This window comes from Gymnodraco acuticeps, unplaced genomic scaffold (assembly GCF_902827175.1).
Source record: "Gymnodraco acuticeps unplaced genomic scaffold, fGymAcu1.1, whole genome shotgun sequence".
NCBI lineage: Eukaryota > Metazoa > Chordata > Actinopteri > Perciformes > Bathydraconidae > Gymnodraco > Gymnodraco acuticeps.
This window is the reverse complement of record NW_022989798.1, coordinates 550,279-687,106: the sequence shown is the minus strand read 5'-3', so window position 1 is coordinate 687,106 and position 136,828 is coordinate 550,279. Positions and strand designations below refer to the sequence as shown.

Here is a 136,828-nt window from a genome sequence, read left to right as displayed (position 1 = left end):
AATGAATTCTTAAATTATCCTTCAACTTGAAATGTAGCTAATTGTTTATAGTATGTAATAGCTGTGTTCATGATACATTTTAAAGTGAAAAGCCATCACAAGTCCTCCAACTAATACGACCAAATAGGTCGATTGTTTTCCGACCCAAATATGTATAAGTATGGAATATCTTTTTTTAATTAAACTAAATTCCATGATTTGTTTTATATTTTGTTATTTTAGATCAACATCTTCTCACACTGAGAAACCTGTTGGGTTCTCTCACTGTCCCTGCATCATCAGAAGAAACACCCACTGTAACAACATGGACCCAAAGACAGTTGAAACGTGAACAAAAATTCAGAGCTGCAATGCCAGAGCTCCTTAATTTGAAATTGGCTGCAGAGATTGTCACTAAACGTTCCTGTCTCCAATGCAAAACTGCTGATGCTGTGGTCCGGTGCTTGGACTGTGTTCCACCAGGAACTCCCTTTCTTTGTCCGGCATGTGACCCAATTATCCATGGCAAAAATGTCTTCCATGACAGGGAAGCCATGATTGATGGGTTTTACAGACCTATTCCTCCCACATCCTTAGTGGTTGTGGATGAAAGTGGCCAATATGGACTCTGTGAACAAGGTGGGTTCAAATAGTTTATTACATATTCCCTTACCATGGTTTCCTAATGTGCACTACATATACAGCGGCATCATTTTCACCATGTCGGAAGTTTGCTTTAACTATTCAAATGTCTCAATTTGTATTGACTACATGTCCTAACATGCATATGAATCTCTGAAATTGTCTTTGCTACAGTGTGTCTGCTTCCAATTCCTCCACCATCCCAAATCTGCTTCTGTGGTCCAAGCCAAGATTTCACCATCATCCCAGGAAAGCAGACCGTGTTGGTGACTATCAATGGTTTGTTGCCACCAGAAGACGATGTGGTCAAGCAAAAATACAGGATTACTATTATACTTTTGTCCTGCGTTGCATAGATACCTGTCAAATTGCACATTTATATTTTTTCTCAGGTCCATACAACGTTTGCCTGCCTTCTGTGTGCTGTCCAACTTGTTCCACCAAATGGTCCCCGAGCATAGGTGACTTGCTTGGATACAAATACTGGCCAGCAACCGACAGCTGCAAAATTATTTTTAAGTTTGATGTGTTCACATCATTCGAGCAAATGAAATTGGCCAGCCCAGCATTATCCCAGCAAGTATTTATAAAAATGCTTGAACATCGATCGTTTTCCACAGGAAGGGTAAGAATAAAATGTGGTTTTCAAGATTTTTGAATACCAAACTTTGAATTAACAAAATGAATACCATTCTTGTTTCCAGACAGGCAGAATCTGTAGCGATACCTCCACAGAGTCTTTCGGGAGTTTGCCTTCTGTAATTACAGACAAGAAGATCTGTGCCTGGTGGAGCCCTTTAAATGCCCAGCATGCACACCTGACATGCTGGCTATTGCTGTAGATGGCAATAGAAAGCATTATCGCTTCAAGAAGTCCAGAGGGTCAGTGAAATCATATTCTCATTTTAGTTGTTGTTTTATTGACTAAGCTGAATGTCTTTGCTGAAATGTTTAACTTTCCCCAACTTTCCAATTTTTTATTTATTTTTATTTTCCAAAGTTTGTAGACCATCAGAAAACAATAGTTGGTTTGTAATTACACATAATTATATCAATCCAATTCATAAACATTATTGTATATGACGCCTGTAAAGTTAGCTCTTTAAAATGTTAAATGGTTATGGTTGACGTTAGTTGGATATGTTGGAGCTAAGAACCAGCTTTGGATATAATCGCTTCATGATAAATGTATTAAATTGTCCAGGAACCTTTTTCTCTGCCTTCCTCTGCCCTATTCCATGCCCAGCAATATAAAGGATGTACTTTTATTTGTACCTTTCTACAAGAAGTCAGTAAACTTTTCACTAATGTTAAATAATGGTGACAAAAGGCTTTACACAAAATTACAGATCAAATTCACAAAGGCCTTTTCCACATTTATGAAAAATTGATAGCAAAAGCAAATTGCCCACATTAAATAGAGGACACAATCAAACTTATGTATGTATGATAATGTTGCTTACAATTTCTTTCTCGAATTTCGCAGGACAGATGAACCGTCTCTATTTGATGGACTGTTCATTGCCCAGGACAGTAAAGTGTCTGCCTTTGTCGACAAAATCAGGAGCCAGATGACGATTGTAAGAATCTATTCAACCCACTAACCCTTTTATTTATTTTACTTAGCACAGGGTTAAATGTAACAGATTGTGTCTATTTCAGAAAAGTGGTCGTGATGTTTGTGGACCGGCAACATTCACAGCTTGCAGAGAAACCTCACACAAGTCCAGGGCCAAGGTGGACGAGGAAGGCCTGCAAATAGCTGTGTGCAGACATGGCATCTTGCTACAAGGCCTAAATCACTACCGTGGTGAAATATATGCCTACCCAATGTTCCTGCAGAAGGAGCTGGCTGAAGTTGCGAATGCAACATTCTTTTGTATGGATGTTGCCTGCAGGTAGTTATAACTATTGCAAAATGCAAAGTGTTTGTGTGAAACGTGTTATCTATTTAATTCTTGCACATCCAGTAGATGTAAAGCAAAAAAGCATTCATTTGGATAAATGCTGATGTTGGTTACAAGGATTGTACTGGTAATTTTAAGGACCTGATTTATCTTTTTACTATTATGCCATCATGCAACTGGAAAAGCCAATTGATTTTGTCATTACAGGTACTGGCCTTATTTGGAGCTCCAACCACTTACAGAGATGAAACCTTTTCTCTCTGTAATGCACGCCAAGGCCCACACAGGCAAATGCGAGGTACAGTATGCAAGTTAAACATTTGTGTGACTAGATTCAAATGTTTTAGAAATTGTAGTGCACATAAGAATATCATGTAGTATATTCTATTCAAGCCTGTGGAATAATTGTAATAGTTACAAATGTTGACAAAATTGTTACAAAACAGACTGTCACAAGGATAGGCTTCCAAAACCCATTATGTTGTTTTAGTAAATATATCCGCACTGTAGAAATAATGAATGAACAGAGCTTCAAATAACTGCAGTTGTGACATTGTAGTTCAAAGCATAATTCAATCTCAGAACATTTTAACTTTCTGAAATTTCTCCTGACACTGATGTTAACTAAAGATGTACAGTACAAGAAATTATAATATTGAACTAAATATCTAGATCTCATTGTTTATGATTCTGAGCAGGTGAAGTGGGGTGGCAGAAGCCAGGAAGGTGCTGGAAATACTGTTGGCGAGGAAGTGGAACAGGTTAACAGCTTCCTCTCAAGGGCAGCTCTGACAACAAAATACATGACCAAATCAGGTTGGTAGAGGAAAACAAATTGTTTTAAGCAGTGCCACATTGTAAAGCTGATGTGAATTCTCATGTTTTTGTGTTTACAGCTAGAGCAGATATGATAACCGTGCTGGCTATGCTATGGAACCACAGGAAGGTGGAGAATCTCCACAAGACACTCTCAAAGAGATTTGTCAAAGTAAGACGTCCATGCTGCATTTCAAAATGTACATTAAGAATATCTGAGTTTCTTGTTGTAGTAATTTAACACCATCCTTAGCTACATGTTGTTGAATAAAATATATTCTGCAATAATTTCATTATGATGGTGCTGCCATAGCACACTGCTCTGCCAAGAGAGTCTCTGTTCTGTTGTTTGTAATTAAGCACTATAGGTTGATTCATCTGAATTTCTGTATAATAATAATCATGTTAATCCTGCTTGATCTTTTAAAAAAAAGAAAAGGGACTCTAAGGTGATACTTGCCAACCTTGAAGAGAAGGTGTTTAGCATTTCATGTTGTTGTCTGGTCAGTTAATGTTCATAAAGGAATTCAGTAAAAAACAACCTTCTCAACCAACTGGAACGCATATTCACTTTCTGCTTTTAAACATTCTAACCAGACTACACAGAGAGCACAAACTGAAGTGGACAATCTTGAGAGTCTCAAGCAAGAGCTGAACATCTCCCTGGAGGACACGGAGCAGTGGGTGTTGGAGGTCAAGCAATGGGCAGCCACTGGTATGTTATATGATCACTGTGGTATAGATTTGGTTCCATATTTCCAAACATTTGGCTTCATGTTTTATGATTATACCTGGTTGTTTCTGTTTTCAAGAGAAACATGGAGGCCAGAGCAGCCAGGAGGAGCTCCAGAGAGAAATAGATGACATTATTTATTCCCTCCGAAGAAAGAAACACGACCTCTATCGACAAAATGGTATTTATTATTACGTTATCTAGAAACAATATTTGTTTCTTGTTGTTGTTATTGTTAGTATTATTATTATTTTTACTTTACAGACAGCAACCAAACAAGGCAACGCAAACGGAGAAGACTGACAGAGCTCAAGAATAAACTCAGAGAGAGGATACTGCAGTACAACACCATTGATACCTGTACAGAGACAATTGACACAGAAGCAGCATGCAGTCTGTCTGAGGATGTCATTCTGCCCTGGGAGGGCAAGGAGATGGTAAGAAACAACTTGTTTTTGTTTGCCCTAGATATTCAATAAATGCAGTTGTAGTACTAGAATACAATCACCAATGTAACACAGAGCTGTCAACATAGGTGTCACAAATCATCATGATCACAACAAAGCATTTTGAAATAATTATATTGAAAGGTCTGTATGATGTTGCCCTATCAAGTCTTAATAGTCATGCTATAGTCTCACTGGGACAGGCACATCTATGGAAACAGTAAAACCCTTCCTGACCACCCTGAACTGCATACTAATGTTGAATCTCAAGACATACTGAATGTAATTCTGCCAACATAGACAGAATTGAAAAAATTCAGCAAGCGGCGAGGTTGGACATTTTTTACCAGATTTCAAGGTTTTGGGCAATTTAAGTTAAAAAGATTGAATGCAAACGGATATTATTTGTTTTATTAGCCTTACCATTGTGTTTGTGTTGTCATATTTTGTGTTTTTTCCATTATAGTGGTGAACCTGCGCACAAAGAGGCGACTTTTTGACCAGGTTATGCTGGTCAGGGCGTAGGAGAGAAAGTCATCATTGTGAAGGAGATGACCCAGCATTGTCAAAATCTGAGGCAGGCACTGGACAAACTGGACCACCTCCTTCATCAGACAAAAGACGACATCAGGAACCAAAGTATGTTCCACAAATACCGATTTATAACATTTGCCACTGCCCCTTCTGGTCAGTGTCAAACGTCTGTCACTGAATAGCATCTGTAATGATTGCATTTTTTCTGAATCACAAATCTTTTTAGCTAATATACAGCCTCGGAGTTAAACATTAAAATTGCTTATATGGAACCAACATCAATGCTAATTAAAAGTTGCCTTACATAGACTGTCATTTTGTCTTTTTATTTTAGTTTCTCCAAGCGATATAACAGAAGAGGGATACAGGGGACTGCACTGCTGTCTTTTACACCATCAATATCTTCTGGAGCAGAAACTGAGCAGAGTCACCAGCACCTACAGCTGTATTGGCACGGACTCGTCTTTTCTCATGATGGAGGAAGACATTGAAGACGGTGATGAGGACAACGAACAGGACGGTGATGAGGACAACGAACAGGACGGTGATGAGGACAACGAACACGACGGTGATGAGGACAACAAACAGGAAGGTGATGAGGACAACAAACAGGACAACGAACAGGACTTAACAAGTCTATTGTATTGTGTTGTATGCATGTGAACGTATTAAAACGAGTATTACGATTTAATGGCTTGTTTATTACCTTTTTTTTGTATTATCCTGCTTTGCATTTACTATGTCTGGTATTCAACTAAATGCCATTAGCAGTTTCAGTCACCTTCGGATCCGAGTTACCTCGAGGGCCGGAGGTTCCCCACCCCTGGTATAAGGTTTTGGTGATTACCCTTATTATCATGATCTGTTTAATTAACCAATGCTTACATCCAAAGAATGTGTCTAGACTTTACTCCTACAGACACACACTAAAATACAAATGGACCTAAGTAATACACTCACCGGCCACTTAATTAGGTACACCTTGCTAGATGGGTTGGACCCCCATCTGCTTTCAGAACTGCATTAAGTCTTCATTGCATAGATTACACAAGGTAGGCTACTGGAAACATTCCTCAGAGATTTTGCTCAATATTGACCTGATCGCATCACGCAGTTGCTGCAGATTTGTCAGCTGCACATCCATGACGCAAATCTCTGGTTCCACCATATCCCAATGGTGCTCTGTAGGATTTGGATCTGGTGACTGGAGGCCATTTGAGTAAAAGTCATTGTCATGTTCAAAACCAGTTGGAGAATATTTGAGCTTTGTGACACGGTGAGTTATCCTGCTGGAAGTAGCCATCAGAAGATTGGTACACTGTTGTCATAAAGGCATGGACATGGTCAGCACAACACCGGTATCAAGGCAAGACGTGAACATGTGACGATTTACCATGCTGGGAGACGTGAAGATGTCACGATGTTGTCCCTTCAAACGTGACAATTACACAGTATTGTTAACATGGCCCAACCAGTGGAGATATACCCGGAAATGCCAAGCAAATGCTACCCACCGGACGGTCGGTTGTTATTATTATCAATATTATAAAATAATGATTTAATTTGTAATAGTCACACTCGATTTCGCCGATTTTCTTGATTTGCTGGTCGACACCTCTTTTAGCAGAAACAAAGGCTACATTAATTTATTAAATCGATGTTAATCTGTGGATGTGGAATTAACGGACGTGACGTTGTGCGTTTGTGTTACCAGGCAACACAGCTTCGGTTCATGTTAATTTCAAACTCTTCAACTCGAACAGTAGTCATATTTAAAAATTTTATATGGCCTCACGAAATACTTTAATGTAAATTTAAATGTGAAGGAAGTGTGTGTATAACAAAATACATCTGTCAAAAACAATACCGGAAACAGACCTCAGCTCGGTGATTCGATGGTTTAGCCGCAATGCACGTTGGGAAATGGTGTTTATGCGATGTGAAATCCGAAAACATTAAAATAATACTTTATTCTGAGTGTGCTTGCTTTTCTCTTTGAAAGTCATCACATAACGGCATTGTAATACACGGTTCGGCTGCATTAAATATTACATATCTGCCGTAGTTCTCTATTTATACAGCCCTGATGAGAAGACTTCTAGACAAACAGGAGAACTGCTGCCAAAACTGAAAACGTGAAGTGGATCATACATATATCAGCAATTAAACAACATCTTAGATTTATTTTCACACAATACGTCTCCTTGCAGTATCAACACTAATTCGGCTGACTTTTATATTTGATCCAATTGGTAGATAGGCTGTATTTACACCATAACGTGCACAGCTGATAGAAAGGGACACCTAGTGGTTAAAGCACGTTATTGAATTTTATTATTATTATTATTAAACAGAATAAGAGACCTGACAGGTGATGGTCAGACGTTGACCTGGCTGCACAGTCACAGAGGCTGTGTCAACTGTTCACACTTCACACCTGTACAAATAAAAAAAATGTTATATGACAGATTATCCTGTTAAACAGCAGTATAATAAGTGTTGACTCACTTCCAGCTGCCAGCAGCAGCAGCAGCACAGCAGCAGCAGCAGCAGCAGCAGAACATGATGATGATGATGATGATGACTCTGAGAAGACGTGAGCTCCTGATCTCCTTTAATTTCCACTGACAGTCTCATGTGAAGGCCTTATAACTGTATCACAATGGATATTACTGAGTTTGCATAGAACCAAACACATTGCATATGAATATGAGTCGGACTGGAGATAGAAAATGGAGCTTGTTATTGTTACTTTTACAAGAATACAATCACCTGTGTTTAAAGAGTCGAGAATCAACTTTGTGTACTTTATTTTTGCAAAAACAGATAATTAACATCTGGAGCTCTTTTAATGTCCTTTTTGATTATTGTTACCCCAGGTCTTGTCAAACCTTTATTCCATATTCAATATCCATTACTTAACAAAACAGCACACCTGAAATGTATATTTAAATACTTTATTAAGGGCAGTGAATTAATTGTTTCTGTATGTTTTTCAAATCAGTGTTATAAGTGTCATAGACACATAATTACATTGCTATTATTATCCTTAAAATATATGTAAAACAAAACCACTTATGATCTTTTTATTTGAGTGGTTTACTAATGACAGTTAATTCAGTTTTTGCTATTGATGGTTTCATTTTTGTGAAAAAATACAATTCAATAACGTGCTTTAACCACTAGGTGTCCCTTTCTATCAGAAAAATAAATCTAAGATCATTAATGTTGTTGCTTAAAATAATACTTCTGCATGCACCCCCTGGCCAACTTGTGGCCCCACGCAAAGTTATATGATGAGGCCCGTGTGTAGCGAACGTCGACTCTGCACACTGAGCTCTGATTGGTCACCAGGCGGTGCTTTCACTGAGTTGATCTATTATCCTGGAACCTTTCATATGGTGTGTGTGTGTGAGAGCGTTTCATATGTATATATTGTTGGCGAAATATTTTCAAGGCCAATAACTTTGAGCCAGTTGATCAGTTTTGTCCTGACTGAGCGCAGGCACCTGTATCCTTGGCTTTTTTTTTGGAGAGAGGAGGAGTCAGGCCGGAGGAGAGAGGAGGAGTCAGGCCGGAGGAGAGAGGAGGAGTCAGGCCGGAGGAGAGAGCAGGAGTCAGGCCGGAGGAGAGAGCAGGAGTCAGGCCGGAGGAGAGAGCAGGAGTCAGGCCGGAGGAGAGAGGAGGAGTCAGGCCGGAGGAGAGAGCAGGAGTCAGGCCGGAGGAGAGAGCAGGAGTCAGGCCGGGAGAGAGCAGGAGTCAGGCCGGAGGAGAGAGGGAGTCAGGCCGGAGGAGAGAGCAGGAGTCAGGCCGGAGGAGAGAGCAGGAGTCAGGCCGGAGGAGAGAGCAGGAGTCAGGCCGGAGGAGAGAGCAGGAGTCAGGCCGGAGGAGAGAGCAGGAGTCAGGCCGGAGGAGAGAGCAGGAGTCAGGCCGGAGGAGAGAGCAGGAGTCAGGCCGGAGGAGAGAGGAGGAGTCAGGCCGGAGGAGAGAGCAGGAGTCAGGCCGGAGGAGAGAGCAGGAGTCAGGCCGGAGGAGAGAGCAGGAGTCAGGCCGGAGGAGAGAGGAGGAGTCAGGCCGGAGGAGAGAGCAGGAGTCAGGCCGGAGGAGAGAGGAGGAGTCAGGCCGGAGGAGAGAGCAGGAGTCAGGCCGGAGGAGAGAGGAGGAGTCAGGCTGGAGGAGAGAGCAGGAGTCAGGCTGGAGGAGAGAGCAGGAGTCAGGCCGGAGGAGAGAGGTACAGACAAGGAATCTGATCCTGGGTCTGTGGCCATTTCTGCCTGTGGTTCAACTGCCAAAGTCACTTTTGAGAAGAAAAAAAAGTAGAGGCATGGTGAATAAATGACCAAGTATAATCCATATACATTTATAATCTGAGTAATTACAGCTAAAAATGAAACTACAAATATTGATTGTTTTTTATGAATCAAGCATTTAAGACTTCAATGTTAGGATGAGAAAACCAGTGCAGCAATCCACCAATAGTTGTGCTGCTAAGCTTTTACGAAAAACATAGTCCCACAAAACGTAATGTTATTATTAGTATTGTTATCAGTATATAAGTAAGGGTGATTATTAGTTGATTCATTGTCAACTTTAAAATGATTGACCAGCTGTTTCTATAATTGCTTATTGTTTTGAGTAATCCTTTCAGTAAAAACATGTCATCATTAGATTCTCACATGTGAACAATTTCTTTGTATTTTCCTTCTAGTTTAAAAGGTCCCATGTCATGGCCATTTCTACTGATCATAATTCCATTGTTGAGGTCTACTAGAATAGATTTATATTGATCAATGTTCCAAACTCACATTGGTTTCTCATACAGCATCTCTGTGTATTCACTCTCTGTCCTAAACACTATATCACTATACTCAGGAAGTAAACAATGGAAAAAGAGAAATGTCCAACGAGGCGTTCTGGGGCAGCATAGACAGGTCTTCTCTGTGTTAGAGTTTTACTCGCTACAGGGTGTACTTTGAGGGTTTTTGACTCTGCAGACCGTTTACATGCAGAAAAAGCTACATAACACAAGGGGACGGGTGATAACCGGAAAAGCATGACATGGGACCTTTAACTGACAAAACAAGACATAACGACATATTTGTACTACTTGGTAAAGAGTGATTCACATGTTTTTTTAAAACAAAATAACTGAGCAATTAATTTACAAAAAATGTTAAGCGATAAATTGCTTTTGACTTTTGGCTTAAAATATAGCATGTGGATTTTTATACTTTACCATTAAGAAGGCTTTCGTAAATCCTCTTTATGGTAACAAGTGCATTGTTACCATCTTCTGTCTCAATTTGCCATGGACAGAGGCAATCGGCCGCAAAACCATTTGTGCCTCTCTTGGCAAGAAGGAGGATGGGATGCCGCTCAAGAAGTTTCCATTTGTGGAGCTGGAACACAATGGACACAAAAAAAACAAGAAATATTGTTTACATAACAGCTCTAAACATTTTCACACACCTAAAGCTTTTACAACTCCATTTATTTTTGCACAAGTGAAAAATGCACTGATGTGATACGTATGCACATTGAGGAAGGCACCCCACCATTAACCAGGTGTGATTTTAGACCCATTTTAGGGGAGCCCCAAAAAACACCATGAAAAAAAGCTCAGGTTCACTTTTTGAGTTTTATTTACATGGGCATGGTTATTTTTATATGGGTCTATTTAACTCTCACATTCAGATATCTGAATAAGCTACATTTAGCTTTGAAATATGTCAGCAAGCTATAACCTATGTCATTTCAGGTTCAAAGTTCTGCATTAACTCAAAATATTGATGACTAAAGCACTTCAGATGAACACGGCTCAAAGTCAGAGACTCTGGTAAGCTAAATTAAAGTGCTTTTAAGGGCCTCTTTATTAATACAAACTCTTTCCAGGACTTGATTGTCTTTCAAGCACTATATTAATATTGGCTGGTTTTGGGCAGAGTTGAGCCAATGTTAATATATCTATATTCAGCCCAAACATTTTGTATATTTATTTATTTTTAATTTATTATTTAGATCTTTACATTTGATTCTGTGACATTCTTGGTTTTACCATTTATTCAAAATGTGTATGATATTTCATTTATTTTACTTTTGGAAACCATAGTCACATAATTCTGTGTTTGCCAACTGACATCTGCAAGAAAAAAAAACGTACCAGTAGATTTGTTGAGTCATAAACTTTGTTGACACTGTGGTTTTTTTGTTGCGTGGCCTTCCACTCCTGTGCAACCTTTTCCTTTTGCTTGGATAGCTTCTCCTTGTAGGGTTGGTTGGCACCACATTGCCTGCATTTCCTGCTGGCTACTCCTATTTTGTGTTTGCAAGTCTGGCACACTTTTTGAGTAGGCATCTGTAACAGAAACACAGATAAGGGAATAAAACAAATAAGAATACTATACTACAAATGTTTACAGGATTCATGTATTTTATTATATCGTGAAAAATCTTGTTAAAACAATGAACTCGTGTTTTTTTATCTTTTAGATAGGATGAACAAAAATCACAAGAGTAAGGGAAAAAAATGGTTATACAGAGTCAGTCACATGTTTAAAGTGACTGTTATCGACAACCCTAATCTGTCAATATCTGGTTGATCCAAAAGTTGATGCTCCATCATCACAGAACTAATACTAAAATCATCATTACCAGGGGTGTATTGCTAATTCTATAAGTTCCGCATGCGTGCACGCGCAGTTGTGGCTAGTTTTGAAGCTTATGTAACTACTGTCAATTAACACTCCAGCCAGAATCAACAAAGAATGGTTGTTTATTAAGTCTGCATTATTGAATAAATGTGTGATTCTTACAGTAAATGCTGGACACAGCTGCTTGATAGTTTATAAAGTTCCTTCACTGATCACTTAACTAACTCCCTCCTGCTGAGGTACAAAGGTTACTATATAAAAAGTGTGCACATTTATTTAGTATCCTATCCATGTGAATATGTTTTAAGTGGGGGTGGATCTCACGTCCTCTAGGGGGGTCCGGAGGCCCCCGGGAAGTTAAATGCATCAATCTTGTGCACTTTGAGGGCAAAATTAACTAAATATATGGATACATCTGTCAACACCCATATGAAACTTAACTGTATACATTTCAATAATTAAAAAAAGATAAGAATAATACTTTTTTTTATTTATCTTTGTGCATATGTAACTATTTACTCTTTAAAAAAAAAAAAGTATTATATATGTATTTGTTGTATGTCCAATAGCATGAATTGTAATGATTTCATCGATGTTTTACATTCATTCGATTTTCTTTAGGGTGCTGCGTGACATTGAACCTGCGACATACAACCTGTGACCTATGAACCTGTATTTGTATGCTACCAATGGAGCTATTGAACCTAAGAACTTGAGGCCTGTTTCCGACTCCTATTGTGGAACATAATACAATAATATAAAAGTGTGCCTTGGAAATATGTGTTTCCATATATGGTGACCAAACTGTTTCAGACCCACTGAGATAACTTAGACTAAAGTTAACTGTGTAAACATTACATTACCTACATTAGCCTCTCAGCCTATCCGTTATCATAGCTAGCTAGCACCAGATGCTAACAACCATCCCCGTTTTAGGTGCCGGAGCGGTGTTCCGGCAGCATTATACCCCTGATGACTCTTCACTTAATACATAAATAGTATTTAATATAGTTATAAAGAATGTGACGTGTGATAACATTTGGATAAACCGCATGAACCGATGGATCACATAACTTCCATGCTCACATTAACGTTAGCTGATTCTACTTTTGGCTAATTTAGCTTTGCTATCATTATTCCTAGGTAAACATAGTAATCTTAGTCACTGTACTAGACGACAAAATAAATCCGACTACTCACCTTTATTAGCTTGTCTGTAGGAAATAAATGGATGTTGTCAGTGATGCAGTGACGAGTCCAAAAAACCCCGGTGAGTTAGCATTTACCACTTCCGGTTCCCGCTCCTTCCGAGGAGAGGAGGGAGAGGGGAGGGACGATTTCTTCTTCTTCTTCTATTTCTTCTTCTTCTTATTCTTCTTCTTCTTCTTCTTGCTTCTTCTTCTTCTTCTTCTTCTTTCTTCTTCTTCTTCTTCTTCTTCTTCTTCTTCTTCTTCTTCTTCTTCTTCTTCTTCTTCTTCACTCGTCGCACTTTTATTGATGCGCAAGGTTAAAGTTCACGGGATTACGATCCGCCAGGAGTTGCTAATAGAAATGAATAGACGGGAGCATGTTGTTTCTTACACGACCACTAGAGGTGCTACACTTTAAAACGTGGCTATGGGTCGTATTTGGGTCGGAAAACAATCGACCTATTTGGTCGTATTAGTTGGAGGACTTGTTGCGAGCATCATGACCTTCTACAGGTGCACCATAGAGAGGATCCTGACCTTCTACAGGTGCACCATAGAGTATCCTGACCTTCTACATAGGGCTGTAGCGATACACTTATCTCACGATACGATACGATACACGATATTCAGCTCACAATACGATATATATCACGATATTCAGCCAACGATACGATTCGATACGATTCGATACACTTATATCATTTTCTGAAAGATTTTAAAGGGACAGTGTGATTTTGGTGACATCTTGTGAGTGTTCCATTGACTTGGATTGAATTAATTCAACTGAAAACTGAAAGCATCAATTATACAATATATGGCTCTGACAGAGAGTCTACAGCTTGCAAATGCTGGACAAAATGAATCAAAAGATGTGGTGAGAAAATGAGTTTCATTTATTGAAACAGTGCAAACTGTATATTACAAGCCTTTGAAACGTAAGTACATAAAGTGCAGTATCACAATGGACAATGGAGAATTAAAAGGTGCAGCAGGTGGCGGAACACGGGGGATTTGAATGGGACTTCAAAATCAATGTTTTGATGGAATAAAGTACCTTAAACATACCGTCAGTTTAAATGCTGTTTTATACTGAAAAACCAGAAATTCTTGTGCACAACCAGTTGTTAAGCTTTTATTCTGAAAATCCTTCATCTCCGGTTAGCATTTAGCATGTGGCTAATATACCATTTACTATAGAGGTGAATTTAGTAGCGATATGACACGGAGTGTTGCACACCGAAACCTACTGATTTCAACACTACAACTATAGACGTCGAGATATTATTATTGCTGAATATTAAATGAAGGTACAGTTTATTTGAATACGTTTGTTTACAGACGTGGGTAGCATGAGACAACATCCGGAACTACCGGAAATGATACCAGCCGTGAGGTATTTTTGGAGTATTGATTACAGCGTTTAAAATGTATTAAATGAAAAGTCATGAAAGAGATAAGGAGGAGAAAAGGCGTGTTTAGTTATATATTTAATGTACAATGTCTGAATCCTCTGTTATGCTCAACAACGAACATTGGAGACGTGGAGGGCCGGCCCCCAGCAGCGCCAACCGGCCCACAGGGAGGAAGGAGCCAGCAGAGGATATTTAACAGCTGGAAAGGTGGAGCTCGCTCTCTTCCCTTCGCTCACGAGAGCCAGAACACAGCTGTTTTTCTGACTGAACCATCTTCTGCTTGTAACATTACCGCGCTTTTTATTAATTAAAGTATACATTTGAACCTTCTCAGAGACTCAAATAGTCTCCTTTTTAAAGCTTCTCTCCTGGACGCGAGAATAACGAACACAGTTATCAGACTTAATGTATCGATACCCGCGGCTGAAATATCGATACTTTCTCGGAAAACTAAATATCGATATATATCGCAGGATCGATTAAATTGCACAGCCCTACTTCTACAGGTGCACCATAGAGAGGATCCTGACTTCTACAGGTGCACCATAGAGAGCATCCTGACCTTCTACAGGTGCACCATAGAGAGGATCCTGACCTTCTACAGGTGCACCATAGAGAGGATCCTGACCTTCTACAGGTGCACCATAGAGAGGATCCTGACCTTCTACAGGTGCACCATAGAGAGGATCCTGACCTTCTACAGGTGCACCATGGAGAGCATCCTGACCTCTTACTGGTGCACCATCGAAAGCATCCTGACCTTCTACAGGTGCACCATGGAGAGCATCCTGACCTCCTACTGGTGCACCATAGAGAGCATCCTGACCTTTCTACAGGTGCACCATAGAGAGGATCCTGACCTTCTACAGGTGCACCATGGAGAGCATCCTGACCTTCTACTGGTGCACCATAGAGAGCATCCTGACCTCCTACAGGTGCACCATGGAGAGCATCCTGACCTTCTACTGGTGCACCATAGAGAGCATCCTGACCTTCTACAGGTGCACCATAGAGAGGATCCTGACCTTCTACAGGTGCTCCATAGAGAGGATCCTGAACTTCTACAGGTGCTCCATAGAGAGGATCCTGACCTTCTACAGGTGCACCATAGAGAGCATCCTGACCTTCTACAGGTGCACCATAGAGAGGATCCTGACCTTCTACAGGTGCTCCATAGAGAGGATCCTGACCTTCTACAGGTTCTCCATAGAGAGGATCCTGACCTTCTACAGGTGCACCATAGAGAGCATCCTGACTGGCTGCATCACGGCCTGGTACGGCAGCTGCACCGCCCTCAATCGTAAGGCTTTACAGAGGGTGGTGAAATGTTCATCTTAATGTGTAACTTGTAATATTGTAATCATCTTAGTTTCGTTTCCACATGAAATTATAATTAAAAAAAGTTACACATTTTATAAAATACACATCCTGTAACAGTTTGGAGGATTTAGCAGCCAGGTATATTACACAGTTTTAGCGGCATATATATACACATGGTTGGTATTTAACAACAAGGGGTGTTATAGTCTGCGTTGTAGTGTGTTATATTGGTATTTATGGAAACATTGTACACCTTTCCTTCAAGTATTATATGTTTTAGTTAATCACAGTTACTATTATTTTACTCCATCACATTTCAAAGAGAAATAGGCTATTGTTATTTTAACTCCACCACAGTAATCCATCATCAGCTATACTTTTTAGATAAAGATTTAACTCACAATTGATCATAACAGGCTTCAAAATACATACATTTTTATATATTACCAAGTGGTTTCATGTACAACCCTGTTAAGCATATTTGTATAATAACAAAGTCATGTTTCAGTTCATGTGTATGACATCATCAGAATGTGCCTGAAACGTAGTGATGCTAATGAGCATGCACAGATGTACGGTCCGTACTCCAGGCCAAACTCTGAGCGATGTGGTCGTGTGTTTTTTCTGTCCGTTAGCAGACTTACAAACTACTTTGGTTGACTGCAAACGTGGCGACTTCTGATGAATATAATGTTTCACGCAACAGGTTATGAGCCCAGTCAAGGAGGCCAAAGGTGGTTTAAGTTGTTATTCGACGGTGACGAGTTATGGGAGACGAGGTTTTTGGCGCACATGGAACTGCGCGGCCTCAGTGAAGTTATCCTGGAAGAGCCAGCGATAGACTACAACGACGAACAAGCACTTGAAGAAGACGCAACAAAGAATGCAGAAGCATATGCTGAATTAGTGCAGTGTCTAGATAATAAGAGTTTATCACTCATAATGAGAGACGCAAAACGAGATTGAAGAAAAGCGTTGGCAATACTCCGAGAGCACTACGCAGGAAAGGACAAACCACGAGTCGTGAGCCTGTACTGTGAACTCTCTTCTCTCGACAAAGCAAGCAACGAGACTGTTACTGATTATATTATTCGAGCAGAGACTATATTCACGTCTTTGAGAAGGGTTGAAGAAAATATCGGTGACGGGTTGCAGATTGCCATGGTAGTGAAGGGGTTACCGGACTCATTCAACCCGTTTGTCGTGCACGTCACTCAAACCAACGACCGTCTAACGTTCGGTGAGTTCAAAGCTAAACTGCGGAGCTATGAGAGCACTGACAAGTATAGGACGAGTGACATGAATGCGGAAGAGGACGGCGTTATGAGGACTAGCGGGGCGAAGACACGAGGACGTGGAAGAGGGAAGAAGATGGACTTAGCCGACACTGAATGCTACACATGCGGAAATATGGGGCATATGGCTAGGACATGCCCTAACGAGATCCTAGCGAGGCGAGAGGAGCGACGGTGGGACACGCCACACCGAGAAAGGGGGCGAGGCAGAGGGCTGGGCCGTGATCAGGTGAAGAAGGCAGAAGGAGACACGGAGGATGATACCGGTGCATCATTCTTTTTCAAAATAAGTGACTGTCAAAATCAAGTAGGAAATAAGAGTGGTCTTATGGTCGACTGTGGTGCCACGACACACATGATTAATGACCCAGCAAAGTTTAAGACAATCGATAAGAGCTTTAGACCCGAGGACCATGTGATAGAGCTGGCAGATGGAACGAAAACGACCGGGATGGCGAAGATGAGAGGAGAAGCCGAAGTTGTTCTGCTCGACAGCGAGGGACGGCAAGTGAAAACGAGGCTCAAACGAGCGCTTTACATCCCATCTTTTCCACAGGACATTTTCTCCGTGAAAGCAGCGACAGCCAGCGGAGCTGAGGTCCGCTTCAACAGTGGCGAACCGTCAGGGCCTTCAAGGTATTCAGAGAATACCCTGGAACACTCAGATAAAACAAACAATTTAATTATATAAATAAAATGTATATAAAATGAATAAATGAGAATGGTATCTGTGTTGTTGATCTGTAATATTACAGTGTTACGTTGATTTGTTTGTCCTTCTCGGACCATGCACTACGCATTTCAGTGGTGTTGTGTTAGAAAAGAAAGCAACCAATCAGATCTTGTTCTGGGTCTCTGGGTAGAATATCCTTCAACCAAGGTATTGAAGAAAATTGAAGTACCGTGTTATAGCAGGAAGTTTAATGCAGTGTAATTCTGGTATATTCAATTTTATGTCACCTGATATATAGGATGTTAAGTGTTAGTTAATGAGATAAATGTATGTGCGTTCATTTCAAGACTCCTAAAGAGCAGGAGACGATTGGGTCACACACAATTAGAGAGACAATGGTCCTTCTGATTCTGGGTGAGCTGACTTCGGGTGGAAGAAAGTTCAGAGATGGCCTGAGGGTATGAGGACAGTTAATCTTTGTTGGTTAGCTGGTCATGAGATGATGACTGTTAAACCCCAACAAGTATGGCTTTCATAAAGAAAAACATGTGACATTGGTGTGGTGAGCTGGAGTAGGGGTGGGCGATATGACGATATATATCGTCGTGACGATATTAGGTCTCCACGATATGCTTTTTCAGAGATATCGTCCTATCGTGATAAAAAAAAAAAAAAAAATTGAAGAAAAAAAATAGAAAAAAAAAAATAGCGGGAGGGGAAGAGGCTCTCCGTGTGCGGCGCAGGGGGCTATGACAGCGGACGGAGAGCCTCTTACCCTCCCGCTCCCCCAGCCTCACCTACTGATTTTAATTTCACCATATATCAAGCCCGATCGATTTCACAATGTCAGCGCACCTCTGCTTTCGTTCAGTCCGAGTTGTTTGACACGCTCCCAAAGTCCCCGCCCCCTTTCTTTTCAGCGGGAAAATACACTGTTGACAGTCTGCACACACAGCAATAATGGACGGAGAGTCAGATTCTGATGTAGAACAATTAGATTTAGTCCCCAAAAAGAACTCTACGTCTGTGGTATGGAAGTATTTTGGCTATAAGACAACAGACACGGAGCAAACAAATGTAATTTGCAAAATGTGCAAACAAGGACATTTCAAAGCGACAGATGGCAACACGTCGGGCTTACGAGACCACCTCAAACGCAAGCACCAGAAAGAGCATGCAGAGACTGTAAGAGTGCAAGGTCCCCCGCGTGTGAATGCACAATCTACCGCAGCGACTGCACCAAAACAAACTACCATAGGTCAGGCATTTCATAAAGGGGCTCCTTATGAAAAGACTAGCAAACGGTGGAAAGACATAACTGACGCGGTGGCGTTTTATGTGGCCAAAGATATGCAACCAATACATCCATCCATCCATCCATCTTCTTCCGCTTATCCGTGGTCGGGTCGCGGGGGTAGCAGTTCCAGCAGAGAGCCCCAAACTTTCTTTTCCCTGGCGACATCAACCAGCTCTGACTGGGGGATCCCAAGGCGCTCCCAGGCCAGCGAAGAGATATAATCCCTCCACCTGGTCCTAGGTCTACCCCTTGGTCTCTTCCCAGCTGGACGTGCCTGGAACACCTCCCTAGGGAGGCGCCCAGGTGGCATCCTAACTAGGTGCCCGAACCACCTCAACTGGCTCCTTTCGACGCGAAGGAGGAGCGGCTCAACTCCGAGTCCCTCCCTGATGACCGAACTTCTCACCTTATCCCTAAGGGAGACACCAGCCACCCTGCGGAGAAAACCCATCTCGGCCACTTGTATCCGCGATCTCGTTCTTTCGGTCATGACCCATCCTTCATGACCATAGGTGAGGGTAGGAACGAAAATGGCCCGGTAGACAGAGAGCTTTGCCTTCTGGCTCAGCTCCCTTTTCGTCACAACGGTGCGGTAAAGCGACTGCAGTACCGCTCCCGCTGCTCCGATTCTCCGGCCCATCTCACGCTCCATTGTTCCCTCACTCGAGAACAAGACCCCGAGATACTTGAACTCCTTCACTTGGGGTAAGGACTCATTCCCTACTTGAAGTGGACAGTCCATCGGTTTTCCTGCTGAGAACCATGGCCTCAGATTTGGAGGTGCTGATCCTCATCCCAGCCGCTTCACACTCGGTTGCGAACCGATCCAGTGAGTGCTGAAGGTCGCAGACCGATGAAGCCATTAGAACCACATCATCTGCAAAAAGCAGTGGTGCAATCCTTAGTCCACCGAACTGCAGACCCCCTCCCCCATGACTACGCCTCGAAATCCGATCCATGTATATTACAAACAGGATTGGTGACAAAGCGCAGCCCTGGCGGAGGCCAACCCTCACCGGAAATGGGTCCGACTTACTGCCGAGGACCCGGACACAGCTCTCGCTTTGGGAGTACAGAGATTGGATGGCCCTGAGTAGAGACCCCCCTCACCCCATACTCCCGCAGCACCTCCCACAGTAACTCCCTGGGAACTCGGTCATACGCCTTCTCCAAGTCTACAAAACACATGTAGACCGGATAAGCGTATTCCCAGGCCCCCTCCAGGATCCTTGCGAGAGTAACAAGCTGATCCGTCGTTCCACGACCAGGACGGAATCCGCATTGTTCCTCCTCAATCTGAGGTTCGACAATCGGCCTGACCCTCCTTTCGAGTACCTTAGAGTAAACTTTCCCGGGGAGGCTGAGTAGTGTGATGCCTCTGTAATTGGCACACACCCTCTGATCCCCCTTTTTAAAAAGGGGGACCACCACCCCGGTCTGCCACTCCTTCGGTACCGTTTCCGACTTCCACGCAACGTTGATGAGACGTGTCAACCATGACAGTCCCTCAACACCCAGAGCCTTCAGCATTTCCGGGCGGATCTCATCCACCCCCGGGGCTTTGCCACTGTGGAGTTGTTTGACGACCTCAGTGACCTCCCCCCGGGAGATTGGTGTTGATCCCCCGTCATACTCCAGCTCTGCCTCTAACATAGAGGGCGGAGTTGTCGGGTTCAGGAGTTCCTCAAAGTGTTCCTTCCAACGCCCTAACACTCCATCAGTTGAGGTCAACAATGTCCCATCCTTACTGTACACAGCTTGGATGGTTCCCTGCTTCCCCCTCCTGAGGTGTCGGACAGTTTTCCAGAACAACTTTGGTGCCGCCCGAAAGTCCTTCTCCATGTCTTCTCCGAACTTCTCCCCACACCCGCTGCTTTGCCTCGGCCACGGATGAGGCTGCAACCAATACAGAGCGTGGAAAACAAAGGTTTCGTGAGGCTGATGAAAACAGTTGACCCACGGTACCAGGTGCCCAGTCGAAAATATTTTTCTACAAAGGCCATTCCACAAATGTACACTGAATGCCGAGAGAAGGTACAACAGGAAATTCAAAATGTCCAGTTTTTTTGCTACAACCAGTGATTTATGGTCTAGCCGCACGTCAGAACCGTATATGAGTCTGACCATTCATTTCATTCACAAGTGGAAGCTGCAAAGTGCATGTCTCCAAACTATATACTTCCCGGTATATAGAACTAATCGCACATGGCCTAAGGGACTTACTTCAAGGCTGGGGACTGAAAGAGGAGAACATGATCTGCATGACCACAGACAGTGGAGCCAACATGGTTAAAGCTTTGGATCTTAACGCCTGGACTCGCCTGCAGTGCTTTGGTCACAGACTTCACCTGGCCATCGGTGAGTGAAACAAGTATTATATTAATATATGACTACAAATGATAAGTTTCTTCATTTCGTGTGTGTTTGTGTGTGATGCATTTCAATAAAATATATCAAAATCCATATCTACAAAACAAGAAAAAAAATAGTAGAATTAAAAATATAAATAGTTTAATGAAAATGTGAATCAAAATGTATTGTGTGATTAACCAATTAAGTCCTATTTAAAAAAAAAATATATATATTTAGTAGTGATAATAAATATTGCATTCTACAAGCTAGGCCAAACTTTGCATTGTTATGCAAAATAGTTGGCAGAGGAGGTTAAACCAGATTAATAAATCTTCATCTTCTATTTCTTAGAAAAAAGTGCCAAAGACCCTCGTGTTGATCGCACAGTGTCCATCTTGAAGAAAATGGTCAGTGCATTCTCCTTCAGCTGGAAGAAAAATAGGGAGTTGGCTAGGCTTCAAACAGAGATGAAGCTACCTCCGCACAAACTCATCACCGACTCACCAACTCGATGGGGCTCCAAACTCGCTATGATTGAGAGAGTGTTGGAACAGGAAAAGGCCATTTCTGAGATCCTTAAGGCAGACAAGAAGACAAGGTGTTTGGTCGCTGGATACAACGAAAAGGATGTGATGGAGTCTGTAGTGAAGGCCCTGGGTCCACTACGGGACTTCACAGATGCACTCTCAGGTGAGTTTATTTAAATGTTTTATTATTTATATATTTTTTAATTAGAAAAGTGGCAATACAATCAATACAACTCAATATACAAACATAATTACTATTTGTCCTCTTTTTTTCTTTTCTTTTTAGGTGAGGACTATGTGAGTGTGTCTTATGCAAAGCCAGTGCTTCACCTGTTCAAAGAACACCTCTTAAAAGCGGATGATGATGACACTGACCTCTCAGGAGAAATGAAGATGACCATTCTCAACTACCTCACTGACAAATACAAGGATCCCAAAACTGATGAACTGCTGGATGTGGCTTCACTTGTTGATCCAAGGTTCAAAATAAAGTACATTGACAGTGACAACTTAGAGAAGATACAAGCCAGAGCTGTGTTTGAGCTTGAGTCCTTGCTGACTGTCACTTTACAAGCACAGTGTCCCGCAGCATCTTCATCTACCTCCACATCACAGAGCCTTGAGGCAGAAGCAAACCAGGGCCCCCACAAAAAGAAAGCTAAGAAAACACTGGCCAGCTTTTTGAAGACCTCTGTAACTTCAGCTGGCACATCTGCTGCTTCTCCATCCCTAAAAGAAGCAATAGATGCAGAATTGAAGTCCTACCTGTCCGTACCAAATGCAGACAGTGAAATGGATCCTCTGGAATGGTGGCAAAACCATGATGGAAACTTTCCAAGGGTTAGCCAATTAGCTAGAAAGTATCTCTGCATTCCGGCAACTAGTGCTCTCTCAGAGAGAGTGTTCAGCACTGGTGGCAATATTGTCACATGCCAAAGGGCAACTCTCAAGCCAGAGAAAGTTGACAAACTGATTTTCCTGGCAAAAAATCTGTGATTGTGTTCTGTCAACAAGAAAAGAAAAGTAAAACAAGTTTAAAAAAAAGAAAACTATACAATGTGAAGACATGCTCTAAAGCTGTCTAGTCAGGATTCAGACAGTTTTGCACTTTATTTATTGTCTTGTTTGATTCTGTTGGCTTATATTTGTTATATAATAATAATATGTTTATTGATGTTCATGTTTATTGATGTTCACTGCTCACTTGTTCATTTCAGAAATAAAACCAGCTTGAAATGCTATTTTGGTCTGTTATTCCTTTTTGTTTTAGTTTCTGTTACCTTGTAGGTGCTTGTACTGTTAAGTAACTTGAAAAATAACCATAATAACCGACATGAAAAAATATCGTGATATATATCGTCTATCGTGATACTGCTTGAAAATATCGTGATAACATATTTTTCAATATCGCCCACCCCTAAGCTGGAGGATAAGATGTGTGTGCGTCAAACATGCATAGGGAGAATGTGTGTGTGTGAAAGCTGCAGTAATACGAGACAGCGAACACCAGATGTGTTTGTTTTGCTTCAAACTAAGAGACTGTTTCCGGATCATCTCGGCTGGCGCGCGCTGATACGCTACGAAAGCCCATCGTTTGTATATTGGCCAATAGATGACCTGTATGGGAGGACCATCCACACAGCTCCTCCTGTTGTTCTTACAATATCTCCTGTTGAGTCCTTGTGTCCGGTCTCTTTCCTCCTGCCGTCAAGATGATGTTCTCCCGGCATTAGGACCAGGGCAGGGGTGGGCCTACCCCTTTGAAAAGTGTATTGTATTCTTACCTTTTATCATTAAAACAGATTATTGTTTAACCCCTATCCTGGTTGTTTTGAGTTTTCCTTTTAAAACAAACTCATATAGGATCGGCGCGGAGCAGAGTTTTCTGCCCCAACAGTATTATACATCCTTGATAGAATGCCCTGGCCGTTGCACTGAATGAGAGCGTACGTTTGGACTGACAGTTTGATCAACCAATCATATATTCAGGGTTCGTACGGGTGCTTGAAATCCTTGAAAAAGCTTGCAATTTGACGTGGTGTTTTCAAAGTTGGGAAAGTGCTTGAATTTTGGGAATGGTGCTTGAAAATGTAAATGCTTTACTTTTACAATAAATGTCTGTCTGACTGAATAGTTTGCTTTTTAGATTAAAAGAAAATAATTGCTTCGCTTCTACATAAAACAGCTCTGCTCCGGCCTTCCCGCGCTATGCGTGCGACCTGCAAGTGTTTGTGTTACGTGTGACCTGGGCATTCTGATGAGAGTGATAGATGACTGTGTGCCAGGAGGAGGTTGCAGTTTCAACGAGCGTTGGCTAGCAGAAGACAAATACAAGCCATGGCTAAGACGAGGGTCAAGCCCACGAGTAGCCTCCTGCAAAGTTTGCAAAAATAACGATGCGAGAGTCTGCGCTGACGAGCCACATGAAAGGTACGCCGTAGTAGAGCATTTTAGATTAGGCTAACGTTGCATGTTACGTTTATTTAAGCTAACGTTAGCGAGCTGAATAGCGAAGTCGATTGAGGGATAATAATAATTGCAGGGGACAATCATTTCAGAGGAGCGTACCTATGTTATGTGCGTTACAGTCGCCATCCTGTGGTGTTCAGAGGATGAAGCACTCACGGCATTTCGTGTCATAGTCACGAAATATAATCTATTGATTCGACACAGAGCGATTTTGAAAGCAATGTATTTCTACTGGTAGTATGTTTCGTGCCTAAACCAAATGTGACTTGATCTATCGAAATCAGTCACATTGACCCGAAGACACATTTTCGTTTGTATTACTGGTCTGGGGGAAGCTGGCGAGTGTGTGTGTGTATTTTTGTGTTTGTGTACCGGGGAAACACTCACAAGAAACACCGGCTGTTGTTATGCTTGCTGTGATGTTACATTAGTCCGTTCTCTGCTTGTAATTATGCCGAAGCTTCAAAGTTGTATTTATCATCTGAATTTGCCGAAACAAGTTTAATATTCTGAAAGCCAATACTTTGTTTATTTGAAAACAAATGAAAACAAACTGTCTTTTATATAAAATTGAAATATTATACAAGTAAAACTACATTTTGCTTTAATCCCATGTAATTGTAGAATGAACACAGTCTTCCTTTGAAGATGTATAAGTCAGGTGTCTTGAGTAGTCAAAATTACCTACAAATCATTGTACACATTTGTACATATTATTTTCCACTTGTTACCTTTGTGAGTCTATTTTTATGCAGCTCTGTGTGATTTTGTGGCTACAATTCAGACTAATACACTACCAGAGGTGGAATAAGTACTCAGATATTGTACTTGAGTAAAAGTACAAGTACTCAGATATTGTACTTGAGTAAAAGTACAAGTACTCAGATCTTGTAGTGAAATTATAAGTACTCAGATCTTGTACTTAGTAAAAGTAGAAGTACCAGAGTGTAGGAATACTCTGTTACAGTAAAAGTCCTGCATTTAAAATGTTCCTCAAGTAAAAGTAGAAAAGTATTATCATCACAATATAGTGAAAGTAGCGACAGTAAAAGTATTCATTGTGCAGATTGGTCCATTTCAGAATAATATATATGATATGTTTTATAATGATTGATCATGAAAGTGTTCTCAAAGCTGGTAAAGGTGCAGCTAGTTTGAATGACTTTGTATACTGCAGGGTAGCTGGTGGATTTACTCCAGGTGGAACTAAAGTCTGATTCAACACTTGATTATATTTCACATCATTCATCCACATCTGTGAAGTCACTAAAGGTATTAAATACATGTAGTGAAGCAAAAGTAGACCATTTACCTCAGACTTATGTTCACTGCCAACCTAAAAGTACCTCAAAAATAGTAATCAATAATATATTGAAAAGTTATTTGGCTGATTGTTTTATATTGGCTCAGACAGGTTATATGGGATGCCCAGTCTACGTACAGATCACTAATTTTGAAATATTAAACTTAGTTTTCTTTTCTTTAATTTTCCATCCTCGTGTAGAAGGCTATCACGAAACACACATTTGGTTGTTTATAGCATAAAGAACATCTGATTTAATGTGAGGTAGGGAAATAATCATTTGAGCAGTGATGTACCTGAACGCGTTCATATTTTGGGCGAACGTGAACTGAACGTACTGTATTTCCGCTAGATGAACGTAATTGAGAACGCGTTCATTCTCAGCGCTGTATAACGGCGTTCAAAAGTGCGTTCATTCTCAGCACTGTATTATAACGGCGTTCAAAAGGGTGCCAGATTTCCTATGCCTTTCAGCCGAAAACCCAGTTAAAACACACCGTAAACAGGCTTCAAAATAATGCGGAAAACCACCCAATCTGGCAACAGCAAGCTGCCTGTGACGCATACGCGCCTGTCACCCCTGGCTGTCGCACTAAAATATACGTCATCAGACTCCTCACAACAAACAATGTGGAACCGCGTAACCGGCGAGCATTGAATGAATGAATGAATTAGTATGGACGAAGCCGAGAGCAGCTGCAGCAGCACTCGCTCAGAGTCAGACTCTACGGCGTCGGCGTATGAGCATTTAAAAGAGTTTTACGTTAAAGTCAGTACTGACTCAGACGGAAAAAATCTAACGTTTGCCTGTAACCTTAGTTTCATACCTCAGCCTGGTCCCTACCTCGTGTTGTGTTAGTACAGAGTTATGTCGGCACATGTTTATATGTTATATGTTTGCACAATGACTACTTTCACTTTTGGTACTTTAAGTATATTTAGATTATTATACTTAATAAAGACCATTCAAGCAGCACGTTTTTCCTCATGTTTTTGAAAATATACTGTAGAGATGAAAGCTGCAGCTGCTACTAGTGTGGACTGAATGGGCGGCAGCAAAGCGTTATGGAAATGCCAGTATTCTGATTGCTGTCTGTGGTTCTATATGGGTTGTGGCAATCATTTTGACAAATAATAGCTCGCAGCAACGTATTGAAAAAATAACTATAAACTATAAATTAGTTCATTTTTGAAACCATGAACTTTAATTCAACATTTTGAATTATGAACTATGAACTGAACTAGTTCATTTTAATATGTGTGAACTGTGAACTGAACTAGTTCATGTAGAAAGTGATCTTTCCCAACACTGCATTTGAGTATGTGTATATAAAAATGTAATTTACAACAGCTGTAAGATGCTTGAAAAGCTGGAAAATGTACCTTGAAAATGCTTGAAAAGTGCTTGAATTTGACTTTGGAAAAGGTGTAAGAACCCTGTACTGTATATTGATTTGTAGCCAATGGGCGTATTCTTTCAGAGTTTCCCTCGGTTCCAGGGTATTCTAGAAGGCCCGGTAGTTAACTGGCTCGAGACAGAGGATGTAGATCAGTGTTTCTCAAAGTGTGGTCCGCGGACCACTGGTGGTCCGTGAGTAGTGGTCCGTGAGTATATTGGTAACATTTCACATTTGAAATAAATAAATAAATTTAAGTTCTCCGCACTCTTGCGGGAACATCTCCGCAATGGAGCGAGCGTAAGTTGCATGATATAGCCCAGCACAACACCTTCATCACACATGTTGCCACTTGTTTGTACCATTTTCAGGCGATTTGTAATCTGTTCTAGAAAAACGATGAAGACACTGAATGTCCTGAATGTGGCATCACACACAGGACTTGAGTCTGAACACAGCAGACAACAGGAGTATTTACAACAGCATATACAAACAAAAATAGTGCATGTGGGTGCACACTTACATTCTCTGTCTTACTGTTACATAAATCCCATGAATGTATGAGATTAAATTAGCTTCATCATATCTCAGTGATTAAGTGAATAATAAAGTTTCTATCGGGTCACTATCAGCCTGTCACTCATTATTTTCAGGGAGGGGGCGGGGTTTGGAGGAACGGAGGAGACGGTGATCGCGGAAGCTTTTTTCCTCCTGCCTTCACAAACTTTACACACGTATATATCGTCTGAAAATTGCTAGAGGACATTCATACTTTGCAATCCAAGACTTAATTAAGTCCACCAAAAACCTGACATGATTGTAACGCGATTATTTTTGAAAAACATAAATCCCTGTGCCGCAGCGACACGGAGTGATTCAGAGCGGGTCCTTCTGCTGTTGGTTCTGGACTGGTGTTCTTGTGTTGATGGATAAAGTAGACTGCTCCGTGTTTGGTGTTGCTGTGCCGCTGTCACGTCTGTTCCCTGATCTCTGCGTCACCGACCGATTTGATATTAAAGTGACAGAAAAAAAAAACGTTATAGTAAAGCCGCGGCCGGAAAATCAGGAAGCAACGTTACTACGCTATAACCGATTATCTTCCGTCACTGCATCGAGACCAAATCGTCCACGTCCGCATCGCAATGCATCGTAGAAACGATTATTTTCAACACCCCTAGTATAGATGCATTCTCTGTAGAGTTCTATGTTTTCTTGAGCCATACAGGTAAATAAATCCTGGATATTGACATGTAGCTTATGGTCCCGCCTTACCAATGATATCAACTTTTAATCAGCTAGATAAATGACATCAAAGTAACAGTCAAATCAAAGATGGCCGCCAGTTTGCTGTGTTTAACCTGTTAAGCCCCAAGCCTGTTTTTCAGGTCTCAGGCTCGAAAATGACATTCCCAGAACAAATGACTATATCTTCACTTCTAAAAGGGGTAAATTAATAATCTTTTTTCTCAAAGCAATTATAAACCCGTGAGTTGGATGTAGAAAAGTCAGAATCAAAATAGAATTTTTTTATTTTAAAGTAAATTCGGATTGAACATAGTAAAAAAATGTAAATTATAGTTTCCGTCCAAAAGAAAACCATTACTTATAGTGAAAACCACCCTTGAATGATGGGATAGTAGACAAAAAAGCTTTAGGAATCCAAATGATAACATAAGTACCCTGTATCAAGATTGATGCAAAAAAAATTGACCTTTTTAGAGAGGTTTAGAAAAAAGAAAACACTTCTGGGGTCATTTGGGTGATATGCCATATGTCTGGAACCCATCGGTCGATTTTGGTGATTGACACCTATTTTGAACCGTTAGAGCCAATAGAATCGAGGGGAAGTTCCTAAATCCATCTAAACATTACCATTGGTGAATGAGAGTGATGCGCAGCCAGCATACCCAAAACCGGAAGCTCTCATACACTCTCATAGCAGCTATACGAAAACTACTCTTATTGACATAAATGGTATGATGGATTATCAGTAATCATTTCAAAGTGACACAGAGACATTGGATTAACCTTCAGCAGCGTTTTTATCATTTTAATGCCATTGAACACGACTTTTGATCAGAATAACAGCTAAGGTGAGACGATCTCCTGTTAATGCTACGTGTTGTGATGTCTGTGTTTGCTTTCCCTGTCGCGAGTTCTGATCGCTCAGTGATGATACCAATATCTATAGAATCTGTGGAATCTCAGCTTTAATCTGATATCTTGTATGTGCAGTTACGATAAGTAATAAGGGTATTTTTACCATGAGTTCTGTGCTAAGTACGTTAGAATTGTTTCGCTCAGGGCTCATTTAGACGCTTCTTGCGAGACTTGTGCTTTGTTTTGGTAAAAATGGTTCGTATCTTAAGTTAGCTGAGTTTCTTACCATTAAGTGAGTATGACACATTAATAGGTTTTTAATTATTAAGATGCCCTGAGACACAGTTTCTCATTGGCATACTTATAATATACTTATTGGCCGGATGGCTATTTTGTAATAGTGTCTACAGTACATAGCCAACTGATGTGAGATATATAACTACCTAACTTAGCTAACTCTAACTTCATTGTCATATCATTTTATTATAAATGTTTACAAAATAAAACACATACTATTTGTAATAGTGTTACCTTTTCACCTGAATTCAAAATGATGAGTATGATGACTGGTTTTGCTGATGCCTGCTGGTTGGACTGCAGCAGCGCCGTATCTACAGTGGGGCAAAAAAGTATTTAGTCAGCCACCAATTGTGCAAGTTCTCCCACTTAAAAAGATGAGAGAGGCCTGTAATTTTCATCCTAGGTACACTTCAACTTTGAGAGACAAAATGAGGGGAAAGAATCCAGGAAATCACATTGTAGGATTTTTAATGAATTAATTGGTAAATTCCTCGGTAAAATAAGTATTTGGTCACCTACAAACAAACAAGATTTCTGGCTCTCACAGACCTGTAACTTCTTCTTTAAGAGCCTCCTCTGTCCTCCACTTGTTAACTGTATTAATGGCACCTGTTTGAACTCGTCATCAGTATAAAAGACACCTGTCCACAACCTCAAACAGTCTCACTCCAAACTCCACTACGGCCAAGACCAAAGAGCTGTCAAAGGACACCAGAAACAAAATTGTAGACCTGCACCAGGCTGGGAAGACTGAATCTGCAATAGGTAAGCAGCTTGGTGTGAAGAAATCAACTGTGGGAGCAATTATTAGAAAATGGAAGACATACAAGACCACTGATAATCTCCCTCGATCTGGGGCTCCACACAAGATCTCACCCCCGTGGGGGTCAAAATGATCACAAGAACGGTGAGCAAAAATCCCAGAACCACACGGGGGGACCTAGTCAATGACCTGCAGAGAGCTGGGACCAAAGTAACAAAGGCTACCATCAGTAACACACTACGCCGCCAGGGACACAAATCCTGCAGTGCCAGACGTGTCCCCCTGCTTAAGCCAGTACATGTCCAGGCCCGTCTGAAGTTTGCTAGAGAGCATTTAGAAGATCCAGAAGAGGATTGGGAGAATGTCATATGGTCAGATGAAACCAAAATATAACTTTTTGGTAAAAACTCAACTAGACGTGTTTGGAGGAGAAATAATGCTGAGTTGCATCCAAAGAACACCATACCTACTGTGAAACATGGGGGTGGAAACATCATGCTTTGGGGCTTTTTTTCTGCAAAGGGACCAGGACGACTGATCCGTGTAAAGGAAAGAATGAATGGGGCCATGTATCGTGAGATTTTGAGTGACAACCTCCTTCCATCAGCAAGGGCATTGAAGATGAAACGTGGCTGGGTCTTTCAGCATGACAATGATCCCAAACACACCGAGTGGCTTTGTAAGAAGCATTTCAAGGTCCTGGAGTGGCCTAGCCAGTCTCCAGATCTCAACCCCACAGAAAATCTTTGGAGGGAGTTGAAAGTCCGTGTTGCCCAGCGACAGCCCCAAAACATCACTGCTCTAGAGGAGATCTGCATGTAGGAATGGGCCAAAATACCAGCAAACCTTGTGAAGACTTACAGAAAACGTTTGACCTCTGTCATTGCCAACAAAGGGTATATAACAAAGTATTGAGATTAACTTTTGTTATTGACCAAATACTTATTTTCCACCATCATTTGCAAATAAATTCTTTAAAAATCAGACAATGTGATTTTCTGGATTTTCTTTTTCTCATTCTGTCTCTCATAGTTGAAGCGTACCTAGGATGAAAATTACAGGCCTCTCTCATCTTTTTAAGTGGGAGAACTTGCACAATTGGTGGCTGACTAAATACTTTTTTGCCCCACTGTATATCTCCATATGACTCTGCTAAAAACACTCACTCATAAGTTACGTTTTTGTTTACTGTTTAGAAGTCTCAAATATGCACTCTAAATCCATATCAATAGCGATGTATCACAAAAATAGCTCTCTTCCTTATTATTATTATTATTATTATTATTATTATGTAACTTTAACTATAATACACTAGCTTGAACTCCAAGATGGATATCCTCATTTCACCACCTCCACCCACTACAATCACACGCCCCAATGTTATATTTAACTAATATGTAACTCCCTCCACCCCGCGTAAAACCACGTTTAGAAGCCCCTTTTCTCTAATTCCACAACGTTGGACGAAATTAAAAGGCTGATCATGAGCTGTGTCCCAATTCAGAGGCTGCGTCCTCCTGAGGAGGATGCAGCCTCTGTTTTTGTTCTTATCTGCTGCTGAAAACATCTTAGTGACATGGCAGCCGTCATGCCCTGCGAACCCTAGCCCTAATGGACAATCTGACGTACAGTGGAGAGAAGCATCCCCAACAGCTCTGGAGACCACCCCAAATGAAGCCCCACCCACCATCAGAGGACACCAGGGTCCTAATTGTGGCAGCCAGGTCCAGCAGCACCACCTGGGACTCCCTGCTCAGCCTGAATGTGTATATAGTTGAAATGTTATTTTATTTGTATGTTGTTTTATTTGTATGTTGTTCCATTAAATAAATCATAAGTTTCATATTGCTCATTACATTTATTTATTTATCTACTAATTTTTCTAGGAGAGAAAAAAGCCTATTAAGGTTCTCCCTGCTCTCCTGGGCTCTCCTCTCCTCTGCTGCTTCATGTCCTCTCTGATGAGGTCCATTAGCCCATCCTTTCTTTTTCTTTTAGGCCGTGATGGCCCTGCCTCAACCTGATCCTCGTCCTCCTCCTCTTGGTCCCCCACTGCTGAACTTGGCCGTGGCGTGTCCTCTTGAATAGAGGATATTAGGACAGGCGGGCAGATGGAGGGCCTCTGTCCTAATATCTCATCCATTTGGACAAACCATGGCCAAGTTGCAGCAGTGGGTTTCCCACCGACTCCCTCTCCTGACCCTGGGTATTTGCAATCCTAAAGGCAGAGTAAAACAATCATGGCAGTACAAAAAAAAACCACCAGCAGATAAACAAATGTCAGCAAATGTGTTTATTAACTAGTAAAACTCACATACTTCTTTTTTTTGATTGTCCCACTTCTTCTTAGCTGCAAGGCAAGGCAAGGCAAGTTTATTTATATAGCACTTTTCAACACAAGGAAATTCAAAGTGCTTTACAAAAAATGAAAGAGATTAAGAAAATGGCATTTAAAATCAGTCATTAAAAAGAAAAGCTAATAAAATAAACATTAAAAGAAAAAATATATGGAGAAAAGTTACAGTGCAGTCAATTAAACATTAAAAGAAAAAAAGTACATGGATAAAAGTTACAGTGCAGTCTAAGATATGAATAGTTAAATTAAAAGCAGCGACAAAAAGAAAAGTCTTCAGCCTGGATTTAAAAGTAGTCAGAGTTGTAGCGGACCTGCAGGTTTCTGGGAGTTTGTTCCAGATATTTGGAGCATAATAACTGAACGCTGCTTTACCATGTTTAGTTCTGACTCTGGGGACAGAAAGCTGACCAGTCCCTGAAGACCTGAGAGATCTGGATGGTTCATCATTTAGCAGGAGGTCAGAAATGTATTTTGGGCCTAAACCATTCAGTGCTTTATAAACCAGCAGCAGTATTTTGAAATCTATTCTTTGACACACAGGAAGCCAGTGTAAAGACTTCAGAACAGGAGTGATGTGATCCACTTTCTTAGTGTTAGTGAGGACTCGAGCAGCGGCGTTCTGAATTAGCTGCAGCTTTCTAATAGATTTTTTAGTGAGACCTGTGAAGACACCATTGCAGTAGTCGAGTCTACTGAAGATAAAAGCATGGACAAGTTTTTCCAAATCCTGCTGTGACATTAGTCTTTTAATCCTAGATATATTCTTTAGGTGATAGTAGGCTGATTTAGTAACTGTTTTAATGTGACTGTTGAAACTCAGGTCAGAGTCCATGACTACACCTAGATTTCTGGCTTTATCTGTTGTTTTGAACATTGCACACTGAAGCTCAGCGCTAACTTTTATACGTTCTGACTTGGCTCCAAAAACCATTACCTCAGTTTTATCTTTGTTTAATTGGAGAAAGTTCTGACACATCCAGTCATTGATTTGTTCAATGCACTTACTCAGTGTTTGAATTGGAGCATAGTCTCCTGGTGAAATTGTTACATAAATTTGTGTGTCATCTGCATAGCTATGGTAACTTATTTTGTTGTTCTTCATTATCTGAGCCAGTGGTAGCATGTAGATGTTAAAGAGAAGAGGCCCCAAGATGGAGCCTTGAGGAACCCCACATGTCATATTTGTCAACTCAGATGTGTATTTACCTATAGAAACAAAGTTGTTTCTGTCCTTTAAGTAGGATTCAAACCAATTCAGAACTGTTTCCGAAAGTCCCACCCAGTTCTCCAGTCGGTCTAGTAATATGCTGTGGTCAACAGTGTCAAACGCAGCACTGAGATCTAATAATACTAACACTGAAGTTCTGCCACTGTCTGTGTTTAAGTGGATGTCATTAAAGACCTTTACAAGAGCAGTCTCAGTGCTGTGGTTTGGACGAAAGCCTGACTGGAACACATCAAAACAGTTATTTAAATGCAAGAAATTACTCAACTGTTGAAAAACAACTTTTTCAATAATTTTACCTAGAAATGGGAGGTTTGATATGGGCCTGTAATTGTTCATTACGGAAGCATCTAGATTATTCTTTTTTAAGAGCGGTTTAATGACTGCAGTTTTCAGGGCCTGTGGAAAAATACCTGAGTGAAGAGATTTGTTTACTATATGAAGTAGATCTGAGGCCATGCAAGGCAAAACGTCTTTGAAAAATCCTGTTGGAATAATATCAAGGCAGCAGGAGGAGGATTTCAGAAGTTGAATAATGTCCTCTAGGTTTTTATCATTAATCTGATGGAATTGTGTCATGGTGTCTGAATTGATGTTAAGTGGACACAGAGACAACACATTTGCTGTTCCTGATGCAGAGGCACTGACTGCTTGTCTGATTTTCTGAATGTTGTCAGTGAAGGAGGCAAAATCATTGCACGCCCTGGTGGATAGAAATTCAGAGGCTACTGACACTGGGGGGGGTTAGTTAGTCTGTCGACGGTAGCAAACAAGGCACGTGCGTTGTTTTTGTTTTTGGTAATGATGTCAGAGAAGAACGATTGTCGTGCGTTTTTCAATTCCAAATTATAAAGGCCAAGTCTCTCTTTATAGATTTCAAAGTGAACCTGGAGATTTGTTTTTCGCCACCTGCGTTCAGCTTTTCGACATTCTCTTTTTTCTGTTTTCACGGTCATGGCCTTTCTCCATGGAGATATTTTCTTGCCAGACACTTCCTTTACCTTAGTTGGAGCAATGGCATCTATAACATTTTAAATTTTTGGATTAAAATGATCTACTAGTTCATTTACTGAGATGTTAGCAGGGGCACGTGTGGAAGAACAATTCTGAGTAAACATTTCCCTAGTATTTTCAGTTAAATATCACTTTGTGGTTACCTCTTTTTGAACATTTTTGTGAACAGAAATAGAGCTCTCAAAGAAAACACAGGAATGATCAGAGAGTGCAACATCAGTCACCACAACCTTAGAGATATTCAGACCCTTTGAGATAATTAAGTCCAGAGTGTGCCCCTTATTGTGCGTGGGCTCCGTCACATGCTGAGTCAGTCCATAGCTATCAAGAACACAAAACAGTTCTTTAGCCCCTCTGTCCTGGGGGTTGTCAACATGGATGTTAAAATCACCAACAATGACTAGACGGTCAAAGTCAATACACACTATAGACAGCAGTTCAGTAAAGTCATCAAAAAAGCTTGCACAGTATTTGGGTGGTCTATAGATATTTAGGAACAGAGCTCAAGAGGAGCATTTCAGCTGAAGGGCCACATATTCAAAAGAATCAAAGTTTCCATACGATGTCTTCCTGCATTGAAGGGAATCATTGAACAGAATAGCAACTCCACCCCCTTTCTTATGCATTCTTTCCTGACTCCTCCATGTGTGTCATAGGTCTCCCATAATCAGAACATTCCTCAGGCGGGTGCAGTGATAATTCTTCAGGGTTTTCTGCGTGATGTGTTGTGTCTTTCTCCTGTTTTGATTCCTCTTGCCGCTTGTCCTTGGTAGAGGGAACAGATTGATGATGCAGGCAGTTGAATATGTTAGAGATAAACAATTTCACTCCTGACTTGTTCAGGCAAATTCCATTTGCCTTGAAAAGATGTCTGCGATCCCATAAAAAGTTAAAATTGTCAATAAAATGAACAGAATGGTCAGTACAGGCGGTTGAAATCCAGGTGTTCAGTGCAAACAATCTGCTGAATCTCTCCACTCCTCTTCTGACTGGCGGTAGAGGGCCACTGATGAACACCTCTGCATTTAGAGAGCTGGCAGTTTCCAACAAACATTTAAAGTCTTCTTTCAGCACTTCTGACTGTTGTTTCACAACATCATTTGTTCCAATGTGCAGTACCACATTCTTCACAGTCGGATGTTCAGCCCCAATATGCAGGATCTTCTCAGCCAAGTCAGAGACCACATCCTTGGGAAAACAGAGTACTTTGGTGTTGTTCTTATTACACAGACCTTTTACATCTCTTACAGCAGAGTCACCCACAATCAGAGTTTCAGGCCCAGTCGTTAGCTTTCCCTCTAGCCTTTTACTTTTAGAGTAGCTATTGGTCCTTACCCTGCTGCGTGAAGAGGACAGGTTATCCAGGTCATCAGATCTCCGGTTCTCGGTCAGCGGAGCGTATCTGTTCTGGATTGGCACACTTGGTGGTTTAGGAGGATTGTTTGTAATTCTCCCTTTAGCAGCTGTCCACTGCTGTTTCCTAGTATGAATAGGGGTTGAAGAAGCGCTCTTCCTGGGTGATAACAATGCAGGCCAGCCGGTCGCATCACAGATTTCGGAGCTCTGGGCTCTGCCTGTTATCCGTCCTCCCAAATCCCATGGAAATGATTTACTCTTAGGCTTTGCACCCAGAGAGTTCCAGGGAGGACTACCACTTGTAGATGTATTACCCGGTACACAGCCCTCCTGTTCCTTGGAATCCTTGTAGCTGCTAACTAGCTGTGAGTTAGCATACCCTTCTCCATTATTTTGCAACACTGGTAAAGTGGTGTCATTCCCATGACATAGTCCATTCACTTCCACGTTAACTTCCAACCGTTGCATTTTCATTTCCCACACAGTCATCTTCTGTATACGTTTCTGGAAGTCATCTGTAGAGAACGGAGGCATTTTGCTACCAACTAGCTAAATAGCATGCAGTAGCCTACCAGGCTTTAGCTGTTGTTAGGCCACGCTACTGTAAGACTGACGTCGTCGTAAAAATGTTGAAATATGGCTGAAACCCTCCGTCTATTTACGAAGATGAACTGTCCCAGTGATAAGTTAATGTCCAGGAGCCGCTGCTCGAAGTTTTCAGAGAATAAGAATAGGAAAATCAGCATAAAAAGTAAGCAGAGGCAAGAGCAAGCAGAAAAGCGTCTGCACTGTAAGAAAGATAAGCAAGCCAAGGGGAATACTTACTTCCGGGTGTACAATTATCCGTTATCCAATGAGAATGGACGCTCACATTGCCTTTAAGGGGCAGCCGACACAAACGAAAACGTCATTACCAGTAGAAATACATTGCTTTTAAAATCGTGCTGTGCAACACGAAAAAAAGGGGAAAATCGTGTTGGTGAACACGAAATGCCATGAGAGTGGGTTGGACATACTGCCTGCAGTAACAGATGATACTCTTAAAGAAGCTCAAGCAGCAGGGTCCAAAAGTATGGAAGTCAGCTTATGTCTTGCCTTTACTAAAAGGAGGGGAGGCAACTATTTTAAATAACTATAGGCCAATCTCTAAATTGTCAGTTCTGGCGAAGGTGCTCGAACGCCTAGTGAGTGAACAGGTAAAGGAGTTTTTATGTAAAAATGATATCCTGTCTAAACATCAGTCAGGCTTCAGAAAACAACACAGCACCATCACTGCCACAATGAAAGTGGTGAATGACATTACGAGTATTTTAGACAATAAGCAGAGTTGTGCAGCTCTATTTATTGACCTTTCCAAAGCGTTTGATACCGTCGATCATTGCATCTTAAAGCAGAGGCTACTCAGTATCGGCATATCCAGCCATGCAGTGGGTTGGTTTGTGAACTACCTCTCTGAAAGGTCCCAATGTGTTCACTTTGATGGGCTGTCTTCTGAGTGGTTAAACATTGCTAATGGTGTTCCTCAAGGTTCTGTTTTAGGTCCACTTTTATTCTCCATATATATCAACAGTTTAGGTGAAAATGTGGATGATGCTACTTTACATTTATATGCTGATGATACCGTGATGTATTGTGCAGGTCCCTCCATTAAGGAGGCTGGTGTTAAATTACAGGCTGTTTTTAACATTATTCAGACTCAGCTCTCTGAACTTAAGATTATTTTAAATGTTGATAAAAACCAAGGTAATGCTATTTTCAAAAGCTAAAAAGACACCAGAGCCTGTTTTGGATATTGTTACTATGCAAGGACAAGTACTTGAAGTGGTTACCTGTTACACATACCTTGGTATCTGGCTTGATGATTGTCTTACTTTTAAACTTCATGTCAATAACCTGCTTAAAAAGCTGAGGGTTAGACTAGGTTTCTTTTTCAGAAACAAGTCCTGTTTCTCTTTTGAAGCCAGGAAAAGGCTAGTCACTGTGACCTTTTTACCTGTGCTGGACTATGGTGATTTGATTTATATGAATGCACCTGCCTATTGCCTGGAAAAGTTAGATGCCGCCTATCACAGTGCCCTGAGATTTGTTACTAACTATAAAGCACTTACTCATCACTGTACCCTGTATGCCAAGGCAGGTTTGCCTTCACTAACTGTACGGAGGTACATGTTCATTTACAAAGCCATGTTGGGTAAACTACCTTTTTATATCTGCTCTCTGATCTCTCGACGAATTGAAAGTACATATTGCCTGAGATCACATGATGTTGTTTTATTAAATGTGCCAAGTGCTAGGACTGTCTTAGGGAAGAAAACTTTTAGTTGTGCAGCTCCACTAAATTGGAACAGTCTGCAAACATGTTTAAAACTGAGCACTTTGGTTCCCCTGCATCATTTTAAAACTCGGCTGGGTGACATGCTGTTTGATACTCATGAGTAGTAGTAACAATGCCGCTTTCGTCACATTAGTATGCAAGAAAAGTGACAGGTGGTGTGACAGGTCACACCTCTCCCTACTTATGTTAATGAGCTAAGTCCCGCCTCCCATTGTTCGAGGTGGATGTCACACCTAGGTGTGAATTCACACGTAGGTGTGAGATCCTTTGATGTGAGGGGTGAGGTACATCACACGTAGGTGTGAAATGCCCTCCCTGTGTAGTCCCTTTGTTAGAGATCCTTTTGTGTCATGTGAAAAGCCCGGGGCTAGTGCTTTTGTTGTCTAATTCTTTGATGTGTTGATTAAGTCTCTTTGTGTTGTCTGGCCCCTTATCCCCTCAGAGTTGTATAATCTAATTATGAAGTCTAGTCCTTTGACGGGAGGTGTTATAACACACCGGTGTGACTTCACACCGGTGTGTTATAAGCCTCTGATGTTAATTTAGGAGTTGATTAAGTCTCTTTATGCTGTCTGGCCCCCCTGCCCCTCAGAGTTGTATAATTATGAAGTCTAATCTATGAGGTGTTGTAAACCTCTGATGTTAATTTAGGTGTCTCTTGAAGTTAGGTGAGACTGTCTACCAGCCCCCTCCTAGCCTCTCCCCCCTTCCGAGCTATGACGCAGGCAGATAGTGGGGGGTGGAATTAGAAATATGTGCAAACTAATTAAAAAGACAGCAATTCCATTTACCCACCTTTTCAAAAAATAAAAATGGCCAAGAGACGCCTCGAATGGGGTTTAATCAGTCAGCTTACCGCATCCGTCCGGAGCGTTAGTCAAACGAATGCATCAGCAGCAATGCGGGGGTCTCTGTGCACAAACTTATCTCGCGCCCCCTTTTGGTCATGCGCGTTCATGTGTGTTGGAGGAGGGGCTCTGTGAGGAAGTGACAGACTTTCCCCGGTTTGACTGCAAATTCTCCAAATTATCTAACCCTTACCTTAAAGAACAATTCTCACACACACACACACACACACACACACACACACACACACACACACACACACACACACACACACACACACACACACACACACACACACACACACACACACACACACACACACACACACACACACACACACACACACACACACACACACACACAACCAGATGTGGGGGGTTGAGATAGCCGGGGTGTGAATGTTAATTAAGACACTCTCTGTGAGAGGAATGAAGTTAGGTGAGACTGTCTACCAGCCCCCTCCTAGCCTCTCCCCCCTTCCGGGCTATGATGCAGGCAGATAGTGGGGGGGTGGAATTAGGTAGAAATATGCGCAAATTAAATAAAAACAGCTATTAATTTTCACTCACCAAGACATCTAAAACGTTATTATCCTCTCTAGATTTGATTCAGGGTTTGTTTTAAATGGTGTGTGCTGGCTAAGGATGTTTTCTTTTCAAGTTTTTGTGAAACTGTTAAAGAAGTATCTGTTTTGCAAAGAGGTTATTTTCAAAAGATCTTATTTAGTTTTTTAATAGTGATACCTAAGGATATTCTCTTTTAGTATATGGATTTGTGAACTAATGTGTAATTACCTTTATTAACTATAAGAAAAGTCTCTCTGAAGACGGAAATAATAAAACAAATTAAAAACATGATATTGTCTTTTTAATCATTATTTTACACCACTGTAAGGAAACCCCATATGAGGTGGTAATATCAGAACTCTGCTGTATCCATAAAAGAGAAGTTTTCTAAATGTGTTTCCTATTCACTCCATGACGGCTCCAGGGTGGCTGATCAGAACAAAATAAAGGCTGTAAAAACTTAAAATACTCCATCAACAGTCTGAGGGTAAATTTAAATAGTCATTTCTGGGGGGGGGGGGAGAAAGACGCATAGCTAATTACCTGGATAAAAGGACTCATCGATTGGTCAGTTTCTTTTTGAGGGGGGGCAAGGCTCTGTTATTTGATGGTCTATATAAGACGACAAAATATTTACAGTTAGAGAAAAACAAGGGATGAATTACCCTGCCATTCCAGCTCAGCGCTTTATTGACCTGGACGCCATCACAAGCCAATGTGGTAAGTACTTATTTTATAAAGTCATGTATTTATTAAATGTTGTTTATATATATATATATATATAGTATATTATTAGATACTTAAAAAACATTATGTCCTTCTGTTTGCAGTAGAGATCCTGTGTGCTGGAAATCCTAATGTGTTATTGAAATACTAGGTGAGTTTCTTTTTACTTCTTTTTAAACATGTTTTTAAAACATGTTTTTAATTAGAAAAGTATAGAGCAATATGGTGTGGATTATAATCAAATCTTTCTGTGTCTCTCAGCTCAGGATACTCTGAGTCAGCTAAGGCCAATAGTATTGGAACGAATATGCTCTGTACTTGGAGCCTACCTTAATTCACCCGCTGTGGAAAGTGAGTATATTTAAACTGATTGTATTTTTATTTTGAAATCAAAGAAGGTTTTTATGTGCAAAGTATCCCAAATAACGTTTTTTTACTCTTTTGTTTTTAAAGGTGACAAAGTCTATAGCACAGACAGAGGCTCTGTGTAACAAAACTTTTCCCCCGTGGAGTTCAGATACAACCCACCCTTAGATAGTGCTTTAGAATGGGTATTGGCATACTATCAAAGCGCTGACACTTACCCAGGTCTCGGGCTTTTAAATCAGCTCGCAGACGGAGTAAGCCATCTGAATGGCGTAAATAGCATAGCTTCAACCATTACAGAAGCACCAGTTTCCAGCGTGCAAAGTGGTGAACACGTTAGTGACTCAGAATCACTAGTTTGCTCCATGCAAAGTAGCGGACATGTTGATCAGAATGACACCCCGAATGCTGCTGAATCACCGGGCCCCCTGTCACAGCATGGAGGAGGCACTAACCGAAATGCTACACCAAGTGTATTATCTCGACCTGTATTCCATAACACATAACTGCGTCAGTCTCTAATCCTACCCCCTCATAATAACGACGAAGCAGACTTTACATCCTATTATGGGGTTCTGATGAACAATGTACAGGATATGGTAAATTATGCTTTTTCACAGGCAGAGAGGGAAGATATTGTTCAGATTGAACTCCGGGGAGAGCAGCTTCAAGCTAATGTGTCCGCCATTTTGAATGCTAATGATGATAATAAGCTTTGGGATTTGAAGATAAAATCAAGGGATACTTCCCACACAGTTTCAGCTCTAAGGCTTATCTGAATTATATCGGACCTTACCCTCCAGCACACTGTTATGGGATTGAACGCATGACAACTGATGAAAAAAGTTACTTTTTCACCTGGTATGAGACGGTACGCACGGGTACTTTTGACTTTCGAAAGCAGGCACAGCTTTACTGTAAAAACGATGTGGACATTCTTGCCCAGGGAGCCACTCTATTTCGGAAAGGGTTTCTCGCAGAGACAGGAGTTGATCCTTTTAGTCGTGCGACCATAGCTTCTGCGTGTATGAAAGTTTTTACCACCAACTTTCTATCACCCAAAACCCTAGCAATTCACCCACCCGATGACTATAGCTATGAAAACAAGACGTACTCTGACGCAGGTGTTCAGTGGCTAGAATGGATAGCCCAAACAGAAGGTGTATTTATTCAACATGCGTTGAACGAAGGAGAAAAATGAGTGGGACGTTTTGTCGTGGATGGTTTCGCCGAAGTAGCCGGGGGCAAGATTGTCTGGGAATTTCTTGGTTGCTTCTATCACGGGTGTCCATCTTGTTACAAGGGCCATGAGAAAAACCCCTTGACAGGTGGCACATTTGAGCAGCTCCATGCTGCTAGTGAGGAAAAGCTGCATGAGCTACAGTCTATTCACGGGGCCAAAGTGATCGTTATGCGTGAGCATACATGGGTTGAGATGAAAAAATCCAACCAAGATTTACAGGCTTTCCTCAGGGAATACAAAGCGCCAGAGCTGTTGACCCCCCGCGATGCTCTATACGGAGGGAGGACATGTGCTGTAAAGCTGAGGCACAGGACAGCGGCAGATGAATTGGTTCATTATTGTGACTTCACCTCACTCTACCCTTTTGTAAACTGCACAGGCCTATATCCACTTGGACACCCTCAGATCATATTCCGAGATTTCAAAGACCCTCGCAGTTATTTCGGGTTAATCAAAGCCACAGTAGAACCTCCTAGGGGTCTTTACTTTCCTGTCCTGCCCTACCGAACTGCAGCTGGTAAACTGGTGTTCACTCTATGCCGCACATGCGCTGAGCTTAACAACCAACAGGGGCCCTGCATGCACAGCAAAGAGGAAAGAGCATTAACAGGAGTTTGGGTGACCACAGAATTCACCAAAGCCCTGGACATGGGCTACAACCTGACTCAGATCACAGAGGTGTGGCATTTTGAGAAGAAAAGTGACACTATTTTTGTAGACTATATACACACATTTTTGAAGGGTAAACAAGAAGCATCAGGCTACCCTTCAGAGGCCACAGATGATGAGAGCAGACAAAAGTATGTGGCAGACTATCATGCTAAGCAGGGCATCTTGTTGGATGCAGATAAAATCAAATCAAATCCAGCCAAAAGACAAGTGGCAAAACTATGTCTCAACAGTTTCTGGGGTAAATTTGCCCAGAGAAGCAATCTGACTCAGACTAAGATTGTGACCAAAACAGAAGAATTTCTTAACCTCTTGTTTTCAGCTAAACATAAGGATAAGTATTTCTCATTCCTCAACGACAGAACGGCTCTTGTTCAGTGGTGCTACGGTGAAAAATGCTACTCTCCTCCCAACAAGGTAGATAACATATTCATTGCAGCATTTACCACTGCGTATGCCAGGCTGAAACTGTACAGTGAATTGGAGAAATTACAGCACAGAGTCTTCTACTATGACACAGACAGTATCATATATGTGACGAGACCGGGTGAGACTCCACTGCCCATGGGGGTTTATCTAGGGGATCTGACAGACGAACTGGGGGGCGACACAATTGCAGAGTTTGTTTCAGCAGGCCCTAAAAGTTATGCCTATCAGACCAAAAATCAGAAAAAGGTGGTGATGCGTGTGAAAGGCATTACACAAACGCACGAATGTTGTGAATGAGTGAACTTTGACAGTCTGACAGATCTGGTGGAAGGCTACGTTCAAAACTCTGAGAGGGGGAGGTGTCTTCAGGCCCCACAACACAACATTGCACGGAATAAAAAGGGCTTCGTTTTGAGAAATGTGTCATTCACCAAAAAGTTCCGAGTTGTATTTGATAAGAGACGTCTGATAGACGGAGGAAAAACTTTGCCTTTTGGGTATTGAGACAAAATGTTTTCACCCCGTCAAATTGATTTTGAGCCCCGACTACGAGTTCCTTTTTCTTGTTTAGTCGTGGGCCCCAGTGGGTGCGGAAAAACTTTTTTTGTCAAGAATGTATTGCAAAATTGTATTCATGTAATGGATGTACAGCCTCAAAATATTGTGTGGATTTATACTTCTTTCCAGCCCATGTATGCTGAACTGCAGGAAAAGAATACAAATATAAAGTTCATCAAAGATTTGCCTGAATCATTTCAAGATGAATCTCTATTTCCTCCTGATCAAAGTCATTTGATTATATTGGACGATGTTATATTTCAGGCCTCGGAGCATCCTGAAGTAGTCAGACTTTTCACCCAATACCGTCATCACAGAAATATGAGTGTTATCATGCTTACCCAAAATGTTTTTCATCAGGGGAAAAACAGTCGAAAAACAGTCTCGTCATCACCCGAAGATTCCCGACGATTCCCGAAGTATTTCGTTTCATTGAGAGGGCGCAGTAAAATTGAAAATAAAATGAAACTAGGCGCATGAAATTTTAAAAAATGGTTTATTATGCTTATTTTTAATAAAAATACATAAATTAAACCCAAAATTCGCGGATTTCCACTATCCCTTTAAAGGGTAACATTCCACTATCAGGCGCTCAGTATAAGAAGCTCAAGAAACAAAAGAACATTTTCAAACTCTTGGCCGATAAAAAGACCAACTTAAAAACTAAATTCACGGCCTTAAGAAAACAATCTGGAGGTTTTCTTTTACCGCTGCTTGGTGCTGTGATCCCCATATTAGGACAACTTTTAGGAGGGCTCACTCGATCATGAGTCAAAAGATGTTTTTGTTATCACCTCACCAGTTTAATCAGCTCAATCAGACTGGTGTAACTACCCCCCATAGTAAGGAAACAATGAGAAGCACTGCCGAAGATGTTCTGGATGAAAAAATGAGAGCAGTGTTAAACGATACAGGATTAGCCCCTTATGAAAAAATAAGAAAATACAACACCTTGCTACAGAGATATCTCACCTTACTCAAACAAGACGGGAAAGAGGAACGCCATATTACTTTAACTCTACCCGAAGACAGCGGGTTGGTAAAAGGAGAAGAAAAGGATGGCGCGTCCGATGATAAAATATAGAATGAGGTACTTCATAATATTCCTGCGCGCAGCCGTAAGAATGCCGAGTACATTATGAGTAAATTAATCACTAGTACAGCTGGATGGACACCCGCGGGGGAATTTGTAGAAAAAGGGACAGCTGTAAAAGGATCACACATGTTAGATTTATTTAAACATTTATCCTGTTCGTATAAATCAAATGCCCGGGAACCTAAAGGCTGGCGGGGTTTTTTAAATAGTCTGAATGAGCTCAACATTCCTTTATCAGCTTTTCAAAACCTGCACGCTCGTGAACAATATCGTATAATCAAAGAGGGCGAGCCAAATGGAGAAAATATACCCCAAAAAAGAAGAAGAAGAAGGATTACTCAATCATCTCCTACAACCCCCCGATGGGGGGTGGCAGGGGGGCCAGACACCACAGAGGGGGGAGAACCTCTGAGTGCCCTGTTTAAGAAGAAAAGGATAAGGCAAGACAGAATATTAAGCCCAAGATGGCTACATTTAACCCCTTAAAGTTGTATTATATATTTTATTCTCCTAATAAAAGACAGAGTCACCTGAATTAATTTTGTCTTCAGACCTTTTTTATTTCTACATTTTATAACAATCTTTAAACATTTGTAGAGAACAAACACTGTGATTAAAATGAGTGTCTTTATGACGTCTCTCACACCTTTGGTATTTTTTCACAAAATTCGTTACAGCAGTATCATTTTTTACCACATCATCGTGATACAGAGATAGCACATTTTCGTAAGACAACCCGGACGCTCTTTTGCATAGATAAAAAACACAGTGTTGACCACAGGCTGTAGACATGACATTCTGAAGTTGCCGGTTATGGTATAAAATAGTGTCACACTGTGTTTCTAGAAATTGCAGGATGCTTTTCGGATAATGACTAAAATCGGGGGGAAATCCGAAAGAATCAAAAAAAGTTCCTTCCCCTTCCTCTAAAGTCACTGCTAGCCAGTGTTCTCCGGGCATGTGGGAGGGGTGGGTGTTTACAATCATGTATACAGGGCATCTAAATAATTGTTTTACTCGGGGTAGCTGATCTGAGGCCCACACCCCACCGAAAGAGTCCCCCACCATGTGACGCAAGAGACTGGCCAATTGGTGGTTATTCATGTTTGTAGTCTTCTTAGTAATAATCTACCAACACTTGACGTTTTGAGTTAATCTCCAGAATCTAATCAAAACAAGAATACACAATTAACGTGGTAGTCTGTGGCAGCGGTACTCTGAACCTCATTTCCAGTCTTAAACTACCGCTTGTGATGGGAGATAAGGCATCGGCATCTTCAGCAGCAGTTAAATTAAACACAAACAATGAGTATCCTTGTTCGAAATCATCTCTGTCAATACTCAGAGGTAAGTCTTTCATGTGTCTCCCTGTAGCAGTGAACATGTTGTAAAACTCTCTGATTGACGACCCTCGGTTAAATTGAGGTTGAAATGCTTTGGCTGGTACTTGCCTACCATCCTGACATATTACCAGATATTCCATGTCATTATGAATGAAATTAAACGGTGAAAGCTCTCTCCTTCCGGTGAAGGCTTCGTGATTTACCATACCCAATACTATGTACTTTGGCATATTACCCAAAAAGAGATTTTCTTGGTTGCATATTCTAGAATTAACCGGTATACTATAGGTCTTTAGATTCACCCGTAATAGGGGGTAGAGGGCGTTACCTCTCAGCAGAGCCGCAGCATGACCTAAACGCACTGCAGGCGTGATTGTAGCTTTTTTGATAAAAAAGTGAAGCCCCCAGTATTTGTATACGGTATGTAGAGTCATTTGCACACATGAGAGTAAAGGCATCGTTAGATCTGGTGAGTTTGATTCTCAAATCTACAGAGTTCAGGAGAAGCCTCTCGCTGAAAAAAATATCCGTATGTAAAGCACCCATCAGGTGAAGCTCCCGAGATTCTGCTGTGAATGAGGCCCTCTTTACCAGTCCCTTATTTGGTCCATTGGCTATGACTATAGAGTCCATAGACCCCGCGGTATCTTTATAAAATAAGCCGGCTGTGAACTGAGTTTTTAAAGTAGAATCAGAATAATTCAATAGCATTTCAATCATAGCTCTGTAAGGATGAGTCGAACTGGATTGAGAAATTAGTCTGTCCCCTAGAATAACGTCGCATTGACTAAAAATTGTATTCAGAGGGTAATTAACTAGGGCGACGGGGGCATCAGCTGCCAGATTAGTCCCATCTGCGTTGGTTATTTTGATCCTGAGATGTATCAAGGTGTCATTCATATCCAGGTATTTATCTCCGTCCCCGGGGATAAAAAATTCTATGGGTCCGTCCTCCGTAATGGCAGACAGCGGAAGGACCTCTGTGTAGTGTTTTTCTTCTATAGACAGTTGCGTCATTGGGGCTGAAAATAAATCCAGCTCTGCCATGCTGCATTCAGCAGATTTGTGATGTAAAAGAGCCATATTTAACACTCTAAAATATATCTCTCCCCAATACGTTCCTTCTCCGAGGGTGTTTTTTCCCTAATGATTTTCTTTTGACTGAGTGCTTTCCTTTTTTAACACCTACCGGAACCCGTTTGCCTGGAGGTCTCTTCCTGGCCCTTCTTGCCAGAACCATCAGACCACCTGCTCCTTCTTGAGATCCGGGGTCTGACTGGCGGCCAAATTTACGGACAGCCTTACTGATCACATCTGATGCAATATTTTTGGCAGCCGATTTCAGATGAGGTTTAGCTATGGCGAACCCTTTTCTCACCAGGGGTGCGACAAAACAAAATAATCTGGAAAATATAGAGCCAATGCCTCGCCCGTACATCACTGGGGCACCATAAAAACCCGGCAGGGATCCTCCCACTTGATTTTCATAGTAACTCACAAAACGTTGGGGGTCTTGATGAATCATCGTTTTGTAAAAGATTGCCCTGATTTTGAGGGTCTGAAATGAAGTTTCACCACACTCTTCCCGTAGGTGAAGTTTACTGGTTTGTTCTGATCGTTTTTTATCTCTATCTGTATATTCTCGATGTGCGTTTTTGTTACCGGTAAGTAATATGCAGGGTTAAAATACTGAGTTACGGTATCGCCGAATGTTCCTCTTATATCTATAGTTCTCAAGAGAGGAGCAAAAGCGTCACCTACCCGCTGGTGACTGACCACATTACTATAGCAGTATAGATGTGTTGAGCCAGCATTTATATCCGCTGGATAGGCTGCTGATTTATCATCAAATTTGAGCCACTGGTCTGGTTATATTCCAAGCATATAAGCAACGGTTTTTGGAAAGCGGAAACGATATTGGGCCCCTCCTAGAAATTCAATTTTCCTGTGAATTGGACTATAGTACAAAGTGACATCAGAGTCAATTTTTTTGAAGCAGGACTCAAGTTCCTTCATGAGCTGAGTTATGCTACTATAGTAACCAGCTCTAAACATATGAAGCCTTAACTTGCTAGTCGGGGCTATGTCGGGGAGTTTTGCTTTCTTTATCCACTCAAAAAAGGCTGCTTCCGTAGGTAAGTTATACCAGGTGTGTGAGTATGATATTTCTGTCAGGGCGACCTGCCACGAACCATCCAAGTGTAAAGGTTGTGCTAGGTTCACCTGATAACTAGAGCTTGTATTGTTTTGAAATACATCAAGGCTGGCATTGGACGGCAGCGTAATGTAGAACCCTTCATTTATCTCCATGGCTGTAATGAAGGACTGAGCGGCGATTCTGTTTGCTTTTATACATCTTGGATTTCGCCTGCATCAACCCAGCTGTTGAATTTTTCGGGCCAATTATGCCAAGATACAAACATTTGTTTTTTCCCTCTCACCACCCGCCTTTTTAGAATTTTCTCGACTTGAAAAGCCTTGTCCTTGGATATCTGTACTTTTTGTAACTCTTTCTCATAAAAAGTCCCCTTGATCTCTTCTCCATCATAATCTTTGAGTTTGTAAACAGGTGGCTGTCGAGGTAAGCCTTCAGACACCGTAAATAATTCGTCCGTATAACTCTGCTCATATTTTTTATCGAATACTCCTCTCAATTTGGATATCCTTACAAGCTCCCCCTCCTTAAAGTTCATTTTGACAGCAGCTTTTTTACGAAGGCTGGAGGGGTTATATAGATTCCGAAACACTTGAGCCGCATTCTCCTTGGTTACCTGCAGTGGCGTCATTTTAATACTTCGGTGATAACTATTATTGTAACTTTCAAGTAGTTCAGGTAAGACGCCTATATATCTATGAGTGTTTTTAGCTGTAAAAATACCTCCACATTTTAGTTTTCAGCGTACGATTAAATCTATCTATCACACATGCCTTCATATCACTGGCGGTTGCATAATGTTGTATACCTCGTTTCTTTATTAAGTTTTGAAAAACTTTGTTAAAGAATTCTTTCTCCGCGTCTGTTTGTATCTTTTTAGGAATCTCACTGTGTGTTAAAATTGTATCAAAGGCTTTGGTAACCTCAATACCCGTCTTCTTCTTTAATGCCTGAGCATAGACTTTTTTCGAAAATACATCTACGACTGTTAACAAATAATTATATCGCAGAGATCTGCTTGAAATTGCTGCAGCGGCCTGAGTACGAAAACTCTGTTTCTTACAAAATGCACCCGAGCCGGCTTATGTAAAGTATATGCATCCTGCTCAGATAAATATTCTCTGACTTTCTCTACATTTACTTGTTTACCCATTTCATTCTGTACAGCTCTACGGAGTTTATCCACACCTCCTAAACTCCCTGGATTAGAAGGAGTGTAATACACCCTTTGCATGACACGTTTCTCAGACATGTTCCCTGTTACAGCCCGATGAGGTAATGAGTACAACAGTTTTTCTTACAAAGCATTTTATTGATATGTCACACATGTATAAAAAACATGTTAAAAGAAGTAAAATATAAAACATACTTTAACGAAAAAGTATCACATTTGTTTTTCCTATTGCTGCCAAAAGGCCCAAGCTGCTCTTATAGTCTTCAGACGGGTCTCGTCGTTATCTACCAGCTGGTCGAAAATCTTCTTCATTTTAGCCTCAAAGAGTCTGGTGTTTCTGAGATTGTGCAGAATCGCCTCGGTAGCTCCAAAGACTCTCCTCTCCGACACATGAAACTGGCTCTGGTGTAAAGCGTCCCGAATGGCTGGAATGAAACAAACGGTCCACAGTCTCTTTATCACATCGTCATAATTTATATCCAGAAAGTAATCTTGGGTCGGAAACAAACACTCGTGCTGCCTCTGACTGGGGTGAGCGATTCGACATCCGTTACATGTTTCCTCTCTGTACAGTTGCACGACCCTATCCAGTAGATGAGCTACAACAGCTTTTACCGTATTCAGGAACGAAGCTGTCCTTTCACGTTCTGTAGCATGAACCTCTGGAACACAAGTATAGCATGGCACATCAACGCCTACTACTGTTGATTCCCCTGGAGACTCGGATGGAGGTTGATGCATATCCAGCCACCCCGTGATATCAATATCAGCCATATAGCTGTCGAGATCTGGTGTCCAGATTGTTGGAGAGGATGGAGGTCCTACAGGCGTTTTCTCCAGGCTGCAGCTCGCGGTGAGAGAGTTGTTTTCTTCGAGATCCATGGTTGCTGCTCACAAAATGTCCTTGAGGTGTTCTCATTTTAAATGATCTGGCGAGGAAAAGGCGGGGCTTGTTATGTTAAGGGGAGGCGGAGCCCTCTGTAAAAAGTATTTTGCAGTCAAACCGGGGAAAATCTGTCACTTCGAGATAAGTTTGTGCACAGAGACCCCCGCATTGCTGCTGATGCATTCGTTTGACTAACGCTCCGGACGGATGTGGTAAGCTGACTGATTAAACCCCATTCGAGGCGTCTCTTGGCCATTTTTCTTTTTTGAAAAGGTGGGTAAATGGAATTGCTGTCTTTTTAATTAGTTTGCGCATATTTCTAATTCCACCCCCCACTATCTGCCTGCGTCATAGCTCGGAAGGGGGGAGAGGCTAGGAGGGGGCTGGTAGACAGTCTCACCTAACTTCAAGAGACACCTAAATTAACATCAGAGGTTTATAACACCTCATAGATTAGACTTCATAATTATACAACTATGAGGGGGCAGGGGGCCAGACAGCATAAAGAGACTTAATCAAAACCTAAATTAACATCAGAGGCTTATAACACACCGGTGTGAAGTCACACCGGTGTGTTATAACACCTCCCGTCAAAGGACTAGACTTCATAATTAGATTATACAACTCTGAGGGGATGAGGGGCCAGACAACACAAAGAGACTTAATCAACACATCAAAGAATTAGACAACATAAGCGCTAGCCCCGGGCTTTTCACATGACACAAAAGGATCTCTAACAAAAGCACTACACACAGGGGGGCATTTCACACCTACGTGTGATGTACCTCACCCCTCACATCAAAGGATCTCACACCTACGTGTGAATTCACACCTAGGTGTGACATCCACCTCGAACAATGGGAGGCGGGACTTAGCTCATTAACATAAGTAGGGAGAGGTGTGACCTGTCACACCACCTGTCACTTTTCTTGCATACTAATGTGACGAAAGCGGCATTGTTACTACTACTCTCATGGTACCTGTCACTGTAAATAGAGTTTGTAAACTGTACCCTGTACATTATGTTGTATGTCATCCTTATTGTTGTTCTGTTGTTTTTATGTTACATGTGTAACTAATGTCCTGCAGGTCACCCTTGAAAAAGAGATCTTTTGATCTCAAGGGGCTTCACCTGGTTAAATAAAGGCTACAAACAGGGTCTCCTCAGGATAAAACAGTATGGTTAGACAGAGGAGCTACCAACAAAGACGGGATATGGTACTCCCCAGATGGGAGACCAGTGATACCCCCAGGATGGATAAGATCAATGCTTAAAGAAGCACACGGCCCAACACATTGTGGTAAAACTCAGATGAACAGACACCTGACTCACTGGTGGCACCCTTACCGACCTGACATGATAGCTAATCACCTGGAAGAATGTGTAATTTGCTTAACCCACAACATCAGAGCTACAGTAAAACCAGTAGCGTGGCGTGGGGAAAAATGTAGGGGAAGCCCATTTTTTGGGTCGGGGGGTGGTCAATAACGTAACCAGATGAGTGATTACAGCGCCCGGTATCATTTGACACACATTTGTATCACACAGATGCAGGACTTGCACACGCCTGTTATCTAACCGACAGGTCCGCACGCACTCTCCAGCTGAAACTCTCTCCTTATTAATTTAAGCATTTTACTTATTAATGTATGCAGACAATCACACAATCTATGTGATTTTTGGATTTACCGTGCCTCTCAATTGCCCGTGACAGGTTGGCAAGGTCGATGAATCCTGAAGTTGCCCAAGGATTGTTCAGGGAGCACGAATCCTTGTCAAAAAGAAGACATGGCCAGCAAATTAGACGCTGAAGTTTAGCGCTTCCAGTTAGCCACTCCGTGCGGACATAATTGTCCTCATTGAACGTCCGATTCTCTCCCTGTTTCCTCTGCGTACACAGCTCGAGTGCGGGCATTGGCCTGTCATCTGATTTAATTTGTAGTTGCTGCTGTAGCGGAAGTTTAGTAAAGTTATGTTTGATTAAGTACGCCAAATCTCCACCCTCCATAATACTTCATTTGCTTGATAATTTCTAACGGCGGTGATGACAGTTACAGTATTAAAACTGATGTTGATGTGATTTGATTGGATGGCAGTGTCCAATCAAATCGCCAGCCGCCAGCCGCCTCTGAAGGGAAGCAAGAGGCGGCTAGCTTCCCTTGGCATGGCCCTGACCAATCACAGGTTGGCAGGGGCATCACGTGGGCCTCATCTGATTGGTCAATCCCTCCATTTTTTTTCACCAAGGGAAGCTAGATTCGGCTGGCCTCCTCTCGCAACAGTGAGTGCAATCTACTGTTTCACCATGACATCTAGAGGGGCGCTGTTTGTTTCACTCTTTGTAAAATACTCAATGAGAATGGGGGAGAGCCGGGCCGGCAGCAACACACAGCAAAGGAGAATTATCGAAACAAAACAAAGTGTTTGTATTTATTTATTTAAATTATAACTACAATCCGAAAAAACAGGGGAAGCCTGGCTTCCCTTGGCCTCCGGGAGAAAACGCCACTGAGTAAAACCACACCAGGGAAAGTTTCCTTTGCCTAAGATGGCAGGAGAAGAAATCATCATTGACTACACTGACATGACTGACAAAGTAAAAGGGTTCAGGTACTTACTAGTGGTGGTAGATGCATACACAGGTTGGCCAGAAGCTATACCATGTAGGAGAGAAGATGCAGACTCAGTGATCAAGTTTTTAGTCACACATTACATTCCACTACATGGGTTTCCTAGGAAAGTGAGGTCAGACAATGGCAGCCATTTCAAGAACCATGACCTACGCACAGTAGAACAGTCATTAGGACTAAGACACAGTTTCGGAGCAGTCTATCACCCCCAATCTCAGGGAAAGGTAGAAAGGATGAACCAGAACATCAAACAGAAACTCAGCAAAGCATGTGAGGAGACAGGCATGAAATGGTTAGACGCTTTGCCTCTGGCCCTTATGTCAATCAGGAGTTCTATTAACCGAGGGACAGGTTTCTCCCCATTTTAGCTGACACATGGCCATCAGTTTCCGGGCCCAGGAGCCCTGAGCGTAGGAAAGGAAGTAGAGGTCATGAGTTCGAAACCCTATTTCCAGCAACTTAAGGGGCTGGTATCAGGCTTTTCCACACGGGTTGCTGACGCCAGAGGAGGACCCGAGAGACACGAGGCCAACACAGCGGAGTTCGTCTGGCTGAAGGTCATCAGGCCCAAGTGGCTCAACCCCAGGTTCTCCGGCCCCCACAGAGTGACTCAGAGGACATCTCATGCCGTCCGCCTAGAAGGAAAGGGGGAAAACTGGTATCACTGGAGCCAGTGTGCGGCGGGGAAACCACCTGGAAGGACCCTAGACGACATCAGGACGGATCTGGCTCTCGTCAAGGAGGTCGACTCGGAAGCTGTCATCAGCGGACTGGAGGAGAAGGACCTCGAGGACATCCATGCAGCAGACGACTCGGAAGCTGCCGTCAGCGGGCTGGAGGACAAAGACACCGGACTTCACGGGGAAACAAAGGAACCTACTTCCCTCTGATCAGGTTGCTATAAGCTACACATAGCACCTCATTTATTAACCCATTTTTTGAGGGACTTTTTATTAATCCATTTTTTGAGGGACTTTTTATTAACCCATATTTAAGGGATTTTTTACGTTTTAATGACCTCGTGTAATGCTGACACAGAGACCAAAACATTTCAGAGAAGAATAGGAAATGTCTGAAGGAGCCCTGAATTTCCTGATAACCTGTTGGTCGCTACTACTATTAGGAATAATAGTGTATTTGTTCGCCCTACTGTATGTACATTGTAATGCTTAAAAAGTCAAGGTTGAATGACCCATTGGTCCACAGCACTCTTAATAACTTGGGTTTTAATACCATACGTTAGCATAGACGTTTTTTACTGACACTAGAATAATTGGAGCTAACAGCATAACCATGTATGAGAACTGGAAATGTTTCACAGGCTTAGTCCTGTTTTCTACTGTGACTGTTGCCATTATTTTAATCTTATGTAATTCCATTGACCACCCAGACTCCACTCCCCCGCCAGATGAATCCGTAACTAGGGTCAAACGGGACAAATATGAGGTAGTAGTTACCACACTGTCTCCTAAACAAACCTTCTCTTTCCTTCGCACTCTCCAAAAACTTGGAGTTTCAGGCTCTGCACTTTCCCTCCTCACCTCATATCTGAAAGACCGTACCTATAGGGTGACTTGGAGAGGGTCTGAGTCCGACCCTTGTCAATTAACTACAGGGGTCCCTCAGGGCTCTGTTCTTGGTCCCCTCCTCTTCTCCCTGTACACAAACTCGCTCGGATCAGTCATTAGCCCGCATGGTTTTTCATACCACTGCTACGCTGACGACACCCAATTAATTCTGTCCTTTCCCCGCTCAGAGACCCAGGTCGTCGCACGCATCTCTGCTTGTCTAGCTGACATCTCTCAGTGGATGTCTGCTCATCACCTCAAGCTCAACCTTGACAAGACTGAGCTGCTCTTCCTTCCGGGAAAAGATTGTCCCACTCTTGACCTAACAATCAACATCGGCACCTCAGTTGTTTCCCCGACTCAGACTGCAAGGAATCTGGGTGTGACCCTAGATAACAACCTGTCCTTCACTGCAAACATAGCTGCTACAACCCGTTGCTGCAGATACACGCTTTACAACATCAGGAAGATACGTCCCCAGCTGACACAGAAAGCGACGCAGGTTCTGGTCCAGGCTCTCGTCATCTCACGCCTAGACTCCCAACTCCCTCCTGGCTGGTCTACCTGCATGTGCCATCCGACCTCTGCAGCTCATCCAGAATGCAGCGGCTCGTCTGGTCTTCAACCTTCCTAAATTTTCCCACACCACTCCGCTCCTCCGCTCCCTTCACTGGCTTCCGGTAACTGCTAGAATCCACTTCAAGACACTGGTACTTGCTTACCATGCTGCGAATGGATCTGGCCCTTCCCACATCCAGGACATGGTTAAACCGTACACCCCAGCGCGTGCACTACGCTCTGCATCAGCCAAACGACTCGCTGCGCCCTCGCTGCGAGGGGGACCCAAGTTCCCATCAGCAAAAGCACGTGGGTTTGCTATCCTGGCACCAAGATGGTGGAATGAGCTCCCCATTGACATCAGGACAGCAGATAGCTTGCACATCTTCCGGCGCAGACTGAAAACTCATCTCTTTCGACTCCACTTCGAGCGATAGAATTATTAACAAAGCACTTATATACTAATAAAGGACTGGCTTATCTAAAGCCAGTTGAGTAGCACTTGAAATGTTTTGGCTCTATGAAACCTGATGTACTTATATGATTCTGTTTTCTTCAAGGTTGTGTCTTCCTGGTCGAATGTACTTATTGTAAGTCGCTTTGGATAAAAGCGTCAGCTAAATGCAATGTAATGTAATGTAATGATGGAATAATACTAGGGGTGTAACGGTATCCGTATTCGTCCCGTACCGTCACGGTTCAGACGTCACGGTTCGGCACATGCAGTCACACGGCGAATACGCCTTTTTTTACGAGTGGGAAAAAAGTCTGTCACTCAGGGCAGTGTTACACTATATATAATCCATGGGGCGGTATTGCGCCTAAAAGCCATCCGCCCGTAAATAACAAATGAAGAACAAGAACAAAACGAACACAATATATGAAGAAGAAAATTTAGTAGCCTAGCTATGGCGAGTTCACACAACACACAGGAGCTAGAAGACCCACCTGCTTCTTTTAAATCAGGTGTGTGGGAACATTTCGGGTTCCCTGTGGACTACAACAATGATGGGGTCCGAGTTGTGGATCGGACTAGGACGGTGTGTCGGCGTTGTTTGACAGCGGTGCGGTATGCTAGTGGTAACACGTCCAACATGCTCAATCACATCCGAGTCAGTCTCAGTCCCCAGCGAGAGGGTTTTCTCGACGGCAGATGACATAGTTACCGTCAACAGATCTGCCCTCACTACTGACAACGTAGACAAACTCATCTTTTTGAAGAAAAACTTGAAAATAGAGTAAAGCTTGAGTACCTTTATTTAGGCATAATGGCCTCACACACTCACAAGTTAATTACACATGTTAGACATTGCTCCTAAAGGTACAGATTTTATTTTCTTATTATTTATTTTAATATGTTCAAGACATTCTTTTTAGTTGTACAGCTTATTTAACCTTTTTGTTTGACATCAGCCAATATAAATAATATGGCCATCTGAGTGTGTGTGTTACTGTTTGTGGTTTGTTTTTAACTGTATAATACAGTTAATGATTCCAAATGTTAGAGTTCTTTATTTTCATACCAAAACTTGCACTACTGTTAAAAATAAATAACAGCAAAAGAAAATTATGCATTTGGGACTTTTTTTTGCTTTTCCTTGTTGTACCGAACCGTGACCCCCAAACCGAGGTATGAACCGAACCGTGACTTCTGTGAACCGTTACACCCCTAAATAATACAAATCGACCTGTGCAAAATTGCCCCCTGCAGAAACCTCGACAGGAGCTATTCCAACCTAGCCAAATACGTCTGCTTATCCCCAGCGGTATGTAACAGAAGCATCAAAGATAAGGTCAAAGGCGGTCCTTACGTTTACAGAGTCAGTACATATAGAATCAAAGGCGACCCTTATGTGTCCGTCACATACACCTACGGTTGCTCCTGCGAGTCCTGGGCCGGTGTCCTAGTAAATTCGGGTCCTGATGACTGGGGATACATGCCACCTTACCGATCGGCGGAAATTGTTAGATCCCTCAAATATAGAATGAAAGTGGTTAGGAGAAACCCAGGCGTTCCGTGCTCCGCCAGGTTTTGTAATCCGGTACTCATAACGCTAAAGAATGTCGTGCTCTCCGACGCTGGACTTTATGTCCTCGCAGTACATGCAGGAAGGGGTTCTCCACAAGGCCTCTTCGAAATTAAAGTTATACCAAAGGTAAAGCAAAACCTTCCTCAGGCAGGATCTAAGGTTAAATACCTGTCTAAAATTACATGCACAGATAAATGTACGGGGGATTATAGCCAACTTCAACCTCTAGACGTCATCCAAATGGCCACAGGATACACAGATGACAATCTATGGTTAAAATGGGTTGCTCGGACAGCCCAAGAACAAATGGCAGGGGATTGCCTAGCCTGTGCCACGGCCCGCCCGCAATTAGTCACTGACCCTGCGCCCCTGTTTCCCACAGATACCTGGGGTTACAACTGTATGTTACAGCTGACCAAGATGGCTAGTCCTCCTAACTGCACCACCCTAGCCCAGGTTTTCCCTCCAATTGATAATGATACTAGGACAGGCCCATTTACGCCTAGCAGAGGCGCCGGTGGGTACACCTGTTTCACCATGGTCCAAAAATCTCCACGTTTTGACCTAGGAAATATCCCTACGGATTGGTGTAACCACACCGTGTCTAGCACTAGTATAGGACATTGGGCCAGGGCTGGTCTCTACTATTATTGTGGGGGCCACCGCCTGTACACCCGTATCCCCGAATTATCTGTAGGATTGTGTGCTATGGTGCGTCTCCATGCACCCCTAATGTTACTAGGCGAAAAACTGGTGCCCACGGACCCTAAAGCCTCCCTCAACACCAACCTAATTACCCGCCATAGAAGACATGTACTGGCTGAAAGGGACACCAGAAACACGTTTGATTTATCCCTCAACTCTCCCACCTACATCGATTCCATAGGAGTTCCACGAGGGGTCCCTAACGAATACAAACTAGCTGACCAAATAGCTGCAGGGTTTGAACGTTTTCCTGTTATCTCTGCCATCTTCCCTGTTACCCCTGTCAAAAATGTAGAAAGGATCAACTATGTACATTACAACATACTCCGATTGGCTAATCTCACTAGGGACGTGGTAGAAGGCCTGGCTGAACAATTGGGTCCAACGTCCCTTATGGCTGTGCAGAATAGGATGGCGTTGGATATGCTTCTGGCGGGGAAAGGGGGTGTTTGCTCAATGTTCAAGGATATGTGCTGCACGTTTATTCCCAACAACACGGCGCCGGACGGTTCCGTAACTAAGGCTTTAGAAGGCCTTCGTACCCTATCTAAAACTATGCATGAACAATCAGGGATACACAATCCCCTTGAAGAGTGGTTTGCTAACATGTTTGGTCAATGGAAAGGTTAAATAATGTCTCTTTTTATTTCTGTAGCTACTTTTATGGCCATTTTAATAACATGTGGGTGTTGTTGTGTGCCGTGCATCCGCTCATTATGTGTCAGACTAATCAGTTCCACCATTGAAGGAAAAGCTGCTTCTCCCCCTCCTTATGAAATGCCCCTGTTGGCCTGTGCCTCGGAGGGAGAGGACGAGTATGGTGGCTTAGCAGACAAGGACGCAGTTTTTTAACATATTTTGGTCTCCCTCTCCACTGTCATAAGAAATTGTTATGATGGGCTGTTTCCAAATGTTTAAAGGGCTCTAAATATAATGTGGGGGGAGGAACACAGTGGAAAGGAATGACAGTAGTTATGTTTCAAGTGCCTTGTGTAAGTTGATCTCTTTTAAGAGAGACCAAAAGGGGGAATTGTGGAAAATAATGGTGGAGAATTGAAGTAAGGAGTTATGCAGAAAAGTTAATACAGCGTATTTTTGGTATATTCATTTTAATGACACCTGATATATAAGAGGTGTGTTGCATCATGTTATCACTAATATATGTGTGGTTTTATACATTCCTGTGTGTTAATAGTTGAAGGAACAAAGTACATTTTTCCTCTTAAATATAGAGAGGTTTTTCATATATTCCTGAAACAATGTTCCCTTTATCTTAAAAGTAGATTAGCGCAATAGTCTTTTTCTTCCACTTTTACATATAATATTTTTTGGCTATTTGTGAGTAGGTAAGGTGCAGTATAACTTGTGAGTTCTGTTTTGAGTGAAAAGATTACACGTTAAGTGTTTTTCAGAAAGCCTTGCTGCAGTGGCCATGAGGCCATGAGCTTCTTAGGTAATCATCAATGGTCTTTGCAAAATAACAGGGGAACTCCAAGAGACATTTCCCCAGATAGAAGGCAGTTACATTCTTGTAGTTAATGATGCATGTCAGGCAGACCTATACAAAAGGCCTTGAGAATTGAGTCACACAATTAAGGTCTGAATAAAATGTATGTATTAAATTGTGTTGAGCAATGTCTGTGGTTGTATTCTATTGACTTCTCTGCTGTATTCTTTCATGTGTGGGTAAAATTGCTACAACATTGTGGAGTAGGTAGCTTAAACATGTTTTATTACTCTGCATAAAGGGGGTGCAGTTATGCAGGACAGGAGACTAGGTGGGGGAGGGGACGTTCTTCTTAAGATCTCCAACAGGTCAGGGAAGTCTACAGATCTTGAATGGTATATGTGTGTGTGTTTAATTACTTTGTATCAATAATAGCAGTCTGTGTAATCAGAAGCTGGAAATATGAGAAATGAAATGATTATCTTTGTGAGCAAGGGAATATTCTTTAGACACAACTCAAGCCCCTGGAATGTTGCAGAAAAGGGTGTGTGTGAAAGTCCATGCAAGAATGTGAGATAACGGACACCAGATGTGGTTTGCTACAACCTCAGAGACACTTGTTTATTATCTGGCTGGCTCGCGCTGATTCGCTACGACACGCCATATTTTTACATCTCCCAATGAGATAACCTGAAAAGAGGAGCATCTGACTCAGCTCCTCCTTTCTGTTGTAGAATATAAGCTTGCTCTGTATTGGGTTCGTTCTCTTTTTCCTCCTGCTGCGAAGACCGAAAGATCACAACAGCACGAGAAACCAGAGCAGGAGTGCTCCTAATTGTATTGTATTGTATTGTATTGCATTGGATTATTACCTTTTATAATTAAAACAGATTATTGTTTAACTGGTATCCTGGTGTTTTCTGATTTCCTTCCTGTTATGATTTAAGCAGCACGCCAAACGACACGCGGGGCCGAGGTGGGTTTTAAAACCACTCTGCCACAACACAGTGCATACATTATTTTAGATATATTTCAAACTCGGACTCTCATTCACTTCATGAAATCACTACAGCACCAGGAGGCAGCGGGACGTGAAACTCCGCCTCTGAGAAGAGCAGCACCAGCGTGTAAAGAGCTGTGCCTTTCACGCAACGCCTTCACTGTGTTTACTTTCATTAGAACAGCTAAAGAGCGACTGCAGGCTGCTACATTTTAACCACACACACCTCTACACACATCGAACTGCCCGATTATTCCCCCTATAACTATATATATACTATATTATGAAGGAGATGTCATGTCCGGTCACTAAAGGCGCATGATGTGACCGGACATGACATCTCCTTCATGTGTGTGTGTTTGTGCTCAGCTCCGCTGTGTGTGTTTGTGTGTGTCCGACAATGGCATTTGTTTTCAAATTACCATGAACAGTCATTTACACACATCTGGCCAACTCCATATGTATATGTGGGTGTTCCCAAATGACAGAAATGTGTTTAATCTTGTCGCACTGTCTGCACACAAACATATAATGCGCCCTGGTACATACACTATTCCGTTGTATTGGCTTTGATGCAATATTTCTTTGTGCACAGACACAGTTAGGAAAACAATGAGACAGAGTCATATAGGGTTGGAACCGAAACTCGGTTCCAGATGAGAACCGATAAGAAAATGTTGGGTACCGGGTACCCATATAAGATACACCATTTTGGTTCTGCTTAACGGTTCCTAAACGCGGTAGACTAACCCTTTAGAAAGCCTACATATCTGCACGGACGTAGGCTAAGGCTACGTGGCTATCTGTAAGGACCTGTAGTAACGGGACGACGTCATGCATCAACGGAACAGCAGGGTGTGATTTGATTTGTTTACATACCCCATGCACGGCTCAGTCACTTCATAACACCAAAGATGGATCGCGGTAAACACTCAAAAGTGTGGCTCCACTACACATTAAAAGAGAAAGGCAAGGCACAATGCAATGCCTGTGGCAAGCTAATAGCTTGTTCGTCAGGTTGCACTTCAAATGTAAGCAAACATTTAAGACAGCACGGCATCGAGATAAAAGAATGTACAGTCTTTAGTGGCTTGCGGTCTTCCGAGCCCGAGTATGGCATCAATAGCCAGCACTAGCACCCCGGACCCGCCGCTTGCATGTCCAGAAGTACAAGGTACAGCTCGCCGCGACACACCGTTCTCTTTGGCAATAAAAGGAAAGCTGACCAAAGAAAAAACGGAGGAGTTTCACAGAGCGGTAACAGCATTTGTTGTCAAAGGGCTACATCCCTTCTCGGTTGTCGAAGCTCCGTCATTTAGGTAGGCAAGGTTTAAAAAAAGTGTGACAATAGTAGGGTAGTAAAAGCCAGGTAGGCCTACTGTTATACAATTGTTGAATCTTTTTTTGCAGGGAAATGACCAAGGCCCTAAATCCAAAGTACACGCCTCCCTCCAGAGATAGCTTAAGCAATGAATTGATTCCTGCCTGGTATAAGGAGGAAAAATCAAACATTGTATTTGAGCTAAGTGGTGTTAGCAAAGTTGCCATAAGACCATTACCTTACAGCAGGGGTGGGGAACCTTTTTCCTCTCAACATCCTCCGAGGGCCGTACAAATTATTGACCTCTGCTTAAAAATACTAAAATCACAGCCCATTCATTTGGCCTTTCTTTCATGCTGTGCAAAGAAAAAGCAACCTCTGAATCCAGATATCTCACCATGTCTCGTGCATGCATTCACATGCACAGTTGTGGCATGACCACCAAAACAGAAAGATATGGACACAAGATGTGTGCAAATCTATTTAGTTTCCTTTCCTACCTAACCTCCTCTAGAGGGGTCCGGGGGCATGCTCCCCGGGAAGATTTTTTTTTTTTAAATGTTGAAGTTGAAAGCATCAATCTGGTGCACTTTGAGAGCAACATGAGGAGATCTATGGATACATCTCTCAGCACCCATATGAAACAGAACTGGAAGCAGATTTAATTTTTCTTTATGGATATTTTACAAATCACTCCCTTTTCAAACTGTATTCTTCTTTATTAATAACAACTTTTTTTACTGTCAGATAGACACATGTTTACTTTAGCACAGATGGTGCTGTGGAAAACTGCACCATCTAAAGTAAACAGTATTTTATACCTGTTTACTTTATTCTCTTGTTTTTTGATAACTATAATGATCATATAAAGATGTGCCTTTACCTCACTGGTTGTAGAAAAAGCTTCTTATATTCGTTAGCATAGCTAGCTAACCAGATGCTAATAACAAAGTTATTGACTGTATGATCAGAATGACAGATGAACAGATCGACACTGGGCTTTCAACTAAAGACACAGCCACGCAGAAACTGCGGCATGTGTACGGCTCCTTATGGGTACTGCAATTTTTGAAGTGCCGGAGCGGCGTTGTGGTGCTCTCCGTCAGCTCTAAATCCCTGTCAGACGAGACATATACCACGTGATGACACGTTAGGCTCGTGTTGTGTTTAAGGACCCTGACCTTGGCCAGGAAAAACAGGCACTCGCTTGTTTAATTATTTTGCGGTCGAGATTTCTTTAATTTCTTTCTTTTCTGCGTGTGTTTATAAATTACCTCGAGGGCCGTACCAAATGGTCTCACGGGCCGTATACGGCCCGGATGCCGGAGGTTCCCCACCCCTGCCTTACAGTGACAACTCACTATATCATCAAGGGAAAGATAAGACAAAAAGTTCTCAGAACAAAAGCCATCTACATAGCCCAAACAGGACAAGTGGTGGCTGAAGAAATTGGAGAAATTCTGCAAGAATTTGGCATTATCAATAAAATAGCGGCTGTCACGGTTGATAATAACAAACTATCTCCAACTGAACAGTGCCAAATCAGACATCATCATCATCCCGTATCAAAGACATCCAGAATTTCAACTTCACCATTGACAGCCACACTCTATCTCCCCCCCTCACATCCGCAACCTCGGAGTCATCTTCGACAGTCAGCTCAAATTCAACCACCACATCAATCACATCACCAGGACCGCCTTTTTCCACCTCAAAAACATTGCCCGTCTCCGCCCATCACTCTCCTCCTCTGCTGCTGAAACCCTGATTCATGCATTCATCACTTCACGACTCGACTACTGCAATAGCATCCTCTACGGTAGGGGTGCCCAACCTTTTTTGAACCGAGAGCTACTTCTAAAGTTGCCAGTCTGCCGAGATCTACCAGTCCAAATAGAGAGGCGTAGCCATTACTGAAAGCCTACTACCAGGTAAATACACACTTCTACTTGTATAAAACTGACCTTTGTAGGATTAATACTTCATAAAATACACATGCATTTCCTAACATTCGGTCTATATGCTGTAAAATGTATTATCTCTTCGATTTACACACGGCATCTATTGCACATCTGTCCGCCCTGGGAGAGGGATCCCTCCTCTGTTGCTCTCCCTGAGGTTTCTCCCATTTTTTCCCCCTTAAACTGTGGGTTTTCTCTGGAAGTTTTTCCTTGTACGAGGTGAGGGTCTAAGGATAGAGGGTCTCGTATTGTCATACTGATATTCTGAACAATCTGTGCTGTTGTATTTGCTGTAAACTGTCTCTACTGTAGGCTATTTTTATTATATGTACAGCACTTTGGCTCGACCAAAAATCGCTTATAAATGTGCTATATAAATAAAACTTGATTTGATAAAATACTGCAGATCCTTTATCTTACCTCTTTCTAATCTACACACATACAAGTATTTAACTGAAGTTACACAACAGTGTTGTTGATACAGAGTTGGAGTGTATTCACACGTCACAACAGTGGGTAATGTTTTCAAGAAACATTGAACAGTGCTGCCACATATGACACAGGAAAAAAAGAAAAGACTGAACCATTTATTTGCCATTATATACAAATAGTGTTGCTTCAAAAGTATAAATTAGGCTTAATAATGAAACAACTCAGATCTGAAGCTACACAGGAATCTGCTGCCAAAGTGCAATAAAAAAGACAACATTAATAGAATCAAACCCTTTTTTCGTTGCATTTTAGTAGATTATAAAAAGAAATGCCTTTAAAATAGGATGCAAGCAACACTAGTTTCTTAACCTGAATTGATGATAGACTATAATCAATTTAAGTTTGCATTCTTATACCATTTTGTACAATAATTAGAATGAATATGTTCAAACTAAAACTTACAGCTGATTAATAACGGTATCTAACTTGAGTTTTTATTATATCAAAAACCTGTTGAAATGCTACTGTTATTTTTACTGTCCCCCAAAAGCGTATCGGCAGCCTCCAGGAATGCTTCTTTCACAACTTCGCCGTCTTTGAAAGACTTCGGGCCCTTCTCACTTCTCTTATTTTTCATTTCCTCGCTCCTCGGTCTCGGTCTCACCGGAAGTTGATTTGTCTGCGCCATCTTGAGTAGCGTCCCAATGGCTCTTATTTCTGCCGGAGGACCGAGGATCGAGGAGCGAGGAGCGATCATGGAGGAGCGATAACCGAGGAACCACCAGACCATCCTTCGATGAAATCCTCAGACACTCGCCCCGCCCCCTTACTGTGTATCGCTCACTGATTGGACGATGCAGTGCATGCACTGATCTGATGCTTATTGACATGAGAGCAGTTTCCCAGCGGAGTGAAGAAAATACATGAACCTCACGGGAGTCACTCCTCAGTTTATACCGTGTTTTGTTTCAATTCATGTTTCATTTAGTTACAAATATGTGATATATCTGAACAACAAAGTGGTCAAAAATCATTTTATTCATTTATTGGAAACATTTTCATGATCACTTTTTTTGTTTTACATTTTCATTTATTGTCATTTCCATTCAGTCAGTCATTAAGTGCTATTAAAATGTTAATTTGCTACATATCCAAACAAACAAAGTGTGCAATCCAATGAATGTTAATCTAACTGGGTTTTGATAGATAACATATCTCTTTTTCTTCTCTCAATTATTTTATTTCTATTGTGCACTCTAATCAATATTAATCAAACTATTGTTTGTTTATACATTTTAAGAATGGCGTTTATCTTTTTTGAGAATGAGTACTTATTTTATTTTTATTTATTTGGGTCTACAACAGATGATACAAATGTTTGTGTCAGTAAATGTGTACTAACAGAGGCGGGGATGTTTGTGAACACAACGGGGACAGAGCTGCTGTCAGACGATCAGCTGTGCAGCATCATCACAAACGGACGTCGCTTCACGTGACGCTCCGGAGGAAAGGACGTCCCATTGCTCTTAAAACTCATTTCCCTGCTTCTCGTGGTTTCCTTGCATCTCTCTATGCTTCCCTGGTAGGAGGGACTAGTCACAGGGAAACAACGCAAGTGAGGGACGCAAGGAATCCATTTAACCGAAGTGAGAAGGGCCCTGTATGTGTTTCGCAAGAACGTGACTGACACGATACGATGCTATGGTAGCAGCCTTGCTCTTGTTGTTGGGCCTGGTGAAAATGGACTGCTGTGCATTTAGCTGTCCTTTCAGGCCCCTCCCCTTTTGGAGCGTAGGGCAGAATTAGGAGGGAATTCCGTCTCGTAGCGTTTGTGCACTGTTTTGAAATGCCGCTCCTAAATTACCCTTCTTCGATAAAGCCACGCTCGCATTGCAGATGAGACAGATGGACTTTGAATTGGAATAGATACAAAAATAATCATCCTCCCACTCGGAGTGAAAATTATATATGTTTTGCTTCTGCCATAATTGCGGTCTTGTGTGTGTGCGGACTGTCACTCCTGTTGACACGGACAACGTTAGCGAACTAGTGCACTCTCCATCAGCCACGCCCCGACACATGGGGTCACGCCGGCCAATCACAAAGCTTTGATGCGTCCAAGTGCATTATTCTGGCACAGGAAGATTATGTTATAGGACATTAACAATAAAACAGAATATTGTTGTTCTATTTTTAAACACATCTCGCGGGATCGCGATCGACTGGTTGGGCACCCCTGCTCTACGGCATATAGGGTGGCCATCCGGCCGGTTTTAAATGTCTGTGCCTGTCTGCCGGCGCAGCCTTGAGCTCATTTTCGCTCATTTGTCCTCCTTTTGAGGTCATCCCTATTTTATACTTTTAGGGTATAAAAAAAAATAGACAATTATACAAAGAAATACAAAAAACAAGTTATGTGTAAGTATATATCCCGTAAGACTTGTGGTCTTATAAATTATTGGCTGAATACGATGTCAAATAAATATCTTGTATTTCATTGGTTAATAAACGTAAACAATTAGCCATGTGCTTCTTGACGTCACGTTCACGGCAGGGCACTGTGGCACAGAGCGACGTTAGCGCTAGCCGACTAGCTCATGAGCCAACTCCACCTAGTTAGCGGTAGGGTTAAACCGCAGAAATGCCGAAACGAAAGACTTCATTTAATCCTGAATGGTCGAAAGAGCATGAATTCCTCACAAAAAGCCGAAAGGACGACTTCCATGCTTTTTGCACGTTGTGTCGTTGCGATGTGGACGTAAGCAGCAAAGGAAAAGGTGCTGTCGACAGACATGCTAACACAGATAAGCACAAAAGCAACGATCAAAGCACAGGTGCCTCTTCACTTTTATCGTTTTTCCGTGAAGCTTCATCGCCTCAAGATGACAAAATCTCTGCTGCAGAACTTTGTAACGTTTATCATGCCATCAAGCATCACCAGTCATACAGGAGTGTAGACTGTGGAATAAAAGTTGATCGCACAATCTACAACGACTCATCAATAGCCAAAGGGATGACCTGTGGAAAAACAAAAGCCAAAGCTTTGTGCGAAAATGTCCTAGCACCCTACTCTGTCCAGACGCATGTGGATTATATAAAAGAAAATGAACTGCATTATTCAGTGGCAAGTGATGCATCAAACAAAGGTACGATCAAGTGTTTCCCCATTGTACTGAGATATTTTCACTTTGAGGAGGGCGTGCAACATGCACTGTTGGATTTTTACAGTGATAGCAACGAAAAGTTATAACAAATCAGCTGCTATCTAAACTGGAGATGTCTGGACTAGATGTAAAAAAAATGTCAGCATATGCAGCAGACAACGCCAGCGTTAACTATGGAAAACACAACAGTGTTTATCAGAAACTGAAACTGGCTCAAAAAGACGTGCTCGCTGCAAACTGTTTAGCCCATATTCTGCACAATGCAACAAGATATGCAGCAAGCAACTTGGATATTGACATTGAAATGTTGTGCTTAATGTGTATAGTAGGGTGACCAGACGTCCCCGTTTTCCGGGGACAGTCCCCGTTTGTATTGGCCTGTCCCCGGTTGAAACTATCCCCGGAAATGTCCCCGTTTTTTAATATACGTTAAAAACACATAGCAAGGTGAAATAAAACGTTTCATGTCAGGAAACACTGGGTAAACAGACTGTGGTCAAGCCAGCCCCCACTTCGGAAACCACAGTCAAGCCAGCCCGCACGTTGTATTGCGGTGCGCGAATATCCTATGCATTACGGTAGAGGTCTGTAAAAACTGCCTTCAAAATAAAAGCGTTTACTCGGTCAATAACAAATATAACAAAAAAACACACCATACTGGAGCTTAAATTAAGAAATATGTACTATATAATGTGATCAATAATAATGTAAAACAAACTACTACGTATAACCACATTATAACTGAGTGAATGTAAAATGTAAGGATACAGTACAGTTATGAAGACATATCGGACATTTCCACTGGGTGACTAATTTCAATTGATGTTGACACCATCTCACAACACTGCTAAAAATAATATTACTTTCTGAAGCACAATTTAAAATGTATGCTGTTTAAAATCTCAAATTAGATATATTGTCCATCTATATTTAGATTATTATTTAATGGAAACTGTCCATAATCAAAGAGTCATTCGAAGTCAATCAAATACTTATTTCACTTCTGTCACGATCTGTCAGTTTTCTGTTGTCTTTTTCTGTCTTTGGTTTCCTGTTTTATTTTGAAAAGTGTTCACCTCCTGTTTTGCCTGTTGGTTTCTGTCTGTTTTCCCTCCCTTATTACCCGATTGTGTTCACCTGGTGCCCCTGTGTTTTCTCCTCCCTCCTCACCTGTCTCTTGTTTGTTTGATTAGTCATGTGTGCATTTAGGTTCTGTGTTTTCTGTTAGTCTTTGTTAGTTCCTTGTTGTTGTTTGACTGTGTTCACAGGGAAGAGTTCTGTTTGTTTCTTTAAGCCTTGAAATAAAGGTGTTTTCTGTTTATCTGCATTTGGGTCCTGCCTGCTTCGCTCTCAACCCTGACAGAAGGAACTAACCAAGGATGGGCCCAGCAGTTGGAATTACTTAGTTTTTCCTTTTCTTTGGCTGGCTGTTCTGATAAGTGGAGGGGAGCGTCTGGAGTTCAGCAGCGAGAGGCTGCTCTGGCTGAGGCACACCAGATGGCTATGGAGAAGCCACATTTAGTGAAATTCTTACCTGGCTGGATTTTGGATTTCCTCTCGGTGTGTTATCCCCTGCCTGCTAGCCCCAGCCATGCTGGCTCCCTGCCTCCCAATTCCCATTATGACACCACACGCATCGGTGTGTTCCGTCTGGAGTCAACCCTTGCTTCTGCCCCAGTTCCTGCTCCAGGCTAGCAGCCCTAGCCACAGAAGCCATGCTTTGGGCTCCAGTACAGGCCCCAGCAGCCATGGTTCCAGCCCCAGTTCTGGCCCCAGCAGCCATGGTTCCGGCCCCAGCAGCCATGATTCCAGCCCCAGTTCTGGCCCCAGCAGCCATGGTTCCGGCCCCAGCAGCCATGATTCCAGCCCCAGTTCTGGCCCCAGCAGCCATGGTTCCGGCCCCAGCAGCCATGGTTCCAGCCCCAGCAGCCATGGTTCCGGCCCCAGCAGCCATGGTTCCAGCCCTAGTTCTGGCCCCAGCAGCAATGGTTCCGGCCCCAGTTCTGGCCCCAGCAGCCATGGTTCCAGCCTCAGTCCTGGCCCCAGCAGCCATGGTTTCGACTCCAGCCCCTCGTCTCTGGCCGATGCCAGCTCCACGTGTCCTGCCGGCGTACCGGCCGACGCCAGCTCCCCGTGCACTGTCGGCATTCCCGCCGACTCCAGCCCCCCGTGTTCTGTTGGCGAACCGACCGTCTCAAGTCTCCTCTCAAGTTCCTTCTCAAGTCCCCTCTCAAGCCACATCTCCAGCTCCCTCTCGAGTCCCCTCTCAAGTCACCCCTCGAGTTCCCTCTCAAGTCTCCTCTCGAGTTCCCTCTCAAGCCTCCTTTCAAGTCACCTCTCGAGTCCACTCTTAAGTCACCTCTCGAGTCCCCTCTCAAGCCTCCTTTCAAGTCACCTCTCGAGTTCCCTCTCAAGTTCCCTCTGAAGTCTCCTCTCGAGTTCCCTCTCGAGTCCCCTCTCAAGTCACCCCTCCAGCTCCCTCTCGAGTCCCCTCTCGAATTCCATCTCTAGTCCCTTCTCAAGTCCCTCCTCTAATCACTTCCCAAGTCCCTCCTCTAGTCAATTCCCTAGTCCCATCTCTAGTCACTTCTCTAGTCCCACCTCTAGTCCCCTCTCCAGTTCCCTCTCGAGTTCCCTCTCGAGTCCCTCCTCTAGTCCCCTTTCTAGTTCCCCTCTCGAGTCTCCTCAAGTCTCCTCTCAAGTCCCCTCTCGAGTCACGTCTCAAGTCCCTACCCAATGTCCTGGTCCGTTGGAGGTTCCGCTGGGGGTCCTGCCAACTCCATGTCCTGTCCTGTTGGAGGCCCCGCCGACTACTCCTCTGCCGGGGGTCTTGTCAACCCTATGTCCTGTGCCGTTGGAGGCCCCGCCGACTACTCCTCTGCCGGGGGTCCTGCCAATCCTATGTCCGTGCCGTTGGAGGTTCCGCTGAAGGTCCTGCCAACCCTATGTCCTGTGCCGTTGGAGGTTCCGCTGGGGGTCCTGCCAACTCTTTGTCCTGTCCTGTTGGGGGTCCCGCCAACTACTCTTCTGCCGGGGGTCCTGCCAACCCTATGTCCTGTGCTGTTGGAGGTCCCGCCGACTACTCTCCTGCCGGGGGTCCTGCCAACCCTGTGTCCTATCCCGTTGGGGGTCCCGCCGACGACTCTTCTGCCGGGGGTTCTGCCAACCCTATGTCCTGTGCCATTGGGGGTCCCGTCGACTACTCTCCTGCCGGGGGTCCTGCCCTGTTGGGGGTTCCGCCGACGACTCCTCTGCCGGGGTTCCTGCCAACTCTATCTCCTGTGCCATTGGAGGTTCCGCTGGGGTTCCTGCCAGCTCCATGTCCTGTCCCGTCGGGGGTCCCGCCAACTACTCTCCTGCCGGGGGTCCTGCCAACCCTGTGTCCTGTCCCGTTGGGGATCCCGCTGACGACTCTGCTGCCGGGGGTCCTGCCAATCCCATGTCTTGTTCCGTTGGAGGTCCCGCCGTCACCTGTCTCGCCGGGGGTCCTGCCAACTCCTGCCGAGTCCCCATCCTTGAACTCTGCCTTGCCCCCGGGCCGTCCGCCCGAGTCCCTCTTTTTGAACTCTGCCTTGCCCCCGGGCCGTCCGCCCGAGACCCCTTCCGGGTCCTCCGATGTGCCCCTGGGCTGTCAGCCCAAACCCGTCCTCCAGACCCCCTCCACCCACCCTGTTGGCCCTAGTTTTGTGTCCCTCTTCCAGTCCCCCTCCACCCACCCTGCTGGATTTTTTTTTTGGGACGTCTGGGATCCGTCCCTTGAGGGGGGGTACTGTCACGATCTGTCTGTGTTGTGTTTTGTCTTGTCTTTTTCTGTCTTTGGTTTCCTGTTTTATTTTGAAAAGTGTTCACCTCCTGTTTTGCCTGTTGGTTTCTGTCTGTTTTCCCTCCCTGATTACCCGATTGTGTTCACCTGGTGCCCCTGTGTTTTCTCCTCCCTCCTCACCTGTCTCTTGTTTGTTTTGATTAGTCATGTGTGCATTTAGGTTCTGTTTTTTCTGTTAGTCTTTGTTAGTTCCTTGTTGTTGTTTGACTGTGTTCACAGGGAAGAGTTCTGTTTGTTTCTTTAAGCCTTGAAATAAAGGTATTTTCTGTTTATCTGCATTTGGGTCCTGCCTGCTTCGCTCTCAACCCTGACAACTTCAGGGTGATAGCAGGAGACCCCATCTAGTCAATTAGGGCTGCAACAAACGACTAATTTGATAATCGATTAATCTATCGATTAATGAAACGATTAATCGACTATTCAGACTATTACTGTATGCCTTGCACAATTTCTCAAGCGCTCTTATTTAGCCATCAACTTTTAGATTTAGCTTGAGGTTGTTTTAGGCATGTGGAAACTAACAATGAAGACAATAAAGATGAATACTTGATTCAAAAATACATATATTGTTACATTAACTAAATACATTTTGAACAAAATTAACATTGCTTTTTATTTAAAGTAAATAAATAATATTTCACATCAAAAGAAACAACAATGTTTTAACAAATCGTATTAAATAATCTGATGACAGAACTGTAAACAGAATAGCTGAAACTTTAACAAAATAAAGAGTAACTCAGTTACCTCTAATCATTAACCCATGTTTGTATCATGTAGTTACTGTAACTCTGTGTGTTGCTGCTAGCATACATAACACCTGACGAGGAAAAGTTACTCGTGGAGGGAGCTACAGAGCTACTAGAAAGACAGTCGAACCCGGACCCGGCGCCACGACGGGGCAAAAGGGGGCATTGCCCCCTCAGTTGTATGCTTTGCCGCCTCACTTTGAGCATCATTCATCCATCAAAAAGTACGATAAATGTCACAATTATTAAATAACTTTAAATAATTATTTCCCCCAATATACGTTACTATGTTTGGATCAGATATGTGGGCAAGCAACGTGTAAAAAAGCCTCAACCCCAAGTGAGCTTGTAGTTAGCGTGTGTGCTTAGCTGTAAACACAGTCCACAGACCAAAACGTCCCCGTTTTCCGGGCAAAGTCTTCGGTGGCCGGTATCCGGTTGAAAATCCGGAAAATGCTCCCGTTTTTGAATGTGCATTAAAAAACATAAAGCAAGGTGAAATAAAATGTTACATGATGTCAGTAAAAACAAGTCTATGGTGTAAAGGAAACTTCTGTGTAGCAATGCAGTGGGAGTCACCGACTCAGGAAGGAGACACGGTAGGAGCAGTAGCTTTGATGTCAAACACTGATGGTTTATTTGGAGTTACGGCCGGAGGATTCACATCACAAGTCCAAGAGCCAGAGGTTCTGACTTCACGGTAGAGTTGCCACATCAATTCTTGAGAGCCTCTCTCTTCCTAGCCCATTTAACTGGTTCCACAGAGAGTCATCAACATGTTTTGATAAGATAGCTTTAGATAGTTTGGAAACACTAAGTTACCAGCTTCCGCCACTTATGGCCTTTAATATGTCATGCCCTGGAGTCCTCAGACAACAGAGAAGGAAGTGTCCCAGTGTACCCACAATACAGACCATCTGTGACCCAGTATTGACCAGTCACAGAATGGGAACAATAACATTATTGGCTGAAGCAGCCTGTGTCCTAAAAGGAGGTAAACAGACGTCAAGGTTTGTCCTGTATGTCACATCTTGGCGTCTATGATAATTATTTCCCTAACAGTCCTCTCTTTTTATCATTTATGATAACCTAAAAACATTAGTCTAATAATAATTTGGTTAATAATTAACTCAATAGGCGTCTCCAGATTCGAGTGTGGTCTCACCTTACATTAATTACATCACAAAGTAGAATAAGATTGAAACATTCAATCACAATGATTGATACAGCCAATCATAATAGGAAAAATCATCTCTCATCAGTGGTTTGATCATCTTTTGTCAAAAGCATAATAATGAACACACATAAAACACAGGTGCACAATGGCTAAATATTTGTTTTAAACTAATATCTTTAATCATTTACCATTAGTTAATTTCATTCATCAAACTATAAAATCAAAACCAGCTTGCCGCTTTAAAGATTTACTTCAAGGCAATCACTAGTCAAAAGCATTTTAAAACTCAGGATCGTAAGAGATCCAGCTAAAAATTCACAGTTAGAGTATAGAATTCACACTGGTGATTTGATCAATCTGTAATCTGCAAAAGTGCAGTGTCCTCAATTTTAGGATTACTTTTACGTTTACTTAAATACGCTTTAGTCAAGAGTAAGGCACTTAGTGAAATCAATACATTCATTTTAGTCAAGTACATTGTTCAAAATCTGAAAAGGAAAAGTTAGGCAAATATTCAAAGACTTTTGTAAAAACCTGGAAAGGAAGGATTAAACATTCTTAAAACTTGAATTATTACATTTGTAAATGCTACCACTGATCTGTACCAAATTAAGTCTATCAATTATTCCTATTAGCCATACTTACCTGAGCATCTACTTATGGTACTTGGAAAGGATTCTTCTGTGTTTATCTAATGTTGAATATAGAATATCAATTTCTTTAAATTATATATCTCTAATTTGAGGATCAAATATGCTACATAATTGTTATATGAAATATTATAAATATTTGTTTTGGGCCAAAACTGAAATTAATCCAGTACTTGAAACATCATTGTAGGTCTTTCCGTGCATGGATAATACATTAAAGACTAGTGTTGTTAAGCCTGATTGCTGGACGATTAAGGATATTAACATTATCTGTGATAATAGTAGAAATATTTTATGATTCAATACTTTATAATCTGAATTAATTTTGTTTAGTGCGAAAGTGTAATCTGATCCGGCAAAAATATATTAATCACCACTATTCAACACATGTCTGGTCATTGGAAATATAAAGACAGTCATTAATTGTACATCTGTAAACATCCAAGATATAAAATCAATGCAAAGTTCATCTTTGTACGAGAGCTGGAAAAACATGTCCTTCAGTCTTTCTGACTCGTTCTCCTCCTCTCTTTATGACAAAGAGTGTCTGGTGTGTGTAAAGGCATCCTGATACTGTAGATTAGCACTGAGGTGCTGATTGGCTCAAACTCTTCTTCATCAGAGCGCCATATTTAAACCCCCCCAATTGCTCTGCTTTTGTGTGGCTCATTAGTGAGCACTGTAGTTGATCCCCCCAGCGAAACGGAGGCTCATCTGCCTGCATTCCTTCTGCTATCTGCTTGAGAGCAGTGCCAGACAAAACTGCGTATTCCAAGTGGCGCATCCAGGTCTCCCCCGTGATGGGAGAGGTTAGGAAGACATCTGCTCCTCCAAGAAACAAGGAACCTTGTATGAAGCCTCTGAAGTCCTCGCTTGTCCCGCAGGGTTGTCTGCCTGAGCCCACCGAGCAGAATGGTGAAGAAGCATCCCATCTCCTCAGATAGTTGAAGATTAGAATCCTCTCATCTCGAACGACCTCGTGCCTCCTTGCCCGTTGATGGGGTGCTCTCTGCAGCCGGAGAGTGTGATCCTCTCTCTCTGACCCTTGGCCTTCAGAGCTGTCCTAGTTATTGGGTTAACACTTGATAGGGATGTTTTCCTGAGTGCAGACAACTCAAAGTAATGGATTAGCACATTATCATTTAATTACAAAAATAGGATAGGCCCCTCAGAATTATTTGGGAGCCTTCCTGACCCATGCACATACATAAATGTAAGGTTTGTGTTAGTCATTTTAACATGCAATAATCATATACTCATCAGTCCAAAGTAGAGAAATGTTATTGTAATTTAAAGGTGAGCTAGTCCCTGTGGATATCACCCCTTCTCAATGATTCTAAATGTTATATTAATTCACTATTTACCGTTTGATAAAAGATTAGTTTATCAGAAATATTTTCCTCTTCCATAAAACAGGTTTGAGAAATAAATGTTCCAATATAAAATCAATTACTCAATATAATTGACTCTTCCCTCCCCTTTCTTACATATGTCTCATATGAAATAATAACTTAGGAGTCTATTTAAGCATGGTGTAGTTTATAATCTATTAATCGAGAAGACTCAGTATCACCTGTGCGCAGCTAACAAAAAACAATTGTGAGAAACATATATTATGCAGGAAATGCATACCTTTGTAAAAAAACAACAAAGCATATCTGATTTGGGAGGAAAAGCTTCATCCCCTGATAGTTGATATTGGGTGTCTGAGGGTGTTATTACTAAGAAATGTCAAACAAATTCAAAACCTTACATTTGAAAACAGGTTTGCATTCCTCCACTTAAAATGACGTTATCATTGGAAACAATAAAAGCTAATTGTTTTGATGTAGAATCTATCAATTGAATTGTTAGAGCAGAACAGAATGGTCGTATTGTAGCCTGAGTACCGTGCAGCCTTTAGTTTTACCAGGTGGAAACACTGTCTATATAATGTGAATACATGTAGAACTAGACAGTAAGAGGCCCCTGACATTAGGCCTATTTTAAAAATAGTAGGGGCTTTTAACAGCTTGCCAACCTACAGGCATCCTCTGCATAGCAGTATGAATAGCCTTAAAAAAACAACCCACTCTGCGGTAACGAGAGTCATATTTCTGAACCAAATGCCCCAAGTGAAGCCGTTAGTCCCATCTGACTGACCCAAGGGTTGGTGCTGGTGTGACCGGGAGGCTTCCAGGTGTTCAAAGCAGATGTCAAGCTTTCAGTTCATGGCTTGGTGGGGGGAGTGGCCCACGTGAGACAGTATTGTTCAGTTTGAGGAGCAGCATTGTCTCTGGGAGCAGGGAATGGTGTCCATTCTCGGACCAGACCATTAATGTCATTTCATGTAGAGCAGCCATAGCATCTCTGTGACTGCACTCAGCCGGACTGTAGCAGGGTAGAACTGGGTGACTCTTAGTGAAACCGTCCAAGGCCATAGACAGAATGGAACCACGTACCAACAAAAAGGGACACAAGGTCATCAATGTCTCTCTTTACCATTGGCCTAATTGCACAATAAACGAGTGGGGAAAATAAATGTGGACCACTAATCCATCATGTGAAATGTTGAGTTCATCTACATAATTCCTTATGGGTTGAAATCAAATTAACATTAGAACTAAAGTCAGTCAAAATTGGATTTGCACGGATCAGAATCTAATCAATACACCATTTTCCCAGCTCTGTAATGAAAAGGATAACAAGATTAGGTACATTACAGGAGTGTTAAAACACCCAAACATGCCCACTTATCTTATTCTAGTAGAGATTAGAGGACAAGGTCTAATGTTGTGAACAAAATGATCAAAACCCAAAGTTATTTGGTTTATTCTATGTTATGTACCTAATTTAATTTAATAATTAATCTTGAATTACTAATAACTTTAAAGAAGGCAACAATTTACAATTTGGATGAAGTGATTACTCATCCAAAGTGTGTGTGTGTGTGTGTGTGTGGGTGTATGTATGTATGTGCTTGTCTGCCCAAGGTTTAAAACATTTGGGACAGCACAGCAGTGAGAATGTTATGAGAACCAATCTGTTGTTTATACTAAACTCGAAGGAAGCTAGACTGGAACATTTTAAATAAATGAAAACACTTGCACATTAATTAAATACATTTGACATTTAGCTCGAGCTGGGTTCAATACTTTTCTTTATGGTATTTCAAATTGGGCTCGAGTAGAACCCCTGGATTTGGCTTGCAACACAAAATGATACTGAGTTTCTGTAGGACTTGGAAATGTTATGATTCAAAGTGCCTGTGAAAGAGAGGCCCTTGGAAAACAACACCTATTTTTTAACTGTATACTTATTTTAAAGAAATTGCAACATTATACTTTTAAAGAATTGCTCAATTAATTTAAAACATTTATTATGCACACAATAAAAACTTCAACAAATATATTGATCCTGGCTTAACCAGCGACCTTTACTCTGTTGTTCATAAGCAGTTTAATAAAGAATGTTAAATTATTTTTAAACTGTAATTGAACTTCAACTTATATTAATTCTCTGATTCCAGTGGCCAGTTGGAACAGACAATCAACACAGTTTCCATTTTGCTGCAACAGCGCAAAAGGTTTCAACAACAATTAGTATTATGTCTGAGTCTAGTTCTGTCTTATCTACTTTGTTTCGGAATGTGTTCAATACATTACGTTTTTATTCATTATTACTATACAATACATAGATTAAGAATAAATGAAACAAATAATACAACATTGACCTACAAAAACAGATTTTGCAACTCTGATCTCCTCAGGCAGGTCTCTGAGGGTCTCGGGGCGCAGGACGGGGCATAGGGTTTATACAAGGTCACAAAGATATCTTAACATTCCAGCAATACCATTTAATAATGGATTCTTAAAGCAATATAATCTTCTTTTCTTCTTACACCTAGCGCTCACCTTGAACAGTGTGCTTCTTGTTTACATTTTCCCCTGCACACTCAGAGGCAGGACATAAAAACACTCTTTTGCTATTTATTTTCATTTGGCAGCACATTTATACGACCAGAATTTAGCTTTGCATCTTTATATTATTTATTTGTCTCAAGTCATTTACTTTTTGTGAGATAATTAAAGTTTAGTTCATTTTACCCTGTCTATGGACTGATTCATTATTAGTTGTTACAAAATATACACAAGACGGCGGGACAAACCAATATAGACCCCCCATACAAACAATCAGACAAACAAAACATGAACTCGTAATAAACACCAGCGCGACAGCAAAGCTCATCCAGCTCAATTTAGTCCGGATTTAAGAAAGATCTTAGAGGGGGGGGGGGATTATCTTCAGTGGGGCGTCTTCTCACGCCTCACCCTTGTATACAAGTGATTTATCGGTGCCTGAAAGCCGTCCAAGAGCGATAACTAGCTTATCCTCTTGCGACAACCACTAGGCTATTTGTTTCTAGTGGCGCTGTGCCCCCCCGATCGGAGCCCACAGACTTTTTCCCTGCCCTTTCTCTCCAAACAACAGCTCAGTTGACTGTAGTCCTTACGACCAGCCTATATATACTTGCTATCGAGTTCACCTCAAGGTGAAACACAGCTTGCCTATGCTTGCTTGCCACTACACACCTCTGATCAATTAGCCTATAATTGTATGTATGCACTCCTGACCGCCACTTGCTCCTCAATGTCTAGGGAACTGTGGCGCATCTGGCGATGCACGCACCTCGTGCTGGCCCGTCTAACCATGAGAAAGCGGTCCTAAACAACGGGTGCTTTTAGACCGTCCCGTTGCAATAGAGACGGCGGTGTTGTGAGTTAAAGCCTATACAATAAGCTGTGACTTTCTCCCTCTCAGCCTGCACTGCTCCAGCCCCACACACACACGGGGAGGTTTTATACACACACCCAAGGCTGCAGCTGGAGCCGTGTTTTTACAGAGAGGCGATAGCAGTAAATATCTCTGGCTGCTTATTTTCAACTGCTATGTTTGGCCGCTAAAATCCGGCGATTTGTCCAATACAAATCTTTTACATTACTTTCAATTCACACAGAAGCTCCACTTCACTGATGCCTTTCTTTAAGGTATCTCTAAACATGAGCTGTGCATGCGTGTATGGCACTTCCGTCCCGAGCAGCACACACAGAGGAAATCAGCCAGGACTGAGTCCCCAGACACTGATTCCCTGGGTTTATTATCCCCAAATGTTCATTAACCAAAACGAAACGCAGCCGCTTAGTTTCACAGGTAATTTTAGGATACCGTCAATCACAGATTCTGGTAAGGCAATGTCCAAATGTAGATTTGAAAATCACACTTACCAGCTCTGAAGATCTCTTCTCATCTCAAACCTTTATTTAACCAGATTGGTCCCATTGAGATCATAGATCTCTTTTTCAAGGGAGACCTGCAGCATATAGGTTCCACATGAAACATAAAACAATAAAGGACATCATACATTATATTTACAGGATACATTTACATAGTTATAGACATTTACAAGTGGCCATAGTATCAACGAGCATTTCATTTAGCCTAGCTTTAAAAACATGCAGAGGAATGAGATTGCTCAGTTTCAATTCTTGCTGAAGATTGTTCCAAGCAAATGGAGCTGCGCACATAAAAGCTGTCTTACCTAAGACAGTCCTTGCTCTTGGCACATCTAATAATACTACATCATGCGATCTCAGACAATAGCTGCTTGCAACTCTCTGTGTTATCAGAGAGCAGATATAATACGGGAGTTTACCCAACAAAGCTTTATAAATAAACGTGTACCAATGACTGAGCCTCTTTACAGTAAGTGATGGCAGACCTGCCTTGGCATACAGGGTACAGTGATGAGTAAGTGCTTTACAATTTGTGACAAATCTCAGTGCGCTGTGATAGGTGGCATCTAACTTGTTCAGGCAATAGGCAGGTGCATTCATATACAACAAATCACCAGAGTCCAGCACAGGTCAAAAGGTCACAGAGCCTTTTCCTGGCTTCAAAAGAGAAACAGGACTTGTTTCTGAAAAAGAAACCTAGTCTAACCCTCAGCTTTTTCAGCAGGTTATTGACATGAAGTTTAAAAGTAAGACAATCATCAAGCCAGATACCTAGGTATTTATAACTGGTAACCACTTCAAGTACTTGTCCTTGCATAGTAACAATATCCAAAACAGAATCTGGTGTCTTTTCAGCTTTTGAAAATAGCATTACCTTGGTTTGATCAACATTTAAAAGAAGCTTAAGTTCAGCAAGCTGAGTCTGAATAATGTTAAAAACAGCCTGTAATTTAACACCAGCCTCCTTAATGGAGGGACCTGCACAATAAGCACTAGAATGGGTCAACAGCCGCCTCCACCTCCACCTTTTAATGCCACTGCGCCTGACGATCTTGGGACAGAGGGGCCAGCCCAGGTTATCCTGCAGTCCTACCCTGTCCGAATAATTTTAATGGAAGAAAGTGGCTGGATTATTCAGTTGTGGCTGATGCTGCATTTTGCTTTCCATGTAGAAAGTTTAACATAGGGTGTAGTGCTAATGCAGACAAAGCCTTCACACAAACCGGCTTCTGTAATTGGAAATGTGCAACTGATAGCACCAAAGGTTTTTCAAGACATGCATCCAGCAAGGAACATTTGAAATGCAACGCTCTCTGGATCGAATATGGTGCTCGTAGTGCTACAGGATCTGAGGTCTCCACGCTTGTTAATGAGGGGCAACTGGCAAGAAATCGCCAATATTTAAGTGCGATCGTGGACATCATTGAGTTCCTTGTGTCATACCAGCAACCGCTCAGGGGGACGTTGGATGCTGTGGAGTCAAGAGAAGACGTGGAAAGTGGACTGTTTTTGTCTATGATGGAATATACACTGAGGAAAGACCCGGCCTTAGCAAAGGCATTCAGCACTATTCCGAAAAATGCCACATACACATCACATGACATTCAAAACGAAATAATAGGGCTCATGAGTGAAATAGTGACCAGTAAAATAGTTGAAGAAATAGGAGACAGCTGGTACACTTTAAAGGATCCAACAGGTTGTGAAAATGTGTCAATCGTGGTCCGTTATCTAAATAAGAACAATGATATTCGTGAGAGACCGCTGGTAATGGCCACTACGAAGCATTGTGATGCCCTAAGTCTGACAGACCTTGTCATTTCTGAGCTAAGAAAGGCAGGTTTAACAACAGACAAAATCCTCAGCCAGTGCTATGATGGTGCAAGTGTGATGTCAGGGAAAAGAGGAGGCGTACAGAAAATACTGCAGGAGAAAGTTGAGAGAGAAGTCCCATATGTGCATTGCTTCAACCACCAATTACATCTGGTGGTTATTCTTCCTCAGAGAACACTCTGCAAGTCTTTTTTGATGTGTGTGACATGCTTTATCGGTTTCTGAAAAAACTAACAGTGTCCGCAGTGTACACAGGACAACGCCTGAAAAGGTTATTGGACCAAAGGTGGACCGGTCACCTAGGTACCGTGTTAGTCATAGTCAACACACAGTTATGACGCTGTCGAGAAGTTCCTTGCGGAGATTGACAGCAGTGGCCTTCCCACCCAACTAAGAGTAGAGGCAGCAGGTCTCCTAAAAGCAGTTCAAGAGCCCCACTTCAAGTTTACTGCGGTTATGGTCCACAAAATCCTCGCCCTTCTGGACCCTCCTAACAAAATCTTGCAGGATAAAAAAACAGACCTCTACACTGGAGTGAAGGTTGTTAAAAGTGCGTTGGATTGTGTGGTGCCCAATTTCACCACATTTACCCGGGAAGACCAAAGGTGCTACAAATTTGAATAAATTACCCATAATTCAACGGAAGTAATGGTCATTATTTATTCTTGCTAAGAACATAGTATGGAACCATCCATTTGATGTTTGTGGCAATCAGATGTAATAACTAGGGCTGCACCTAAAAGACTTAGTCCGTTGTGCGATGCGCCGTGACTCGTGACTTTTCTACATGTAACATTTAATTTATATTTCAAAGGTTCATTATTACAGTTTTTTTTATATTTTATATGAAGCACAATGTACCATGCTGTTATAATAACGTTATTTATCAGCCTTTGAAACTGAAACCATTTTGGGAGAGAAAATAAATAGATAATATTAATAATCATAATATATCATAAACGTGCAACGATTAGTCGACTTATATGATATGGCCCTAGTAATAACCTCTTTTTACGACATAAACACTTTTGGGAAACTGGTAAAGGTGAAGTCAGTTATCTCTCCTTCTTTCTTCAATTATGGCAAAAAAGCCACAAAAAAAAGAAGAACATTTGAGAAATAGCACTTTTGTGTTCTGGAAGTGTTTTGCCCCATCCTTTTTGGACCTCTCTAGGTATCTTTCCATGTGTCAGTCATGTTAATCATTAGTTAGGCTTGTCATCAAAGAGCTCTATTGATTTAGCTTGACATTGAGTTCTAGGAGCCTACCTTGTTTGCTCTGTCAGTACACACACTGACCATGATCAGGGTTAGGGCTAACCATAGCCACACAGAGGAGGATAACTGAACCCACTCGAAGCTACAGTCTACGCTGGAAGCCAGCATACAGAGTTGTTTACATATACACGGTATATCTGCACTGCTGTCAGTCTTTAAGAATCTGAACATTTTCTGATGATAAGGTTGTGTTTCCTACAGAAAAACATGTAGTACATTGTTCAAGCTTTTTTATAAATCTATTTAAATATATGTTAAAGCATTGCAGTTTAGTTGAATACATTTTTACCTAAAGTTATGGTTTCAGTTTAAATGCAAAGGCTGTTAGATAAACTGTAAGAATGGAAACAGATTAAGGGTTTTCGGAGTAAGCCGTAATAGGAGTTGCAGTGTTATCTGAAGTGTCAACACTGAAATCTTTTTATGAATCACAAGTGTTAGCGCTGAAAGCAGTATGGTCAGGTTTAGTGTAATATGAGTGTCCTATGATGAGTCAGCTGAACTGGTTAAGGGATCTGAAGGGCCATTATTTGCAGACAACAGCTGAACTTCGGCTGATCATTTTGTTGATTATAAATAAAATGTAATGTATGATTGGCTAAGTCGAGCAATTATATCATTTTTAAGTCAGCACCATTTTCCAGTTGCCTTCGTATTTCTTCGAAAGTTTGCTTTGTGGGAGAACCTGCTTTTGTACTTTATCAGGAACAACGCAAACAAGGTTATCAGATCTCTTGAGGGCAGAAAAAAAGCTTGTAGGTGTGTTGTAGCAATCCGCTAACCTACCTCTACCTTCCCAGGTAATTGTGGCTGGACTGGGTGTGACCCTAAAGAATGTCAAACAAAGAGAGAGTGGCTGGGAGCTTGTCATAACGGGAAATAGAGGATTAACCCTCCGTGTTCATTTTATACAGCAAACACTGCAGTCAGCTGGTGTGGAAACAACATCCCTTCCCTAACCTAGCAGTGACAGTGGAAAGGTGAGTCTCTGCTTTCCTTTGACCTTGGAGTGTGATTGCTAAACCCCCTGCTTGTTTTAGCTTGACTTTGAGTAATAGTTCCAAGTGTTTTTTTTCTCTATTTAGGTGTAAATGTATTAGAGGTTTGTTACAGGTCCAAGGCTGCCTGCAGCGGGACGGGAGGGAGGGAGGCGGGGGGTGTTAGTGAAATCAAGTGAAGTTCTCTTTCAAGCTCTGTGAGCTTTGTCACGGCTGAGTTGGGATGAATGAAGTCCCTGTTCTCAGAAAGATCAACGCTACAGTAAGTTCCTGTGAGATCCAACTTCAGTGGTCGGCACATTTTAAATGAAAGCTTTCATTTGAGTTTAGCTGCAGGGATTAAGGATGTTTGAGAACTGTTATATAATTAATTGTTTGACAGTTTAAGGACCTGTATTGCTGTGTAGCCTTTGTTGGGCTAGCAGCTATAAAAAGGTGGAAGGACAGGTAACTAGACTCGGAAAAATCTCCGTTCTTGTAATTTGAAGCGCTGATCAAATAAAATCTTCTTTAGGTCTTTGTGGTTGTTTAAAGGTCTTAGTCTTCTTTTATGGTACTTACATTTCATTTCATTTCAAACCTTTATTTATCCAGTTTGTCCATTGAGATCATAGATCTCTTTTTCAAGGGAGACCTGCAGCAATTAGGTTCCACATGAAACAACATAAAACAATAGAGGATATCATACAACATATTTACAAGCTACATTTACATACTTATCAACATTTACAAATACCCATAGTTTCAGAGCATTTCACTTAGACTTGCTTTAAAAACATTCAGAGGAATAAAATCGCTCAGTTTCAATTCTTGCTGAAGATTGTTCCAAGCAAGTGGAGCTGCGCACATAAAAGCTGTCTTACCTAAGACAGTCCTTGCTCTTGGCACATCTAATAATACTACATCATGCGATCTCAGACAATAGCTGCTTGCAACTCTCTGTGTTATCAGAGAGCAGATATAATACGGGAGTTTACCCAACATGGCTTTATAAATAAACGTGTACCAATGACTGAGTCTCTTTACAGTAAGTGATGGCAAACCTGCCTTGGTATACAGGGTACAGTGATGAGTAAGTGCTTTACAATTAGTGACAAATCTCAGTGCGCTGTGATAGGCGGCATCTAACTTGTTCAGGCAATAGGCAGGTGCATTCATATACAACAAATCACCATAGTCCACCACAGGTTAAAAGGTCACAGTGACTAGCCTTTTCCTGGCTTCAAAAGAGAAACAGGACTTGTTTCTGAAAAATAAACCTAGTCTAACCCTCAGCTTTTTAAGCAGGTTATTGACATGAAGTTTAAAAGTGAGACAATCATCAAGCCAGATACCAAGGTATTTGTAACAGGCAACCACTTCAAGTATTATTCCTTGCGCAGTTACAATATCCAAAGCAGTCTCTGGAGTCTTTTTTGCTTATTGAAAAGAACATTACCTTGGTTTGATCAACATTTAAAAGAAGCTTTAGTTCAGAGAGCTGAGTCTGAATAATGTTAAAAACAGCCTGTAATTTAACACCAGCCTCCTTAATGGAGGGACCTGCACAATACATCATGGTATCATCCGCATACAAATGTAAAGTAGCTTCATCCACATGTTCACCTGAGCTGTTAATATATATGGAGAATAAAAGTGGACCTAAAACAGAACCTTGAGGAACACCATTAGCAATGTTTAACCACTCAGAAGACAGCCCATCAAAGTAAACACATTGGGACCTTTCAGAGAGGTAGTTCACAAACCAACCCACTGCATGGCTGGATATGCCGATACTGAGTAGCCTCTGCTTTAAGATGCGATGATCGACGGTATCAAACGCTTTGGAAAGGTCAATAAATAGAGCTGCACAACTCTGCTTATTATCTAAAAAACTCGCCACATCATTCACCACTTTCATTGTGGCAGTGATGGTGCTGTGTTGCTTTCTGAAGCCTGACTGATGTTTAGACAGGATATCATTTTTACGTAAAAACTCCTTTACTTAGACCCTCCAGAAAAACGCGGGCTAAAATCCTTGATTATGCGATTAAACATGCAGGGTTTTTATGTGATTGTATGCGGTGAAATTGCGGGAAGTTGCGAAATATGCTAAATATGTTTTTGGAAATATTGGGCTGTCTTATTTATTCTCTCTCACACACACAACCTGCCACTTACGTTAAACCCCTTTACTATTCAATTAAACACATTCAATGTTTATTTATTGTAAAAGCAATTGGGCTATTTTAATCACACTCTCTCACACACACACACACACACACACACACACACACACACACACACACACACACACACACACACACACACACACACACACACACACACACACACACACACACACACACACACACACACACACACACACACTTCTCCGCCTCATTCTGTTTTAATTTACTCGTTCGTTATCTGACCAGCTTCAATCTTGTAGGCTTCTCACCTCGTTTCTTGTAGCCCTCGAAAGGGTTTTGGAGGTTGATGCCTCGGTGAACGTGAGTTGTTTGGCTTTCTTGTCCGCAGCAGCAGAAAGCATTTTCGAATGTTTGAATGAATCAAAGTGGGTCGTCACCGTGGATTTTCTCTTATGCTCCAACACACAGTTGCACGGGGTGCAGAATAGTTTCCCCCTACTTTCGTGCAAGACATCGGGGGGTACTGCTTTGCCCGGTCTTTAGCAGAAATGTTCGTCGGTAAATGAGATGGATTAGATTTTTTCATCTTGGTGTTTTCTCTCGTGTGAGTTCCACACGTTCACTCTATGGTGTTGTTTAGCTTCTGTGATGCGCAAGCTGATGACGTTGCGTCATCATCATCATCACTACTTCACGTCAAGACGAGTTAACTTTTTTCTCAACTTTGTGTGGAAAAATGCGGGGATTTTGCTGATTATGCGGTAAATTATGCGATCGCATAATCGCGTTTTTCTGGAGGGTCTATTTACCTGTTCACTCACTAGGCGTTCGAGCATCTTCGCCAGAACTGACAATTTAGAGATTGGCCTATAGTTGTTTAAAATAGTTGCCTCCCCTCCTTTTAGCAAAGGCAAGACATAAGCTGACTTCCATACTTTTGGAATTGCATTTGAGCTGAGGGAGAGGTTAAAAAGAGTAGTGAGAGGAAGAGCAATAAAATCTGCAGCTATCTTTAAAAAGAAAGGTTCTACGTTGTCCGGGCCATCCAGTTTCTTAGGATCTAGCTTAGATAAGGCTTCATGAACAACATTAACAGTAAAAGGAGTCAAACTGAAAGGGTTTTCCAGACCACATTGTTCAGAGTCACGGATTGGGGTGTTCACAGAAGCAGAGTTAGTCACAGAATCAAACAGAGAACCACAGGACACAAAATGCTCATTAATAGTAAGGGAAATATATGAAAATCTGCAAAATAAATCCTTACCAATCAATTTCTTCACTAATGTGTTTGTAAAGGTGTGTAGTAAGATGTATTAAAAAATTGAAGTTCAAATCCTGTATGTTTTTTCGTAACAACTGCTCAAAGTTGAGGTACCGAATACCGATTTTCGAAAAATCTAAAATGTTCTGTTTGGCCTTGGGTAACTTGTGAGGGGTCAAACTAGGGGTTTTTCATGATTCTGAGTTGATTGCAATCATGTATTTTTCACTAAAATCATTCCTTGGTTGAAAAAAGGCCACGCCCACTCTTATATTTAAATTCAAAAGTAGCTTTATTTGTAGTTACAAGTAGTTACAAGTGCTGATCACTTCAGGAGTCAATCTCTGAGTCTTCTCCAGACTCACCACCATCATGACCACAATTCTTGCATGAAATTCCTTTACAGACTCCACATGCTGAGATGCACTTAACGCCATTCCTCTTGCAGCTGCACTGCCGGTTGCTGCAATCTCCGTTACAGTTGCAGCTTGTGAACTGCAGTAGCTCCTCAGGAGCCATGGGGTCTAGTGTTGGGACTGGCTCATAGCCATGTACACCTAATGTCCATCCATAGTCACTGGGGTTCAGAGACATACTCTGCAGAAGGATCCAGTCCTGGGTTTGTAGGTAGGCACGGAGAGAATGCTGTGCAGCTGCACCCTCTGTTGGAGGTAGAGTTTCTGGTTTGATCAGCCCTGCCGCTGCCTTCCGTGAGAACATGTTGTGTCGAATTTCACCCAAAGCAGTACCTGGTGCATGGTAAATGTACTGGAAGATGGTAGTACCAGCCTGTATCACTGCATCCTTAGTAGCTTGTGTGTCAAGGAAGATGTCCATGTGTTCATCAATGTCCCCTGCACAGAACCTGCAAAAAAAAATGCACTTTGAGATTTGTTTCAAATATAAAGTGAAATAGAAACAAATTATTATTATTATTACCTGTCAAATAAGGTTGTTTTCCCATGGCCAGCTATTGCAGAAAGCGTATCACAACCAGTGAAGGCGTGACAAAAGAGCAGGTAGCATCTCTCTTTCAGAGAGAGCTTCGCGGATCCTTCTGACATCATAAGAGCCCTTTGATGTTGTGAAGAAGAGTGGATGGTTGGTGCTTGGAATATGGTGTACTAGCATCACCAGCACATCTGCATCTTCTGCCCGCACCTGAAAATAGAACAAGATATGCAAAGCGTGTTGCACTATACAAAACCAGATAAAACTATTCAAGTTTGAATACTCAAGAGTGAATACTTTTGTTTCCAAAATAGGCTACCTACACAAATGCTACTAACCTCAACAGAGTCATCTGTAGCAGTGGCCAATGCCTCTCTCACAATCGAAGTGTCAGCATCATTGTCACACTGCTCCACTGTGATGTTGTGTTTTCTGAATGTTGAAGAGAGGAGGTGGATTAGCTCACTCTTGTTATTGGTGTTGTCCCAGGAACTTTGCTCTTGGTGTCCAGTGTATCTTTCCCGGTCGAATCTGGAGATCACAGCATGACTTCTTAGTGCGCCGGATGTGGTCATGATCTTTTGGTGATCGGCTGTAGCCATCAAAGACCACAATGGTCTTCTGAGAGCGGCGGCCAAGACACTGTACGTAGCTCAAGTAACTGTTGGCAATCTCCTGCCAAGTCTGACCTTGTTCCCACTTTACCATGTAGAGAAGCCATCCGCCATCAACTACAAGAGTGGAGCAGGATTGGTTAGTGAGGTCAAGTGGATCAGTTAACTCCTTCAGGCTAGTCTTGGAAAAGCCTGCCTTGTTCGCCTTGTTCATTTTCTGATCTTTATTAGTGAAGAGGAACAATGGGAAGGGAGTCAGCTCATACGCCAAGCTTGTCTCAACTGTCATATCCCGTTGGGCAAAAATTATCAGTCGGTTGAACAACTTGAGTGAGTCAAGGTGTATCTTCTTCTTGTTGATCTTGGGAATCTTTCTGAGTGATGACAGGGCTTGTACCTTTGACTTCACTTCCATGGTCGATGTCACTGACTGTCCATCCAGCTTGATCTGCATCTCTCTCCCTATTTCTCCTGCTCTCTCAGCATTGACTGGGTCATCTCCTGTGCTCCTGAATCCTATTGAGAAAGACACAAGCAACTCCTTGTCTCGATCGGGGTCGAATGGGTTGTTCTCCTCAAACCATTGGAGGGCAAGGTCAATTGCTTCAGCATCTCTCTTCATCTGTGTTTTGCCAAGGTCTCTGTGGAGCGGAGCATGTTTCTTGACACTTTCCTCCATGCGCTGGTTGACATTGGAGAAGTGATTAAGGGTGAGCACCCAGCACTTGTGACCAGAATCACTGTGTCTCATCCTCCCTCTGCTCAGTCCACCTTCTGACTTGGCTGACTTCATCAATGTCTGCTCGATACAGATGTCACACCAGGTGCCGGACCAATCATGGCTGGAGTAACGGACGACATGGTTTCCATGGGCAGTGACACTTTCGAATGTCTCCTTGTAAGCAGGCAAAGTTTCAAGTTGCTTCATGAGTTGACAGTACAGCCGTGCACCCTTGGCATATTGATGATGCCCTGCAGCTGCAAAGATGTCCAGCATCCTGTTAACAATGCAGCACAGGTGGCTGTTGTGATCTGCAAGCCGCTCAGTTCTGATGAAGACCTTGATCACATCTACCATGTAGTGGTACTGCACCCAGAGAGCAGGCGTTCTTCCTCCTTCAGCAAGTCTTTTGAAGGTTTCTTCAAACCGCTGTTCAAACAGTGCCACTACTGGATCTGTGTGTCTGGCTCCCATCTTCCCATCAGCTACCTTCTCCATGAAAGTCCTCATTTCACCGAGTTCCTCCTCGGTGAAGGCATGTTTCACGATGTGCTGATAGATGGCTGCATCGATGAGGAGGTGAGCACGGATTGCCTTGTCAAAACATCCTCCATCCAGGATGTGGTTGGCTGTCGTACTCCCTGGATAGATCAGCTGGATCAGCTCCAGTAGTCCAGAATCCTCCATGATGTTTCCAATGGATCCAAGGTAGGACTTCAGCAGGTGAAATCCACCCAACCTCGGAATGATAGGTAGATTTGTCTGTTTTATGATGTCCACAGCCTTCAGCCAGATCGGAAGATCGAATGGTGAAGATGGTGTTGAGGTCATTAGGGTCACCTTCAATGATTGGGAGGAAGTCGATCTGTGTGCGCTGCTTGACATCATCTGCATGGATACTCTTCATCCAGCCATTCCAGTTGGAGTGTGGGAACTCAGGATCCTGGGCTTTGATCACCCACCCTGCTGCCCAGAGTGTATCGCCCGGAGTGAGGAGTAGCTGGTCTTGTGTCACAGAAGAGGCAAGCTCAGTAATGGGAAGAAATGTGATGGTGTTTATCCCTGTCCTTGTTCTGTTGGTGAATGGAATAATCTTCACTTCAGCTCCTCTGAGGATCTTAGCTTTGTCAAGTGCCTTCAACTTCACTCTGTGGACAGCTGCTGTCGTCTGGGGATCTGGCAAAGATGGTGCCGGAGAGGTGACTTTGATCCAACCCATTGAATGGAAAGGAGTGTTTCCCTGAATAGAGACAATGTTTAAATCTATATTGTCTCCGACAAACTGAGTGAATACATTGGTTGTTTCCCCAACCTCCATTGCCTCCATGACCACCCGATTGTCATGGCTAGTTTCTCTTCCACTGGCTGTCATAAATGATAGATCCTCAAGTGCAGAGTCAACCGCAACCTCATCATCAATCTGCTCATCAGTTTCTTCCACAATGGTATAAAGAGTATCAGAAGTATCTTGGATGCCATCTCCATTCCTGTCATTAAGGAAGCAGTATTTGTAGTTTTGTATCTCGGAATATGACTCTGTGTAACTTGGTGTAACTTGTTCAGCATCCATTTTGACCCAAATCTATGATCAAGTTGTATGGCAAGCCCCATCTGGTATGGCAAAACTCCTGATCGAGGCCGACAGGCCTTTATGAAGTTCTGCCCCCAAATGGCTACTCTTTCGTCGGTCTTCACTATTGGCCTCAGGAACATCTGAAGACTCTAAGGAACAAGAGCCAGCTGACTCTGGATGTCAGTCATACTGTGTGCTGTGGGGTATGACTTTGGGTCTAGATCGACCATGGCGATGTCGTTGCATACGAACTTTAGTGCAGTCTTTATGATCTGAATCTTCTCATCTCCATGCTCAAGATTAGCATGATGCTCTCGCAGAATGTTGTCTGTGTCATCTTTGAGGCAGAGCACATCTGCCCTTCTCTCCTGTGATGTGAAATACAAGGTGTCATGGAATTTATCTTGGAGTTTCTTCTTTAGCCAATACTTTGAATAAGAGAGGCTCTTATCTGGTGACGGATCAAACTGCTGTAGCTTTTCGTGGACTTGGTCAAGAGTCATCACCCCATGCTCGAGTTCTGAGTCTAACCAATCACAGAATTCAACAAAAACAGCCTCTCGTTCCTCATCAATTTTATTTTGTCCTCTCTTCCTTTGTCCTCTATCTTCAGTCTTGGAGTAATGGCCACCTGTCTCAAAAAGAGTTTTGCAGCGCAAATGGTACAGGGTTTCTTCTGCCACAAGGTCATTGATCCCTTCCAGACGTCCAACAACTTCAGTGCCCCAGTCATCCCGCGACTCTGTGCTGTCTTCCGCAAGCTTGCCTTCAGTCTATCTGCAGTCAAATTATCTGGCACTCTGTATCTCTTTCTAGCTTCTAGCTTCTGGACGAGTTTTGTAGATCTGTGCAGGTTGGTTGCAAAGAATGCGTACATTCTTGTACAGAAGCTGAACGGACCGTGAACTTGTAGAACTGCATGCAGAAGCTGCACTGAAGTCAGAGCAAGTGCGTCTTCTCTTCTTCTTAGCTGCCTCTTTCTCTGCCTTTAATGTTTGGCCTGAGTTCTTGGTGACTTCAAGAAACCTGTTGTATAAATCATCTTTACACTTTTTGTGGTACCTATGTTCTGAGCCTCCTTCAAACGCTCCAAAATCTTAGCATTTTCAACTACTTGTGCTTGTTCCAAAAAAGTAGGGTAGCCTTTAGGAGTTGGCTGTATCAGCCTCTGAGCTGGTGTCTCCGGGCTTTCACAGATGAAACAATTTAGCAAAGGTGGAGTCGAGTCTTCATCCATACTGCTAGACTAATATGTCCTACAAAGTAGAATAAACATTGTATTATTCAGTCATAATATCATTATTTTGTGACATTAAAGACAATCTCATGTACAGTAGATGATTAACATTGTAATAGATATTATTGCAAAGGAAAATAGAAGATCTGCTTCACAGTAACGTTAAACACAAAAGATCCTGTCAGAGACAATACACCACTGTAACCTAATGGGCCAGAAAGCTAGCATTCAAGAAAATAAAATGATCATAAGATTCAGTTTGAGGTGTGTAATACATCATTGTAGTTGCCTAGTTGGATACAATCATGGAGTAATACATCATGGATTTAACGTTAGCTAGCTAACCATGTTGCTGCGCCTACTGTTACACAGCTAACAAGTAAGCAAAGTTGACAACTAATCATGGAGTAATACATCATGGATTTAACGTTAGCTAGCTAACCATGTTATTGCGCCTACTGTTACACAGCTAACAAGTAAGAAAAGTTGACAACTTGTACAGTATGTTACATTTCATTACCAAAGTAGTGACATGAAATATTTCAAGTTAAAAATGTAGATAATACTTACATATCAGGCGTAAAAAGCAGTCTGTCCAAGATCAAATGAAGGTTGAAAATGGCTTCAGCATGTTAACTCTAAACATCCTCACTTTGAATGCCAACCAACTAGCAGCTACCACTAAACAATAATAAGTCCTAAAAGGGCAAATAGTAAAATAATCAAACAATTTTTATGCTAGCAGTGGAAAGGCATTATGGGGGGGTGGGGGGGGCGAGCGGGAAAGGTGGGCGTGGCCGTTTTTTCCACAAAGGAATGATTTTAGTGAAAATAAATGATTGCAATCAACTCAGAATAATGAAAAACCCCTAGTTTGACCCCTCACAAGTTACCCAAGGCCAAACTGAACATTTTAGATTTTTCGAAAATCGGTATTCGGTACCTCAACTTTGAGCAGTTGTTACGAAAAAACATACAGGATTTGAACTTCAACTTTTTAATACATCTTACTACACACCTTTACAAAGACATTAGTGAAGAAATTGATTGGTAAGGATTTAGTTTGCAGATCGGTCAAATATCTGATAAAATGCCCTTACTATAAAGCAATTTAACATAGTAGCCCTGTCCAATATAGAGCCAGATGCTGTGGTAAGGCACGGAGGTAGCTCATTACGGATCTCACCGGTGGATATCGATTTTATGGCTTTCCAAAATTTCCTAGGATTATTTAGGTTTTCTGTGGTAACTGACAAATAGTACTTCGACTTAGCACTTTTGACTTGTGATGTGAAGCTATTCCTTAGCTGCCTAAAACACAGCCATTCTACCTCTGAGCCTGATTTCCTAGCCTTTGCCCAGGCCTTGTTTCTCTCATGAAGGAGACTGGACAGTTCAGCAGAAAACCAAGGATTGTCTCGTCCCTTCATTCTAAATTTACGCAGGGGTGCATGTCTATCAATGATCTCCATAAAACCAAGATAAAAATAAGACCATGCAGTTTCTACATCAGCGCACAGATTTTTCGATGACTTTCAGCATGTGTCCTTCATTCCATAGTAAACATATTTTACTTACTGTAACTCAGTTGTAATGGTTGTCAACCAGACACAGAGTTGTCTTAATAAAGTAAAGGCTGAACATGACTGAGTTAAATCCAACAAACCCCCCATCAGGAGAGGTGAAAACTCCTTAGAAGTCTTTCAGTTTTATGACATGAAAAGCTTAAAGTATTGTAATATTGAATATAATGGGATATATCCAGCGGACTAGAAGGAGCTGTGTTGAGGTCAGGTGATTTTCAACATAAAAGGAAGCCATGACCCAAGTAAAATAATAATGTTCTTATTACCCCATCTATAATGATGCTTTTCAAAACATATCAGCCTGCATATCATATTGGATATAGTTTTCCCTTACTCACCTACAAGGAAGAAAATATATTTATATTTTTAAATTTTCAAGAATAATTCATATTTCAGTATTATTACTCTAGGAACAAATGTTGCTTTGCAGTAAGTCTTTAACTTCCTGAAATCCAACCTGGTGTTGGTCATTTTTGTACTGGTATCTAGAGCATGTTTATGTTTGTGTCTTCTGTTCTGAGATGTTTCAACATTTAATCATTCTCAACTTGTCACATTCAGACACTTATCTCGTGCCTTCATTGGTCATGTGCGCGTTGGTGTGTGTTGGAGGAGGGGCTCTGTAAGGAAGTGGCAGATTTTTTTCGGTTGTGTATTTTCAAATGCTAGCACACTCAAGCTGGTTTCTCCAAAATGACCTACCCCACCTTTAAGAATGCCTTGTCAATATCAGATGCAGCGAGCCTTGACAAAGGATCGGTAACTGGGGTTACGTACTGTAACCCAGCTTCTATGAGTGGAGGTCCCGCCGACACGTGCTCCGCCGGGTTTCCTGCCAACACCATGTCCTGTCCTGTTGGGGGTCCCGCCGATGCCTGCTCCGCCGGGTTTCCTGCCAACACCATGTCCTGTCCTGTTGGGGGTCCCTCCGACGCCTGCTCCGCCGGGTTTCCTGCCAACACCATGTCCTGTCATGTTGGAGATCCCGTTGACACCAACTCTTGCTCCGTCCAGGGTCCCACTGGCGCCGGCCCATGTTCCGTCCAGAGTTCCGTCTACGCCTGTCCCGCCAGGGGTCCCACCAGCTCCTGCTTTCGATCCCAGTGCTCCGGCGATCCAGCTGATACTGGAGGGGTCCCATTGCGTACGTCGTCCTCCGGAGCTATCTCGTCGCCGCCTTCTTACCCGACCTTGTGCCCTACCTCCTGAGTTCCCCAGCGGCCTTCGCCCTCGAGCCCGGCCTCCTGAGTTCCCCAGCCATGGTCTTCGCCCTCGAGCCCGGCCCCCTGACTTTTCGAACTCTGCCTTGCCCCCGGGCCGTCCGCCCGAGACCCCCTCCTCGAACTGTGCCTTGCCCCCGGGTCGGCCGCCCGAGACCACCTCCTGTTCCTCTGCCTTGCCTCTGGGCTGTCTACCCAGACCCGTCCTTCGGACCCCCTCCACCCACCCTTTTCGAAGTATTGGACTTTGTTAGTGTGTTATGGACGTCTAGGATCCGTCCCTTGAGAGGGGGGTTCTGTCACGATTCTTATGTTTTGTCACGTTTTGTATGTTGGGTTTATTTTGTGGTTCTGTTCTCCCTGTCTCTTGTCTGCCTTCCTGTGTTTTTCCTCCTGTCGTTAGTTTCCCTGGTTTCCCTGATTGTCTCATTGTGTTCACCTGTTGCCCTTGTGTTTCTCCCTCCTTTACCCAGCTGTTTCTTGTCCCGTGATTACGCCTCTCTGTATTTAGTCTTGTCTTTCCCTGTGTTCCCCTGTCGGTTCATTGTTTGTCTCTCCTGTTTCCCTCCATGTTGGTCATGGTCAGTTTTGTGTATTCTTGCTACCTTGTACTATCCATGTTTTTGATTCATGCCATGTTTTTTGTTTTTCAGCTTTTAAATAAAGCTCGCTTTTGTTTATAACCTTTACCTTTTTGTAGTCTGCATTTGGGTCCTACCTTTTCACGCGAATCCTTGACAGTGATTCTAACACAACCTGCTCCCACACAAACAGCTTTTCTTCAGCTATTCGCGGAGCCAGTGGGGCCCGAACCTTAGAGGGCTGCGCCTATACTCATAGAAGCTGGGTTACAGTACGTAACCCCAGTTCTATATCGTATAAGGCTTAGCCCTCTAATGCTATCGCTATTGGGTTAAGGTCGAAGCAGGATGTAGTCCACGCCCCACTGGTCCATCCATACCAGAAGTACAAAAACACATCTACTCAATTAATAACCCATGTCCATTGCGCCATGCGTAATGGAGCATCACAGTCCCCATGAGGAAATGTGCAGGGGTAGACATGAAGGGTAATAGAGTTTCATTATCACTGGCCCCACCATTGTAACCACTGGCCCAAGAGCATTCGTCCAAAGAAAAACGACTAATAATGAAGAAAATGAACACATTTGTTGCAATAGTAATTTATGCACAAACTACATTACTACTTGTACTACAACATTTAAATCATTAGTTCTTCCCCATTTTCCTCAATTGTTCATATTTGGTTTATTACAATTATTATATTGTGGTCATTGTTAAAGAAAGAAAGGAGGGTGACATTTCTGCTACGATTTTTATTATTTTTATAATACACTTTTTGCCTTCCTGTCATTATCAGGAGTTAGAAATGTAATAGCCTAGATTAGAACCTTCATTATCCTAAACTGCTGGGACATTTCCCTATGGTGAATATACCTTTTATATTTTCTACTCTTCACTTACTTGTCAGCATAGGTCGGCTTCGATGTACAGAGCCGACAAAAGACCTTGTTTATATCATCATATTGAAGCCAACTCCATCGATCAAGCCAGTGTGGCTGAAACTTTCTCTCCCTCTTCTTCTCATACTCCCTGTCATTCTCCTTTAACTCCTCCGGTGACTTACTTTTATTTGAAGATTGTTTTTTGCCCGGCGCTTGGCCGTTGTTTTTAAAAACATTGGCGAATGGTTAGGTGCACACGAAAGTCTGTAGTGAAGGAGCGCGCTCCCGCACACGGGAGCCTGCTCGCGCTGCGCTCTACTCCGCCCAACAACGACAACCGCCTCACGAAACTCTATGTTGTAGAAACAATTTAACAAAATTGCTTGTGCTAATACCAATACCACAGGACAATATGATTTTATGTCTTACTGTTTTTTTATGGCATGACTTTTTATTTTGTGTGTGTGTGTGTGTGTGTGTGTGTGTGTGTGTGTGTGTGTGTGTGTGTGTGTGTGTGTGTGTGTGTGTGTGTGTGTGTGTGTGTGTGTCTGTTTCTGTTTGTCTGTGTGTTAAGTGGCCTGCTGGCCTGAGGATTTTTTTGTATACGTATTGTGAATGCAACGCTGCGCAAATGTGGGTCTGACTCTGCCTCACAGTCTACATGTCTACATGATGTGGCCTGCCGACATGGCCACTTTCATACAGATCATACTAATGCCCTCGATTGGTCTCTGTGTGTCATTCCAACTCGGGAGGGTGTGTGTTAGTGTATGTGTGGCGCGAGCGAGCGAGAAAGCGCGCGCACCGGTTACGTGTATTATTGTTAGCATCTGGTGTTAGCTAGCTGCGCTAACGGATATAAGGAGCTGTTTCAACAACAAGGTGGAGGGAGAGTCCTCTGCTGTCAGACTGAGAGGTTGATAACTACAGCTCAGGTGAAGTAAAGGACTCTCTGAGTGTTTAGATAGTTAACTTAGTCTAAGTTATCTCAGTGGGTCTCAAACGGTTTGGTCACCATTTATGTAAACACATATTTCCATTTGAGGGGGGAGTGATTAGTAAAATATGCATGAATAATAAAAATAAAATGTTAACTAGGTGAAAAAAGGCAAGATAAACTTGTTGAGAGGTAAAACTAGTCTTTGCTGCTGCCTCAAAGAGGAGAAGGGACGAGAGGGGGGAGACGGGTGAGGCTGGTTCAGGAGCACAGACACACTCACAACTATAAATGAACCAAAGACAAATAAATAAACAAGTTTCAATGTTTTTTCATATTGGATATGGTATGTTATTGGTTATGGCCATGTACTTATGATTTTATGATTATTTAAATGTATACAGTTCTGTTCCTAAATAGATTTGCACATTTTTTAAAATAGTAACCCATCTCCATATGTTTATTTTTGGGTAGTAGATTTAAACTAGAAGGCTATCACTATGGGCAGCAACGCTGTAAATATTGACAAATAAATCCAGCAAAATGGCACGAAAAACTGGTAGTGGCCTGGCTGGGTGTATAATTCCCGGCCTGGCTTATTGTCCCAGTCCGGCCCTGACGCATGACAACAAACATGCCCAGCGTACCTATGACGCGCCGCAGAGATAGACTAGAGCAGAAAAGACATCACATAACGTTAGCATTTCGAAAATGTTAGCGTGGCTTAATAATAGTGCGAAAAGACAGCGGTTGTCGCCGGACAAGGATTCCCTCTCTCCTTTCCTGCTGAAAGATGGTGAGTGTACTCAGGGACGAGGAGTCATTTAACCAGCCGCCAGTAGGAGTCAGGCTTTACTTTCTTTTATATCCATAAAGAAAAAGTCAATCTGTTTACAGTTGTTTCATATGGATGAGAGGTATCCGTATATCTCTTCATTTTGCTCTCAAAGTGCACCAGATTGATGCATCTAACTTCAATATTTAAAAAACAGTCTTCCCGGGGGAGCATTTTATTTTAATTGTATTTAACCTTTATTTACCCAGATAAAAGCATTGAGATAGAATCTCATTTGCAATGCTGACCTGGCCAAGAAGGCAGCAACGTTACACATACCCCCCCCCAAAACGAAAACTCTTCGGTTCTCCACGGATTCTTTCACACACACATACGGGTATTGGGCCGAGGGCGACACCGTACTTCCGGTATCCGCCGTTTTACGCGAGGTGCAAGCAGGCCAAGGGTTTAGCCGTACACCGTCTAGGTGTTGCTAAGCTTCCTGTACTGAATATCATAGTCTATTGCCTTAATCAATATCTAGTCAACTCTAAAATACCACATATATGCAATGGCATGATAATATTATTGTGACAAGTGGGGTATTCACCTGGTGTTTCCAGAAATTAGACGTAGATGCAGCCAAAATCGACGAAGTCTGTAAGGGCAATCCCACAACCCACACAGCTCTAGTTTACGCTGGTTACGACCTAGAGCACACCCCCTCAAGTCCAGAGATGTAATCCGAAGACATGCAGCGATTTCTTCGGTCGTTAATTCAGAAAAAAAACCTAGTGCACTCTGTCTGGCTACGTTAGCTAGCTGTTTATATTTGCACCTCCATGAAAATGGTGTATTTATATATATACGCCATATATATATATGGCGTGTGTTGCATTGTGGGTAGCTCGTGATGTCACTGTGTGTGAAAAAATTACACAAGTCAGCGTTAAAAAAGCGGGAGGCGCCGAAAAGCGACTAATTTGCATCACTGATGATAATAACTCGCGACTTTATAAACATAAACAGACATCAAAACATGTGGCGCTAGATAGCTAAAACGGCAACATGGCTCATCTGTGTCGTTGTCTGGTCAAAAGTGGTCTTCAATGGCATTAAAACGATAAAAACGCTGCTGAAGGTTAATCCATAGGTTAATCCAATGTGTCTGTGTCCCTTTGAAATGATTTCTGATAATCCATAAGCAATAAACCGACTTTTCCATTTTCAGATGTCAGAGCGTAAACTAGGTTCGCTCTGGCCAAAACTGCATGCGCGAAGCCCCCACTTTTTTTTGTTAACGTGTGTGTGTATGTGGAAATTCCCCTTCTATTCTATTGGCTCTAACGGTTAAAAAGAGATGTCAATCACCAAAATTGACCAATAGGTTCCAGAGAAACGGCAAAAACGCCCATTTCCACCCAAATCACCCCAGAGGTGGAGTTTTTTTTGCTAAAAAGGTCAAATGTCACTTGTTTTGCATCAATCTTGATACAGGGTACTTATTATATGTTGTACTTTGGATTCCTAAAGCTTTTAGTCTACCATCCCATCATTCAAGGGTGGTTTTCACTATAAGTAACAAATAATTTTTGGACGGACACTAACATTTACAATTTTTTACTATGTTCAATCTGAATTTTCTTTAAAATAAAAAACATCTATATTGATTCTGACTTTTCTACATCCAACTCACAGGTTTATCATTACTTTGAGAACAAAGATTATTAATTTTCCCCTTTTTAGAAGTGTAGTTATGGTAATTTGTTCTGGAAATGTCATTTTCGAGCCTGAGACCTGAAAAACAGGGATGGGGTTCAACAGGCTAATTAACCGACAGGTTTTAAAGACAGACGGTTTGTTTGGCATCTTAATAATTGGAACAAAAGCTTTTTAGAAGAGGAATCTTTGCTTTTTAGCCTGCAGCTCGGAAAAGAGCTTGTGCCTGACAGTGCTTCTGCAACGGAGTGCTGAAGAAAAATGGGAGCAGATTGTTGGGCCTACTTCCTATTTATACGGAAGTGAGGCCGTAGGTGGGGCCCACGTCATAGGTTGGCATGGATTAAGTCTGTCAGTGCTGCGCATACACAGTGGGATTACCCAATAGCGATAGCCTTAGAGGGCGAAGCCTTATACGATATAGAACTGATATCCTAGGAATTAAGCTCAGCTGGTTGTTTCTAATATTGTGTGCAATGTTATTTTTAATGCATATAAAATGACTTTATAATTTACAGTTATGTTACTTTTAAATATTATGTCAATGTCAGTGTGTTTAGTATTGTCATGGTTAGTTGGTGATTTTTCTTTGTCACAATTTACTATGGACCCCAGGTAGAATATCTGCTGTAATACAGAAGATTATTGACACCTGAACAAATATGAGAGAAATTATTTTGTTACACCAGCAATGTGTTTAAGCATTAAATATTTAAAAGGTGGAATAAAATATAAACATAATAAAATAAAAAAGAACATTAACTGCTTTCTAAACTGTGATCGGTTGCTAGGCTGCAGCTCAAGCTTTCACTGTCATTTTTTTGTAAAATATGTATTCTCTCTCTCTCTCTGTGTGTGAAATAGGCGTAGTCGTGATCTTGAGAAAAGGGAGGGATCACCGGGTCAATATTTGTTTAGGAAATAGACCTTTATGTACACTACAGTAACTGTAGCGTCTCCGTCGGCGGTGTGCCTGCTATTTAACTTCACCCCATCTCAAGAGTAAAAAATAACTCAGTTAGACTTTTGCGCTATTGTTATTTCCCAGTATGATTTAATATTTTTAACTAAAGGTATTTCAAAAGTGATGTTTTTTGTGTAAACAGATTCAGGGAATAAGGGTTTACAATTAACAGGATAACGTAATCAGGATACACAAAAAAAGCAACTGTATTTCCTTAGTTACATGAAAAGACGTAATCAGATTAATGTAACATTAGTAAAAACTAAAAAGAGCATATATTGTTGTAAAGGATCAGCTGTTATCTCTTCTCTGTAAGCTGTACTGTTCTGTAGGCTAATACTTTAAAGGGGACCTATCGTGAAAAATGCACCTTTGTACGTCTTTTATACATGAATATGTGTCCCCGGTGTGTCAGGGAACTCACCAAGTGTCAGAAAACACAACCCTCTCCCTTTTCCTCCATACCCAAATCTCTAAAAACAGGGCTGCAACGGATCTGATACAGACTCGTGCCTCGCCCTCCTTTGCAGGGGGGCGTGGTCAGCTGCTGTTCATTTGCCACAGAATCAGCCCTTGCAAAAACTTGCAACTTCAGAAACATGTTTTATATAGGTATGGCCCTACAATATATTATTCAAATATAGCATGATAGGTCCACTTTAAGTGTGAATCTATACGCCTACTGCCTGAATCTGCTTTATGGTGTTCACTTTCGTTGCTTCATTTGTTCCGCTTTTAATTCAGCAGGTAGTAACATAGTGTGTGTGAGCTTAACTGTGTGTATTAAACTAAAATGGAGCATTTTCTGTCAGCTCAGACTTTATTTGTGCTTCTTTAAACTGTAGTATGTTCTCATGCGTTTCATTGTTGGTGTTTAGGCTGCTGTCTGAATATGCTAAAGGCAAGGCAGCTTTTAATATAAATAAAATGTTTTTTCATACTAAATATATTGGTTTCTTTTTTTCTGAGGTCATATTGTTCTGTTGTCAAACATAAGACACTCCAGTAAAAAACATCTTATTGATATTTATTTTCTCTTGAATTTATTTGCAATGCATTTGATATTGAGGTAGGCTAATCCAAGAGTAACCAAAAGTAATGAGGTTACATTCCTTTTATTTGTTGATACATTTATTTTACAGGTAACTAATAATTGTAAGGGAATACATTTTAGAGGAACCATCCCACTGCACATTCCCTGAGACCAGGCTCTATGGCATATTTAAAGGACATTTCAGATGAAGAAGGAACTTTGTTCACTCTCTTTCCAGATGTTTGCTACTGGCAGTGGTGCGTGTATTGTGTATTGGTATCTAGTGCTATATAACCTAGGTTGGTATGTGTGGTTCTGTTAGGGTGGAGGGATGTTGGACTCGCTGTATGACTGGTTCTGGTGGGACAGAGTCTGGCTGCCTGTGAACCTGACGTGGTCTGACCTGGAGGACAGGGACGGGCTGGTCTACGCCAGAGCCTCACATCTCTACGTCACGGTCCCCTACACCATCGCCTTCTTACTCATCAGATACCTGTTTGAAAGGTAAGATCCAAGCTCTGTGCAGCTTTCCTCACTATAGTCATACAGCAACAGCAAATCACTACATGAGATTACATTTAATGTAGCTGAAGATCTTATCCAAAGTGACTTACAATGAGTGCAATAAACCATAAAGATATATCACAACAACAAGAGAAGTGCTGACATTCACTTCAAATACACCAAACCTTTATAAGTGCTGGTGCTTTAGTCTCAAATGGGCTAAACTCTTTATTAATTTATTTGTATTGTATTTAATGGCCAAGGTACAAGCGAATCAGGTGGGTTTTCAGTTTGTGACAGAATATGTGTAGACTTTCTGCTATCCTAATATAAACGTGGAGCTTGTTCCACCAATTGAAGTTAGACTTTACCCAAGAGATTTTACAGTAGATTACAACAGAAGAACCTTTAAACAAACAAAAAATGTATCAATTTCTATACTGTCAAGATGTTAAAGTGCATTATGAAATTGTTCACTGGTGGAAGTTTTAGACAGAAGTATATTAAAGTGTAAAGGAAAAATCTGGTGATATACAAACCAACACTGACTGTATCCTACAAACAGGTATTTGTGTGTTCAAGCTTCAAGGTTCAAGGCTTTTATTAGTCATACGTACATATCTACAGTGTAGTTATGTCGATGAAATTCTTAGGTCACAGGCTCCTCCAACAGTGCAACACAATAAAACAGAAAAACAGCAACAAATACAACAACAACAACATTGTGAAATAGTGCAATAAGAGTCATGGTGATTGGAATATGATATATTAGATACATAATTTGTAAATTGCAGCCAGATTAATGTTATGGATGTTATTTCAAAAGTGCAGGTGTTTAACAGTCTTATTGCCTGTGGGATGAAACTGTCCCTGAGTCTGGTGGTTTTAGTCCGGATGCTGCGGTAACGGCAGCAGACAGAACAGTTTGTGGCTGGGGGGATGGGGGTCTTTGATCATCCTGAGGGCTTTCTTCCTGAGCCGCTGGGATTATAGGTCCTCCATGGAGGGCAGCTCCGTCCTGGTGATGTTCTGTGCAGTTTTCAACACCCTCTGTAAAGCCTTACGATTGAGGGCGGTGCAGCTGCCGTACCAGGCCGTAATGCAGCCAGTCAGGATGCTCTCTATGGTGCACCTGTAGAAGGTCAGGATCCTCTCTATGGAGAACCTGTAGAAGGTCAGGATGCTCTCTATGGTGCACCTGTAGAAGGTCAGGATCCTCTCTATGGAGCACCTGTAGAAGGTCAGGATCCTCTCTGGTGCACCTGTAGAAGGTCAGGATGCTCTCCATGGTGCACCTGTAGAAGGTCAGGATCCTCTCTATGGTGCACCTATAGAAGGTCAGGATGCTCTCTATGGTGCACCTATAGAAGGTCAGGATCCTCTCTATGGTGCACCTGTAGAAGGTCAGGATCCTCTCTATGGTGCACCTGTAGAAGGTCAGGATGCTCTCCATGGTGCACCTGTAGAAGGTCAGGATCCTCTCTATGGTGCACCTGTAGGAGGTCAGGACCCTCTCTATGGTGCACCTGTAGAAGGTCAGGGTCCTCTCTATGGTGCACCTGTAGAAGGTCAGGATGCTCTCTATGGTGCACCTGTAGAAGGTCAGGATCCTCTCTATGGTGCACCTGTAGGAGGTCAGGATCCTCTCTATGGTGCACCTGTAGAAGGTCAGGATCCTCTCTATGGTGCACCTGTAGGAGGTCAGGATCCTCTCTATGGTGCACCTGTAGGAGGTCAGGATCCTCTCTATGGTGCACCTGTAGAAGGTCAGGATCCTCTCTATGGTGCACCTGTAGAAGGTCAGGATCCTCTCTATGGTGCACCTGTAGGAGGTCAGGATCCTCTCTATGGTGCACCTGTAGGAGGTCAGGATCCTCTCTATGGTGCACCTGTAGGAGGTCAGGACCCTCTCTATGGTGCACCTGTAGAAGGTCAGGGTCCTCTCTATGGTGCACCTGTAGAAGGTCAGGATCCTCTCTATGGTGCACCTGTAGAAGGTCAGGGTCCTCTCTATGGTGCACCTGTAGAAGGTCAGGATCCTCTCTATGGTGCACCTGTAGAAGGTCAGGATCCTCTCTATGGTGCACCTGTAGATTAGAAGTTGCAGAGTATCCTGGAGTCCATGTTGAACCTCCTCAGCCTGCGGAGGAAGAAGAGCCGCTGTCGAGCTTTTTTGGTGATGGTGGTGGTGTGAAGAGTCCATGTCAGGTCCTCAGTGATGAGTCCATGTCAGGTCCTCATTGATGAGTTCATGTCAGGTCCTCAGTGATGTGGACACAGAGGAACCTGAAGCTGCTGACTCTCTCTACCGTAGTCCCATTGATGGCGATGGGGGCGTGTCCCTCTCTCTGCTGCTTCCTGTAGTCCACAATCAGCTCCTTGGTTTTGCTAACGTTGAGATGGAGGTTGTTATCCTGACACCAAGATGTCAGGTTTTCGACCTCCTCTCTGTACGCCGTCTCGTCGCCGTCGGTGATCAGGCCGATGACTGTTGTGTCGTCAGCAAACTTCACGATGGTGTTGGAGCTGTGTGTGGCCACGCAGTCGTGTGTGAACAGGGAGTAGAGGAGAGGGCTGAGCACGCAGCCTTGAGAGTCACCGGTGTTGATGATCAGGGTGGAGGATGTGATGTTTCCCACCCGCACTGCCTGGGGTCTGCCCGTCAGGAAGTTCAGGATCCAATCACAGAGGGCGCTGTTGAGCCCCAGGTCTCTGAGCTTGATTACCAGCTTGGAGGGCACAATGATGTTGAAAGCTGAACTGTAATCAATGAACAGCATTCTCACATACAGTGGGGCAAAAAAGTATTTAGTCAGCCACCAATTGTACAAGTTCTCCCACTTAAAAAGATGAGAGAGGCCTGTAATTTTCATCCTAGGTACACTTCAACTATGAGAGACAGAATGGGGGTAAAGAATCCAGGAAATCACATTGTAGGATTTTTAATGAATTAATTGGTAAATTCCTCGGTAAAATACGTATTTGGTCACCGACAAACAAACAAGATTTCTGGCTCTCACAGACCTGTAAGTTCTTCTTTAAGAGCCTCCTCTGTCCTCCACTCGTTAACTGTATTAATGGCACCTGTTTGAATAGGGTTGGGTACCGAGAACCGGTTCCGAACCGGAACCGGTTCCAACATTTCGATTCCAACGGCATCATTTAGAAATGTGAATTTCGGTTCCGCTTTTCGATGCCTGAGGAAATGTTTCTCGCCGCTCTCCGTAGCCTACTGTATGACTGCGGCGGGGTGGGAAATGTAGCGTTGTACCCATAGATATATATAAACACGTGTTTATATATATCTATGGTTGTACCCAGCGCCATATTATATTATATATTATATAATACTATTATATGGCTCTGGTTGTACCTACACTTCCTACAGCGTAACCTGAGACCAGGGCCAGCCCGTCGCACTGGCGTTATAGATGTTCGCCTAGGGCACCAGATCTGTGGAGGTGCTGCGCTGACAGCTCTGGGAGGAAAACAAATGTTTTGACCGTTGGTGCTCATCCTAATGTTCGGCTTTGATGTAACAACATTCATAATTAAGTAAATGTAACACCCTTTTCATTCCGGTTACACTTTTCATTTGCCCTGTACGATGGGCGCTATAAGTGATGAAAATGGGGGATGTTGGCTCACAGCCAAAGTGCGAGTGAGCGTGCGAGCGAGGGGGGGTGCACCGGTACGCGCTGTTGTTATTAGCATCTGGTGCTAGCTGCTCTAACGGAAGAAGAAGATGTTTCTACAATGATGTGGAGGGAGAGTCCTCTCCAGTCAGACTGAGTGGCTGATAACTACAGCTCAGTGAGGTAAAGGACTCTGAGTGTTTAGATAGTTCACTTTAGTCTAAGTTATCTCAGTGGGTCTCAAACATTTTGATCACAATTCACAAACAGATTGAAGCATTTTACTTTAAAATGTTCAAACATTTCTTCCCCGGTATGCCTGAGAAGGCAGATATGCTTGTTTTTCTCAACAAGAACTGTTTTTAAAAGTTGGACTGAGCTTCAGTGGTTCTCAGGTTAGAGTTACATAGCAGTGAATATAAACAGACTGATTAATGTGAATATTACTGTAAACTAACCTGTGTAAAAGTTTCTCGAATAAATGTAATTTTTTTGGTGGAAGAAGCATGTATCATTTTTTTACCCTGCCCCTCAAAGAATCGGAATTGAGAACCGTTAAGAACCGGAATCGAAAAGTAGAATCGGAATCAGAATCGTGGAAATTCAAACGATACCCAACCCTATGTTTGAACTCGTTATCAGTATAAAAGACACCTGTCCACAACCTCAAACAGTCACACTCCAAACTCCACTATGGCCAAGACCAAAGAGCTGTCAAAGGACACCAGAAACAAAATTGTAGACCTGCACCAGGCTGGGAAGACTGAATCTGCAATAGGTAAGCAGCTTGGTGTGAAGAAATCAACTGTGGGAGCAATTATTAGAAAATGGAAGACATACAAGACCACTGATAATCTCCCTCGATCTGGGGCTCCACGCAAGATCTCACCCCGTGGGTTCAAAATGATCATAAGAACGGTGAGCAAAAATCCCAGAACCACACGGGGGGACCTAGTCAATGACCTGCAGAGAGCTGGGACCAAAGTAACAAAGGCTACCATCAGTAACACACTACGCCGCCAGGGACTCAAATCCTGCAGTGCCAGACGTGTCCCCCTGCTTAAGCCACTACATGTCCAGGCCCGTCTGAAGTTTGCTAGAGAGCATTAAGATGATCCAGAAGAGGATTGGGAGAATGTCATATGGTCAGATGAAACCAAAATAGAACTTGTTGGTAAAAACTCAACTAGACGTGTTTGGAGGAGAAAGAATGCTGAGTTGCATCCAAAGAACACCTACTGTGAAACATGGGGGTGGAAACATCATGCTTTGGGGCTGTGTTTCTGCAAAGGGACCAGGACGACTGATCCGTGTAAAGGAAAGAATGAATGGGGCCATGTATCGTGAGATTTTGAGTGACAACCTCCTTCCATTATCAAGGGCATTGAAGATGAAACGTGGCTGGGTCTTTCAGCATGACAATGATCCCAAACACACCGCCCGGGCAACGAAGGAGTGGCTTCGTAAGAAGCATTTCAAGGTCCTGGAGTGGCCTAGCCAGTCTCCAGATCTCAACCCCATATTAAATCTTTGGAGGGAGTTGAAAGTCTGTGTTGCCCAGCAACAGCCCCAAAGCATCACTGCTCTAGAGGAGATCTGCATGGAGGAATGGGCCAAAATACCAGCAACAGTGTGTGAAAACCTTGTGAAGACTTACAGAAAACGTTTGACCTCTGTCATTGCCAACAAAGGGTATATAACAAAGTATTGAGATGAACTTTTGTTATTGACCAAATACTTATTTTCCACCATCATTTGCAAATAAATTCTTTAAAAATCAGACAATGTGATTTTCTGGATTTTTTTTCCTCATTCTGTCTCTCATAGTTGAGGTATACCTAGGATGACAATTACAGGCCTCTCTCATCTTTTTAAGTGGGAGAACTTGCGCAATTGGTGGCTGACTAAATACTTTTTTGCCCCACTGTATGTGTTCCTCTGGTCCAGGTGTGAGAGGGCTATGGCGTCGTCTGTGGACCTGTTTGCTCTGTAGGCAAACTGCAGGGGGTCCAGAGAGTCAGGGAGGGAGGAGGTGATGAATGATTTGACTAACCGCTCAAAGCACTTCATGATGATGGAGGTGAGTGCTACTGGGCGGTAGTCATTGAGGCTGGTGATTTTTGACTTTTTGGGGACAGGAACGATGGTGGAGTGTTTGAAGCATGTGGGGATAACAGACTGCAGCAGGGACCTGTTGAAGATGTCTGTGAACACCTCTGCCAGCTGAACTGCACACACCCTGAGAACACGGCCAGGGATGCCATCAGGTCCAGGAGCCTTGTGTGGGTTAACCCCTTTAAAGGATTTGCACACATCTGCCCTGTCTAAAACAAAAGGGCAGGTGCCGTAGAGGTATTTGCTAGCTAGATCATAGAATATGTATTATTCTACTGTTAAAATTTTTCAATTTGATGTTGTTTAAACTCGGTACCCAGCTATTCCACATAATTGGTTCAAAGGCACAGTTGGAAACCTTTTGAAAACTGTCTTTGTCCATTTGGAGTATATAACCATTATGTACAGTTCTAAAGTAAAAACAGCTATTTTCCTCTTTCCTTCCTTATACATTATTGGTGCTTTACTACTTATGCCCCTTTCACACCAACACAGTTCCCGTTCTAGGTCCGTGCTAGAGCTTTTCTGGTTCGGAACCGGTTCTTCTTTTCAGCCCCCGTTTTGTTCACACCGCCCAGAGTCCGACTGGTGCTGCCGCTGCTGCGTCATGACGTCACAGTTTACGTCGCTGATTTTCTCCCCAACGGCGCTAACAACAACAATGGGAGACTGCGTCGGGTCGATGATCGTGTTGCTTTTAATCACACGAAGCCAGATTAAGTTAAATAACGACTTCTCTAACCTTATACTTTTCTCCAGAGTGCCGTGGTTCATTGTTTATTAATGTGTTACAGCGGCATTTACCGACCGCTGCAGTGCTGCTCTTCCACCGGAGTTTATTCTCCCGTTAACTCACAGCAGCGGCCGCTGTAAAGTATTCACTGTCACACAAGCAGCTAATAAATATCCCCAATTCCCCATAAGTGAATGTGTGTCAGTATGAATTGACGCTGTTTGGCATCACAACGCTGTTATGAAAGTTTATTTGGTATAAAATGGATGATGTTAGCATAGCAACCGAAGCCAAACTGACTATAACTTGACTACTTGTTGCTATCCTATTGTGGCATAAGCCGTTTTCTACAGGCACATTTTACCGGCGTATTTTTCATTATGATTCTACTTGTGATAGTCAGACATGACAACCTGTGCAGCCCATGTGTTGATTCCATCTGATAGCTGCTATAATACAAAACAAAACGTCTGCCTCTCTCCACAATGATCAATAACAGCGAACGGATGGTCAAAGTAAGGTACAAATAAACAGACTCAAAGACTTCCGGAGCTTAGAAGCGTTGCCTGGTTAGTGTTGCCTGACTTTATAAAGTGTGTTTTTTTTTTCACAAGTGTGTGGTTGCGTTCTAGTGACTTTGCTCAGCACTACTGCTTGTTACAACTTGTATTTGCCATACTCACCTTTAACTGTTAGCTCAGGTTAATCTCGCCCCCCTCCGACATAAGCGTGACGTATGCGGTTCTTGCTTCTAGACCGACAATCTTTTGGTGCTTGAAACGAACCGGATTCCGGAGCTTAGAGGCGGCTCCGCTGCGGTGTGAACAGGAAAAAACATTTCAGGCTCTAGCTCCGAACCGGCCCTGGAACCGCGTTGGTGTGAAAGGGGCATTAGTGAGCTTATCACTCCCTCTGTGTCTGTATCCTCAATATTCTCAATAAAATGCAACTATAAATGAATAATAATTATAAAAAACATTGCTGTAAGCATGGTCATTGCCTTACAAAAGATGATTGAACCTTCCATTTTGTCACTACTAAAACTATGACTTACTTCTGAATCTTTACAATTTATTTCCTAAGTGACGATTTTTTCTACCTTGGAAAACATTTACTTAAAAATGATGGGATTGTATTAATCGCCATGCAGTTACGAGGGGCAGGGATGCAGAGTGATGTCCTGGTTAAAAAAAAGGGGTTATTTAGAAATAATATAAATGTTATTTTTATGAATTAAAATTGGGGATAAGGTTTGGGACAGCAACTTACCAATAGAGGCAGGGGCGGACTGGCCATCTGTAGAATCTGGAGAACCACAGAACGGCCGGTCGTCAAGGGCCGTTGACGGCCGGCACTTTAAAAGAAAAAAAGGTTTAACGTCATCATTTAAATTGCGCTGACGGCCGACAGAGGGCGACAGTGGCCGCTAATGCAGTTGTGTGGTTCTTATCTGTCAAATAATCACACACGAAGAAGAATAAAGACCGGCCACACGAAGAGAAGGGATTAGACGCCGCGGCAGACAGGGAGAATGAAAAAACATGGATAAAAATCAAAGAAAACGAAAAGAAAAAGGTGGGCCGAGAAGGCAAGAGAAAAAAAGGTGAAGTCACTCGCAGGTGGAGCATATACATGTCGCAAATTGACTGACCTTTTTGGCAGCAGCGCTGCTACAAGCACTATCAGCAGCAACTTAGAACAAGAGCAAGATGATGAAGAGAATGATGAGGGCGTGAGTTCAGATATACAGCCAGCCTCCTGCGTTCATGATGAGGGACACAGAGTTGAGCTGGTGGAAGAACCATCTCAACTGGCACATACAAGTGCAGGGCAAGAGCAAGAGGTGGGTGAGAATTATCCCTTGAACTCAGTGGCGCTTTCTCCTGGAGGCCAAGGGAAGTCAGGCTTCCCCTGTTTTTTTGGATTGTAGTTATCATTTTAATAAATAAATAAAAACACTGTGTTTAGTTTCGGTAATTATTCTGCCGGCCCGTCTCTCCCCCATTCTCATTGAGTATTTTACAAAGAGTGAAACAGCGACCCTCTAGATGTTATGGTGAAACAGTAGATTGCACTCTCTGTTGCGAGAGGAGGCCAGCCAAAATTGGCTTCCCTTGGTGAAAAAAATTGAGGGATTGACCAATCAGATGAGGCTTACGTCATGCCTCACAATCCAATCAAATCGCATCAACTTCAGTTCGTATTGTAACTGTCATCACTGCCCTTAAAAAGTAGCAAGCAACTGAAGCAAGTGCAATTATGGAGGGTGGAGATTTTGAGTATTTCATCAAAAATAATTTTACTAAACTTCCGCTACTACAGCAGCAACTAAAAATGCAATCTGATGACAGGCCAATGATCAAACTGGAGCTGTGTACAGAGAGGAAAAAAGGAGTGAATCGGACGTAAAACTTTAAATAATAAACAGCGGATTTCTAACATTTGACATTTCATGTGGCCGGACTGGGTCAGTTTCCAGGGCTGAATTTTAGTCCCAGTCCTCCCCTGAATAGAGGTATAGATGATGATTAGGTGAATATTAAGCTCATAAACATTTGACTAATGCCTTGGGTATTTTTTTTAGAATGGCCCTTATACATATAGTATCAATGTTACGGTTATCTGAGAGGACCCAAACGCAGGACACGGCAGAGTGTTACAAAGGTTTTATTTTGAGGAGAAGGAGCGTGGAGAGTAATCCGGTTGCTGGCGGCTGTTGAGGTGGAGGAGCGTGGAGAGTAATCCGGTTGCTAGCGGCTGTTGAGGTGGAGGAGCGTGGAGAGTAATTCGGCTGGAGAGTAATCCTGGAGCACAAGAAGAACAGGTAAGAAGAACATTCAAGTGTAGCGGAAATAGCTAACTAATTCTAAGAAGGCTGAGAAGGCTGAGAGTTTTACCACTGGGGTTTAAACAACGATCTGGCGCTGACAGGTTGTGGAGCCTCCGCTGATATGCCATTAGTAATGGCTGATGGAAATCAGGTGTGTAGCAGAGGAGGGTGCCCAACTGATTGCAGCAGGTGGAGGTTGAGCTGGGAGCCAGGAGTGACAGCCACCACGCCCACACAGACAGGGGAAGGGAAAACACACACAAGGGAGGTGGCTGGAGAATACAACCACCACAATCAATCTTTGGCAGCACTTTAACTGACCGCTACTAATAATCATATTTATTAAATCAATTGTAAATAATGCAGGCTGTTCCAATGCACTTATATATAAAACGTATCATCATCAAACAAGATTTTCTGTATGTCCTCTGCTGAATCTGACCTGCTTAGAATTAAACCCTGTGTGTGTGTGTGTGTGTGTGTGTGTGTGTGTGTGTGTGTGTGTGTGTGTGTGTGTGTGTGTGTGTGTGTGTGTGTGTGTGTGTGTGTGTGTGTGTGTGTGTGTGTGTGTGTGTGTGTGTGTGTGTGTGTGTGTGTGTGTGTGTGTGTGTGTGTGTGTGTGTGTGTGTGTGTGTGTGTGTGTGTGTGTGTGTGTGTGTGTGTGTGTGTGTGTGTGTGTGTGTGTGTGTGTTCCAGCTTGATAGCAACACCACTGGCAGTGTCTGCTGGGATCAGACAGAGAGTGCGTCTGAAAGCAGAGGACAACCCCATCCTGGAACATTACTACATCTCTCAGAGTAGAAATCCTGTTCAGGTAAACACAGTTCTCTCCAATAGAGTATGTGCCCTGTACAGCACTGCAGGTTACAATAACACAAGGAAAATAAGAATACATTTTCACTTAGCGGAAAAAGTATTTTACTGCATTTAGAGAAAACACAGCACATAGAGAAAACACAACCCGAAACAGACACTCAATGCAAATCAACATAACCAAATACAGAAATGCAGGACAGAACTACAGAAAACACAACAAAAAACAACCCATTTTTGAAAATTCATCAAATGTAAAAATGCACTACGAGTAGAATATACAACACTGGAGATTGTTTTTGAGGGGGAACAATCGAGTGGCACAACCTTTGTGAGTGACTATCATACTATATATACTATTTATAGTGAACAACCAAAGTGAAATACCCGCTGGTTTTGCTGACATGACTAATTAAACCACTTAAAACACATTAAGTTGTCGAAACACTGGAGTCAAATGTAATTAAAGTCAGATCCACTCGTGTGTTAGACGGGGTGATATCATAAACCTGTTAATGTACGCATTCAAACACTTGTTCTGTTCCCAGCTGTATTCACCTTGCAGGTGCAGCTCTGTGGCTTTGATCCTGGATCAAGTGTTTAAGTCATGGATGTTTAAAGTTTAACTTCTTCATATGTCTAATATTAAAGTTCACTTTTCATTCAGGAAGTATGACGCTGCGCTGTCAGTATGCTTCTCCATGTTTGTGATTGGTCGAATGCTCCAGATACTACCCCTTTCATGTGAACGCGCACCTAACTAGATAGGACACGGCTGGCTTGAGCGATCCACTTGATAACCCGCGTCGTAGGACCGCTTAGCGAGAGCGCGTATGTTTTGGATTAGGCCAACCTGCTAACTCAAACATATCCAGGTTAGGTTGAACCAGCTTCGTCGTACAGCCCTCAGGTCCCTTGACTCCCTATCATTGTGTGTGTGTGCCTGCTCTCATCAGCGCCCTGATTGTTTCTACCTGTGCCCTTCCCTTGTGTCAGTTCCTCTTGTCCTGTCTCCATGCCAGTAGTCAGCTTACCAGCGATTACTTTTTCATGTCTCAAGCCTGATTCATGCTCCTGAGTTATTTAGTAAGTTGTGTTCCTCACTTAGTGAGTGATTTTCTTTTGTTGCCTTTTGAAACTTTTTTCACCTCGTCAAGTGTCGATTTTTTTGTGTGAACTATTTTGGACTAAAGTATTTTTCTCATACTTTACCCGGGTCGTGCATTTGAGTCCTATACGAAGTTTGTGACAGAAACAATAAGTGACTGCTGCCTGTTTATTACAGAAAGGGTCAGTATAGATCAGGGGTGGGGAACCTCCGGCCTGTATACGGACCGCGAGACCATTTGGTACGGCCCTCGAGGTAATTTATAAACACACGCAAAAAAGATTTTTTTTTTTTAAATCTAGACCGCAAAATAATTAAACAAGCGAGTGCCTGTTTTTCCTGGCCAAGGTCAGAGTCCTTGAACACAACACGAGCCTAGTGTCATCACGTGGTATATGTCTCGTCTGACAGGGGTGCAGTTCTAACGGAGCTTCACACATCTTGTGTCCATATCTTTCTGTTTTGGTGGTCATGCCACAACTGTGCACGTGCATGCATACGCGAGTCATGGTCAAATATCTGGATTAAGAGGTTGCTTTGGTATAGATGAATATATATTATATAAAATGATATTAATGCCATTAAACTGCAACTCTCACTATTGCAATACCATTAAGGAAATGATTTGTTGCTGGAAGTAATTTATGCAGCTAACAGCCTCTCGCACTTTTGATTTGACGGGTCATCAAGCAAAATGCTGGGTTAACTGCACATATCTGCAACAACCACACCAACAAGAGTCCTCAACTCAACTCAACTGTCCCTGTTGCTTCAGTTGATTTACAAATATTGCTTATTACTGCATTCATTAATACAGAACATTTTTATTTTACCTGTGTGTGTTTGTGTGTGTGCGTGTCATCTTTCCAGGCAGACATCGATGGACTGTCTAAGAAAAGCAGTTTGTCAGTGAGACAGGTTGAACGTTGGTTCAGGAGGAGACGCAGTCAGGACCTTCCTGGAGTCCTGAAGAAGTTCAGAGAGGCCAGGTCAATACTGTGTGTGTGTGTGTGTGTGTGTGTGTGTGTGTGTGTGTGGTGTGTGTGTGTGTGTGTGTGTGTGTGTGTGTGTGTGTGTGTGTGTGTGTGTGTGTGTGTGTGTGTGCGTGTGTGGCCCATCTTCGTCACTGTGTGTGTGTGTGTACTGATAATAGTATAATAAAGGAATACCTCAAATAGCCATTGTCCATACATCTCTCCCCTTTGCTTCCTACAGCTGGAGGTTTGTCTTCTACATATCGGCGTTCATTGGAGGACTGATAGCTCTGTACGATGTGAGTACCTGAAATAAAAATAAAAATGACTCCATCTCAGCCAGTAGCATGATTTTACTGTGAATAGAAACTTTAGATAGCTGAGGTTGAATGTTAAAGTCACTAGCAGCTGTTTGGGTGTGGCTCTGTGTATTCCATAAAATTCTATATCTGTAGCTGTACTAACACAAAAAAATTCTCTCCCCATGGTTTTGCAGAAAGAATGGTTTTATGACACCCGGGAAGTATGGGAAGGTTTCCCAAAGCAGGTTTGTATGGTTTTTATACGCCATAGTCATCATATTAAAGTTAGGGTGGGCAACTTATTTTAGATTAGTCTTTGTTATATTTGTTGAAATACATCCCGAAACCAATCAATAAAACAAATGCTACTACCAAAGAATTGAAACATAAAGGTAATAATAAATATAAATGTTTGACATGCTTATTGTCTTTGTGTTACAAGGAAGCAACACCTATGACTTGTTTTTATTAAAGCTGTACTAATGGAAGGAATATACATGAGGCTTTACAGGTTATTATTTAAAAGGCACATTCATTACAAATACAATGATGCAGCCCGGCCTTACACACTGTGATTGGAGAATATATGATCCCCTACTGTAGCTCACATTTCAGTCTGTTCTTAGCTTTTAAAATGGAGGTGAGTGAACAATAGTCTCCTCTAAAGTTTCCTCCTGCCAGATAAAGGAGTTAGGACAAAGAGCGGAGCCCTGAGGGACATTAGTGTGTACTGTGTGACTGAGATTCACTCTGGCTTCATGTTACATGCTCTGCCTCTGTTTCTGTGTGTGTTCAGTCCATGCTGCAGTCTCAGTACTGGTATTACATCCTGGAGATGAGCTTCTACGGCTCACTCCTCTTACGCGTTGCCTTTGATGTTAAGAGAAAGGTGAGTTGTGGTTTTCACAAGCTAACATTTACACTTAATTAAATCTCCTGAATTATTGATGTTTAAATATTCAGCTTTTATTCCCAATAAAAGGAATAAAACACAGTATATTCACAAACTCGTCTGTACTACATTTAGTAAAAAAGTTAAAAAAAGTGTTCTATTAAAGGCTTTTTCAACCCATAATGTAACTCTCCCCAAAAAAGCATGCTAATTATTTTAAATCATTATCCTCCCTAAAATAAGCCTGAGAGAAGTAGACCTGTGACTTCACACCATCATGTTCATCGGAAAACGACACAACAATGTGTCCCAAAAGAGCCTAGCTAGCGTTTGAAATATTTGCTACTTGGCCACAAAAAAATATGTGATTTAGCAATAAAAACGTACTTTTAATAAGAGTTAGTCCCAAGACTGGTTAGACTCTAAGACATTTTTTAAATGTAGTAAGATGAAAATAACATCCATCCTCAAAATGGTGCTAATGGGAAAGCTGTGTATTAGTCTGGTAGAGACTACTGGGTTGTTGGTAGGTTGACTGTGTTTCTCTTCCTCCTGTAGGACTTTAAGGAGCAGATCATCCACCACCTGGCTACACTGGTACTGCTATCATTCTCCTGGTGTGCCAACTACATCCGGATAGGAACGTTGGTCATGCTCATCCATGATGCCTCTGATGTTCTACTGGAGGTCAGTCACACAGGTTCAAACAGCCCAACAACCTGTTGATGCTGGAAGATCCTGCACACTCTCTGATTATGTTTACTGTCAGTCATCTTTTTAAACATTTAGTGCATGAAAACTATGGTTAAGGTTATATTGTGGTTAGGCTGAACAATTTCAGATAGGAGGTGGGTTAGGCTGCTTATATACCTGATGAGGGTCAGTGAAATATCCTGGTTGACATGTTAAATCATGGCCAGGAGGCCGGGCGGTTTCTATCGTTTTTCCAACCAAGTTTAGATTTAGCCACGCCTACTTCCGCTTGACGAAAGCACCGATGTAGCTTCGCACGGCCTAGTCACGGCTACTCTACGTCTACTTTAAAGTTACAGAGGGAGCATTTTAACTCTGAGGCAGTCAACAGACCGTAGTAAATGAATATATATATATTATTTGTACTCAGATAACTCTTAGCTCGGTTCTCTGCAGTTCCTAATCTTCCTCCTATGTGCTTTTTAAAGTTAATGTAAATATACTCAAATACTGTACTTTTGTACTTTCAGATTGTATCTTAGTTGGTTATTCAGAATCAGAAACGGGTTTATTGCCAGGTAGGTTCACACGTACGAGAAATTTTACTAGGTGTCAATACATAAAAATAAAAAACAAAGATCTAAAAAAGTACACAGATAGCGAACTATATTACGAACACTGTAATACAAATTTAAATATAGTAAGATAGCAATAAAATAAGCAGTAATTTACATCGAAATAGAATGCAATAAATTATAGAATATAAAATATGTGCAGTAAGCAATATTTAAACATTGTGTGCAGTAATGTAATGCATATAGAGTCTGCGTAAAGTGTTAGTGGGGGGGCCGGGCCTTGGAAACATTAGGGGCTTAGCCCACAATAGCGGTGCCAGAGATTTTCTTTTGGGGGTGCTGTGTGGTAGCTTGACGTTTCATAGAGGGTGCTCAAACATGTAGGGTTTCCCATTAATGTACCGGGCGCTACAGTGGAAGTTTCTAATGCAACACTCCCCACACACACATACACAGTACACCCGCGACTGTTACAATGAAGGCTCGATAATCAGCTCACGGCATATAGGTGTAAGCAGGGGTAGAGTGCTATTTTTTACAAGTGGGGGGCGTCCTCTAGGGGGGTCCGGGGACATGCTCCCCCGGGAAGATTTTTTTTTAAATATTGAAGTTAAAAGCATCAATCTGGTGCACTTTGAGAGCAACATGAAGAGATCTATGGATACATCTCTCAACACCCATATGAAACAGAACTGTAAACAGATTTACTTTTTCTTTATGGATATTTTACAAATCACTCCCCTTTTAAACTGTATTCTTGTTTTACTGTCATAAGGTATTTCATACCTGTTTTACATTTATTATTATTATGAAAATGTTTCCAATAAATGAATAAAATGATTTTTGACCACTTTGTTGTTCAGATATATCACATGTTTGTAACTAAATGAAACATGAATTGAAACAAAACACGGTATAAACTGAGGAGTGATTCCCGTGAGGTTCATGTATTTTCTTCACTCCGCTGGGAAACTGCTCTCATGTCAAGAAGCATCAGATCAGTGCATGCGCTGCATCGTCCAATCAGTGAGCGATACACAGTAAGGGGGCGGGGCGAGTATCTGTGGATTTCATCGGAGGATGGCCTGGTGGTTCCTCGGTTATCGCTCCTCCATTATCGCTCCTCGGTCCTCCGGCAGAAATAAGCGCCATGGGACGGTACTCAAGATGGCGCAGACAAATCAACTTCCGGTGATACAGAGGAGCGAGGAGCGAGGAACTTGAGAAAGAACTCGAGGAGACTTGAGAGGGAACTCGAGAGGTGACTTGAGAGGAGATTCAAGAAGGGACTTAAGAGAGGACTCGAGAGGGGACTTGGGAGGGAACTCGAGAGGTGACTTGAGAGGGGACTCGAGAAGGGACTTGAGAGGGGGCTCGAGAAGGGACTTGAGAGGGGTCTTGAGAGGGAACTCGAGAAGAGACTCGAGAGGTGACTTGAGAGGGAACTCGAGAGGTGTCTCGAGAGAGGATTCGAGAAGGGACTTGAGAGGGGACTCGAGAGGGGACTTGAGGAGGGACTTGGAAAGGAACTTGAGAGGGAACTCGAGAAGAGACTCGAGAGGGGACTTGAGGAGGGACTTGGAAAGGAACTCGAGAGGGGATTCGAGAAGGGACTCAAAGAGACTTGAGAGGGGACTCGAAAAGGGACTTGAGTCGGTAGGTACGCCGACAGGACACGGGGGGTTGGCGTCGGCCGGAGAGCCAACCGGAGACGAGGTACTGGAGTCGGCCGGTACGCCGACAGGACATGGGGGGCTGGCGTCGGCCGGAGAGCCAACAGGAGACGAGGTGCTGGAGTCGGCCGGTACGCCGACAGGACACGGGGGGTTGGCTTCGGCCAGAGAGCCAACCGGAGACGGGGAGCTGGAGTCAGCCGGTACGCCGACAGGACACTGGTTGCTGGCGTCAGCCGAAGAGCCAGTACCGGAACTGCAACCGGAGTCGGAACCAAGGCTGGAACTGGAGCCGGAACCATGGCTGCTGGGACCGGAACTGGAGCTGGGACCATGGCAGCTTGGACCGGAACAGAAGCCTGGAAAATGGCTGTGTGGGCCGGTTCTGGAGCCAGAACCATGGCTGTGTGGGCCGGTACTGGAGCAGGGACCATGGCTGCTGGGACCGGAACAGAAGCCTGGACCATGGCTGTGTGGGCCAGTTCTGGAGCCGGAACCATGGCTGTGTGGGCCGGTACTGGAGCAGGGACCAAGGCTGCCCGGCACGGAACCGGAACACGGAACCATGGCTGTGTGGGATGTTACTGGAGCACGGTACCATGGCTATATGGGCCGGCACTGGAGCACGGAACCATGGCTGTGTGGGATGTTACTGGAGCACGGTACCATGGCTGTATGGGCCGGCACTGGAGCACGGAACCATGGCTGTGTGGGCCGGTACTGGAGCACGAGCTGGCCTCCTGACCTTGCGTCTTTTAGAGGTATTTTGGAGACTCCGTGGACCTCCAAACGCCAGGCGGGATCCCAAGAAAGGGTCAGAAAATGGAGACTGGCACTCAGGGCTACGTGAAAAAACTCTGAGCCATTCAGGCAACGAGTTCCTCAACCAAGGCATGTTGGCCACCTCCATTTGTGCCTTTTTGAGGATAGCTTCTTTGTCCCTTCTAGACGAGGTTCCACTCCACTCTGCATGATAACACTGAAGGGAGAAATCCAGATCGAACAGATCCAAGTCAAAATCATAAAAATCCGCTGGGTCCATAGTTGATCGGTTCATTCTGTTATGATCGCGGAAAAGGTAGGACCCAAATGCAGACTACAAAAAGGTAAGAGGTCTATAAACAAAAGGCGAGCTTTATTTTCAAAGCTGAAGATCAAAAAACATGGCATGGATAACATAGTAACACAAGGAAAATACTTCACCAAAAAGCTGACCGTGACTGACATTGAGGGAGACAGGAAACACCAACAATGAACTGACAGGGGAACATAGGGAAAGACAAGACTAAATACAGAGAGGGGTAATCACGGGACGAGAAACAGCTGGGTAAGGGAGGCAGAAACACAAGGGCAACAGGTGAACACAATGAGACAATCAGACACAGGAGGAAAACAAGAGACAGGGAGAACAGAACAGCAAAACAAAACCCATTACCAGACAGACAGCACTAAAACCGTGACATAACACCAAGATCGTGACAGGGTTTGCAGTTGATGATAAAAGTTTCCAGAGTGGGAGAACAGTGCTGCAGAATCACTGTCACATCGTTGCACCAGCCACTGTTAGTGTAAAAACATATTCCTCCACCTTTTGATTTGCCAAAGAGCTCCATGTCTCGATCCGCTCTGAACAGCTGGAAGCCTGGAAGCTGCAGCGCTGAGTCTGGGATCGATCCACACAACCAGCTCTCAGTGAAGCACAAAACACAAGATGAAGAAAAGTCTCTGTTTCTACTAACCAGTAGCTGAATCTCGTCAGGTTTGTTTTTGATTGAACGCACATTAGAGAGAAATATTCCGGGTAGCGGCGTGCAAAGTCCGCAGCTCCGGAGGCGAACGAGCGTCCCGGCTCGTTTCCCTCTCCTGTGGCGTTTCGTTGCACGGATGCAGGTGAGGGCACCTTTTACAAGAATGTCCGATAATTCCACGGAAGAAGAGAGAAAAGTGAGAAAGTAATCCGCTGAAGTTGTTTCTCTAATGTTTAGGAGCTCGTCCTTGGTGAAAGAGTTTGGTGTACTGTATAAACACTGAATTAACGCACAAAACAAAGTGTACTAATACACCGAAGGGGCTATCTGCAGCGCCATCTTAGTTGAGATGACTAGAATGGAGAAAGTCAGAGATCTTCTGGTGGACAGGTGGAGTTTGATAATGAAGATGAATTGTGTAGGATTCAGCCCCATAGTACTCACCTTGCTAACTGGATTGCCTGCAACACCCATCCCTCACCTCTCTCCAAATAATGACTTCCTGATTCTCTATATATTGGTGTTTGCAGAATCATTCAATATGAATGTAGAACATACAAATAGATTCATTTCAAAGTGTGTTTTAATAAGTGGTGTACTAACAATACAATTTTTTTTTGTCTAGTCTGCGAAAGTATTCAACTATGCCAAATGGGAGAAAACCTGCCAAAGTATTTTCGTTGTGTTTGCCATCGTGTTTATGGTAACACGCCTGATCATCTTCCCATTCTGGTAAGTTCATAAATGAGGTGTACGTGTGTTTGTCTGTGAGAGAGATGTTTATACTGTATGTTGTATGTGGACCCCCTCTGAACACCATCCAACCACTCTAATCTCATCATAGCTTCATACATATTTTGCCTTAAGGAAAAGGAAACATTTACATATACATGACCCATTCATAATATTTGCCTTAATTATATCATGATTATTGTCCGGATCCGGACCCAGGCGCTGACCTATACGGACCCGGACCTATAATCAATACATTAATGGGCTAGTTGCACAAGATGGCGTCTATCAACTTCCGGCGGCTGGGTGTGCGGTTGTAAACTTCCGGTCTACAGTAGAGCGGTAGAGGGAAGAGCGATAGATAGCGTATAGATAGCGAGAGAGATAGCGTATAGATATTATATAGGCACTATTTTACACTCGATGTCTCCAAGACCTACCGAAGGTTAACATCAGTGAGGTACATCGGCTGGTACAAGCGGCAGGCTCAGCCCCGAGGAGCAAAAGAGAAAAGGGGTTCAAGATGTAGCTACATATCCAGCTACGTCGACAATTATGAAGGTAAGTGACAAACAAAGCTGTAGTGGCTAACTTTGACAACTTGACAGATACAGTGTAAAGCGTTTTAATGATGTACTATTACGTTTTTTTGGATAACATGAATGATATCCAATTCCCCACAGTTTCAAACAAAGATCTACCTTCAGGGAGAGTGAGCATCAGGGCTAGCTGTTACAGGTCCATGAGAAAGCATGAAAAGCCTCAGGATCTCAGAGTAGGGAGGAAAATAAAAAGTGTTCATCGGTTCAAAGCCTCAATCAGGTTCATGTTCTGGGGTTTTGATGTGGCAAGAGTAGGTAACCTGTGATTTAGGATTCAAATAAGCCCAGCTAGCTGACGTGTTGCAACAGATTACATAGATACATACATACATGTGCTCACATCAACTGGTACTGTAGCTAGCTATGTGTGTGTAGCATGAAGGGGCTACAGATTTATTTTCGTTTTGTAACCCTCTCGTGTAAAATGATAAATACATTAGCTAAACCCAAACTTAGCTTTCATCAAAGATTCTTAATGAAACCCCAGAAACTGGTTGTGACAGCTGCTGTTCTTTACTGAATGGTTAGTATAATCCATGTAGGGTCCATTTGTATTGGCCAGTGTTAGGTAAGTGCTGGTTTTGTACCCTACATCTATGTTAAGCTGTTCAACGTTCTACTAACACTATTTGATGTAGTTATAAGATAATAAATTGAGAGAGCTGAGACAGGCTATACAAGCGTATCTGTTTGAATGTCCTTAAATTACAGTATTCCAAACAGCAGAACTTCTGTGTATGTGATGTGACTGACAACCTGACATGGTTTAGCCTTTTCCCACACCTACTACTTGCCTGATCAGCCTGCTCTCAGCTTTCTCATTTGTCTGTGTTGTATTGAAGCAGTGTCCTAAATGTAAAATGACATTTTATTTTAAGAACTGTTCACCTGTGGAGATTGCAGTGGCAAAGTGTCCCTGTGTAGCTGGAACAGCACTCTGCAACCACAATGTTGCACTGCTGTTCCAGACCGCACACTACTCCACACTCAACCTGGCTGCTGTTCCCCCTGTCCTCAGCTGCACTGAAACAGAGCAGCGATGGCACAAGCCAAGAACCATGGTAAGTACAGTATGTGTTCACAACCAATCCACGGTTTAATGAGTATTTCCTTTGTGCCAAGAGCTGACTTAGTATGTTGCATCAAGGACCTTTTCAATTCATTTGACAATTCTTTTGTGTAATTAATAGGGTGTGAAACCAGGCAGAGTGAGTGACATGGTGTTCATTTCCACTAAGCCAAAGCAGTTTACAGTTGCTGACGGTGTAAGGTCATATCTATTGTCCTAAGTAATTGTATGTAGCCTGCTACAACTTTGTGATTGTTGTCTGAGTGTAAAATTGTTCTTAAAGTCCTAATTATCATATAAACATGTTCAAAGGAGTACACGTTACAAGGCCGTGCGGGGGGAGCTGCCAGACCCAGATGTCCTCAAAGTCAGCGAGGCATACAAGGACTTCTCAGCAGACATCGCACCACGAAAAAAAAACGAATGGCTCACTACTCAACTCAACGACTAACACTCTTTCAGAGGATATGTTGGAAACACATTATATATATTGTTTGCATCTACTTTCTGGATATTGTACATCTGTTCATCTGTTATATAAACTAGCATTACTTAAATATGCAGAGACTAATTGAAATGTTTAAATATGTATTTATGGACTTCCGGTGAGGCACGAGGCTGATGGCAGCAAGATACTGAGCGCTGAACAAAATCCCCCCTTTTTTCCTATTTATTGCAACTCATAGACAGTAATAACACACATTTGAGAAAAGAAATGTCTCCAGCAAAGAAGGAAAAGACTCCGACTAAAAAACAAGAATCTAACACAGCAAGCTAGCGATTCACCCACCGATATAGCTATGCTAATCAAGCAAGCTATCGCGGATGAGATGGAAACTCTGCAGGGAACAATAGCAGACATGCTAAAGGGTGCGATTGAGAAGGCTCTCAATCCTATAGAGAAGCACTTGGTCGAAAACGGCAACATCCTCCGGTCATTAAAAGAACAAGCTGATGGTCACGCAAAAAAGTTTGACAACGTTTTCAATAAGATTGAGAGCATTCAGGTTGCCGTGCGCAAGAATGAGAAGGAAACTAGCACGTGTATCATGGAGGTGACAAAGATGCGAAGGAAGCTCAATGAATTGGAGGACAGGTCCAGAATGAACAATGTAAGGATTGTCAACTTACCAACAGGTGTTGAGGGCGATGATCCCAGGGGTTACCTTCAAAAGATGCTGCCTATCTGGATACCTTCAATCAAGAGCCCCAACAATAATCCACTGGAAATCGATAGGGCACATCGTATTTTCTCCAACAACACCTCAAGATCGCGGACCATGGTTCTCAAACTACTACGCTATACCGACAGACAGGCCATTCTTGAAGGCGCGAGGAAAGCTAGACCGACTCTCCAAGACGGGACACAGCTGTTGTTCTTCGCCGATTACAGCCCCGGTACGACACAGGAGCGACAGGAATACAAGGAGATCCGCACTAAACTTCGACAGAAGGGGATCGACTCGTTCATCATATACCCGGCCATTCTGAAAGTGAACAACAAGGGCACGAGGATGTCATTTAACTCGGCAGAAGAGGCGAGAGAAGCCCTTAAATCAACGGTGGACATGCGAGAAGATCTTGGACATTGAATACGCTACCTGTGCCAACGGAGGAGATGGATCTGCAATAAGGACAGAGAAAGTCTGGCACCTATGGGCAGGTAGACGATATGTAGGTGATGTTCTATGCTTATTTTATATTGGACAATGTTCGGTAAGCCTCGATACTTGAATATGTTGAAATAGGGGCCAGTTTATTTTCAAATTATTGCAGATAAGAGTTCTAATGTTATTGTTTAATTGCCATGTTTATATGGTGTTAAGGTAATATTCCGCCCATACTATATACTTTAAATTCGAGTTATATGCGGCATACATAATGTACATTATAACGGAATAGGCTTGGGAAGCTGGAGGCGTGTTTTGAAAACTTTTTCATGCATCCACTGTTTACATTCATGGGCGCGTGATATGTATGACGTCATCGGCAGGCAACGGTCTGTATATGGGCTATACCATTTCATGAGAACGAGAGGGGGATGGTTGTAATGATACAGGTTGATCGGTTTAAAAGGGGTTTTACTGTTTGTGAGATCTGCTATGCTTTATCTTTATGCAAGGGGGGGGGGGGGACAATCAGTGTTCAGTGTTAGACGTAGCTAAGTGACGCTCACAGATGTTACCAAGAAGAGGGTCGAATGGGGGGGGAAAGGGGAGGGTTGTAACTCAGGGATCCACCACCAACTCACAACAGGTCCAGGGAATAAATACACATACAGATAAATTGGAACATTTGAATATTGTATCATTTAATGTAAGAGGACTTAACTCTCCGTATAAACGTTCAAAAATCTTAGATTTCTTGCGCAGAAAGAAGATAGATGTTGCAATGTTTCAGGAGACACACCTTAAACCTAATGACACTGCAAGGGTTCAAAACAGATTCTATAAACCTATTGTGGCATCAACTGATGGCACTCGCACTAAAGGAGCTATGATACTTATGAGGCGTAACATAAATGTATCAATTGAAAGGATTGGCTCTGACAATAAAGGACGTCTAGCCTATTGCTGCACATCTATTCAAGGTAAAAAAGTGGCTTTTGTTAGCATATATGCCCCGACAGTATTTGAAGCTGATTTTTTTCCCTCAGTTACTTCACAGTTACTGAAGTTAAATGACTACCGATTATATGTTGGGTCGGACATGAATGCTTTTGTAAACAATAACCTTGACAAATCTGCTGCAACTCTATCAAGTTCTCAAGAATCTGCTTCCAAAGCACTTAATCTCTTTATAACAGACTTAAACTTAATTGATGTGTGGAGGGTGCATAATCCATCTGCGAGAGATTATACATTTTTTTCCACGAGACATAAAACCTTCTCTCGAATAGACTACATTCTTGTATCTTCTGGGCTGATGCCTTCAATACAGTCAATTGAGTTCCTACCCAGACATCTCTCGGATCACAACCCAATTTTAGCTAATTTTAACTATGGAAATATAAAAAATGGGGCTACTAGATGGAGGTTCAACACAACCCTTTTAAAGAACAACACATTTATATCGCAATTGAGATCAAAACTGACCGAATTTATAATCTTGAATAAGAATAGCGTCACAGATGTGACGGTGGTCTGGGCCACCATCAAGGGTTTTATACGAAATAATGCTATACGGTTCAGTTCCCACCTACATAAAAGCCGACTGCAAAATATTTCTCACCTAGAAGAAAAATGTAATATGTTGGAAAAAGTCCTAAAAGAGAGATACACAACAACAATAGAAAGTGAGCTCAAAACAAAGCAAGCAGAACTTAACGACCTATTAAGACACAGGGCAGAATATATGATCCATATAACCAAACACAAGTATTATGCAGAAGGCAGCAGACCAAGCCACCTTTTGGCATTAACTTTAAAACAACAAGAGGCTAAAAGGACCATACCAGCAATCAGATGTAATAAACGCAGAACAGTATCTTCTACAGAGGAGATAAATGAAACATTTAAAAATTACTTTAAAGAACTGTATTCAAGTAGCTCAGTCCCTTCTGACGAAGACTTCGCCACATTTTTTAGCGGGTTAGGCCTCCCTACATTATCATTAGATGACACCAAAACACTGGAGTCACCTATCACGCTGGAGGAGCTATATAAAGCTGTCAAAGCTACAAATAAGGGCCGTACGCCGGGTATAGATGGCATACCTGTGGAACTCTATTTAACATTTTGGGATATTATTGGACCGGTATGGTTAGAAACACTTAATTATGCTACCAATAAGGGTATGTTCCACAAAGACTTAAATACGGCTCTGATTACGGTTATACCAAAACCTGGGAAGGACCCCTTTGAATGTTCTAACTATCGCCCAATATCACTGATAAATGCTGACCTCAAAATTGTTTCCAAGGTCTTAGCTATTAGACTTGAGACGGTGGTTGGGAAATTAATAAGCCCCGATCAAACAGGCTTTATTAAAGGTTGGCTCGCATCTGATAATATCCGCAGACTCCTGCACATTCTTGGCGCAACACATACAATTCCACCTGCCTGTGGCCTTTTGTTTTTAGATGCTGAAAAGGCGTTTGATCGCGTGGAATGGCCATATCTATGGAGGGTTCTGAAAGAATTTAAATTTGGAAATACATTTATTAACATGATTCAAACATTGTATGCGAATCCTACAGCTCGAGTATGCGTGGGAGGAAGCTTCTCCGACTTATTTGACATAAAACGGGTACAAGGCAAGGAGACCCTCTGTCTCCTTTAATTTTCAATGTATCCATCGAACCACTGGCACAATTAATTAGGAATTGTCCTCAGATTTCCCCCATCACAATAGGTGGAACGTCACATTCTATATCACTATATGCAGACGATACATTAGTCTGTATGGCAGATGTTCAGCGAACCCTCCCCTGTGTCTTGGAAGTAGTGGAGCAGTTTGGGCAGCTTTCGGGATACAAGATTAACCTATCAAAATCAACACTGATGCTTCTTAACATAGGCCAAAGTGAAGTGTCCCTCCCACCCCAAATCAATGTTTAAAATGAGGTCCTCTATTTAGGTATTAAGGTTAGTACTTCCTTATCATCTATAGCTAAAACAAATTACTCTTTAGTTTTGAAGAAAATAGAAGAAGATATTACAAGATGGAAACACCTTCCAGCATCAGTCCCAGCCCGTTTATCGGTTGTTAAAATGAACATATTGCCCCGCATACATTTCGTAAGCTCAATGATCCCTCTAGCACCTCCAACAGGATACTGGCAAAAACTAGATTCTTTACTTCGATGCTACATCTGGAATGGTAAACGACCCAGTATAAAATGGTCAGCTCTTCAGTATAGAAAATCAGATGGGGGATTGGCATGCCCAAATGTTAAACTATATCATTGGGCATTCATATTAAGATCTCTCAGCTATTGGGTAGATGAAGATAAAATGTCATCTTGGAAGAATATGGAACAAGATTTAATAGCGCCGATAAGATTAAGGGACTTTCTCCTTTCAGGTATATCTACCAAAAAATGTGATTTACTGTACGGTCCAATTTTAACTTATATGATTAAAGTGTTCAGAGCAGCAGGGAAATTCCTAAACTTTAAGAGTGTGTGGTGTAGGTCATCTCCATTATGGAACAATCATAACCTATTGACTGGGGGAAAACCATTTAACAACAAAGCTTGGGAAGATAAAGGTATTAAAACTCTTCAGGACATTAATGGGGAAAATTGTATTCATGACTTTCAAAAACTGGTCTCTCAATATAATATTGATCAACACTCTCTCTTCTTTTACTTTAGAATAAGGTCTGCCTGTAAAGCCTATGGGGTCCCCTGGGGGTCAGATTTGAAAGAACATCCTATTCTGAGTTGGGTGCAAAGTGCTCCCAAAAAAATAGTTTCGTTTATCTATAATAATCTTAACTCCCAGAACTATATTCCTACATCAGGCATGAGAGCATGGGACAGGGAAATATCTACTTTAGGACAAGAATTGGATTGGGATGCAATTTGGGCTAATGTTACGGGTGCTTCAAAAAACCCAAACCATCAGTATATACATCTGAAATGTTGTCATAGAGCATATCTAACACCAATAATTAGACACAGAATTGGATTGGTACCTGACCCGTATTGTTCATTTTGTCACCAGGGAACCATTGGCTCTTTCTTACATGTTGTATGGGAGTGTCCAGGAGTATTGCACTTTTGGGGGAAGGTTATTAGTACCCTTACAGATTTAATAGGGTTGAGATTACCAATGGAACCTGCTGTACATCTTCTAAATGATGAATCTCACCTTTCCCTTACGGGGAAAACTCGCAAAATCTGGCTAACAGGCTTGACTGCAGCTAAAAAGATTATAGTCCAACGTTGGAAACCTCCTCACGATATTTCAAGTTCTCACTGGCTTCAGAGTTTTTTGAACATTTCTTACCTTGAACTGTCCTCTGCGAGAATCAACGATGCAAAACCTGATACAATTTTAATGTGGACAGATCTGATATCTAACTTAAAGGAGCTCCTGACCAAATAAGAATGCTATCCCTGAGGGGATATTTTTGCCCCGGTGGTTGGTGGTGGAGGGGGAGGGTGGGTGGGCGATGGAGTGGTTGGGGGTGGGCTATGGAGTGGGTGGGTAGCTGGGTGGGATGTAGGATAGAGGGATGGGATTGAATTAATCCAAAATGTTGTGCAACCTGAATTGTCTTCTGTACTGTGTTGTAAATTGAAGATGTTGCAATAAAAAATGTATGATAAAAAAATATATATATATGTATTTATATAACATCAAACTATGTTTTGTAAAAGTTGTTTTAATTAATCTGTAAAATGTTATCATATTGTGGATTTATTAAATTATGTATTTTCCTTTGTTATTTATGTGTGCGTTTGTTTTGAGGATATAATTCATTAGTACCTAAACATAGTATGGTATAACTGCTTTTTGTAATAATACACAATTGTGACCTGCTCCATCGAAATCAGTCGCATTGACCCAAAGACACATTTTGAGTTGTATACACTGTTGGAAAGAGGAGATTCCTAGCTTTCTAATGATATCATGATTGTTGTTGTACTCCAAATATTAAGCAAAATATGTCACATTATATAATGACTGTCACCGAGTCATCATTTTGAGAAAAGGGCCTTTAAAGTTTCCTCTTCTCTGGAATCCATCGATCTGATTGATTAGCGGAGCAAATGATCAAAATACTACGGAGGGAAGATATTTTCGTTTGGATTACTGGTCTGGGGGAAGCTTGCGTATTGTGTTTGTTTCCCGGGGAAAACACTCACGAGAAACACCGGCTGTTGTTATGCCTGCTGTGACGTTAAACTATTTTTTTACACAAATCCACGTTTATTTTGAAATGAGCCGCTGTGACTTCCGACTGATTTCGATAGAGCGGGTCACAATTGGTTTGGGAGCAAGAGATCTTTTAATCGTTGTTGCCCAGGCTTGCCGAAATGAATGGAAACTTATCTCCCGATTATAACATTGTGTAACTTGCTGCTGTTAAATACCGTCAAACTATGTGCTTTATGTACAATATATACTTCATATACATATGCCATCTTTAATAACTGTAATATATATACCGGGCTGCTAAATCCTAAGAACTGCTACAGGATTTGATTTGTAGATTTGATTTGTTTTGTATCTGTATTTTTGAAAATTATATGTAACTTTTTATCTTTTTTTTTAGCATATTGTTTATTATATTATAACTTAGTACTTTTTTAGCATATTGTTTATTATATTATAACTTAGTACTTTTTAACGCATGTAAGATATTCAACACTAAGCTGTCTGTGGCTCTTTCCTGCTTCAACGCTGCACATGTCCCCTCTGTGGGACTAAAGGTATTCTGATTCTGATAATGGGACGAATTTGTCCAAAGGGGCACACATCAATGTAGTGCCGACTTTCTTACACGCTGGAAGGCCAATCGCTTTTCTTTACCCCGAAATCCGCTCATTCTTGCTCTCGGTGTGACATAACAAACTGTCAAGCTGTCAAAACTCTGTACTCAAACCGGAAGTACTCGGCCTCACACCCAGCCGCCGGAAGTTGATAGACGCCATCTTGTGCACAGAGCCTATAGGGGATTTCAATTTTGACGAGGCGATTCTATTTTAACCGCCGCCGACAGGGGGCGAATGAGACGAGTGAGCGATACAGGGAGAGAAACACAGAAGAAGAGACGAGAGAGCGATACAGGGAGAGAAACACAGAAGAAGAGACGAGAGAGCGATACAGGGAGAGAAACACAGAAGAAGAGACGAGAGAGCGATACAGGGAGAGAAACACAGAAGAAGAGATGAGAGAGCGATACAGGGAGAGAAACACAGAAGAAGAGACGAGAGAGCGATACAGTGAGAGAAACACAGCAGAAGAGAGGTGTGAGTGATACAGGGAGAGAAACACAGAAGAAGAGACGAGTGAGCGATACAGGGAGAGAAACACAAAAGAAGAGATGAGAGAGCGGCAGAGAGAAGCGGAGAGGAAAGTGAGTGAAGAGAATAGTTAGCGATACAGGGAGAGAAGCGGAGAGGAGAGTGAATAGGCGTGTTAGCGGCAGACAGGGAGAGACACATAATTACACATGGCGCTCTCCAAGAAGAGGAAAGTGGACAGTGAGAACAGAGCTTTTAACCCTGAGTGGAATCATTCATGTTCCTCCTGCCCACTGGGAGCACAGAACCAGGGTGTCTCATTTGTTCAGAGACCGTGGCGCTCATTAAAAGTGCCAAAACGCCACTATGAGACAAAACACCAAGTGTTTGACTAAACATTCCCTCTCAAGTCAGAACTGAGGTCAAATAAGCAGTCTCAGAGCCCAATATGATCAGTCCACCAGGATCAACATTACAACTAAATATGGTTCCAGCGCAGGCTAACCAAGGCTAACCAATGAGCACCTGCATGTGTGTATGAGAATGGCCCTGACACCATTTCAGCCCAGATGTACAAACTCCTGGCAGGACAAGCTCGAGCTCAATTCTCGCACTGAACAGAACAAAGTGAGTGAGGGACTACAATATAAGAGGGAAAGAAAGAGAAACTTTTAAACTGTTCAATTGTTATGATGTGTAAAGACTGATATTGTTCTAATCGTCTGAAACTGTTAAGTCATGATGTGAAACGGTTAACAAAGAGAAAGGGAAACTCAAGCTGCTGCTACACTTTATTTTATTTATCTAAAATTAAGCACTTTTAAGATGCACATATTTTCAAAAGCTGTTTTATTTATTTCCTCTATTTTATTTTTAAATGCAGCCCGAGAGGAACATTACACATATCCACAGTATTTACTGTATATCTGTATAGTTCAATGTTAATAGACTATAAATATTGTTGTTTTTGAATTGTACTTTCTTTATTTGATTGGTTGTCAGTTGTTGATTACATGCAGACGTTGATAAAGCTACAGCTACTTCAATATCACACTAATTCATAAAGCAACTTAGACATTTTGAAGTTCCTGACCTTAGCATGGGGACATTTTCTCTATCTGGACCTCGTTGAATTTGAGTTGAATACCCCTGCCATACATACATATTATGTTCAGCAGGATAATCTCCATATATTAACATGATCACTTTTTAGGAAAGGTAAGCACAAATGTAATGTCCAGAAGTGAAACGCTAACGTTAGGCTATAAACAAAGTACAGCACGGTCACATGACTTCACGTCACCACCGCTAAGCTAAAGGTGGCTAATGTTGGGCATCATTTTGTCACTTGTTAGCATCCGCTGTTTTTAAGACACATAGAAGCTTTAGACATTCGTCAGTGGGGTATTTAATGACGTATTCATGTTCTAGAAAAACATGAAATTCTCTTCAGCTTGTGATAACCACATATTTTATTGCAGGAAGCTAACTGAAAACAAGTTATGAAATCAGTTGATATTGAAATGAGGGAACTGGATATGGTGAAAATGCTGAGTAATTTCCAGGTTTAAGAACTCATTCCTGCACAGCTCTTTATTAAAGGCAGTAGCAGATTCCCCCGTCATGATACAGCAGCTGCCTCGCCCTCCTGGCTGCTGCTGACCCAACAGCTTGTCAACATTGGAAACAAAGAAGTACTCTTTATCTGATACTACCTTCAGGAACGCCTTGCTCAGGTGTGCTGGTGGCCGAGACAGCTGAGTCATGACTATAAAAAACGCAACATCCCTCGTTTTTACACATTACAAGTTGATGAGGTTTAGTTAACACTGCTCTAAAATGTATAAAAGACAACTTACGTTTAAAAAAGACCAAAGGGGAAAGTAGGTGAAGGAATGTTTTATATCCATGGCCTCCATTTGGTAATTATCCAAGCGATCCCAACCCTATCTGCTCAGTTAAAAGTGCAGCATTTCATTTGCACCCATCGAATGTACATCAGAATGTAATACACAGGACACAGAAGTGAACCCTGGGTAATGTAGTATTTTACTTGTTTCTCCTCTGCTGTGTTCTAGGCTGATCCACTGTACCTGGGTCTACCCTGTTCTCCAATACCCTGCCTTCTTTGGATACTACTTCTTCAACGTGATGCTGGTGGTGCTTCTCTGTCTGCACATATTCTGGGCCTACCTCATTCTCCACATGATCAAAAAGTTCATGTTTGGCAATGTAAGTGTCCTCATTGAGAAGTATTTTTCCAAACCTGTTTTAATTATGTTGTATTGCAAAGCATCTAAACATAAACCCTCCTTCATTAGACTGGATGATTTGACCATGTTTCATGATCTCCTTAGGATATTTTTGAAATAATTCAAGATGACAATTCCACCCTTAAGTTGACTTTATAGTTGCCTGATGCTCCAGATACTTACTGTATGGCAGAATGATTGTGGGCTTTAACCCTTATATAACTGGAGTTACATGTAGATCATTTAAAGTGTTAATTGTAAGTTATACAGTGTAGTGACTGCATTAGATGTGTTTTCCTGGAAATTAGTTTACAATAGTCTTTTTTTTTTGCATTCCTCATGCTGTCTTCACTCAGGACATATCGTCCATTATCAAATACTTGTAGGAGAAATTATCTTAGCTGGCCAATCCCTGTTCTCATCATCAAGCCTACAACCAACAACAAAGTATAAATCCTGCTTAACCCTGAATATAAGACGTTTTTTTTGACCCCTCCATCAACCATGACCCCTAACCTCCTATGTGGACTTTATCTCTTAGAAAACGCTGCTTGTGTAAATACATTCCTTAAGGCAAACAGACCTTCCATACTTCTTATAGTCACCCGCATGTCAGGTGATGCCATGTTGATTTTGAAGATGTTAACACCAGGAGAAGCCCACAGCATCAGTGGTTTGTTCTAGTGGCTGAAGCAGCATCTGTTAACCTTTATCTGAGACGGACCTCTCACAGCCATGTGACTCAGGAGCGCCAGGGCAAATGGCGAGATTAAATCAATCAAAACTCTTCATTCATCTCAGGGGGGAATTCGGTTTTGTGACAGCTCTACACTGGGGTTTGTGCTAACAAATAATAGATGGGTACTAAAACACTTTAAGCTACTCACTTTTCTGGCTTTTTGACTAGAAAATCCTAGAAAATGTGTTGAACGATGTGTTAATTTGCATTTTATTTGAATTTGTCGTAAGATATTTGGCAATTGTGAGTTGCCCAATTATTTGAAGACCAGTGTTAAAAGAAGTACTCAGATCCTTTACTCAAGTAAAAGTACAAATACTATCGTTTTACAATACACCAATACAAGTTAAAGTCCTGTTTTCAAAATGGTATGTAAAGTAAGTAAAAGTACAAAAGTATTGGCATCAAAATATACTTAGTTACAAAAAATGTTTTTCTTTATTGAATAATAAATCTGATTTGTACAGCATTTTAGTAGGATAGTGCTATTTTAAAGTGTCAACAATATAATAATCAGACCCTGCAATAGAATAAATCAAGTTTCACTTTAGTTTTTCAAGTAACTCAACTCTAACTCACTCACTCAGCATCATCAAGGTTATCTTTTAGGAATATGAGCATGTCCACATTTCCAGGTAGAAGCTGGGATGTTTGGGTGTTTACAAAATCCCCTGCTGTGGAAACAACTCTCTTGCTTGGTAATGATGTTGCTGGGACAGAGAGATATGCTTTGGCCATGGGTGACAGCAGTGGGTAAAACTGTGCATTGTCTCTCCACCACTTCAAAAACAATACAGTTGTTGCCAAGAAGGTGAGGCTTATTGACAGAGATATAGATATACTGTTGGTACTTGTCAATGTCTCTAGGTGTGTAAATGTAGCACTGTAAATACCATGTGCTTTTGTGTTATCTGTTGTTCTATGTTCATGTTGTAACCTACTTGCTGCCATGTTGGACAGGTCTCTCTTGAAAAAGAGATTGATGATCTCAATGGGACCATCTGGTCTAAAAAAAAATATATTAAAAAAAAATTGCGGTAGATTTTGTCAGTCTCATGACGGTATTGAGACATTTATTTACCGTGATATCGCGATATTTGATATATCGTTACATCCCTAATTAATATACTTAGTTACTTTCCAGCAGTCGTGATAACTGATATTGGACAGGGAGCATTTGAACTCTGAAGGCAGTCAACAGACTGTAGTAAATGAATATATATATTGTACTCAGATAACCCATAGCTCGGTTCTCTGCAGCTCAGGTTCCTAATCTTCCCTCTATATGTTTTTTCAAATCTATTTTCTGTTTTTCTACTGCTTATGTCACAGCTGACCCGTGATGAGAGGAGTGACTTTGAGGAGGAAGAGGAGGAGGTGGAGAGCAGCCTGACAGAGGATGAAGGAGAGCAACAGCACAAGCTGGGCAATGGTTTTTCAGTCAGTGAGACGGAGGAGAAGAATGGAGGCTTTGGGTGCATGTCTCCTCCAGAGAACATGTGCCGCTCCAAAATTGTTTGCTGAATAAGCAAAACAAGATGTATTCCTTCAGTTGCAGGAACGAAACTCACAGTGAATGTGCAATATGTTCAAAGAAACCCCCCCCCATGCTGTCAGTGGCAGCGCTTCACTGTCATTCACAAAGACCAACAAACCTAACAAGCCAATAAAGGACACACTCATCACCACGTTCATATGTTTGTGAAGTGCAGAGCTGGTGCGCAGGTGGGGGGGGGGGGGGGGCACCACCAGCTGCTCGACCTCACTGGGTCATCAATCAAGACTTTAACTCCCCCCCAGCCCGCTCAATTAGCACGCACCGCTTATGCTCACCGGTAGATGAATGGGATCCAGTGAGATAATGGAGGTGGGGTTGGCAAAGTACTGTATGTAGCTGTGCTCACCTTCATAGACCCACTGAACTCTTTGTGTATACAAGTTTTGTATTTGAATCTACTGTCCAACTTTGACTTTACATGATAAATCACACCATGCAATGATTCCCATAGATAACAACATGTGATGTTTGGAAACATCTAGGCAGCAATGACTTTGAGTTTCATTCATCTAAAGCTCGGAGCCCAACCGGAGGGTCCCGACCCCACCCAAGGCTCAGAAAACCATCTTGGGGTTAAAAAAGGTCTCCTTGGTTTTAGTCTTGGTCAGACAACGTTTTATAAAAATATACAGTCAACATTTTATTCATTTCTGTGAACAAAAATGTAAAGTAAACTACAAAAATGGGAGCTTCTGATATAATAATCCAAAACGTTAAATGAACGGAGTCTCCTCCAGCATAAGACATGTTTTGTAGTTTAAATATCAAAAGACCAGCAGGACAACATATCTCTACACAGGACATAATCTGCTTCAAATGAATCCATATCGCTCGTTAGGGGTTTATTTTGCAACAGAACTGATGGATGGTTGACAGCACATCAGAGACTGAACAGAGGACATGTGTTTTATGATTATAAAAGGAGTTGCCTCACATCCCTGATGCTGTGCCAATGCAATTTAGGAAGTTTTTGTTGCTGCCCTTCACTCGGAGAAAACCAGCACAGAAAAGTGGTGGTAATAATTATGAATAAAGTATTTGTATTGAGTTTATTAAGGTACTCAAAGACACTTTACATGTACTGGTTAAAATGAATTTAAAATAACACATTTAACATATGATAACATATAATTACACATTAAAAAGCACTTATGAAAAGGTGACTTATGCTTATACTAATGCGCCATTATTTCTGTAACATTTAATTTTTTTTGAAGGAAGACAGAGAATCATGGAGCAGTTTGAAATTGACGTGTCTTTTTTTTACTACAGCAAAATAGCCTGTCAGAACATGTGAAAGGAACATTTGTGTAATTGTATGATACAGCAACACAACTGTAAAAAAAACCTGCTAAGTAAAATATTTGTTCTGAACTATTTCTCCCAACATCCCTGATTTCCTGTTGAACGTCTTCAACAGGGCAGTAATACCTCTACTGCCCACAAGATGGGGATGCTCCGCCTGCTCTGCTCTGTCTGCAGAGAGCACAGGTCTTACCTGCAAGAGGAAAGACCCCCACTCTTTAATATTTCATAACCACTTTATTATGACAGTTATGATAAGGTAAACTGTGCATGTTATACGTTTTATTTTGTTATGTTGTAGCAAACAGCAACTAACCTTTCACAAACCAGAGTTACAAACTCGATGTGTCTTACAGTATGCATCTCAACCTGTACTCACATCCATGGGCGTAGGAAGCATCCTGAATGTGGGGGGGACATTTTTAACGGGGGGGGGGGGGGGTGTGGGTCCTCCACCATGGGAAAAAAAATATATTTCCTGTATTCTGGTGCATTTTAACAGGTGGTTTGATACTTTTATGTGGCTATACTAGCATGAGGGAAATGATGGGTACATTTTGTAATTTCATCCAGTCGTAAAGAAAGGGAAACATATTTGATTATTAATTCAGAGCCGTCTTGAATTAATAAAAAGCAGTTTAAATGCCCATTTTTTTGTACATTATATACAACAATAAATATTTGTGAGTGCATTGAGAGATATTGTTGTGGAGAGCCATTTATATATAAATCGCAAAATACATTTGTGAATCCTTCTGTGAGCATTTATTAATATTGAGACTGATCTGACTCCATACAGATTTTAAATTCACATAGGAATGGTA

At 42.2% G+C, this 136,828-nt stretch overlaps 4 protein-coding genes and 1 long non-coding RNA gene across 6 annotated transcripts; all 5 read left to right on the top strand.

Annotated features, from left to right (window-relative positions):
- The first annotated feature begins 200 nt into the window (after window positions 1-200).
- On the top strand, window positions 201-4,995 carry LOC117550077. Its single transcript, XM_034222378.1, has 13 exons — window positions 201-618; window positions 796-900; window positions 1,014-1,246; window positions 1,326-1,503; window positions 2,108-2,201; window positions 2,284-2,519; window positions 2,736-2,826; window positions 3,227-3,344; window positions 3,425-3,516; window positions 3,942-4,059; window positions 4,157-4,258; window positions 4,342-4,514; window positions 4,990-4,995. The coding sequence occupies exons 4-13, from the start codon at window positions 1,445-1,447 to the stop codon at window positions 4,993-4,995; spliced, it is 1,089 nt and encodes a 362-aa protein (XP_034078269.1). The 5' UTR covers window positions 201-618; window positions 796-900; window positions 1,014-1,246; window positions 1,326-1,444.
- Window positions 4,996-5,035: 40 nt separating this feature from the next.
- LOC117550157 (nucleosome assembly protein 1;2-like) lies at window positions 5,036-5,748 on the top strand. Its single transcript, XM_034222510.1, has 2 exons — window positions 5,036-5,162; window positions 5,392-5,748. Exons 1-2 carry the CDS (start codon window positions 5,075-5,077, stop codon window positions 5,718-5,720), a joined length of 417 nt encoding a protein of 138 aa, XP_034078401.1. The 5' UTR covers window positions 5,036-5,074; the 3' UTR covers window positions 5,721-5,748.
- A 15,350-nt stretch (window positions 5,749-21,098) lies between these two features.
- Window positions 21,099-22,396, top strand: LOC117550068 (zinc finger BED domain-containing protein 4-like). Its single transcript, XM_034222368.1, has 4 exons — window positions 21,099-21,252; window positions 21,598-21,936; window positions 22,060-22,252; window positions 22,348-22,396. The coding sequence occupies exons 1-4, from the start codon at window positions 21,147-21,149 to the stop codon at window positions 22,394-22,396; spliced, it is 687 nt and encodes a 228-aa protein (XP_034078259.1). The 5' UTR covers window positions 21,099-21,146.
- Window positions 22,397-40,458: 18,062 nt separating this feature from the next.
- Window positions 40,459-40,870, top strand: LOC117550166. Its single transcript, XR_004569579.1, has 3 exons — window positions 40,459-40,523; window positions 40,637-40,680; window positions 40,791-40,870. It is a non-coding gene; the product is annotated as an uncharacterized LOC117550166 (long non-coding RNA).
- A 42,059-nt stretch (window positions 40,871-82,929) lies between these two features.
- On the top strand, window positions 82,930-136,404 carry cers3a (ceramide synthase 3a). Of its 2 annotated transcripts, none has more exons than XM_034222487.1 (11): window positions 82,930-83,028; window positions 101,557-101,738; window positions 111,748-111,865; window positions 113,843-113,961; window positions 114,188-114,245; window positions 114,443-114,493; window positions 115,045-115,137; window positions 115,699-115,827; window positions 120,455-120,561; window positions 132,229-132,382; window positions 134,474-136,404. In XM_034222487.1, the coding sequence occupies exons 2-11, from the start codon at window positions 101,566-101,568 to the stop codon at window positions 134,663-134,665; spliced, it is 1,194 nt and encodes a 397-aa protein (XP_034078378.1). In that variant the 5' UTR covers window positions 82,930-83,028; window positions 101,557-101,565; the 3' UTR covers window positions 134,666-136,404. The 2 variants fall into 2 exon arrangements, with proteins under 2 accessions (XP_034078378.1, XP_034078387.1); XM_034222496.1 differs by lacking the exon at window positions 82,930-83,028 and adding an exon at window positions 83,282-83,308.
- Window positions 136,405-136,828: the final 424 nt, after the last annotated feature.

Excerpts from the sequence above, each read along its gene's own strand:
- cers3a (XM_034222487.1), top strand. The coding sequence starts at position 101,566 with ATGTTGGACTCGCTGTATGACTGGTTCTGGTGGGACAGAGTCTGGCTG. Across the intron at positions 111,866-113,842 it reads AGAGTAGAAATCCTGTTCAG|GCAGACATCGATGGACTGTC; the intron begins GTAAACACAGTT and ends TCATCTTTCCAG. Across the intron at positions 120,562-132,228 it reads CTGATCATCTTCCCATTCTG|GCTGATCCACTGTACCTGGG; the intron begins GTAAGTTCATAA and ends GCTGTGTTCTAG.
- LOC117550077 (XM_034222378.1), top strand. The coding sequence starts at position 1,445 with ATGCTGGCTATTGCTGTAGATGGCAATAGAAAGCATTATCGCTTCAAG. Across the intron at positions 2,202-2,283 it reads TCAGGAGCCAGATGACGATT|AAAAGTGGTCGTGATGTTTG; the intron begins GTAAGAATCTAT and ends TGTCTATTTCAG. Across the intron at positions 3,517-3,941 it reads TCTCAAAGAGATTTGTCAAA|ACTACACAGAGAGCACAAAC; the intron begins GTAAGACGTCCA and ends CATTCTAACCAG.
- LOC117550157 (XM_034222510.1), top strand. The coding sequence starts at position 5,075 with ATGACCCAGCATTGTCAAAATCTGAGGCAGGCACTGGACAAACTGGAC. Across the intron at positions 5,163-5,391 it reads AGACGACATCAGGAACCAAA|TTTCTCCAAGCGATATAACA; the intron begins GTATGTTCCACA and ends TTTTTATTTTAG.
- LOC117550068 (XM_034222368.1), top strand. The coding sequence starts at position 21,147 with ATGATCTGCATGACCACAGACAGTGGAGCCAACATGGTTAAAGCTTTG. Across the intron at positions 21,937-22,059 it reads CTTCACAGATGCACTCTCAG|GTGAGGACTATGTGAGTGTG; the intron begins GTGAGTTTATTT and ends TTTTCTTTTTAG. Across the intron at positions 22,253-22,347 it reads GCTTCACTTGTTGATCCAAG|CACAGTGTCCCGCAGCATCT; the intron begins GTTCAAAATAAA and ends TCACTTTACAAG.